General features: G+C 51.4%; 2 protein-coding genes and 1 pseudogene across 9 annotated transcripts; all 3 read left to right on the top strand.

Annotated features, from left to right (window-relative positions):
* Window positions 1-50817: 50817 nt before the first annotated feature.
* On the top strand, window positions 50818-51612 carry H3f3bl2 (H3.3 histone B like 2). The gene has a single exon (XM_017590300.3). It carries the CDS (start codon window positions 50936-50938, stop codon window positions 51344-51346), a length of 411 nt encoding a protein of 136 aa, XP_017445789.1. The 5' UTR covers window positions 50818-50935; the 3' UTR covers window positions 51347-51612.
* A 247-nt stretch (window positions 51613-51859) lies between these two features.
* Window positions 51860-52759, top strand: Rpl10-ps9 (ribosomal protein L10, pseudogene 9; annotated as a pseudogene).
* A 6174-nt stretch (window positions 52760-58933) lies between these two features.
* On the top strand, window positions 58934-115638 carry Dagla (diacylglycerol lipase, alpha). 8 transcript variants are annotated; one of them, XM_017589261.3, is made up of 21 exons: window positions 59016-59091; window positions 87360-87430; window positions 90747-90884; window positions 91285-91496; window positions 92675-92776; window positions 93168-93306; window positions 96647-96734; window positions 98495-98629; window positions 99156-99233; window positions 100910-101034; window positions 104005-104158; window positions 104622-104705; window positions 104802-104879; window positions 105466-105546; window positions 106270-106412; window positions 106713-106781; window positions 107062-107134; window positions 108447-108646; window positions 109707-109836; window positions 110313-110500; window positions 112338-115638. In XM_017589261.3, exons 3-21 carry the CDS (start codon window positions 90790-90792, stop codon window positions 113296-113298), a joined length of 3135 nt encoding a protein of 1044 aa, XP_017444750.1. In that variant the 5' UTR covers window positions 59016-59091; window positions 87360-87430; window positions 90747-90789; the 3' UTR covers window positions 113299-115638. The 8 variants fall into 8 exon arrangements, with proteins under 8 accessions (XP_038935713.1, XP_063120519.1, XP_063120516.1 ...); NM_001005886.2 differs by lacking the exon at window positions 87360-87430 and having other exon boundaries at window positions 59042-59091; window positions 112338-115637; XM_039079772.2 differs by lacking the exons at window positions 59016-59091; window positions 87360-87430 and adding an exon at window positions 74167-74567.
* Window positions 115639-117399: the final 1761 nt, after the last annotated feature.

The following is a 117399-nucleotide window of genomic DNA, read 5'->3' as shown; positions in this document are numbered from 1 at the left end:
ACACCTGCTTTCACATATGTCTACAAAAGCCTCTTGAGATGCTGGAACAGGGTCCCAAAGATCTCCCAGCTTTTTTTTTTTTTTAGAGGAGCAGGGATAGGGATTTGAGAAGCCAAGACGGGCCAGGATGGAGAGGACCAGTAAGTCCATTCATCTCCCATCCTTAGACAGGACATCACTCTGGGGGGTCTTGGGTTGGAAACCCCAGGAGTGTGTGTGTCTCTCAGTGATGAATGACCCCAGACCTTGGCCTCCAGGAGCTTATAAGGGGTGAGCTATTGGAGACGTCATAGGGTGATTTGGGGTACCATTTGTTTGGTGACTCAGGTTTCACTGAGGCGAAAGCAACAGCATATGCCACATTGTAGAGGTTGTCTATCACAGTGATTAGCTGTCTGCTGGCCTGCCCATCTGTGTGTACCTTTGTCCCCTCTCCTCTTGGGTCTCTGTTTCCCCCTTTGCAGCATCAACGTGGTGCTTTAGTGAAGTGGGTGTTGAAGCTGGTCTCAAATTTTTATGGGCTTCTTCAATGATGAAGGGGGATCCCACTACAACAAGAGATGTAAATTGTCCACAGGGAATGGATCTGGGTGTTAGTGAAGTCCTGGGGACTGGGCAAGCAGGATAAACAGGGCTTTCTGTTTAAGCAAGGAGGGAAGCTAGAGTAGGACACTGCCAGCCAATGAGACCATCTCTCCAGGCCCAATGTTTGCTATTGGAACAAGAGCCTGGTGTGTCAACAATGGGGGATGAGGTGGCCCTTCACTGCACACACAGCCTGTCCCTGGAGCCAGCTCCCTGGAGCCAGCTGTGAGATAGACTTCTGGAGCCCAGTGTTCTCATAAAGTGGGGACCCATCTGAGCTGTACTCCAGCTCTCCCCAAGCATCAGCCTACAGCAAGGCTCAAGAAAGGGCAGGGTCCCCAGGGCCTCCAGCTGTGATCCTTGAAAAGATTGCACACAGGTTCAGTCTTTTTTTTATTATTTTAATTACATTCTACTTATTTATTCATAAAGTTGGGGAAGTACACACCGTGGTGCGCATGTGGAGGTCAGAGGGCAGCTTGCAGGAGTTTTACCTTCTACTCTCTGGGCCCTGGAGATGGAACTTGGATAATCTAGCTCGGCAGTAAATGCACTTACCTGATAGGTCATCTCACCAGCCCACAAGCACAGTCTTGACTCTGATATCAATTTGATGGATAGCCCTGGGCCAGTCCCTTCCTTCTCTCAAGTGAAGTCTCCATGTCACCTTCATTCCCTGAAGAGAGAGTATGGGAGGTAAGATATTAGCCATTTGCCTCTGGGACCCTGACTCTTCTACCTGATCCAACTTGTTAGCTGACTCCTCTGTGTACTAGCCGATGGTCAGTGCCTACTGATGGGCCAGATGGTGGGGACATGAGCGTACAGTCAGTTCTCCAGCTTCTCCTTTAGAAGGGAAGCGACCTGTGACTCCAGACTGTGCAAAGGGGCCACCTGTGACTCCATGGCTTTACAAAGGATCTGAAATCACACAAAGCTTGGGTCATGCCCTGATGCTATCATCAGCTAACCATGTGATCTTGTGTGTCATCTATGAGCTGGGGATGATGCTGCCAACCTACTGGATTGTGGTGGCAGCATCTAGCTCTAGCACTGTGCCTTCTCAGGATGACGGGAAGGTGTTCAGAGAGCCCTGGTTGTTATTCTAGCCAAGGATCCTGATAACGCTCCTCAGCCATACAAGAGAAATCTCTGAGCCTAGCAGGGGTAAGAGAAAGTAAATCATATACCCCCAAATTGATGGGCAGCCCGGGGCTGTGTGGGATAGAAGGCTGTGGGAAGCGATGTCACGCCCCTCCTCCTTCCATTGCACTCCATCCATACTCCATTAAGCTTGCAGTTCAGATGTCCTTAGAGAAGCCCCCTCAGGCTGGAGAAATGGCTTGGTTGGTAAAGCGTTTGCTTTGCAGCTGTGGGAGCCAGAGCTCCATTCTCACATCCCACATAAAAGAGCCAGGTCCAGCCGTCTGAGTTCGTCATCATAGTGATGGCAAGATGGAGGGGAGACAGGTAGATCTCTGGAGCTCCCCGAGCAGCCGGCCCGGCCTACATGGTACAGTTCCAGGCCAGTGGGAGACCCTGTCCCAAACAAAAAAAAATAGAAGACCTAAGAATCTGCTCTACACATGAATGTGCTTACCTGTATCTGCACACACATGTGCACCCTCCCACATCACACAAGCGTGTGTGTCAGATCCTGGATAGCTGTGGTTGATCAAAGAAGCATGTGGGTGCTGATCGGGCAGGCTTCCCAGCATGCTTGTGGAGAAACTGAGACTCAGGTATTAAGAGGACCATTTTTTTTTAACATCTCTTAGGACCCATCAGGAGCCCCCAGCCTGGTTCCTCACCTCTCTGTAGACAACTGGGTGGGGACAGAAGCTCCTAACTCTAGAACAAGGAGCATGAGCTCTGCTTTGCTCTTTCAGGTCCCCCCAAGCCACCCCAGCACCCACTTCTGAGGAGCCTGACTCTGGGGAAACAGATGGTGACAGAGCCTGCCAGGTACTGGCTGCCTTGGAGCCCAGCTGTGGCCCAGCTGTGGGGCAGGGGAGGGTGTGGGAAACAAGGTTCAGAAGGCAGGGACCCTTGGCAGCTCCGGTCTGAGTCACGCATCAGCTCTGGGAGTGGTAATGAGGGTATTAGGGTTATTACTGCCGAGTGACTGGGAGTGTGCTCGCTCACCCAAGCAACCGCCAGCGGCAGCTTATCCGGCTTGACTGTCAGGCTGCCTCCCTCACCCCTGCCCTCCTGTCCACCCTCTGTCTCTGGCCTCCACACGCCTCATTAGAGCTGCCTGGGCGTGCCTCTCTCCCAGACACATCATTTCTCCCATTGCTCTTCCTGGGAGCTAGAGACACAGAGCCTAGCCTTGGGGGGCCTGGTGGGTACAGCAATTCTTGAAGCTGATGCACAGATAGGGTGTGGCAGGGACACCATCACCGAGGCCAGACTCTGGTCCCTTAACACGGCTCTGAAGCCAGCAGAGCTAAGAACATCTCTCTGTTTAGAGAAGGCTGTCTCTTCTCTCCAACTGGGCTTCATGTCTTTGCTTCAGCTCCAATCAGTAGAATTAGACCACATATCCAAGTGGTCTAGAACTGGGCTAGGAGGTAGAGGGCCAGGGTGGCAGTCTTAATGACAAATGACAGATGGTTGAACCTTAGTGCTTGCTTTGTCCCGACTGTACGGGTCTGTGTTAGGCTTGTTTGAATTGACTCTGTCCTCAAAACAGCTCTGGGAGCTGGTGTGTCATCACTACTTTTATAGATGAAATGACTGGCCCAGAAAGGCTAAGTAAGTGACCTCAGGTCACACAGCTGGTGAGCAGAACAGCTGGGCTTCTGTCTGAGCATCCTGGTCTCAGAAGCCTCTTTCTACGGCAACCTTCATGACACCTGCCCCAGAACCCCTCTCCCTGAGTCAGCTTACGCTACCACCCCTGTGTTTATGTTTTACAAAGACAGTAGCCATCCAGCCTGTCCACCGTCCACACTCTTCTTTTGTGTTTTAAGCAGTTCCACCCCTGAGTGCTTAGGCTCTTCCCATGATATATATCTCGCTTCAAAGCCATTGCCCTATATGCCTGATGTGGCCCAGATACGTGAGTACTCATGAAGCACAGGGGAAGAGTGGAAAGAAAAGGACCTTCCGTGGCTTACAGATGTAGGGTGAAGGGCCCCCCATTCCTGAGCCACAGTCTCTGAAAGTGGGATCTTTTCCCAGTTTCCCTTGAAGATTTTGATGCCAAGTTCCAAGGTCTTAAACTGGGTAGATTCGTAAGCGGCCAGTGTGACCGGTGTCAGGAGGTCCCTCTCCTCTGCCTGTGAAGTAGAGCCAGGACCTTTTGGTTTAATGGGTCTCAAGATATCCTATCCACACTGTGCCTATCCTCACTGTACACTCATAGCAGGACTGGATAGAGACCATTGCTCATCAGGTGGCCGGCCCCTGTGACCTGTTGTGGGGGACAACCCTCACCCTATCATCTGGAGCCCAGCACCCGCCCTCTCTGGTGCTGGAAATGTGGGTGGCTCCCTGCTGCTTCAGTGCTGTCATCACCACCCCAAAGATGAGAATCCAGGGAGACTGTCTCCTGGCAGCAGACCTCTCCTGCCCTGCACGGGTGTGTTTGAAGCGGCCACACCCACTGAGGAGTGACTAGACCCTATGAGTGGGTTTAGGGATTCAGTTCTGTCAGAGGCACAGCAACCCCCTGGAAAGCAGGGGCAGATGAGATGACTAGCCTTGCTGCTGCGGCTCCTGCTTTTGGGCGAGAGGAGCCACCTGGCACAGGTGCACGGCAGGTGCCAGATGCTAGGGACAACATCCCTCCGTGGGGTCCCCGAACACTTTGACCACCAGCAGGGTCAGAACACCTGGGGGAGTTGCACCTTTGACATGGCTGCTGGGAAGAAAATTGTTCAGCTTCTTCTCAAGTGGGTGAAAGTGGCGGGCTCCACCTAAGACATCCCTCTGTACATCCATGCGCACAAGCCCCTTCTTGGCTAGCCTCAGTGGACAGGATACGAAATGTAAGATAATAAATGTTCAAACCTGCATTGGAGCTCCGCAGGTGCAGATGCAGCCTCTGTCCCAAAACTGTCCTTGCCTTGAGAGGGTCCTCACATGCCATTTCTACCTCTACAAAATTTCATGGAGCCAAAAGCACATTTGAAATGTTGTCTCAGCCAGCAGGAGGGTCTGGAAATAAAACAAATAAAATAGCCGAACAGTGATGGCGCTTTAATCCCAGCACTCAGGAGACAGAGGCAGATAGGTCTCTGTGAGTCTGAGGCCAGTCTGGTCTACAGAGTGAGTTCCAGGACAGAGAAACTCTGTCTCAAAAAACTAACTAACTAACTAACTAAATAACTAACTAACTAAATAACTAACTAAATAAATAAATAGAAATTGTGTGTGTGTGTGTGTGTGTGTGTGTGTGTGTGTGTGTGTGTGTGTGTGTGTGTGCTTTAATTTTGAGGCAGGCTTTTTGGTGAGAGAAGGCACCCGGCAGGTGGTGTATGACAGGTGTACAGTGCTCAGGCTGGCTTTGAACTCCTGATTCCCCTGCCTCTGCCTCTCAAGTTCTGGGATTCCAGGCATACACCACCCTGCCCAGCCTAGTTTACGTTTTTATTTTGAACAAGTGTCACCTGCACAAGGTTCAGAATTCAAGATTAAAAAGGAAAAAAAATCCACAAAAATAATCTGGGATGATGGTGCGTGATATTAGAACACCAGAGGCCGAGGCAGGAGGATTGCTGTGAGTTCCAGGCCAGTCTGCAATATACACAGCAGGAGATCTTTTCTCAGACAATGAACTAACAGAAAAACGCAAACCAATCAACCATCCCCTCCAAAACTCCCCAACAGGGCTGTGAGGTGACTCAGTGGGTAAAGGCTTTTGCCACTGAGCCTGAAGACCTGAGGATGCATCCTGGGACACACAAGGTGGAAGGAAGGAGAGAGCTGACAGCCCCCCACCCAGAAGTTGTTCTCTGACTTTTACATACTTGCTGTGGCATGGGAGAGTACAGTCATATACGTGCACACGCGCATATATAGACATGCATAGCAGACAGCAGGAGTCCCACCAGCCCCATCCCTCCATCCCCAACTTTCTTGCTATAAAGAGAGACATCCTTATTTCCTGAAATATATTATGTCTGAATCATGACCTTCATTGGTGTCCACACCCATCGTCTTTGACCATGTGTGCACATCCTTCTCCTACCTGCCTTTCCTCCCTGACAGATTTACCTTAGTTACTGCTAGGCGTTTTTTGGAAACAGTGCCCTCATCCCTGTTTTATGGCTGTGCAGGACTTCCTTATATGGAGCGGCCAGGAGTTATTTAACAGATCTTATTGATGCACATTTAGCTTGTCTCCAGCCTTCGGCAATTACTTTAAACGTTGCAATAAATAACCCCCCACATGTGCCGCTCCAGTGGGTGCTCGTAAACCTGCAAGTGGGGGCCCTTCTGGGGAGGTGTGGGGATCTGAGGTCCTGATTGGGTGGAGAGGGTCACAATGCCTTCCACAGTGGTGTTCCTCAGCTGTACCAGCTCAACCTTGTCTGCTTACCCTGCTCCCCTGTGGCTTCGCCAGCAGGCACGTTATCAAACTGCGAGCTTTGCCAATCTGATATTTGAACAAGGCTGTGTCAGTGCGGTAAGAAACTTTAAGGCGGCAATTATACAGTCGGCTGTCTGTTGAGCTGGAGCACATTGTGCCAAGCACGTGGCACACGTGACGTGGTGCTCATTTTTCCTGAAGGACCACTGGATGTAAAGAGTGGCCGTCTACTCCATACAGGAAGACACAGAGGCTGAGAAGAGTTAGGCACTTTCCTAAGGTGCCACAGCCTCAGAGAGCAGGTGGATTTAAACCCAGAACATCTGGTCTAAACAGCCCCTGATGGAACAGACTTGTTCCAGATGGCCTTCTTGTGATAGGCTTCTGGTACCCTGGGCTAAGGGTCCACCTAGAGTTAGTGTTCCTCCCAGGGAGTGATGGTGGACAAAGATTTGGTCTCCCTCAGCTTCATGTGATGTGGGGCCCTCTCTGGCATGGGGCTCTTAAATCTCAGGTCTGTCTTCAGGACAAAGAGGGCAGACTCAGTGAGAGGTGGGCAGGCCGGTCAGCACATCCCTTGGTAATTACAAGGTTCATTCCTAAGCCCTGAAGTCTTCAGCCAGTCACTGAGGACTTCCCTCTCTGGAGCCATCCCTAGTGCCCTCCCAAGGAGGCCCTGAGACCCAGCAGTCCATCCACAGTTCATGCCCCATGACACTATGTGTTCTAGACAGCACCCACTCTGTTTCTAGAGCCGACCTTGTCCACAGGGAAACAGAGAAGACTCCAGGTACCTGGAGGAGTTCCTCTCCTGGCACCCAGGAGGTGACTCCATGGCATCATCATCTTCATGACCCCAAATGGTTTTACAGAAACTCTGAACTCTGATCCTGACCAACCCGGGTGGGGCAGGAGACTCTGTCAACATTGGGAGAAACTCATTAAGTGAATGTCAATACGATTAAAGGCTCAGATGATCCAGGAGACACAAGTGACGTCACCCTGACAGTGGGAAAGGACTCCCTAGGGCATGTGGGGGTTGGGTGGGGCTAGGGGCAAATAGTGACACAAATGTTGGAAGGGAGGGAGCGAGGGAGAGAGAGGTGACTTATGAGATGAACAAAGGAGAAAGGGAAGCCATTCAGACAGAAGAGCCAAGAGGAGAGAAAAGGAAAGCACAGAGGGCATTCAAGATGGCTTGCTGGATAAAGGCTTTCTGCAAAATCTGACCCCCTGAGTTCAAATCCCTGGACCCACTGGCAGAAGGAGAGAACCGGCTCATGCAAGTTGTCCTCTAACTTCTGCAGTCCCATGGCACATACTCCATGGCACATACAAATAAACAGCTAGCTAGCTAGCTAGCTAGCTAGCTAGCTAGATAAATGTAATTAAAAGTTAAAAGAGAAAGCACGAGAGGCCAAGAAATGAGAAAGAGCATTTAGAAAAAAAAAAGAGAGAGATACAAACATTTAGAACCCTGAGACATACATACCCAGGACAGCGGAGAGAAAAACCAGAGAAAGGCAGAGAAGACTCACACAGAGGTAGAATGGGTCCGTAGACAGAGGGAGGAAATTAAGATTGAGCTACTAAGGCATTCTGGCCTGGAAATCCTTTTCAGGAAGCTGTGGATGGCATCCTCAGGGACTCTGAGTGGCAGGTTTGTCACTCAGGCAAGAATAAGATGGATGAAACACCCCCAAGGTGTCAAGCTTGGTTTTAGGTGTCAGGAACAGGTAGGGGACTGGTAGAAAGAGATAGCCTCTGCTCTGGAGGTTCGTAAGCACATAGGGAAATTGGCACAGGTTAGCTCAGAAGAGTCCCTGACAGAACACCCTAGGGACCCACGATGGGGTCATATGTCAAAAGCTGGGAGCAAATGTCCAACACACACACACACACACACACACACACACACACACACACACACACACACACACACATCCTCAGCCCTCAAACACACATGAGGAGGTGTAGCCTGCCTGGTGTCTGGTGTGAGGGATTGTGGTTGGCCTTTCATCTGGAGCATCCCGAACTGATCACAAAGGTTGGAGAGAGACGAGGGTCTGATCCCTGTAGTGTAGGTGATAGTAACCAGTTTGAGCTCCCCCTCTGCCATTCTTTTGGGTACCATCTTGTCAAGAACTCTCTTCTCCAAATCCTGTCCTGGGGGATAATGACAAGGTTGCTGGAGGATTGATGAAATGCACCTGCACATCAGAGGGCCCCGTCAGTCTGCCTTGCCTTGTCTCCTGGCCCTTGAGGGCCTTCATCAGTGGGGCCAGGAGAGCTGAATGTGGGAGAGGAAGCTAGAGTGGACAACTGGTACCTCCAAGGGTAGGTCTCACCCATCCCTTGCACACCCAGGACCCTTCCTGAAGTGTTCCAAGCAGAGGGGAATCCCTAGATCTACCTAGCTCCTGGAAGGGTCCAGGACGCCTGCTATGACTGCCAAACCCAGGCTGCTGGTTGGCATACAGACAGGCAACCCAAACCGGCAGGCAGCTGGCTGGCCAGCGGGCATAGCAGGAGGGTAAATTCCACATTTGCATTTGGATGTTCCTGGCCCCAAGGACTGCTGACCTTTACAGCTGTTACTTCCGCCCCTTTTCCAGGCCTCCTGGGCTCAGCCAGGCTAGCCATCAATCCCCCAGCCTCATAGGCAGGTGTCAAGAGGCCTGGGAAATGTCCTGCAGACCCCTAGCATGCTCTCCTTACTTGTCAAATTATAACCTGACTCAACATCAGCTGCTGTCCCTCTCTCCACTATCCCCACAACCACAGGATCCTCCGCCACCCCCAACCCCCCCAGCGAGTCACTGACTGATGCACAGGCAGCTTGGGCCCTTGGATTAGCAATACCAAGGAGACGTCAGTCGCCCCCGGCCTCTGTGACGTCTCCCCGGGGAATCCCCGTCTATACTGAGTGGCTGTAGCGCTGAGCACTGAGCACTGTCAGCTTTTCTGGGCTCAGCAGTCAGGCCTGCACCTCTGAGCGTAGACAGGCTCCCCAGCCCACCTGCTCCCCAAGGACTCTTGTCACGGGTGGCTTGGCTAGCCAGCTGACTGAGCAAATCCCACAAGGTTTTTGTAAATTAAAATCCATCTCCCAGATGGCTCAGTACAGAAGAGTTCTTGCTTTACAAGCATAAAGACGGGTGTTCGAATCCTCAGAACCTACATGAAAAGCTGGGTGTGGTAGAGTGCACTATGGGGAAGCAGACACTGATAATCCTGGGAGATACCCAAGGTGTAGCCAGAGACACCTGATATCTTCCTCTGCCCTCTGATCTTATGTACAGAGACACACACCTGCACATACACACATACAAAGCTTCTTTATTTTCTTTCTTTAAAAACTTCAGTGCATTGTGTATATGGGCACCTTACCTACATGTCTGTTTATGTACCACATGTGTGCCTGGGACCCACAGAAGCCAGAAGTCAATGTTGAATCTCCTGGAATTGGAGTTAAGTCAGTTTCGAGCTGCCATGTTGGGACTGGGAACCAAACCCAGGTCTTCTAGGAAAGCAACAAGTACACTCAACTGATGAGCCATTTCTCCAGCTCCCACTTACAAATCTAAAACCAAAGGCTACCACCCAGCTCCAGTGGGACTCTCCTCAGCCCCAGGAACGCAGACAGAACACTGACTCCTTTCTGTCAGGGCTAAGGATTGAGCCGAGGGGCTTGGGAATGCCAGGTAAGTCCTCCAGCACTGAGCTACAGTGTCTGCCGGTTCATTCTTTTTTAAAGCAAACATTTTATTATCTTTTTGCTTATTTGCTTTGTGTGGTGGTGGGAGGATGTGTGTGTGTGTGTGTGTGTGTGTGTGTGTGTGTGCTTTTGTGTGTGTGTCAGGGTATGGGGAGGCCTTGATGATTATCAGTGGTTGATTTACCTGTTAAAATATGTTGATGTGCCTACCCCCAATACATCAGAGTAAGATTGTAATTGGAAATTGATGTTGACCATGCAGGGCTGCTAAGGTAAAATGGCCTGTCTCCAATATACCTAGTGTCCTTAGGAGGGAAAAGAGTGTGTCACATAACAGCAGACACAGGCTGAAGCCTCCAGGCTCCAAGTCAGGGAACAGAAAGGAGGGCCAAGAAGGGGCAAGGAGGGGTTGTCCCCCTCACCGCTACCCCCAGGACAGGTCTGGAGGGGGAGGGTCTACCAGGTCTGTATTGAAGATTTCAGAGCCAGGAGGTAATCCACTATTGTTTGAAGGCACCCATGTTGTCATTAGTTACAGCAGCCATAAGACAGGAATGCAAGCAGGGACAAGGGCCTCAGTCTGCTGGTGCTTCCAAGGGAACAAGGGACAGACGGCTGCAATGCAGGTGAGCCCGTGGAAACACATCAGGTTGGGAATCTGAGTGAACAAGCAACCAGCTTCCTGCGTGTTTGCTCCTGCCTGGCACTGTTACAGATCTCTTTGTTTCTTCCTGTGTTGCCTAGGCCAGCCCAGAATTCCTGTGCTCCAGACCCTCCTGACTCTACCTGCCAAGAAGCTGAGCCTGCAGAGGCGGGCCGCAGCACTGGCTGGTGACAGGTCTTCAGGCAGAATTCACCTAATCCCACCAATCCCCGTGCCAATGCTAGGATGCTGCTTTACAGATAGGGCTGAGAACTTGATGGTGCACACTGGTCTACGGCAGGAGAAGACTGAATCCAAGCTCTTGAACTCCAGATCCCACACACCTAACTATTACTCTATGCCGTGTGTAAGAAGTGAACAAGTGCCGGGCAGTGGTAGCGCACGCCTTTAATCCCAGCACTCAGGAGGCAGAGGTACCTGGACCTCTGTGAGTTTGAGACCAGGCTGGTCTACAGAGTGAGCTCCAGGACAGTCAGGGCTACATAGAGAAACCCTGTCTCTAAAAAAAGCCAACAAGGGGTTAAAATCTATGGAGAAAGAACTGAGTATTCTTTCCAATACAACCTTGTCAGGAAACACCTTCCTCTGGAGGAGATTGCCCATGGCTCCATTTTCCAAGTCCAAGCTTCTTCATCTGACACACAAAGGACCCCGCTTTAATATACCCACATACCAGCTCCTCACCCTGATGCCGCTACAGAGAAAGCCAGTCAGTGGCTAGTGAGGCAGAAAGGCTGAGCTGAGCTAGGAGACCTGTTTTGCCACTTATGAATGTGACTTCTGACTCTGGTACTTCACATGTGAGATAGGAATGGAATGAGGGCACCATAGTTGAGGGAAGGCTGGCTAAGTCCTAGGCTGATCTTGATGTGCTGGCAAGTCTCTCTGCCGCTGCTTATTTGTGCCCCTGACTAGATGCCTTTCCCAGAATTCTCTGCTCTCCCTCAACATCCACCTGGAGCGATCCTCTGCTCTGGCTCCTTGGGTCAGCAATCCCCACACCAGGATCTGTCAGGGACATCTCCCAGCCTGGAGACTCATCTACTGGAGATGCCATATCCGTTACCTCACCCTTTCCTTTTGGGACAGCAGCTTTGGACACACATAGGGATCTTGCCTCAGTTTGCCTCAGTTTATCTCCACGGTATAACACGCCTAGTAGAATTTCTCTACCTCTGTTTCCACTGCCTTTTATCATTTGTCCATCTGCCCTCTAGCTGGTCCCCATGGCCCCCACTGACTGCCCTGTCACCTCCTGTCAAGCATGGCCTCAGCAGGGGGTGGGGAAGGGGCAACCTCCTCTCTTCACCTGACAAGCCGATTACAGAGCTGTCTTTCCTAGACAGTGGGTGACAAGGGTAATTAGCTGCCTGCCAGCTAGCCACTCAGATGAGCTGGTTGTGTCCCCGGGGTGGAGGTGGGGTTGTTGGCAACAACAGGGAAGGACAACTGTGTCCAGCATCTGGGTATAGTCCCTGTACTAACCCCAGAGTCCACTGTACAGTCCTAAAGGGGCTGGCCAACTATGGCATCATCTCATGCTGGGGGCCTTAGAAGGTTTGAGTTCCAACCCCACTCCTGTTCTGCTATGTATGTGACCAAGTTGCTTCTGTAAACACTGCTGCTAGGTATACATATAGGTCTGGGCTGGGCACAGTGGCCTGAAGGACATGATGCCTGGAGGTTTCCCTCCCTTGGGCGATGGTGAAAACTCTCTACTACCCATGGCACACCCGTGACCTCACACATCATATGCTACTTACCCTACAGTTTGTACAGGGTTGCCATGACCCTGGGGGGATTTGGGCTAGCCTCAGTTAATCGCCTTTCCCAGTTACCCACCTTCTCTTTACTCCATGGCTGACCAACACGAATGATTGTAATTTGACCAGGCAGAATTTAGGAGAAACTCTACACTTGAAAAGTAAGAGACACACCAGACAGAATGGGTAGGCTCCTTTTGGGTTCAACCTCCATTTTTCTTGCCAGGTGTTGCAGACATGATGCCTGCAGGTAAAGCAGCCATTGTGCTACTGCAAGGTAGAAAGCCAACACTCAGAGCTGGAGACATCTCGAAGCCAGCAGAGCGCCCTTGTTATGTGAGAACACAGCTTTGAGGTATTTTTTGACTTGAGATCAAAGACATGGGTTCATTTTTGGCTATGAAAGGCCACTTTAGGCCTGTGCCAGAGTGGCACCACTCAGCACCCACGGACGGGGCTGACTGGATGAAGAAATGAGGGCCAAGTTTGCTAAGTTCATGGGGATGGTAATAGTCACGTCACTGATATAGACACCTGCTGTGTCCTCTACAAGAAGCATCATCTTACATTGTCACACAGAGACACCACAAAGCAGAACTCTGCCCCCATTTCACAGATGACAGAAACCAAGCCCAAAAATAGGTCCCACAGTTTATAGGTGGCAGCACAGGCTTGCCTGAACGTGTTGGCCTCCAAGTGTGCCTTCAGTCCTCAGCCCACTTCATAATCTCCAGGCTGGGCCTGGTCATAAGTCTTCTGTCCTAAGAGCCTAAGGAGGAGAGCAGTGGCGTTGAACAGGGAGGCCTTGAGGACTTCAGAGTCTCGATTGTCACATGCAGCTGTGCTCAGCTTGGGGAGCCAGGCAGGATGAAAGAGGGCATCTGGAAAAAAGCAGCCGAAAGGCTCATGGTGGCCAGTCTGCATGGAGTCATATCCAGGGCTTCTGATAGCAGCTCCTGAGATCAGACTTTATACAAAGTCCCACCTTCCTGTCCCCAGCAGAGTTCCTCTGGGTAGACGTCTGCTTGTTCCCCTGAGGCTGGACCAGAGAGGAGGGTGTGGAGAGGTAATAATAGCCAATCCTCTCTGGAGCTTTTAGAATGAGGCTCTCACTCCATCAGCCAGCCTTGCCAACATGGCCAGTGGAATGTCGTGCGGTTGAGAAGCCATCAGGCCAGTCGTCCCTGTACCTATGGGCATACACTCACTGCTCAGAGGAAAGAAACCCAAAGGCAGCATGGTAGATCAAGAAACAGCCAGAGTTGAAGCTGAGGGAGGAAAAAGGCAAGAAGCAGAGAGGAGGCTGGAGATGGTGTGGCTTGGTAACTAGAGTGCTTGCCTAGCATGTGTGAAGCCCTGTTCCCAGCACCGCATGAAGGTCTGCTGTGCATCCCTACATCCCAGCACTCAGGAGGCAGAGGTAGGTCAATCAGAAGTTCCAGGTCACACTCAGTGTCAGAAAAGTTCAGGGTTAGATGTACGAGACCTTATTTTAAAAATAAAATAAACCAAGAGGGTGTCTCACGGAGAGGAACCAGTCTGTAGGGAGGTCTTGCTGGCTCAGTGTGGGGGACAGGTGAGAGAGAAGTTAGTGGGAAATGAGAAGCTGGCCCTGGCCATGTTGAGCTATGTTGGGTTTAATATATAATGGCTTGAAGTTCCAGCAGAGAAGCAGGACTGGTTAGAATTACAGCATCCCTCAGCTTCTCCTAACTCAAGACTCTGGGTCTCTGAGTCTATACTTAAAAACTAAACAACTTGGACTAGAGAGATGGCTCAGTGGTTAAGAGGACTGACCGCTCTTCTAGAGGTCCTGAGTTCAATTCCCAGCAGTCACATGGTGGCTCACAACCATCTGTAATGGGATACGATGTCCTCTTCTGGTGTGTCTGAAGACAGCTACAGTGTACTCATATAAATAAAATAAATAAATCTTTACAAAAAAAAGAACAACTCTGTAAATTGACTACGTTGGCCACAGGAAGATGTTTGTGGGGTGGTTACCATGGAAGGTCTGTGGTTTCCTTCAGTACCACAGGCAGAGAGGATGAAGAGGTTAGGCATCCCCAAGTTCAAAGCCAGCTCCACACAGTTCTTGACATGAACTCTAACTACAAACACTGTCGGGGATATGGAGAGTCCCCTTTTCTTGCCCAAGCTCTGATCACAAAGCACAATCTGAGAGGTAATGGCATCACTGTTCATAGATTATGTCACTGTTGACATGAGAAGGGGACCCTGTTTCTGAGGGTAGGGGTGTGTGTCTTGAGCAACAGATGTGTTCATTAGAAGGCTGTAGTTTAGTTCTACGTGTCCTCCAAGTTCTGAGACATCAAAGGCCTGTGCGTGAAAGGCTTGATGCCCAACTTGACATTATTAGGTGGTGGAGTGGGACCTAACGTAATATTTAGGTCATTAGGGGTGTGCCCTGGAAGGGGAGAGTAGAAATCCAGCCTTCTCTTATCTCTCTTTCTTCTGACCACCATGAAGTAAACAGCTCACTCTAACCTGGGTTACATCATCACGGGGCCAAAGGCAACCCTGACCTGACGCCTTCAAAACCATGCGCTAAGCAAGTTTTTCTCGAGTTGATTGTCTCTGGTGTTTTGTTATAGTACCAGAAAGCTAACATATTGAAGGGAAAGACAAATTACTTCTCTAGGCAGAGTCCCTTTACCTGCTTTACTTGGTGGATTACGTCAGCTCTCAGTTCCAGGGTTTCTTGTGAATTAATGCAGTATCTACAGCAATGCCCGCTGTGGCTGAGGGACCTTTCTCAATGTTTGAACAGTTCGTACTACTCTTATATTTGTATATATAAATCTAATATAATGTGCATGAAGTATGATACTGAATTTCTACTGCTTCATGGATGCTGAACACGACAATTGCTAATCATTTTACAAAAACTGGTTAACAGAATTTTATTAAAGTTTCAAAACGATTACTAATTGAGATTCGATCTCAAACGAAGATGTCAACTGTCACATTAATTATAATTTCTATTTTACCTCTTTGCGCCAATGAATGATTCTGAGTGTTAGAAAAAATATCTTTGGGGACAATGTTTTAAATTTTCGTTTACTGGAGAGATGGCTCAGTGATTAAAAATACTTACTGCTTTTTCAGAAGACCTGGGTTTGGTTCCCAGCAGCCATATGGCAGCTCACAATAGCCTGTAACTCCAGTTTTAGGGAACCTGACTCCCTTTTCTAGTCTCCCCGGGTACCAGCACACAGATGGTACACATAAACTCCTATAGATACACATACATTCACTAAATGCATCCTTAAAAATTCCATTTGCTCTAATTCACCTCATTATCTTTGTAGTTATTAGAAATCGAACCCAGGACCTACAGAATGCATGGGACGCCTCCCACCAGCGAGTCACGTCTCCAGCCTCATGTCTTATCTTTTGGTAAAACTTGATTCCCTTTCATTTGTTTGGATCACAACCATTTCGGAAATTAGTCATTTTTGGTGAAGTGAATACACGGACATTTTATAAATTAAAATTTATGAATTATGTATCTCACTATCGCTTGTCTAAACACAGCCGGCCCTGTCAGTGGACTACCCAAACACCAGTTTCCATGCATTTAAAACCAGGGCCTTACCCACATTCCTGTTTTGCCACTGTGAAGGTGTGTATGTCGAGGTAGGAGAAGAGAACATATTTTATTTAACAGCTTGTTTGGTTTGGGAATATTTAAGCATATGGTATGTGGGTCTTCATCTGCAGTCCCAAAAATTTCAGAGGCTGGTCTGGATTTAAAAAATAGCTTTATTGATAAGTAATTCGTATGCTATCAAACCCGTTCTTCTAGGGGCTGGGAGAGGTGGCTCAGCAGGTTAGAGTGTGCACTGCTCTTGCAAAGGATCTGAGTTCCGACCCCAGTACTCAGAGTCCAGCTCCAAGACTCCAACTCCAAGGAATCTGACTACCTATTCTGATCTGCATGGACATCTGCACACATGCACACCTGCACACATGCACACACACACGCACACATGCTCATGCACATGCACACATGAACCACATAATACACACATGTACACACAAGCACACACACAAATAAAATTTAAGGTTTTTTTTAAGTGCTTGCCCTTCTAAACTGTATGCTTCCATGACTTTTAATCTATTTCCTGCCTTGCTTTAGTTAACATTAATCCTAAATTAAATCTCATTAACCTCTGTGAGCAGTTGTTCCTTATCTTCTAAAAATCCCGAGTGTGCTGTCTGCCTGTGTGGATTTGCCTGGTATTGTTGACGGATCACATGAGATGTGGCCATTTGTTTTTTTCTTTTGCTTGGCATGACGTTTTCAATGCCCATTCATTTTATGTCACCTCCTCCTTTTCATTGCTGAATAATATTCCACTCTGTGATCATATCCATTTATCATATAACAGACTTCTAAATTATTTCTACTTTATCTCACTCCTAAGAACACTCACGTGCAAGTGTTTGGGGAACACATGTTTTCAATTCTCTGAGGCATGTACATGGGAGTGTAATTGTAGAGGCATATGGTAACTCTGTGGTGTATTTTCTGAGGAACTGCCAAGTGGAATTTCCGAAACAACCCCGCCATCTTGCATTCCCACCGGCAGTGCACAGGAGTTCTAATCTCTTCCCACTCCTGACAGCACTTGCTATTGTCTGCCTGCCTTTATATTCCAGCCATCCTAGCAGGTATGAAGTGGCTTCTCATTGTGGCTTTGATTTGCATTTCCCTGGTGAGTTGTGTTAAGCAGCTTTGCATGTGTTTATTGGCCATTTGCAGATCTTTGGAGAAATGTGTATTCAAATCCTTTGCCCATTTTTTAATTGGGTGATTCAGGTCTGCATTCATTCTGCCAGGGATAAAACTATGGGCAGGGAGACCCCATCACAGACACCTCAAGTGCTTTGCCCGCAGCCTGGGCCCTTTGGAATAGTCACACTTACCTGCTACCCTTTAGAGAGGCAGTGGATGGGAGTCTTGTCTAGCTAGCATGTGTGGAGCCCCGGTTTGACTCCCACCGCCTCACAAATCGGGTGTGGTGATTAACACTTATAACCCCTGAACTTGGGAGGTGGAAGGCAGGGGGGCCAGGAATTCAAGGTGATCTTCAGCTATATATGGAATTTGAGGCCAGCCTGGGATGGCCTGACGAGATGGCTCAGTCAGTAAGGTGCTTGCCACACAAGCATTAGTGTCTGAGTTCAGTCCTCACCTCCCACGTAAAAGCTGTGGTGCGTGTTTGTAACCCTAGTGTTGTGAAGGCAGACAGGAGGATCATGGGTTTGCTGGCCAGGCAGCCTAGTGAAACCAGTGCATTCCTCCAGGAAAAGACCCTATATCAAAGAATGAGGTGAGAAGCTGGAGAGGGGGCTCAGCGGTTAAATTACTTACTTTGTGTTCTCTCTCTCTCTCTCTCTCTCTCTCTCTCTCTCTCTCTGTGTGTGTGTGTGTATGTGTGTGTGTGTATGATGTGTGTGTGTGTGTCTTTGTCTCTGTTTCTCTCTCATGCACACACACAAAGTAACAAAAATTTAATCTTAAAACAAAGGCGGGAGCAACTGAAGAAGACAGCCAGTCAGCCTGTAGCAATGCTCCCCACTTGCTGTAAACTCATCAACTTAATTAAATCACAACACCCTCAAAAGGCAGCTGCTGTGATCCAGGACCTTGCCATCTCATCTCTTCTGCAAAGTTTCCTCTAGAATGTGTCATATATTTTGGCCGTGGTGACCAAGGCTAAGCTCCGTCCGGCTTCCGTTCACGTCCATCTCCCCAGGACTCATCTGTGCACACCTGGGCACCTCAGTTTCCCCACCATCAATTGCTGGCTCCTTCCTTTCCCTGATGCAGAGCTCTTGGGGTTACAGCACTAGGTTGGGATTGTAAATAGTGGTAACTGGAGGAAGTCCTCGGGGTGTTTGGTGGAAAATTATCCTTCCGTAACCTCTCCTGCAAGGTCCCCTGGTCCCAGGGCCCCAGGACGGTAAATAGACCAGGCAGCCCCTACACCTCAGAATGTGGCACCCTTAGATCCAGAGGGGATGTCTGGACATCCCTGCTCCCAAGCCCAGCTGTCCATCTGTTTCTTCCTTCTCTTCTGGCCCCCCAAGCCTCCTCCCGCTTTTCCCCAAGTGGTGAGTGGCATGTGACTGCTCAAGGGACGTGAGAGGCAGTGGGAAAGTGACACAACACTCCTTAATTATTATCTTCCTTCTGTATCCCAGCACCTAAATTTAGCCAACAGAGCCTCAGCACAGGGGATGAAACTCCTCCCTCCCCAGGACCCTGTTTTTAGGGGACAGAGAGCCAGACCTCCCCCACCCCACGCCCTGGGGTGGGGGACAGCGAGGAGGGCAGGACTTCTCATCAGCTTGGGGATGGGTCAGAATATAGCAGAGGCCAATGGGGGGCACTGAGCTCCAGGAGTGACCCTCCCCAATGCACATGGCAGGTGGCAGCTGGGGCCACTAATCACCAGGGAACAAAATGGCACTACCCACTGACAGGAAGCCTGGAAGGGAAGGTGTAGGAGGAGAAGTGGCCTAAGTGTTAGGGATGCAGGATCCTGAATGAGACAGTGTCAAGCTCTCGGCTTCTGTTCTACCACTTGCCAGTTGTGGCGCCTTCGGCAAGTCAGTCAGCCTCTCTGGGCATGTCTCCTCATCCAAACACAGCGCACCTGCTGGGCAAAGGGGCTGTGAGGTTCCAGTACACACCACAGATACAGCATAGAGCACCAGGCAAAAATGGATGAGCCCAATCATGATGTCCGTCCAAGGTCTGTGATGTCGCCTGTTAGCCCTGCAGTGGGCGGGCCCTGCAGTGGGCGGGCCCTGCAGTGGGCGGGCCCTGCAGTGGGCGGGCCCTGCAGTGGGCGGGCCCTGCAGTGGGCGGGCCCTGCAGTGGGCGGGCCCTGAATGGGCGGGCCCTGCAGTGGGCGGGTCCTCAATGTCCGGACTCCTCTATTCGGTTTCCCTTCCCCTTCTCTTTTGCCAGTATCTAACGCAGCCCAAGCGGTGGCCACTCGCCATGCAGCTCAAACTTCAGATCCTCCTTCCTCTACTTCCCACGTGCTAGGATTACAGACGCGTAACTCTATATCTAGTTTATAGACGCATAACTCTATATCTAGTTTATACGGTGCTGGGGATTAAACTGCAAGCACTCTGCCAACTGACCCACATCACCAGTCCTGCAGTGTGACTCTCAACGATCTGCTTTAGACAGGGATGCACGGGCAGAGGCAGGAGAACTGCCATGCCCTAGATCACCTGCCGGTTGTTGGTCTGTCTGCAAATGCAGGACCTTCCAGCGTTCCAGGCCTGCTCAGAGCTGCCCACTCCAGAAAGTCCTCCAGCTGCCTCCACACTGACCGCAGGCAGCTGCAGAGGACTATTGCCAGCTATAAGCTCTATCCCGAGCTCCAAGAAGTCTAGAAGGAGACAACTTACTTGTTGTTTCTGTGAGTTACTGGAGTTCAAAGTTACCAACCTTTGTAAAAAGAAAAAGGGTGGGAGGACACAGCTGGAAAGAGCTGGACAGAGAGTTGAAGTGAATGTGTGCCTGCTAGCTGTGCACCCCAAGTGTTGGCAGTGGTTTCATCTAGGCATGGTAGGGACAGGCAGGGATTCTGTGGTCAGGCTTGATGGAAAGGAGCCCCAACCCTGGGTCTCAGGTCTTGGTTCCTCATATATAGAATTGGGTAGTAAAGCTAGCCTCTTGGGGCAGGAGGCAGATGGTGAGAGACAGGCTAGTAGGACCAGTTCTTCCATTCTGAGCTGACATGGCCTCTCATTCAGTGGCTGGATAAAGCAATACTCAGGTGTGCACCCCATACCCTACCCCATGGCAGGAGCTGAAGTATGTCATCATCGTGTACTCCTACTTCTGGTTCACACAGGGTGCCAACCTGCAGGGGTATCCATCAGAAGGCCTGGGAAGCCCCTGCCCCGTCGCTGTTCTGGTCCCAGATATCCCTTGCCGCCAACTCCAGGCTGTCAACAGCCACACGGAGTTGAGTTTAAACCACAGGCAGGCATTCGCATCAGCTCGTCCCAACCAAAGGAATCAGGGAACTGAGATTTCAGACTCAGGTCCAGCCCAGGCAGAATCTAGGCTCCAAACTCCTGATTGCCTCTGACACTGAGCAAGATAAAGACTACTCTCTTGAGCTGGAGTCGCCCAGCCCTTGTCAGGAGTGGGAGGTGATATATCAGGTAGGTAGAGAGTGCTCTTTACAAAATAGGAGGTGAGAAGTTACACCCCTGTGGGGTCACGTCCTTCGTGAGGAGGCCTGTGGGTCTGAGTTTCACTCACGATGTTACTCCCTGAGGCGGCGTGCTCTTAATGCTGATGACGTACAGGCAGCTCATGCATTGTGGGCAGGTTTCGGGCACCACGCACTGTCCTAAAATTTGACACGTGTTGAGTCACCTCTTGCTCACAATGCCGTAGGAGACATGATTGTGAACTGAAGACCTGACCGGGTCAAAGCCCTGGCCTCTCAGAACTGACGGTGGAGTGGGGCTCCCCCAAGGCAGTCCGAATCCATTTGTTTGTTCACCCTGTACCCCTTCACCTCCAACCATGGCTCCCTCTGCCTCACCCCTGTGGCCTGTTTCCCCCAGGCCTGGGATGTGCAATCCACTGGAAGGTGGATGTTAGGAAGAGGGACGTGAGCGTGGGGTGCCCCTATAGCTCTCCAACCCTCCTTAAAGGCCCAAAAAGTAAATATGAGACTGAAAGAGGCAGCTCAGGCTGCAGGAAATGGGTTCTCTGCTGCCTCCTGCTCCTTCGCTTGCTCACCATCCAGTAAGGGACCCAGTGCATAGAGAGGTGCACTCCCCAGCCTCCAACAGCATCTCTCTAGGTGACACAATGAAAAGTTGTTCCTGTGAAGGGCAGAAACTAGGTTTCCACCCCAGCAAGGGGAAGAGACATGTCCAGTCCCCTCAAGGAAAGCTGGGTATTGTAAGGGGCACTCTGGGATCTTTGACACATGGTGGCTTTATGACTAGTATTGTCATAGGGTGACCATTCCATCCTACCCATCCAGGAAGGACAAAGGAAACCAATAGGAGTGTGGGGGGAGGGCTCAGAGGGTGAATGCCCTTGATGTTGAGGCTTGGTAACACTGAGTTCGATCCTTGGGGTCTATGTAAAACCTTGGGTGGGATGACGCAAAGCTATTCCAGCAGAGATAGACGGCAGACATGGAAGAATCAGCTGGAAGCCTGGCCAGCCAGCCTGGAATACACAGGATAGTGGCAGATACCAGGCTGGCCCAGCATTGAATGGTAGAAGTTTCAGGGACCCTGGTGGTCTCAAGGCTCTCACTTCTAAAGTAAGAAGACAAGGCTGTCTGGAGGGAGGACTGCCTTGACAAAGAGTTCTATCCATATCACCCATGCCACGTGGTCGGGCATTCCCCTGATACTTCCCTGGGGAAGATTCTGGAAAGGATCTGCTAATTTTTCATGCAGAATCACCTAGTACATCTATATGACCCAGGGAAATGACATTCTGTAACACCCATGTCTAAGTGCTCTCCGGAGATCTGCGAATGACCACTATGTACTTAGAATATATTCATCTAAAAGAGGCTAAAACAACAATAACAACAACAGTAACGCAACAGTGGCCAAATACTGTGCTTTTTTCTCTCCCAAGTAAACAAAGGTATCTGCTTCAGGGCTGGTCTGACAGTCCCACAAATGGGTACCTACATTTTCTCTTGTCTCTTGGTTTCTCAGTAGTTAAGTGGAAGTCGTGTGGTTTCTACCTCATGGTCCCAAATGGCTGTTCCAGTTCCAACAAGCACATGCATATTGCAGGCAGCAAAGAAGGGCCAAGAGGTTTATACATCACAGAAGAACTATAGATATCTTAAAAGGAAATGAGGGCTATGCAGTCTTCATTTCAGGTGACTTTGTGTCCAGCTTGGCATCAGGAGTTCGGTGGGAAACTAGCTTGGAAACAGCTGGCAGCCTCCGGAATCCCATAATCTGCCTCTGTTCCACAGGAAGGCTGGCTGTGTTTCCTGGCACTGTGCCCCCAGCGGCCTTGAATCACTCGCTCTTTGTTCTTATGCCTTTCTTGTTCTTGGACATTCATCCAGTTCTCCAACATGATGCCAGAAGGGCTGTAAGAGCACGACTCTGCACGGAGCACAAAGCCTTTCCCTCTGGCTTTCAAAGCCCCTTGGCCTTTGGGACCTGTCATCTGTCACAGCCCTGCTCACCTCTGCCCCACCCTCTGGGCCAGTGCCTGCTAAGACTCCCCTCCTTGGTAGTCTGCAGGACTCCAAGCTGACCTTGAAGGCACACTACAGAAGAGTGCCTCGTATGTGTGTCTTCCTCAGTCTCTAGGGAGAATCAGACTCCCTTTCTCTGGCCTCCCTTGGGCTTCCGGAGCCTTCCGTCATCTCTCTATTTATAGTTAGAGTCAGGTGGCTCTGGCCTCCACGTTGCTGGGCCTGGCTGGGAGAGCTGGTTCTGTCACCTGCCTGGGAAGTCTGGGATTTTCCAAAGCAGTCCTGTGTCCCCCTCACTGTGCCAATGCCCTGGAGAGAGGCACCCACACCAGGGAGACCCTTACCATGCAGACGCCCTGCTGGCGGCTCAGGCCTTGCTGCGTCATGCGAGCCCTCAGTTCATCACGTTTGAGACATAAGTGGAGCACCCTGTGCAGTATTTTCACCACCCTGGCTCGTAGGCCTGGGGACCAGCACCCTCCTGCCCCTAAAGGCCAGAACCCCATAGTCCCGGTCTGTGACCTCCAGTTACCAGACCTTTCTGAGCCTCTGCCATTTATAGCTGACTCCACTCTGATCTAACACACTGGGGTTCCCATGAGACCTGAGGAGGGTGATAATAGGCCCCCAGGTCCTTGTGGATTTCATACTCTCCCTACCAGTCCTCAGAAACTGAAGGAAGGATTGCCGTGTCTCTGGACCACATCCCAAGAGCTGACAGTGCCCAACCCGCCACGCTTAGAGACCAAAGAAAGCCACTCTGGCTGAGGGTCCCGGTCTTGAAGGCATTTGGTACCAACAGGGAGAACTGGCGCCTCCTCGTGGACAGCAAGAGAACGTCTTCCTGGCCATCCTGTGGTCCAGGCTAGAATCGGAGACTGAAGGCAGGGTCCATGTAGAGCCTAGCACTCACTGCCAACTGGGACAAATCTCATCTCATTCAGCAAACCTCGGTTTCCTCAGTCTCCTAAGCTGAGATGATACCCCGTACGGATCACACCGAAGCCTCCATCCGTGACTTGGGAAACCAGCCTTGCACAGTGCTGGCTCCCAGGTCCCCAGGGGCACAGATTTGTTGGGGACCACAGGTGCTGGTAGTGAGGAGGTGAGAAGCCAGGGCTTCCTAGTTATCGATGGGTGCTCTCTGGGTGCTGTTTCACTGTGACCGTAGACTCTGATGTATTAATCTCTCCCTCCACCTCCGGGCTTTCTTAGAAGTTTTAGCTCTTATTAACATACCTGTCCTAGGAACAAGCTTACATCTGTACCCAATATAACCTTCCTGCCAACAACGATTCGATGAGTTCTCTGCCGGTGTTCACAGGGCTATCTCTGCTTTCCCTAGTCCTGAAAAACAGAAGTATCGCATGAGCTACATCACAATGACCCCATGGCGGGATCACAAGACAGTGGTCTCTGGGATGAACTTGGGGTCCTCCAGGAGCTGTGGCTGTTATGCCGAGCTGGGCCCTAGCTGAGAGGCTGTATGGTTGGATGTGGGTAGGGAGAAGAGGCCTCCCTGTGAGTGCCAGTGAATGTAAAAACACTTTTGATGCTTCTGGGTGGAAGGGAGCTTTCTGAAATCCGTGCTGGGAATGGGAACAGTTTTGGATTCCTCTGTGCAGCTGAGGCTGACAATGAGTGGTGCAGCCTGGGGGCTTCTGACCAGACCTGTTGAGATTGCCTGGGAGCCTGCTGGGGTGGCTGGACATGAGAGAAGTGAGACTTGCGACTCCACCTCCCTTAGGGTGGACCTCTTACAGTGACCCCCGGACTCATCTCTGATGTCCTAGGAAGACCCAGGGGCCCTGGTGGGGCTGGGGTCTAGGAATCTGCAGGGGTTTCCTTCTTAGACCTATGCATGCTATGGGCCACCAGATTTTACTAAACACCTATTATGAGTGCCTAGAGATAAGCCTGTCGATAAAACTGTGTTGTTGGGAGGAGACATGATCCACAGGCTGGCAGGAGAGGTGAGCTGAGCCTAGAGGGGCGGGTAGCTGGGAACAAGACCACCTTCCCTAAGGCCCCCAGCCAGGAGCAGGGAAAGCAATGGGGGCATCCTAGAGCCTGCAACCAGATCCCAAACCCGAAGCCACCTTGGGGATGGACAGACCGAGGCAGCCCTGAGAGCTCCCAGTCCTTAGCTCCAGGCAAACTGGCTTTTTATCTTTTTCTATGGTCTCCCTCCTACTCCTGCCTCCAGCAGTGCAGGTCTCCTGATTGCCTGTCACCCCTGAGATGTACCTCCTTTTCCTTTCCCTGCTGTCCCCTACCCTGGGTCCTACCTCCTCTTTCCTTCCCTGGGGGCTCTACCCAACACCACCTCCGTTTCCAAGGCTCAGCTCAAAACAGCTTTCTCTTTTGAAAGCTTCTCGCAGCCCAATCCTGTCCTGTCTTTTGGACTGGGACCCTGGTGGGACCTCTGCCCACACCAGAGGCTGCCTGGCCCAGCGTGTGGCCGTCCCTCCCTGAGCAGGCTCTGTTGAAGTTGCTTCTTGTATTTACAAAGGCCAGCAGGAGGCTGGGAGGGTTTTCACGGAGCTGCAGAACCGCGTGCCGGCATTGGATGTGTGCTTCAGAAGTCCGCTAGGTCTGACAGAGGCAAGATGAGGGCACAGGGTTTCTATGATAGCTAGGCAGGGAGGCTGTGAGGGCAGGGGGAGGAGGGGAGGGCTTCTCGCCGCCAGCTGTACAGCCTTTGCTTTTTCAGAGGGTTCTGAGCCTGGCTCTGCATGAGAAAGTCGTGTGTCTGACTCCCCACCTCCTAGCCCCAACCAGGAGAGTAAAAAAATCAAATCCCTCAGATGAGAGTAAAGGATCTTTGGTGCCAGGGGCAGGGTTGTAAAGAATTTTTTTAAGTGCACAAAAGGTCATAATGTAAAATTTAGTATCTCAGCCCCTCTCCTGCCTGCTTTAGAGACAAGGCCTTGCCCCGTAACCCAGGCTGGCCTTGAACAAGAGATCTTCCGAAGTGCTGGAATCACAGGCCTGGACCATTGTCTTGGAATCATACTGAGTGTTTTAGGGTCTCATTAGCTCAGACTGATTTCTATTCACTGTGCATCCAAGGCTGACCTTGGACTTCTGAGTCTCCTGCTTCTCCAGCTCCTGAGTGCTGGGCTGGATCCAGGTATGGACCACTGTGCTTGATTTGTACAATGCTGGGGGTTGAACCGAGAGGCCCTTGTGCTTGGTAGGCAAGTGTCGTATCAGCTGAGCCTCAATTTTAACTGCTTTTTGTTTGTTTGTTGCTTTTGTTTTTGAGCCAGGGTCTCACTGTTGCCCGGCTGGCCTCAAACTCACAGAGACCCACCTACTCCTGCCCCCTAAGTGCTGGGATCCAAGCATGCACTGCTACACCAAGAAACCGCTTCTTCGACACTTATTCCATTTGTGTGTGAGGTGGGTGGTGTATGTACGGTTGTATGTGGCATATGCCATGCTGTGGTATGTGTGGAGATTAGAGGACAGGCAGCTTTTAAGAGTTGGTTCTCTCCTCTCTCCATGTGGGTCCAAGGATTGAACTGAAGTCACCCAGCTGGTGGCACTTGCCTTTTGGACACCCGTTGTTTCTGCGTTCGGTTTAGTAGGAAACAGATCCAGTTGCACATCATGTCTGGGGCATTCCCATACTGCAAAGCTGACTCTCTAGGCCTCGGAGCCTTCCAACCCCCCATCCCGCTCTCCTCCCCTTCGCCCCACTCTCGTACATCTCACTGTCTGTGAGTGAGTACTTTCTGCCCCCTTTCAGGGTATCCTTCACTCTCCTTCTTTTGTGACTCGGAGTCTATACATTTCTCAATCTTCACGTAGTTCTGAGGCAGCTGGGACAAGCTCGTGTTTGGAAACCAAGCTGAAGGTACCCCCTCACCCTGTTTCATCCTCTTGGGGGTAAAACCAGTTTTAGTGCTCCTGAGCCTTGAATGAGGATTCCTGTGACCTCTGCAGGGTAATTTTCTCTCAGACAGGCCATCAAAGTCTGCTCTAGTCAGATCAGGCTGAGAACCCAACATCCCGAATTAGGATTAATTTTCACGACCTGTATTTTTGTGGCGTTTTGAATGCTGGCTACTCAGAGTGTGTGGTCCTGCATTCCTCGGAGCTGGTTACAAAAGTCCTCTCAGGCCCCACCTCCACCGCAGCATCTCAATGAGTGTGTTAGCCTGCTCCTCAGGGGCTGGTGAGCACAGTGATGGGGAGAGGGCCTGAGAGCTGGGCCAATGGAGAAGAGGGGACTTGCTAAGAGTTGGGGAGACAGACCCGATCCCAAAGCTCTGCCCTTTACCCCCACGCCAGGAGGGTCGAGAGACTGGCAGAGAGCGTAGGCTGACATGGGGCTTGGCCTGCTCCATGGACAGAGTTGCCTTTCTTTAAGTAGACTGTTCTATGCCTCGTGTAAAGCCTCCTGGTGCCTCTCTTCCTGATCCTCAGTCACCAGCCTGGTGTCCAGAGACGCAAGGCCTCAACCACAGATTCCCAGAGCTATGGAAACAGGGCCCTGAACTTGGCCTTCTCCCTCACCATGCCCTGTCTCTGACCCTCCCAGTAGGGCATCTAATCTGCTGAGGCTTCAGTAGCAGTCCTGTTCAGTCATACTTAGCATAATGGCTTACAGGGCACCAAGGAAGGGTTGCACAGTCACCAGGCTGCTCAGTCCCCACAGAGCCCAGAGGCACAGGGTGAGTCCTGGAATAGTACAGTGTCCCACATGTAGTAAGTGCCCAAGATGTCATTTGACATTTAGGCTCTCTGTTAGGGCTGAGAACCTCACCCAGGCCACCTATGGTTTTGCTCTTTTATCTTTTCCAGGGGACTGTTAAGTGCTGAACCTAGGATTTGAACTCAGGGTTATGTATGCCCAGATCCTAAATCCTTAATTGCAGAGCCCAGCCTCGTCACCTCACTCTCAGACAAGAAGCTGCAGGAGCCACACTGAGCATGTGAGGCTCCCTGCAGACTGGCTTCCAGTCCCCTCAGTCCCCCTGGGACTGTCATCTTAGCAGTAACCGGCACTGCTCCAGTCCCAGGAGCAGCAGCTGTAGTCTGGGAGGCTCATGAGCTCAGCACCACAAGGAGAGATAGAAAGTGACACCTTCTGGTCCCGAGGCTCTGTGTCTGGGGGAGGGGGCACAGATTGCACACCTGGGCCTGGTGCAGCAGCTGTCACACTAGGAGGTGGCAGGAATGAGAACTGACAGTGTGGGTAGAGGTACTTGCCCACCCAGACACTGTGGGGTGCCCACACACAGCTGAGAGGGGGGCAGCAGGGGGTACAAAGCACATGAGACAAGCCCTGACTAGACAGGGCATGTGCTGGCTTCCACACAATGTAGAAGGCACAGGAGTGACAAGTGGGGACTGAAATAGCAGCTGGAACCCTCCCTAGCTACAAACTGTGGTGAGTTACCTCTCCCGGACTTCAGCTCCCGACTCTAATGGGGGTGGTAATGGTACCTCTTGCCCCGCTGAGAGCCTTTGGGGCACCAGCATATATGAACTACCTAGTGCCTGGCGCGCCTTCTCACGTGGGTTGGCTTTGAAGAGAAGCAATTTACACCTGGCTGCTGTGAGGGGCAGGTGAATTACATATGGGAGAGAAAAAACTACACGGTGCCAAGCATGCAGCCGGCTCTGTCAGTAATTGGTATTATTATTAGGAACAGGCCAGCTACATAATTTGCAGAGCTCAATGGAAAAGGAAATGTGGGGCTCTCACACGTAACTGATTAAAAGCTCCAAAATAGTGGGGCCGGCGAGGTTGCCTTACTAAGGAAAGGCGCTTGCTACCAACCCTGACGTGAGTTGGCTCCCGAGAACCCACACGATGGAAAGAGAGAACTGACCCCTACAAGTTGTTCTCTGACCTCTACATGTGCACACACACACATGCACACATGTTTTAAAACATAAATATAAGAATTCCAAGAATGGCCACAGAGCCATAGGCTATGAGCAGGGTCTGTCTGAGCTTGCCTGCCTGCAAAGTCTATAGCTGGCGTTGGTGAGGAGACAAGATTACCAAGGTTGTTATGATGCATTTGGCTGTGCAGAGTTAAGGATTCTCCAGCTCTGTCTCCTGATCTCCTGATTATTCTGGTAAAATTCTGTGTATTGTGGGAGCTTCTGGCCTTCCCTTCCCTCTCATTAGCCTACCCATTGTGAAAGAGCAGGCTCCATGAGGTGAAGGCGCATGACCCACTGAGTGAACTCTGCGTGAACTCAAGTGGCTACTCACCCCAGATAGGTCACCACTGACTGACCGCAGCAATGATTCCAAGGACGAGCTTACTGGTTTCACTTTAAGGAACGTGATGACACCCCCAAACAGCCATGTCATGGAAGAGTCTCACCGCAGCGTGAAGTAAGACACCGTCTTTCGTAACTCTCCATTCACTCTGCAGCACCTCCTAAGACCACTACACCACATGCAACTCATGCAGCCGGTGGGGAGGCTCAGGATGTCCTAGCTGCAATCTCAGGTGGGCGGACCCTCCCCACTTCTTCTATGAAGGACTGTCTACAGGCCCGATATCTCTCTCTCTCTCTCTCTCTCTCTCTCTCTCTCTCTCTCTCTCTCTCTCTCTGTGTGTGTGTGTGTGTGTGTGTGTGTGTGTGTGTGCATTCATATGTGCATGCACACGAAGGGCAGAGGTCAATATCCTCACCTTACTTTAATATCAGTGTGTGCACGTATGGTATGTATGTCGGTACAGGCACATGCATACCACCACATGTATGGAGGACAAGATAACTCTCAAGAGTTGGTTCTCTCCACTGTGGCATCGGGGACTCAAATTCAAGTACTTAGGCTTGTGGCACGTGCCTATACTCACTGAGCTACCTCACCAGACCCTTGCTGATGGGTCTCTCACTGAAACCGGAGTTGGTTGATTGCCTAGACTGTCTGGCTGGTAAGCTCTGGGCATCCTCCTGTTCTTACTTCTGAAGGCTGTGGTTGCAGATGTATGCCGCCACACCCGGCTTTTTATGAGTGCCGGGGACCCGAACTCAGGACCTCACGTTTGTGCAGCAAGTGCTCTATCCACTGAGCCATCTCGTCATTCTCGGCAGAGCCAATTCTGAAGCTCTCTTGTAAGTCTTCACGGCTGCTCTGATGAATATGGTTATAGCTGTTACTCTCGGGGGACAGCTTTCTGCAACAGAGCCTGAGAAACCATCCTATGCCCGCCCCAGAAGGCAAACGCAAAGGTCCCTGGGACTCTGTCCTAATGCACCATGATGACCCAAAACAACCCAGACAGGACAGGAACTCCAGGGCCCTGTGGTAGCAGAGGGTGCGCAGAGGAGGAAAGGGTGGGAAGGACAGTGCCCATGTGTCAGCCTGGGCTGTCCCTGGGGGTGGGCACGGGGGTGGTTCTGTTCTCCTGGTGTCTCTGTGTTTTCCCCAATGGCAAGGATTGCTTTTATAATAGCAGGCAAAACCCATACACGAGCCTCTATTCAATAAAAAGCACCGTTCTCATAGGAACCATGAAGACAGCCCCCCACCCCCCAGCCCGATGCAAGTACATTCAAGGAGGAGAAAAGAAAAGCCACGAAGATGGTTGGATTAGAACAACGCATCTGTACTGTCTCTACATGGCTCACCCCCTCCACGAAAGCCTGGTGTGAAAGGCTCGAATTGTGTTCTACTGGGCTGCTGGGATTGTGTGTGTGTGTGTGTGTGTGTGTGTGTGTGTGTGTGTGTGTGTGTCCTAAGTGTGACGGTGTCTGTGAGTGACTGAGTGTAGGAGGTTGGGGGTTGGGGGACAGTTGGTCTTTCCAGAAGCTGAACCCAAAGTGTCCTTTCTCTGTGATGCTGAGTGACAGAAAGAGAACAGGCTTCGGATGGATGGGGTGGAACAGCGTTGGAGTCCCAGCTGCACCCATCCTGTCACGACCCTTCCCAGAGCAGCTCCCTGGTATAGAAGGGAGAGCACAGAATCTAAATTTCAGGATACTGTTCTTATAATGAGAGAAACCTCTGATGTATCTTAACATTACCTTGAACTTTGACATCTTCAGATGTAACCTGATTCTTGTGAATAGGAGGAAGGACTGATGGCACTCTGGGAGGCCAGGGTCTGCAGTCCCTGGTCCACAATAGTCACCATTTAGCCCTGTGTTCCAAGGACGCTGGGAGTCAAACCCTTGATAGGGTCCAGGAAGAAGCCATTTGGTGGAGAGTGGAGACCCCTAGTGGTCTTATCAGAGACTGCACTTCTCATACTGAAAACTCCCGTCCTGCACTTGCCTTGAAAGTGTCCTGGAAACATTGGTGGAACTTTAGGTGTGGACAGGAAATGGTTGTCATTCTAAAGAACCCATTTTCAGATGCAGCAGAGATGAGGCCATCTTATTTCTGCTTCTTACCCTTACAAATGTCCATATAGAAAAGGAGCATGGGTAAGATCCTCTTGCAGGCCTGTAGGAGTGACGTTCTTCAGGTCACCGATGGAACGAGCAGGAATCTGAACTCACATGATTTTCAAAGACCTAGCTTGACTGACAGGTGGAGTCTGAAGTCATATTCCCTTCCTCTTCGGCAGGCATGATGGAAACACCTAGATTCGTGGTTACACAAGCCGGTGCTTGTGGTGTGCCAGCCTCTGGGAGAAGCTCTGTGTGTGGTGTGGCCTCTTTTCCCATTTACAGTAGAGACCCTGAGCTTACTGGGCAGCTCATGTTCTAGAAGCATAGGTGCTTGAAACACCTATAGAGTGTAGAGTGGAGATTTGAACCCAGGCCACCGAGCTCCAGAGCCCAGGCTCTTGTGCATGAATCAATATGCCTGCCTAACAGGGACTCCCAAAGCAAAGGTACTCCTATCTCTGGGCCTCAGGCTCTCCTTGGTCAACCCAGATGTTCTGTTTTGTTATTGTTTGGTCACTGTGTCTCAGAGCAGGGACTGTGGGTGCTCCTTCCCACCTCAGCTGTATCTGATACTTAATGGGCTCTCTGTGTCTGAGCACACCCCAGAATTGGGACTTTCAAAAGACATCTCAGGTTGTTCTAATGAGGACTGGAGCTCAGAATGAACACACATCTACAGAACAGCATGAAAACACTGATCTGCTCAGGGTGACGTCTATGGAAAAAATGGTGTATGTCTGCAATCCCACTCCTTGGGAGGCAGAGGCAGGAAGGTCTGGAGCTCAAGACCAGCCTTGCCTAAACGAGAACCTGTCTCAAAAACTACCCTTCCACAGCCTGCATAGCCCACAACTGCTTCATAGATGAAATCCACACCTTTAATATGTGTAACTGCATACAGCTCAGCAAAACTCCAAGGTTTTGAAAGCATCACCAGCAGATGGACGAACATTTTCTTCTTCTCCCTCTATCCATTAACAGGTGCCCTTCACCCTCCGTCCCAAGTTCTGGGCCACTCAAATATGCTCCCTGTATCTGTGGATTTGTGGAATCCTAAAAGCTGTGACCTCTTTGTTTTCTACGAAAGGGTTCCGTCATATGGCCCTGGCTGTCCTGGAACTCACTCTTTAGACCAAGCTGGCCTCGAACTCACAGAGATCCTCCTGCCTCTGCCTCCTGAGTGCTGGGATTAAAGATGTGCATCACCAACACCCAGGCTAAGATGTAACCCTTTTAAAACTGTATTTATGGGACTGGAGAGATAGCTCAGTGGTTAAGAGCACTTTGCACTGCAAAGAACCCAAGTTCCAATCCCAGCACTAGAGTCGGGCAGCTCGCCACTGCCTGCAACTCCAGCTTCAAGGGCATCAGACACCTTCTCCTGGGATCGCTGGGTGCTAGCACCCACATGTGCCATGTACTCAGACAGACCACACACACAGAGAGAGAGAGAGAGAGAGAGAGAGAGAGAGAGAGAGAGAGAGAAAATTTTAAGAAGTTATTTGTGTGTGAAGGGGAAGGGTGGAGAGAACACAGCGCAGTATGTACATGAAGCTCAGAGGACAATTTTGTGGAGTCGGCTCTCTCCTTCCATACTTACGCAGCTTCTAGGGTTTGAACTTGAGTCACCGGACACTTGCGGGGAGGGGGACCTGCTTCGTGGATTGCTCTCCCTGCCTGGTTATTTCACTCCTTAAATGATAAGCTTCTTAACCCGCACAGATCTGCCCTGTTGGCTTAGGCCTGGAGCGGCTGGTGTGAGGGCCATATCGCTTTAATCAGATAATCAGATTATTTCCCTCCTTGGCATCTGGTAGAGATCAGAGCATTAGGCAAAGGGAAATGAAAGCATAAAGCACCCATCCCACTGGGCAGATATTTATCAAGTGCCTGCTATACGCAAGCCAAAGGCCCACACTGTGATGTAGCAGGCCCCTGGGGCTTCCTCAGCACAGTGAAAGCCTGGTCGCATGTCCTTCCCACCCTGTCCTCCTAGTCATCCATCGCCATAATTATCATCTTGAGCATCTCACATGGAACCCCTCACCTGACCCCAGGGCAGCAGATACAGGAGATGCAACAAGAGGAGTGTCGTCTGCCCATGGAAGGTGAGTAGGCTTCCGCTGTGGCGTGATGAAGGCTTTCCTGCCACTGCCTTCCTCTGCATCCCAGGGCTTCCTTGGTGGCTCTGAGGTGGCCACCAGGGCCATCAGGTAGAACGCCTCTTGACTCTTATCCAGCAAAAGAGAGGTAGAGCTTTCTAGTGTTATCCTCCACCAGCGAGGAGGATGGACACTTCAAAGTCATGGATGAGGGGCTGGAGAGATGGCTCAGCGGTTAAGAGCACTGACTGGTCTTCCAGAGGTCCTGAGTTCAAATCCCAGCAACCACATGGTGGCTCACAACCATCTGTAAAGAGATCTGATGCCCTCTTCTGGTGTATCTGAAGACAGCTACAGTGTACTTATATATAATAAATGAATAAGTCTTAAAAAAAAAAACAAAACACTGACTGGTCTTCCAGTGGTCTTGAGTTCAATTCCCAGCAGCCACATGGTGGCTCACAACCATCTGTGATGAGATCCGATGTTCTGGTGTGTCTCGCATGAATAAATAAATAAATCTTAAAAAACACGAATGAGTCTCATCTTACATTTTGTAATCCCAGAGTGCCTCAGACCTCTCTATCCCCTAACACAATGGTTCTCCACCCCAACTGATGAAGCATCAAAGTCGCCCTGTGAATTTTGGAGAAAATAAAATAGTGACACCTCGGCACCACATTAAAGACCACCTTCCTGGGCTGGAGAGTTGGCTCTGCTCCTCCAGAGGTCCTGAGTTCAATTCCCAGCAGCCATGGTGGCTCACAGCCCCCTGCAATGAAATCCGATGCCCTCATCTAATGTGTCTGAAGACAGTAGCTACAGTATGTACTCCTATACATACAATAAATAATTCTTTTTTAAAAAAGACCATCTTCCTATTAAGTTAGGGCTCTGGGGGTGACTGAAGGCTCCAAGGTTTTAAACAAGTGTCCAAGGTATGTTGAACACATAAGGAAAGCTTTGGGGTTAGGACTCGGGCACCATTTCCAAAGGCGGTCATTGTCCTGGGCTGAGGACCCTAACCAGAATAAATGAAGACGTTCATCAGCAAACATCATACTGTGGCCTGTTGCTAGACCCCACTGCCCAGAGTATACCAGTAATTAATAATTTTTAAAATCCTGTAATTTTCTTGTGAATAGCATAATTATATTGCTCGGCAATTTGCGTGTGTGCTAAGAGCATTAATTTACTAAATGTAAACATCTAAATCTATGCCGCAATTATTGTAAACCATGTTAGCATGCCTTGATTTTTAATATCCTGGGAGCTTCTCCCGTTATAAGGTGTCCAGGAGCTGGGGATGTGGCTTAGTCACCAAAGCACTCGCTTTACAAGCGTGAGTGCGTGACTTTCAACCCTAGAACCCACATTTAAAACAAGAAAAGAAAAAAAAAGACAGGGGGCTCAGGAGGAAAACACACACACACACACACACACACACACACACACAGGACCCAAGACCTCATCAGCTTCTGGAGATTTCACACCTGATATTCGGCCACAGGCTGAGCTGCACACCTTTTTATAGAAGTTTGCACACTTGATCCCAATTCTCCACTGCCCTAGGGTTGCATTACACTTAGTCCCTTGGCCATGGCTTTGTGGAGGGTTGAATGCTCCCTCAGCCCCTGAACTGTAACCTCACTATGTACTTTGTACTGAGCAGTGAGCTAAGAGGTCGACAGAAGCTAAACAGGTCCCATATGGCTGCTGCCCTTCAGCCTGAGTCTGGGATGGTTCATTGTCTGGTGCCCTGGACTGGACTAAGGAATGCCCAGATAACCGATGGATCCCATGTTGTTATCTCTCCCTGTGATCCCAAAGCAGTGACTCCAGCCATAACCTCTGAGACCATGAGTCAAAGAAACTTTCAGTCTCGAACCTGTCCTTCAGGTATTTCTCACGTGAGCCAATGTCCACAGTAACTGGAAACATCTGCTTCCCGAAGCACAACCATGCAGCCAAGGGAGACTGTGCTGTAGAGAGTGAGAACACAGGAATGCTGTTTTATACCAACCGGCTTTGGGATGTTGGCTAGGCAGCATTAATGCAGCATTAGCTGCCTAGCACAGTCTTTAGACTAAGCTGGAGATAGAAATTCAGCTTAATGATTTTTCTCTCCTCAGAATTTAAAGGCCTAGCCCAAGGGCAAAGGCTGACTGAACAGAGAGGATTTCCCAGTGGGGGGTCCAGTCATCACATCTGGCATTTTGAGGGTTGGTAGTCAAGTCTCAGTCTAAGGGTAGAGATTCTTCACCTCAATGCTTCAAAATGAAACAATGTAGCTCTGTCTCATCATGTATGTGGCTGTAGATAGGGCCCTAAACGTCTCTGGGCCGCAGTTTCCTCATCTGTAGAAGGGGACAGTAATAATAAGAGCTGCCTGTGCCGTGCAGATTAAATAACCTCTGTATGAGATGATAGATCAGGGTGTGGCCCACAGTTACATCAGAGAAGCAGGCAATTCTGCCCACACAATTCTCTTAATTAACAGCCAGAGTCTTAACATTCTTAGATGCTGGAGTAAAGAGAGATCTACTGGCCAATTTTGTCTCCATTACCATGGTGGATTGAATGAGAAAGTCCCGTAGTCTCGGGCATTCGGATACTTGATTCCGAGTTATTAGTCCGGGGAGATATAGGGGGTGCAGCCTGGACCTCCACATCATTGGGGGGGGCGGGGCTTGAGAGTGAAAATCCTTCAGACACTTCCAGTCTCTCTCTCTGCTCTCTCTGCTTTGTGCTTCTGGTTCTGTCTGTGAACTTTCAGCTTTCTGTCCCCGCCACCACCATGTCTGTAATCCATTGTCATGCTTCTTTCTGCTCTGCCATTATGGACCCTCATCCCTCTGGAACCATAATCCAAATAACCTCTTCTGTGAGTTGACTTGTCATGGTGTTTTGTCACAGCAACAGAAAAGTAAATAATACAGCTACTCACTTGTGCATGCGTGTGAGAGAGTGTGTGTGTGTGTGTGTGTGTGTGTGTGTGTGTGTGTGTGCGCGCACACCTGTGTGTAGAGGTCAGAGGACAGCCTCAGGTGTTGTTCCTCAGGTACCATCCTTTTTTTTTTTTTTTGAGTCTTGCACTGGCCTGGAAGTCACCAGGTAGGTTACTCAGCCTGGCCAATGAACCCCAGGGGCCTTCCTGTCTCCTCCTCACCAGTGTTGGGAATCCAAGTAAGAACTGTCAGAAAGGCCTGATCTTTTTTTTTTTTTTTTTTAATGTAGGTTCTGGATTTGAACTCTGGTCCTTGTGCTTACACCTCACCAACTGAAACATGTCTTCAGTCCCTATTGGTGAGTGCTTGGCTCACATCAGGCAGTCATGAAGTACAAGGCTAGCATGGCGGGGTGGAAGCAGATTAAAAACATGTCAGGGGAGGGGCAAGTTCCCTGAGTTGGTTGGTGGGCCTTCCAGATTCTGAGGCTTGGTTTACGTCGAAGTAAAAAAAACGGATGCTGCTCAGAATTGGGGTCAGAGCGTCCTACCCAGTGTCCTCTGTTGCCTGTTAAGGCCCCTCCTTCCCAGGGGGACCCTGAGCCCTGCTGAGCTGGCAGATCCTGGGAGCCTGACAGCTGTGTCCACAACCCCATGCCAGTACAAAGCTGGTCTCTCTAAAAGGCAAGGACACGCACAGGGCTTTCTCTGGATAACAGTGTGGTGGGTGGGGGATGGGGAGGAGGCTGGGGGCTGGCCTACAGGCCAGGTCTAGAGCTCTCTCGAACTAGATGCTCAGATAGGGAAGGTTGGCTGAGCCCTGAGGCCAGGCTCAGGGGGAAACAAAGAGGATGTCCCAGCTCCGGTCACTGCTCTGGGAGTCACAGTGTTCTTGACATGAGGCTCTTATTCTCATGCATCTTGGCCCTGTACAGATGTTCCCCACAGATTCTGTGTGGGGGTTGGGATAGGGAAAAAAGACCCTTGCTGTACTGCAAGGATTGATGGTCTAGAGGCTGCTCTTAGGTCCTCAGTTTCTGTGCTGCAAGACCCAAGCAAGAAGTTTAAAGGACCTCACAGCTGGGACAAGATGGTACCCAGTCCTGCAGCAGGTCTCTCCCACTCTAGCCTCCCCAGGAATGTGAGTAGGAGGTGCCACCAACTCTATTGTTATGTATATAGATGTGGAGTTGTGGTTCCCCCATCCCCACATCCCCTACGACAGCACTGGGGATGAAAGCCAGGCCAAGCATTTAGCCGTGTTCACAGATCTCTTTTTACCATTCCATCTAGAGACAGGGTCTCATTAAATTACTCAGGCCAGTCTTGAACCTATGCTCCTCATACGCAGCATCCCACATAGCCAGAATAGCAGGCCTATACCTGTATCCGAATCTAAAATTTTTCCTTATAGCCTCATGTTTTGGATGGTCAAACCCTGGCTTCTGGCTTTATGACACCTTTAGGAAGTGGGGCCTGACTGACAGAAGGTCCACTAGGGGTATGTCTTTGAAGATTTCCCACTTCCTGTCTAGCTCTCTCTGTTTCCCACTTCCTGTCTAGCTCTCTCTGTTTCCCAAACTGTTCCATGTCAGCAGTCACCATCACACACTCTGGATGCCTCAAACCTGACTTACCTCACGATAAACTGAACCCTCCAAAACCATGAGCCCAAATCAGCTTTTCTTCCCTTAAATTGTCAGGTATGTTGGCATTGTGACCAATACACCGAATGGCTCTGGCCTGTAAGTGTAGAAGACAAGGAATAAAATGAACAAAATAAGTCAGTCCCAAAGTGAAACTTAGTGTCATTTCCTGTCACTGATTAAAATATGCTAACGAAAGCAACTTACAAGAGACAGGGTTTATCTTGGCCCGAAATTCAAGCATAATCCTCTGTGGTGGAGAAATCAAGGCCAGAGGAGCTCAAAGCAGCTGGTCACGTCTCATCCACAGAGATGGAGATGAGTGTTGCTCTTCAGACCCCTGTTCCTGCAGTCCAGGACCCCTGCCTCAGAACGGCCCCGCCCCTGGCAAAATGGGTCTTTCCACATCAATTAACAGAATCAGAATGATCCCTTAAAGGCAAGCCCACACACCCATTTTCCAGGGGATTCAGCTGACTCAGTCCTCCAGATCTTTATAACACAGAGACTGGTAAAGTTGAGACTAGAAGGCTCATGCCTGGAGGCCTTGAGGTGTGAAGAGGACTCATATTTCCAGCAATCAGCCTGAAGGACAACGAAGGAAGCTGAGTATGAACTGTGAAGTGGAAAGATGTAGCTGAGGGCTAGAGAAGGGCGTGGCTTGCTTTCCTTACTAGCCCTAAGCCTGAGGACTAGTGTTAAAGTTCCCAGAAAACACAGCAGGTGTCTCACAGCTCTCCATACTCCAGACTCAGGAGATTGCATAGCCTCCAGAGATCTGTCTGGTCTCCAGGAGATCTGTCTGGCCTCCAGGGGCTCTGTATAGCTTCCAGAGAATCTGTATAGCCTCTAAGGATCTGTCTATCCTTCAGGAGATCTGTCTGGATATCTTGACACCTAAGCACATGTGATTCACATACATGGAGACGTGAACATACAAATACATATGTTTAATCAAATAAATGGTTTTTAAAGAAGAAAGCTATAGATGGGTTGGCAGGAAGAGGCTGGAGCTGTTACTGACAGCAGACAGTAGGATCTCATATTGATTAGAACATTTGCATTCATAAAAAGAAGCCAGGCAATAAGATGTTTACCCTGAGACTCACCGGGGGCACAGAATGACAGCTTTGTTCCCCTTTTCTTTTCCTCATCTGCATGTTAGACTTCCAGGATAGCAAAAGTGTGTTAATTTTAGTTTGAAACGAGATCTCAAATACTTAGACTCCAGCGATCCTTGGGCTGCTGAGAACTGAGACTACAGACTTTGTTCCATGCCGGGTACTTTATTTTACTTTTTTGTTGTTGTTGTTGTTGTTACAGGAGACCAAACCATGGCCTTTATATTCGAGGCAAGAGCTCTGTCACTGAGCGACAGCCCCAGCCCTTAAAAGGCTATTTTACTTACCAGTTGGGGGTGTGGCTTGATTGGTAGAGTTCTCATCCAGTATGCCCAAAGCCCTGGGTTTGATCCCTAGCTCTTCCAATGTAAACTGTCTGGCCTTGGGCAAGGACTTGCTTCTCTAGGCTTCAGTTAATCCCACTTCCCATGTTGCTCTGTTGTTGTGGTGGTGGTGGTGGTGGTAGTAATCGAACACAGGGCCTTGGATTTGCTAAACAAGAGAGCTCTACCTCTGAGCCACATCCCCAGACTGCTAATGTCTCTGTTATAACTGATGTTGAGTGCAGGCTCTGACTCTCAGGGTTCATTGAAGGCTATCTGAGTTGAAGGTGGGTCCCAGTGCCTGGTGACTAAGAGAAATGAGTGTCGTTTTTATTGGCCATTCACTATGTATATAATTGACTTGTGGACGGTGTGACTATGGAGAGGGGGAGATAGCCCAGCTTCCAAAATGCTCTCAGGTCACATACTTCATTCTGTCCAGCATGTATTGCCTAGCACATCTGGGGGAAGTTATCAGGAGCCAATTAACTCCCGTCTCATGTGAATCCAGGACTCACTCACAAGGTCTTCCCGCCCCCTTCCCAGCCACTAGAAATTGGCCCCTACCCTCTCCTCTTTGTGGCTGTCATCATCCACGTGGCTCAAAGAACAATTGCCAAATGAGTCCCAGTCAGCTCCTCAGAGGACTCTGGGAGATCTGCAAGGACATCTTCTTGGTCACAATAGCTGTGTGCATCTGTGTGTGCATGAGTGTGACCTGTTTATATATAAACACGGAGTGATCTCTCATGCTTCTTATATACACAGAATTTTCTGGGAACAAGACTACTGTGTATTCAGAGGGAAGATTGTCCTTTGTTTTGTTTGGCGTCCTGCCAGGACTCGGTGCCTAATTCATGTCACTGGCAACAGGGCAGCTCGTGGTGTCTGAGTCAGCTTCACAGCCACCTGTGTCCACTGTCCTTGTGGCTCCTGTGGTCCTCACAGTTGCTTCTCCAGGAGCAAATGTGGGGCCGTGAAACCCTGTCTACCTCCTACAGTCAGTTTGCACCCTGCATCCTGAAATTCGTATCGTTTTATTATGACTTACTTTTCATTTTTTTCCCATCATGGTGTAGTTAGGATATTACATTGATTTTTTTTCCCCGCTTGTTTAAAAGCATATGTGCACCCAGGTTAGGTTATTTATGAGTTTCATTTCCACTCAGGGAAGGGAACACTAGGAAATATTTGTCAGCGCGACCAGGCACCGGCCTGCGAACCACCACTCCAGAGCCCAGATTTGTATAATTCAGGAGACCCGTTTCTGAATGGGCCTCAGCCTCAGCCTTCGGCTGGGAGAAGTCTGTTGCTGATCTGAAATACTCAGCCGTTCACTCTCCTGTGGGATGTGGAGTCTACCTCCATTGCTGTTCTGTTAAATGGAGCCTTTCCCTCTCCCCCAAGGAATTGTCCATGACTGGTCTTTTTGCCCACTCCTGTCAGTCAGTGTCTTTTCCAGACTCCCTCGGGTTTGGAGAAAAAGCAGCCGTGTGGTTTGGCTAGCCTGTCCCTCTCACGCGCTGCTACCCAGTCTCCTTGCCTTGGTGCTGAGACCGCTTCTCTCTGGAATTCCACATCTCCTCCAGCTCCCACCACCTTCACCTCCACCGGGCTGTACCCATGACTTCCCATTCTGTTCTAGCATCTCTAAGATACTTCTAGAAAACTCTTCCCACCCAGGCCTGGAACTGGCCAGGGAAAAGTGGCTGCTGGGGGTGGGTGGGTGGAGCAAAATGTTCTAATTGAGAGGTTCCAGAGAAGGAGCTCTTCCCATCCAAGTCTGAACCATTGTGAGGCAGAGGTTAAGGTGTCTCCCTACACACCCAGGCCAAGTGGGGCTTTGCATGTCCCCATTCTTGAACCTGACACTCGTCTACGAAACTACACAGTTTCTGGCCCAGTGGGGATACCACAGGCTGCTTTGGGATAAATCAGTAGATGCTTTGCCCAAAGATAGGGCCAGGCACACCCAGAAGCTCCTCCCACAGACAGCTATCACTAAGTCACTTCTCTTTGGAGTAATGAGGGCAGTGAGGATGAACACCCTGGGACTCAGTGGATCCTCAGTGAAGGGAGGGCAGAGAGGCTGGCCCGGCACTGATACCCAGGTTAATGCTGATGCTGGTTTAGATAGCAGTGGAGGCTGAGGCTGAAAGAAAGCCAGAGTTTCCGGTCAGGATCTGTGCGGAGGACTTGGTTGACGCACTTGTAATTCCATCACTTGGGGGAATTGCGAGCTCAAGGCCAGCTTTGACTACACAGTGCATTTAAAGCTAGCCTGGGCTACATGAAGCCCTGTCTCAAAATAGATAATCATTAATCAAATAGCAATCTTCCTCCTTAATATTTTTTTAATATGGTTTTGTGTAGCCCGGGCTGGCCTTGAACCACACTCCGTGGTTCATGCTACCCTGGGTGGAGCATCCTGGGGGAAATAGAAACAGGGTCATGGGGTGGGAGATGGTAAATACCCTTTGGAGAGTCTTAGAAACATCAGGAAGGACGCTGGACTCTGCTGCCATTTTAACAGGATCTCACAGGGAGAGGGAGTCCAGGAGATGGAGAATGGACAACTTCTGTCCCATGTAAACCCCGAATAGCCTTTCTGACTTACATCCATGGCCCATCTCCCCTCGTGTTTTCAGAACTCTTAAATTTCCATCTCTCCTGTCCCACTGTTTGTCAATAGCTGAACTTTAAATCTGTTTCTGTTTTTAAAATCACGCATACATGGGGTGGGGTCTGTGCACACGTGAGTGCATTGCCTAAGGAAGCCAGAAGCAAGTGTTAGATCTGGAGCTGGAGTGACAGATGGTTGTGAGCCACCTGGCCTGGGTGCTGGCAACCAAACTTGGGTCCTTTGCAAATGTAGTATTTACTCTTAACAGCTGAGCCTTTTCCCCAGCCTCTGATAGCTGAATCAAACTACAAATATTCATTTATATGTCATGGCACCCATGTAGAGGCCAGAGATCAACCTGCAAGTGTTGGTTCTCTCCTACCATGTAGGTCCCAGAATTGAACTTGGGTCATCATTTCTGGTGGTAAGCGCCCTTACCTACCAAGCTGTCTCACTAGTTGAGTAGCTGAATTTTGATATATTCATTGGCTCAGAAAACACAGCACAAAAGATGACTGCAAATTTTGGAATGCTTTTCAGGGAATGGGTGTTATTAATCACTGGGGCATATGCATACATTTGAGAGCCTTTGTGTGTTGCAGCAGCCAAATGCTTTCCAGTGAGGCTGCCTACGAGGCACAGGTGGGAAGTAGGAAAGGCCAAGACAGGAAGTTGATACCTCAACCCCACAAATTCCCCAGGTTCCAGGTTTCCCACTGAGGAGAATCTGGGTCCCTACTACAGTCTTGACCTATGCCACTAATTCCTTGACAGTGCAGGATCTAGAGCTAGGCATTGACTAAATCATACTGTAGTTTGGATATGGTTTATATATGTTCTCTGCAGTTTCAAGTCCTCAAACAGTCCCCATTGCATTAAGAAAATGGAAGCAATCTGACCATGTGTCCAAAGGTGTGACCCCTGGAAGGAGATTAGAGTTAGATAAAGTCATTTGGTGAAGATTAAATCCTACTAGCTTTACAAGAAGACACAAAGAACATGCACACACACACACACACACACATGCACACACACACACTCACTCATACATACACATGCACAGGCATTCACACTCACCCATATACATACATACTCCCTTATACACACACATGTGTACTCACTCATACACATACACTTATATTCATATACACACACTTATATGCAAACACTCACTCATATATATACACACACTCAATCATATACACACACGCGCACACACACAGGTGCACACTCATACAAACATGTATGCACACAGGCACATGCACTCATATTCATGTGCACACACACATACACACACATGAACACAGGCACACGCATATTCACACACTCTCCCATCTCACCACATGAGGTTCTATGTTGCTTAAGGATGCTGCCAGCAAGAAGGCTGTCAACAGTTGCAGACATTTGACTAGGGATAGAGTTTCAGAATTGTGAATTAAAATAAGTCTGCCTTCCTTCCTTCCTTTCTTTCTTAAAACTCTATGTGTCTGAGTGCTGTGCCTACATGTATGTATAAACACCATAGCATGTAGTACTTAAGGAAGCCAGAAGAGTGTGAACTGGATAACCTGAACTGGAATCACAGACTGTTGTGAGGGACGATGTGGATGTTGGGAACTGAACCAGGATCCTCTGTAAGAGTGGCAAGTACTCTTATTTGCTATGTCATTTCTCTAGCCCTTAAGCCAGCTTTCTTTATAACTCCCTGTGTGACTCACAATAGAAACAGACTAATATAGAGGACATGGTGGCACTCATTAGCAAGCCGCTCCCCAGGCTTTATGGGCAGGGCTTAGATCACAGGAGGAGTGCACTGTACGTCCTACAGCAAAGCGCCTTCAGGTTGGAAGCCAGGCCAAGACAATCAGCTGTGACCACTGGAACCATTTCAGCAGATGGAAAAATAAGCAGGCTGGGACCGTGTCCCCTGAAAGGTGCCTGGAAATTTGGCTAAGGCTGAAAAGATTTCTGGCAAGGGATATGAAGTGACCAGAATCTTCTTGCGTAATTGGTGGAGTAAAATGAGAAAACCACTTTGAAAAGCAGGAGACATGGATCAGGACACACCCCAAACATCTGCCCCTAGGAGTACACTTAACAAAATGAATGTGTAGAAAGAGGAAGAAGAGGAAAAGGAGGGAAGGGGAGACGGAAGGGGAAGGAAGAGGGAGAGAGAAAAAGGAAGGGGAAGGGAAGGAGGAGGGGAAAGGAACATGGAGGAGGAAGAGGAAAAAGAAGAAGATGAAGGAAGAGGAGGAGGTGGGGGAGGGGAAGGGATGGGGGAGAGAGGGGAAAGCCATGGGAGGGGAGAGAGAAGAATGGGGAGAAGGGAGAGGAAAGGGAGAAAGAGACCATTTTGAAATAAGAGCCAACTTCCCTTAGTAAGGGCAGAGCTGTGGTGGGTCATGAACTAGAACATGTCTTTACCCCCAGTGGACAAATAAATCTTGGGTTGGGGCTTTGGGCCAAGGGCATATGCATATTGCATGTGGACTCCTTACTGGCTCAGTCTGAGATTTTTCAAAGAGAAAAAAAGAAAAATGAAAAATGAAAGACAAATCCCAATAACGATGATCTCAGTCTCACCCACTTTCTACCATAGGATCTATGAAATCCTGCCAGCAGGTACAAGATGGCTCCTCTCTCAGAGCCCCTCCCACCCTCTGAAGGTGTTCCTCACTTTCCTTCATAAAACGATGTTCACTCTTCTCAATTTTTGTCTACAGCTCCTTAATCTTCTCTGGCATGAGACAATGAACTCAGAAGTCACTGACTAGGGTGGCTGTGTTTGCCATTACCATCCTAGTTCCCTGAATTAGCCACTCAGTATCAGACACTTGAACATTGGTGGGGTCTGTTACGTTCTATGGTCTTGGTGTTCATCCTCTGTAGACACTGAGGGGCTGCTCTCCCAAGGGACAGGTGTCTGAGACCTGAGGCTGGCCCTAAGGTCTCCTGGAGTCATGGACTATTCTGAGAGACCCTATAGGCACCTGCCTCCTATGCCATGGGCTTCAAAGACATGCTTCCCTTCTTAACTCTGATCTGAAAAGGCAGGAAGGCTTTGTGAAGGATTCCAGGTTAGGACCCATTCCAAAGTCCTCATCCTTCATATTACCTCAAAAGCCACCTCTGGCTGCCATGTCGGAAGGGATGTATGACAGTTCAGGAGGTCTGGTCCTCATGCTCAGTTGAGAAGAGTTCCCAGACCCAGGTAAGGCCTATGACAGAGTACATGCCATGCACCAAGGACCGTGCCTAGACATCATACTGACCCTGGAGGCTGATACTGGTAAACACACTTTCCTGTTTGGAAAATGAGGTTATAAGAAGGTCCCCCAACCATGAGGCAGGAGAAGATTTCAGAGCTGTCTTCTCTTGGTTCTGAATTGCTGGTGGAGACCTTCCTGTCAGGTATACTCTTTTTCTTAGCTATACGAAGAGGCAGGAAAGAGAGGCGAAGTCTGTGATTATTGGTTTGGCCATTTGCTCCCTTCCTATGCGTGGCAGGGGCTTGATGCCCAGAGGTCAGCTTGTTAGAGGAGGTTTAAAGGTGCTGGAGTGACTTCCTGTATCTCCTCCCTCTTTGTGAGCCAACCCTTTCCCAGAAAGGAAACTGAGATGAGAAACAGGAAACCAGTCCTCATAGAGGGAGTTCAACTTGAATGGGTTGGAGTGGAGGACTGTGGGAAGGGACATACCTCCTAGAGCATTGAGTAAAAGGATGCCTGTGGTGGGAATCAGCCCTCAGGTTTGGTCCTAGGCCAGCCTGCACCATGCTGTGTGACCTGAGGTGCTTTTCCCTCTCTGTGCCTCTGTTCCCTTATCTGTACAACATGGGGATTGATGCTTGTGATTACTAAGGGATCACCCACAGATTGCACAAGTATTAACTGATCTCCTACTTCAGGCACCAGCCAAACACCGGGGACAGGGCATGAACAGGGTAGGCCTGGCCCTTTTTCCCAGAGTCGAGCCAGTGCCTTGAAGACTGTTATCTGGGAGAAGTTTAGGAAACTGCAGACCTGCCCCTCAGCCTAAAGACCCAAGACAGTCTGGGATTGGCTTAAAGAACGAGCTTGTTCATGTGGACATTACCCTGGAGCCTTTTGCGCTCCTGTCCCGCAAGTGCTCCAGGCACTGCCTCAGATTAGTGTACCAGGAAACTTTAGCTTTTGGGGATGCTGTCACCTCCATTTATTGATGAACCCGAGGAGAGACATCAAGTGTCCTTCTCAAGATCTGGCCAGAAGGGCAGATGACACTGTGGATAAACTTGCAGACAGGCAGCCTAGCCAGAGGCCAGACAATGTGTAGAAGCCAAGGAGGAAGGACATCAAACAGGTCAAAGGTAGCTTGGTCTGTCAAGGGACAAGCATGGTAAAACTCTGGACAGCGTAGGACCCCAGAAAGCAGAGGTCAGCCCCGATCTACACATCAAACTCCATATCAACTCTGAGATAAAACTAAGACGCTTGACTAAATGGGAACTTCATCTGGATCACAAATGATGTTTATCTGAAATTCAAACCAAATGCCTTTCTTTTAAAGAGACAGAATCTTTTTATTTTTTTATGTAATGTTGAACAACCTTGAGCCCCTGCTTTTCCTGCCTCCACTTTCCAATACTGGGATTACAGACCTGTGTTACTGCCCTGTTTTTTGCAGTTGCTAAGCAGGCCACCCTGACTGCCTCAGTACACATTGGGTATGAGACAAGAGTTCCAGTTTGAGTCCCAGCTCTGATTCCAACACAATGGACTTAGCTTACCACCCTGCCCTCTACTTACAAAATCCTCCTCCCTAAGGGTCAAGTGACTGTTTCCAAGTCGGTGAGCAGGAGTCCCAGATTGCTGGGTTGTACTAAGCAGTCTATACAGGAACACTAGCTTCTCTCATAAAAAGGATCACCATTTCCTTCTGAGCTGAACCACATGGATGGGGTTGTCTCTGTCTCTCTGTCTCTGACTCTGTCTCTCTCTTTCTGTGTGTGTGTGTGTGTGTGTGTAGTCATGCACACCCTCAAGTGGGTGTCAGAGGACAACTTTCAAGAATCAGTTCTTGGGCTGAAGAACTGGGGTTAAGAGCACTGGCTGCTTTTCCAGGGGACCTGTGTTCAATTTCCCAGCACCCACATGGCAACTCATAACTGTCTACAACTCCAGTTCTAGGGGATCTGACTCCTTCACACAGACATACATGCAGGCAAAAGACCAATGCACAAAACAAACAAACAAATATATAATCAGTTATTTCCTTCCATCACATAGAGCCCAGCAATTAAACTCAGGCTTGGTGGGAAGTACCTTTACCGCCCAGCCCATCTGGATGGTTTTCCAAGGGCTTCTTCCTTGGATGGTGATGGCTTCCAGAATGTGTTTGCTAGTCCAACTTGTGTTTTGGTGCACACTTTTTACAAAAAGAAATTGGCTTGCCAAATCACTTTTGCTTTGTTTGTAATTTTTTTTGTACAACACTGAGAATGCTTGTTTCTAATAATGTAATTGAACTTATTTCTCATAGTTTCAAACGTAAGAAAGGCCAAGATCAAGGGCAATCAGATTCAGAGTCTGGTAAAGGCTAGCCTCTGATTTTAAAAGCAATTCAAAGAAAAAAGGCATCAAAGAGATTCCAGCACCATGAAATACCTGCCAAGGAGAGCCACACACAGCAGGGTGGAACCAGCCCAGGAGAGAAAGGCTGTGCTGCACTAGGCAAACCTGGAGGGGCAGAGCCATCTAAGTCCTTTGACATCAGGGATAGAACTACAGGATTAGGAGCTTGCCCTGCTCTTTTTGGTCTTCCTTTGGTCCCGTATTTCCTTACTTTGCCCCATTTCCTCCCTTTTGGAATAGTAATGTGTATTCTGTGTCATTGTATGTTGGAAGCATGTGATTCATTTTTTTTTTAATTTTACAGATTGTCATAATTAAGAGATCACCTTGGGTCTCAGAAGAGACTGTGAACTTTTATAACTGTGTTGAGACTGTGAGAGATCATTGGGACTTTTGAAATTGGACTAAGTGTATTTTCACAATGATATCGCTACAAGCCTATGTGAACCAGGGAGTGAACTGTGGTGTCTGAATAAGAATGGCTTTCATAGGCTCATATATTTGAATACTTGATCTCAAGTTCGTGGAACTGTTTGGGAAGGATTAGGAGTGTGGCTTTGGAAACATGCCACTGGAAGTGTTCTTTATAGTTTTGAAATCCCATACTATTCCTACTTAGCGCTCTCTCTCTCTCTCTCTCTCTCTCTCTCTCTCTCTCTCTCTCTCTCTCTGCCTCATAGTTGCTATCTCAACATGTAAGCTTTCAGCTACTTCTTCAGTGCCTGCCTGCCTGACTGCCCGCCCGCCCGCCTGCCTGCCCGCCTGCCGATATGCTTCCCACCATATTGGTAGTGGAATCTATGACTCTTCAGAACTGTGAACCCCAAATTAAATGCTTTCTTTATAAGTTGCCTTGGTCATGGTGTTTTGCCATGGGGGGGGGGCGCAAGACCAATAAAGAATCAATAAAAAGGAACTCATCTTCTTCTTTCTATTCAGTGTGGGATCTCAGACCAAGTGTGCTTTCCTTCCTCAACTGTTCCTATCTAGAAACTCCCTCAGAGGCATACTTAATCATTTTGTCTCCTAAATGACGCTAAATCCTGAAGATTTGACAAGATTAACCATCAAAGCAGTCCTTACTGGGTCCTTACTTGGCAGAAGACACAAGGCACTGACCAGTTCCCCTGTGCTCTTTTCGAAGTGCTAAGTCCATGGCATAATCACTTCTCAAGGGCCCCACATCTTTTCCTCTCAATGTATTTTTACTAATTATTTGGAAATTTCATACACTGTACCCCTATTACACGTGCTTCCCATTCCTCCCAGGTCTATCCTCTCTCCCTTTCACTACCCCCCAAAACACCAAGTCCAATTCGTGCTCCCCATATATTCACCAGACATGCTCAAACTCCCAGTGACCAGCCCCCCGGAAGTCCCTCCACACCCCTCTACTAGAGACATCAACTGTCTTTATCATATTTTCAAAGAACTCTCTTCAATAGCTTCCTGTCTAGACTGTTTCTTTTGGGAGGTGTGGGGGGGGTGGAGATGTTGTCACAGAAGCCTTCAACGTCTTTCTTTCTCAGTTATGAGTCTGTAGTCATTGATACCACCACAGAAAAGAAGCTTTCTTGCACATAGCAGCCAGGAGCAGCATGGAGCATGGATATCAGCGTGGTTGCCAGTGGCGGCATGGACCACAGACATCAAGATGGAGTCCAGCTGCAGCATGGACCATGGAAGTCTCTTAAAAAGACCCAATCCAGAAGATAAGCCATTCTTCATCTCAGGCACCGTGCATTGTTCAGTCAGACAGTGTGCAGGGGCAGGACCCTCAAGACTTCCAGGCCGCTGCACCACCACCCTGCCCTCTGTGCTGGTTGCTCCACTGGTCCCTCAGGCACGCCCACTGTGTTTATAGCCCATGGACAGCATCCTGAGCTCTCCTTCCCTCAGCAGGGCAACGACTCCGTGGGCCTGCAGGCTGAGTGATGGCACAGGCCCCCTGGGCTGCTACAGGGCAAGGATGCCCAGCAGTGACCCCAGCCTCCCGGAAGTCCAAGAACCAACCCTCCTTGGCAACAACATTCTCCTTTGTCCACAGCAGCTACATGCCCATACCTGTCACTCCTGCATCTCTTGGGCCTGACATCTAATAGCATCATCTTGGAGGTTAAAGTTCAACATAGAAATTTTAGTGGACCTCAGCTCCGAAGGGGGGCAGGGGGAAAGAAATTTTAGTGGAATGCAAACCTTTAAAGCATAGCAGATCTATATCTATAAAAGTTCTGAAGTAAAAAAATGTTATATATCAGCAGGAGAGTACACTGGCAAGTTATATAAATGCATCTAATGAAAATTGAATGGCAATGAAAAAGAATAAATGACTTCTACAGGGACCCAGAGAAATGATTCAGTCATGCTGTACAAGCCCAAGGATCCTAGTTTGGCTCTCCACATAAAATCCACATAAAAATCTCTATGTAGTGGATCATCCACATAAAAATCCAAGGATGGGGGAGTGTGCCTATAATTACAGTGTTGAGGAGCTGAGACTAGCCGATCTCTGGAGCTCACTAGCTAGTTAGCCAGGTCAAATGGGTAAGTGCTGAGTTCAGTGGCAGGCACTGTGTCAAAAGTAGGTGCGCCTTTAAGGTCAGGACTCAGGAGGCAGAAGCAGGCAGAGCTCTCTGAGTTTGAGGCCAGCCTTGTCTGTGTAGTGAGGTCCAGGCCAACCAAGACTTCACAGTGAGACCTTGTCTAAAAATTTTTTTAAATATGTATTTTATGTATGTGAGTACAGTCACTGTCTTCAGACACACCAGAAGACGACATCAGATCCCATTACAGATGGCTGTGAGCCACCATGTGGTTGCTGAGATTTGAACTCAGGATCTCTGGAAAAGCAGCCAGTGCTCTCAACCACTGAGCCATCTCTCCAGCCCTAAAATTTTTTTTAAAAACTGTGGAGGAGAGATTGAGGAAGGTATCTGACTCTGATGTCTGGCCTTTACATACAGAACTCCCACATACACACAAACACAAAATGATTGATTTATGTGAAAACCAAATTCTTGGTTGTATTACATAGAAATAAAATGAGAAAGATTAACCAGATATGGAAGTATACTGTAATGGTCAGTGTTCTCTAGAGGACCAAAAGTTATAGAATATGTGTGTATGAGCGTGTATAATATATAATATATAACATATATTATATAGAGAGCAAGGTAGAGAGAGAAAGATACAGAGAGAAGATTTATTAGAATGCCTGTGGTCCAGCTGGTCTAACAGTAGTTGTCCAAGAACTCAGTAGTTTCTCAATCCACAAGACTGGATGTCTCAGATGGTCTTCAGTATATGTCAGATTCCCAAAGAAGTAAACTCTAACACCAATGTAGGAATGGACTTGCTAGCAAGAGTGAGAGCACGCAGGCAAAAGGAGCAAGCTTCCTTCTTTCACGTACTTTATATAGGCTGCCACCAGAAGGTGTGGTTCAGATTAAAGGTTGGTCAGAAATAAAGGTATATCTTCCTACCTCAAAGATATGGAGTAGAAGGAGGTCTTTCCACTTCAAATTACTTAGTTAAGGAAAGTCCCTCGGCAGCCTTCGCCGCGCCGCCGCCGCTCTCTAACGCCAGCGCCGCCTCTTGCTTGCTGAGCTCCAGCCGAAGGAGAAGGGGGGTAAGTAAGGAGGTGCTCATACCATGGCTCGTACAAAGCAGACTGCCCGCAAATCCACTGGTGGTAAAGCACCCAGGAAACAACTGGCTACAAAAGCCTCTCACAAGAGTGCGCCCTCTACTGGAGGGGTGAAGAAACCTCATCGTTACAGGCCTGGTACTGTAGCACTCCGAGAAATCAGACGCTATCAGAAGTCCACTGAACTTCTGATTCGCAAGCTCCCCTTTCAGCGTCTGGTGCGAGAAATTGCTCAGGACTTCAAAACAGACCTGCGCTTCCAGAGTGCAGCTATTGGTGCTTTGCAGGAGGCAAGTGAGGCCTATCTGGTTGGCCTTTTTGAAGATACCAACCTGTGTGCTATCCATGCCAAACGTGTAACAATTATGCCAAAAGACATCCAGCTAGCACGCCGCATACTCGGAGAACGTGCTTAAGAGTCCACTATGAGGGGAAACATTTCATTCTCAAAAAAAATTTTTTTCCCTCTTCTTCCAGTTATCAGTAGTTCTGAATGTTAGATATTTTTTCCATGGGGGTCAAAGGTACCTAAGTATATGATTGTGAGTGGAAACATAGGGGACAGAATCAGGTATTGGCAGTTTCTCCACGTTCATTTGTGTGTGAATTTTTAATATAAATGCAAGATGTAAAGCATTAATGCAAGCAAAATGTTCCAGTGAACACATTTCAACAGTTCAACTTTATAACAATTATAAATAAACCTGTTAAAATTTTCTGGACAATGCCAGCATTTGGATTTTTTTTAAATAAGTAAATTTCTTATTGACAGCAACTAAATGGTGTTTGTAGCATTTTATCATACAGTAGATTCCATCCATTCACTATACTTTTCTTTTTTTTTTTTTTTTTTTTTTTGGTTCTTTTTTTCGGAGCTGGGGACCGAACCCAGGGCCTTACACTATACTTTTCTAACGGAGTTGTCCTACATGCAAGTACATGTTTTTAATGTTGTCTGTCTTCTGTGCTGTTCCTGTAAGTTTGCTATTAAAATACATTAAACTATATATAAAAAAAAGAAAAGTCCCTCAAAATAAAGCAAAAACCTTTGCTGGGCTGTGGTGGCACAGACCTTTAGTGCCAGCACTCAGGATGCAGAGACAGGTGGATCTCTGAGTTTGAGGTTAGCCTGCTCTACAAAGTGAGTTCCAGGACAACCATGGCTACTCAGAGAAACCTTTTCTCATAAAACCTAAACCACTCTTTCTTTCTGGCCTTCCACTGAAGATCCTATTGTCCTCATGGGCCACTGCCCCACTGGGTGTTACTGGTAAGAAGCTATACCTAAAATCTCTCTTTTGCCCAGGCATCCCTCATGCCAAGATCCTCATCTTTGACTTGGGACAGAAGAAGGCAAAGTTGGATGAATTCCACTTTGTGACCACATGTATCAGATGAATATGAGCAACTGTCTTCTGAAGCCCTGGGGGCTGCCTGTATTTATGCCAACAAGTACATGGTAAAGAGTCATGGCAAGGACAGCTTTCATGTTTGAATGAGGCTCCGCCATTTTCATGTCACCTGAATCAACAAGACGTTGTCTTGTGCTAGGATTCACAGGTATGTGTGGTGCCTTTGGACAATCCCAGGGGACAGTGACTAGGAGTTCACATTGGCCAGGTCACCATGTCCATCAGCACCACATAGAGTAAGGAACAAATGATTGAGACTCTGTGTAGAGCCAAGTTCAAATTCAAGCTCTTTGAGATGAGAAGAAATGTGGCTTCACCAAGTTTGATGCAGGTAAATGTGAACACATGGTCACTGAGAAGCAGCTCATTCCTGAAGGCTATGGGGTCACATATATATCCCCAGTTGTGGTTCCCTAGACAAATGACAGCCCCTGATTTCCCAAGGACTTCCATAGTGCTCTCTTGTACCCTACCATATCATGTTCAGTAATAAATCTCATACCCAGTGCCAACAAAAAAAGGAAAGAGAGAAAGAAAAGAAAAGAAAAAAGAAGAGGAAAGGAAAAGAAAAAACAAAAGGAGAAAAGAAAAAAATCTCTCATAGGTGTACAGCCGTTTGGATTTTAGTTAATTCCAGATGTAGTCAAGTTGACAACCTAGAAGAGTCATCAGAAATACCTCCCCTCTGATTACATTGGTAGGAAGTTTATTGACAGACAATCTATAGGACAGAAGTCCAAACAATGGCTACTTCTAGGGAGGCAGATGCTGACTGAAGGACGCACGAAACTGGAAATGCTCTGCGTCTTCTCTTGCTGTGGTAGTAGGTAAGTACATAAGCAGAGATCCGTCAAGGTACAGCCTTTACACGCTCCAGTCATATCCAAGGGAAAAAATGGAGTCTGTTTTTTTAGAGCCATGAAAACCACAGCTGGAGTTTAAGCAGTGACTTGACATAATTCGATGTTCATTTCTAAAAGGTCACTCAGCTGGGTGGAAATGGATGAGAGGTGAGAGCCACTGCAGCTGCCCTGAAGACAGTCAAAGGCACCCTGTTGGGAGATACTGATCAAAAGGGGCAGAAATGGATTTTTCAAGGATATTTAGAAGAGGGTTGGAGAGATGGCTTGGTGGGTAAGGGTGCTTACCACTAAACATGATGACTTGAGTTCAGTTTTTGGAATTCACATAGTGGATGGTTAGACCAGTGAGCACAAGCTGTCCTCTGATTCTCACAAATGTATTGTGGAATGTATGAATGAGTACATATGCGCACGCGCACGCACACACACGCACACACACACACCTTATGCACTTTTTTTCAAAAAAAATTGAAAGGAAAAATAAAGAAATGATTGAAGAGGTAGGTAGATGGATAAGTAATAGTGCCAGGGTTAACAGGGGGAAGGCAGAATAGATGGAAGAATGGATAAGTGGGTGGATAGAAGGAAGGACAGATAAATAGATGGATGAGTGGACGGATTGACGCATAGGTTTGTGGAGGAAAAGAAAGAAGAAATGATAGATGGATAAGTGTGTGGGTGGGTTTGTGAAAGCAAAGAAGACTGGATGGGTTTGTGGATGGGTGAATGTGTGGGTGGGCGGGATGAAGTGACACATTGGGTGGATGGCAAACGAATAGATGTGTGAGTGGGACTATGAGTGGGTTAAACAGGTAGAGGGAAGGACACCCTCGAGTAGCCAGGCTTTCTACACTGGCTTTTGGTGTCCAGAGAGTACAGATGAATCATTCCAGTCAGTGAGTACACTGACTTTCTCCTGAGACATCTGTGTTTACACTTCTGTCATTCCCTAGTGCCCCAAGGAAAAAAATCTAGTTACTACAATGCCCACCGAGGAGCAGACACTTACAAATAGGCTGTCTTAATGAGACGAGAGGATCTCTCAATCCTCTGGGCATTTGGGGGGAAGGTTCTGGTGATGCCCAAGTGAACAGGGATGAAGCCAGAGTACAGAAACCTCCTAAACCTTCCCCTGGGAGGCATAAGGTTGCTTGGTCTCCTCCATCATTCCTAGCAGCAAAACATCATCAGAGTGGCCTCCTCCAGTGTGTTAACCATTGCCAGCCTTACTAAGACATTCTCATACATCCGTTGAACCGCTATTAGTAAACTAACTAGTTTAGGTCAAAGATGTGGGCTTGCGGCTCCTTCCTGATGGGAGGGAAGAACTCACTCCTTAGGATGATGGCTGATCTTCCAGCCCTTCCAATGCTAGCTGAGTCATGTAGCCCAGGCTCCACCTCCAGCCAGGGAGCCCCTGAGATCTACTCCTGTTGTTTAATAGCAGCAGGCCAAAGGAAGACAGGGAGGCCAAAGGTTTAGCAGTTCAGGAACAGCATCTGTTTGCAGAGGCAGGAAGGTCTGAAATGCTAAATCGGAGATGCCTAAGATAATCCAGACACGATGCTGGCTCCCGGTATCCCATACTCCAGTTCACATGCATTTCCTAGACTTTGCAACTGGCTAATCTCTCTCCCTATGGGAACCCAACAGCTCAGCCTCCAGAGCTTTGCTCTCTCCTCCCCAGGCTGGTGGAGTTTGTGCTATTTGGATAAACAACATTCCCCTCTTGGGATGCCAGCAGCAGACTTATTTACCTGGTGGCAACCAAACAATTTCTTCCCACCTACCCCCATCTGGGGTGCCAGGATACAGGGGAGAGCTGGTACTTTGTATACTCAGGGGTGGAAGATCTGCACTGCTCCCTGGAGGTGGTCAAAGTTTTCACACCAGCTATAAGGATCCAGGACTGGGTACCATGAAGTCACCATGCCCCAGACTTGTGATTTCATCCAGTAATTTAATACCTTGCATCCAAGTGGAGAAGTAGTTGTGGTATTTCCCCCGTCCCCCAGCAATGAACAGATGACACTTTATACTTTTAAGCCCTATGTGTTTTGAATTCTCCTAAGCCTTTGCAGAAATCAGGAGTGTCTTGGTGACACTTTCTCCCTTTGGCTGTGTGTGGTATGTGTGTTGTGTGTTGTGTGTGTGTGTGTGTGTGTGTGTGGGTGGGTTGTTGTTGGTGGTGGTGGTGGTTGTGATGGTGCTTGCTTGTTTGTGTGCATTTGGGTGTGTGGGTGTGTGCAGTGGATGAGATCATCCAGTCCAGGTCTCCAAGGGCCAATACAGTTTTAGAAGAAAAAAACCCACAGGGGTGGTGTCCAGCTCAGGAATTTTGCAGTCACTGGCTAAAGCATCCCTGTCTACAGCTGCTGTGAGAGTCTGGGGCAGGGTACAGTTGTGCCAGCTGTTGGAGACAAATTATACTATGAAACTCAGCCGTGAGTCACATTCCAGCACAGGGGAAATGTGCAAAAGTTATACGCCGTCTTTGGGGGGTGCCAAAAAAATCATCTTGGTTTTGTCTTGCAAGATGTTCAGCTTGCAGAATGTGGGGCAGACGGAGGAGGGGGGTGGGGAGGACACAAAGGGGAGCGGATCCGTCTCCAGCAGACTTTGCCTGTCACACACCCTCCATCGCTTCTAATAACAACACCCAGCATTTAATCAGCCCCTTTGTGGAAACAGGCGATGTCACACTCATTAATTAGTTAATCCACACAGCCCCCTGGGAGGAGGAGCCATGTTATTATCCCCACTGGGACCCAGAGGGAAACTGAGGCCAGAGAGAAGATTTGACACAAAGCTTAGGGAACACAGCTAGGCAGCTGGACCAGGACCAGTCCACGACTTGTCATTAGTTCTGGTGCTTCATTTTGACATCCTCAGCTTGTCCATTCACAACCCTGCTGACTGTCTCCAGTGATACCAAGCTGAACCAGGCCAGACAGAAGGTACTCTGAGGAAAAGCAAGCATGGTATTGGAACCCCACCAGGACAGACCCCAGAGAGTATGTATTCAGAGCTAGCCGCCCTTCATGGCTGTTCCTTGCCAAGGGTCTCAGAAGTAGGAGTAGAAGGGTTGAGCAGATGCTCATTTGGCAAAGTGCTTAGCAAGCATGTGGTCCTGAGTTTAGAGCCTTAGCACTTGTGTAAAAAGCCAGACACAGTGACATGACTTTAATCCTGGCACTCAGGAAGCAGAGGCAGGAAGATCTTTGTAAATTCGATGCCAATTTGGTCTACATAGTGAGTTCTAGGGCAACCAGGCCTAAATAGAGAGGTCCTTTCTGGAAATGGCCCAGTGTCAGGGAGACAGAGACAGGAGGACCCCTAGTGCTCGCTAGCCAGCCAGTGTCTAGCCAATCAGTGACTTAGAGAGTCCTGGTCTAGTGAGAGACAGTGTCGCAAAGAGTAAGATGAGGTGGATGGTCACACACACACACACACACACACACACACACAGAGAGAGAGAGAGAGAGAGAGAGAGAGAGAGAGAGAGAGAGAGAGAGAGAGAGAGACTCCAGAGACAGGCAGGGTTAAGACTTAGGTCAGCCTGCTAGCCAAATGAGATGTGGACAGAAGGCAAAGAGGAATAAGGAGTCAGAAGAAGGAAGTCATGTCCTTCCAGGAGTTCAAAACCAGCTGCAAAAATAATGCCTGCAGCCTGACCTGTGTTTCCTTGTTCCTCACTCACAGTGATGAATTCTAAATAATTAACCAATGCCTTTTGTCTGTTTGGGGGTTGGTGATTGCACCTGGGATCTCATGTATGCTAAAAAACAGAACCTCAAATGTTTAGCATTTAATGGGAATGATCAAGATTAAAAATGCTTTTTTTACCTTTCCCTTTTCCTCTTTCCCCCAGTTTCACAATGACAGTTTCCCAAACTTTCACATGCACAGGGATCCCCTGAGGGTTTTGTAATCAAGCTGAGATCTTGGGTCTGAGGTTTGGAACTTCTAGTAAGCTTCCCCATGGTGTGCCCATGTCGCATATCCAGCTGGAAGAGTTCAAAGGTTATGTTAGTAGCAGTGAATAATCCTGGTGTGGAATGCCCTACACAGGAATCACTGAAGCAGCTGACCAAGACTAGGACATCATCTTGAGGATCCCCAATAATATTGGCCTCCTGCATTATAGATTGTCAGAACTGGTTTAGTGAAAGTTGGACCCCTGGGAAGGAGAAAGAGGAGGAGGAGGAGGAGGAGGAGGAGGAGGAAGAGGAGGAGGAGAGGAAGAGGAGGACATCTCTCTCTCTCTCTCTCTCTCTCTCTGTGTGTGTGTGTGTGTGTGTGTGTGTGTGTGTGTGTGTGTGTGTGTAAGGAGCTTGTGTGGTATCCTGTGTGCTGGACAGCTAAGGGGTAGACTCTAGTAGACTATCTATGATGGCCACACAGCCATGCTTTCTCCATTGGGAACATCTGTGAATAAGGAAAAGGGCTGACATTGCAGAATACTTTCTGCCTGCCATTAGGTGATCCACCACGGTTCACAGGACCAATATAATACTTTCTTCTAGGGGTCTGGAACTTTGAAGCAAGAGATCTGACCTCTGTGTGGTTTGAATGAATCATGACAATCTAGAGATAAGGCCCCTGAACTATAATCAAAGCCTCCCCTGACTTCTGTATTTCCTGAGACATCAGGAGCTCCTTTTCATGAATTCTTGAAGTACCCGGATTTGTTCCCACCATCCATTTTCTTTACTTAAGCCAGACCTTATCTTTGCAAACAACCGTAGATGATACGGAATTGCCTGAAGAGGGACTGAACTACTGCAACAAAGAGAAGTCTGTTCTGGATTCAGGGTTTCACTTTCAGCCAGATGTCCACCTATGGCCTCCACGCCTTACAGAACAAGCATCAATCATCCCGATTTCTCAGGATGACTACTGGGCCCAGGCAACATTTTAGACGCTTTTCTGTGTTATTTTCCTTCTGGCCTCTCATGTCTTCTGCTGGACTTTTGAGACTTGGCTGATTGCATCATCATGACCTCTAGATCCACTCTTACCCATGACCCTCTGCAGCTATAGCTCTTAGCCCCATGTGCCTCCTGCAGTGACCTGATGCCCTTAAGGGCAAGCCTGAACCCACCCACTCCCCAGACTCAACCCAACACACCAGCAGAGCTGTGCTGTACCCTTGCTAAAAAGCAGCTCCCAGGAGTTGAGCGACTTGCGTATGAATGGATGGGCGTGTGTGAAGGAGAACAGGAGGGGCGATTCTCTTCATTTACCAGAAAATCAAAATCGATCAAACTCCCCTTTGGCTGGCAGGCACTATGCTAGGTGTTGAGGAGGGTGAGAGTAGAAGAAGAGGGGAGAACGTAGATAAAGACGTGTCCCAACTCCTCAAGACGCTGCTAGGTCCCCGAAGGAGGTGGAACCCATCTCTCTCCTTTCCTCCCCCCAAACGAACCAGTTCTCCGGTGATCCTACTTGCTATTTTTCATCTCCCACGCTAAACCCTGTCACGCGGGACCTGAAGGAGGGGAACCCAAGCAGCTTCCGTGCCCCTGTTCAGTGCCTGTGGTCCAACCCCTCTCGTCTGCCCACGGAGCCCCCGTGGAGGCCTCAGCCCCGCGCCCACCGCCCCCACGCCCGGGGATTCGGGGCTCCGCCACCTCGGGCCTGTGCGCCTCTCCCCTCCCTGGCACTAGGGGGCGCCACCGCCCCACGGCCGTCGCCATGGTCACCGCTGGCGGCGGAGTGGGGTTTACGTAAAGGACGCAGCGTCCCCCGGGGGGCGGAGGCGGCCTTCGCGCCGGCGCCGGCGCCCTGCGGAAGCAACGTTAGTGAATAGGGGCCTTGGGGAGCCCAGGATGGAGGTGGCGGTCGCAGTGGCCGCGGCGGGCCAAGCCCTGCGGCGGGCCGGAGGTAAGGGGGCCGGGGCCGAGCCCCGGGCGCGGGAGCTCTACGCGCGGCGTGGCGGGCTGGGCAATGTCCATTGCGCGCCGTGGCCGGTCCGACAGGTCCGCGGGCGGAGGTGCGGCTGCCACGCGCGCCCGTGGCAGGTGTGAGGTCCGAGGAGCTCCGGGCCACCGGCGTGGGGATGGTGACACGCGTGGCACGGGCGTGGGCAAAGTGGATACAGCACGGGCAGCGTGATTTTTCCGGGCGAGGGTGTCAGAAGACTCACCCCCGCCTTGGTGAAGCGGTGACCGCCCAGGTGTGAGGAGGGTGCACCCTCTGTACAGGAGGGCGATGCAACGTAGCTGGTGCGGGTGGGTGGCCAGCTGGTGCTGCTGGGCCATGATGGTGCGGTGGGCATGGGTGTGAGAAAGTGCTGCCATTGCTTGGATGTTGGCATGGTTCTGGCCTTGGGCTTGACATGGTTTGGAGTGATGGTCCTGGGGGCTTGAAGAATCAGTGTCCTGGGCATGACTAGTGGCTCCGGCCCAGCTGTGAGAAATGGCCTTGACTTAGCGCAGTGCCCTGGAATGACTAGCACTGTGAGGGAAGCCTGGTGGCCCTCAGACCCTGGTAGATCAGAGGGTAAATACCCACCCTTACAGGGAGATCAGTAGGGGCAATGTCTCTGTTATGGGGCTCAGCTTTGGTATGCTGGCCTGGGGCAGAAGGCTGGAAGAAGGTTGGTGTTCTTTATGATGGATTGAGAATAAGAGACACCATGTGTCTACCATGAGGTCTTGGTTGCTGTCCCAGGTAGAGCTCTGCCCAGTTATGAACCTGGTTCATGAGTCCTTCCCATTTTTGGGGAAGATGGGACAAATAGGTAGTTCTCACTGGTGGTCCTTGTTTCTGACTATAAGAGACTCAGAAAGGTGCAGATAAGTAGCCCATGTCTGTAGTTCAGGGGGCCATCTGGCTCACCATCTGTCTGTTGTCCCAGGACTCTTCCTTTTCACTTGGTTGATGGAGATGCTACTGGGTTTCTAAGAGTTGTATCATTTGGGATGCGTGAAAGATGGTTCTGTGGCTACTGGGAGTGTTTGGGGGTTGCATATGTCCTAACCAGTCTTCTGAGAAGCTTTGGGGAAGGTCCCCCCTCTGTCTATCTCTTTCTTTCCCTCCCTATATTTCTCTCTCTCCCTCTCTTCCCTCTTCCTCTTTACCTCTCTCTCTCCTCTCAGTGCCACATGATGTCCTACTTCACAGAGCATCAGTTTGCAGACCCCTAGAGATGTTGAAGAAGACTTCAGGATGTTACGGGGGAAGGCACAGAAGCAGAAGCAAAGAGCTGAGCTTTTCATGGGAAGGGTGTTTCTTTGCCAACATGGGTGCTTGGAGAAGCCTTCCTCATTTGAGGGACCTGAGCTGAGTTCCCTAAAGCTGGCATGTTGTCCATTGTATTTAGAGCCAGATGACTTGAATTCCTGTCTTGGCCGTGTGACCTTGAGCAGGTGTTGTTACCTTTAAGAGTCACTTCACACACTGGTACCAGTGGTCACAGAGAATGAAAGGAGATTGCGTATGGAGGATTCTATAAGCAGCAAGGGGCTATAGGAAAGTCAGGGATTCTCATCAGGTAAAGAGACCAAGGCAAGAGACATGAGGTAGTTGGAAATGGAGGCATGGAATGTGACTGGGGAGGAAGGGAACTGTAGGTCGAAGGTTTGTCATGGGGAACTAGAGGCCCAGAGTATACATGCTCCTGGTTGGGGGATGTGGGATCTGTTGACACTCTGAGTCAGCTACTGAGCTGGAACCAGGCCCTGGGTCTCCCGAGGACGGTTCTGGTTCTGGACTTGGCCATGGCAGGTATGGATTCTGCAGGAGTGGCCCACACAGGAGGAAGCCCTTTGCTTGGGCTGCACACACACACACACACACACACACACACACACACACACACACACACACACACCCCTTATTATCTGGGAAGGTCTAGAAGGTGTCTGTGGCTGACAGATCTAGGGTATATGTGTGGGAGGGAGACTTGGAAAGTGTATTTTCTCTTGAGAATTTCCCTTGGTTCTGAGAATGGGAGTGGAGAGCAGTCATGTCGGCATTCTGGAGACCATGGCCTAAAGAAAATGACCGGGTCAGGGTGCTTACCAAGTGGGCTCAGAGCAGGTGATCCTGCGGGGGAGGCTGAGGCTGTATGGCAGAGGGATGGGGGACAGGGAATGCCTTAGACACATAGAGGAGGAAAAGAGTCAATGAGCATCCTTAAGGTACCCCAAGGCTAGATAAATATGGTGAGAAGTCCCAAGACCTCTATCCTGATGTGATTCAACTTGGCTGAACACCCTCTCCAGGTGGGGAAGGTAAGGAGAACTGTAAATTACTTCATTCTGGGCTCTTCTTCTCTAGCATCCCTGTGTCTGCTGTGCGCAACAACTCACTGCAAAAGCTTGCTCCCTGAGGTATAAAGTTTTCTGCCTCGTGTCCAAGCTGCAGTGCTGAGCTGAGGTAAAAGGTGTGGTGAGCTGATCTCTCCATGCTGGGGGATTCACTCTGCCCCAATAGCTACCACTTAGGCATAGCCTGGTGTGGTGAGTGTTTTCTTGGCAGTTCCCAGGCTGGCATGAGAGGTGTCCCTGGCTATCTGCATGCTTCCTGCAGTGCCTTTCTACCTCCCAGGAGGAAGTGCCTGGCACTTCACCTCCTGCCTGGAAAGCGCTCTGTCTAACAGATCCATTAGGGAGGAAGCCTTCAGTCTACTTACATCCCCTCCGCTTGCCTTCCACACCTCTGCCTGTGTGTTCTGATTTGTGGCTCAGCCTTATGGTTTGGGGCTCCAGGGCCCTTTCTAGCCACCCCTTGCCATCTGCTTGGGATGCTGGGACTCTGCACAGTGGAGCTGGGCAGCAAGTGGGATAGATCAGAAGATGCTGAGAGGAGTTAGCCTCTGCTCCCCAAAGCAGGGCTGAGCTTTCTGCACTATCCCAGGGTTTGAGAATATTAGGGAGCCTGGTCAGGTGATTACCTTGGTCATAGATACTGACTTTCGACAAATCCATCAGAGGCAGGAGTCTAGTCACAGACATGGACACTGAGGGCAAGGCACTCGTTGGAGTTGAGGTTTTCCACTCCAGCCTTCAGATTTACTCCCGTTTTCTTTCTCCATGTTTCTCTAAAAATTGCTGTACTCAGCTCCTGGCAGCCTTTCCTTCCTTGGCTCTGTAAGTCACAGTGCCCAGCTTCTCTGCCCAAGGGGTGCCAGGGAATCCGGCATTACTGACCAAAGGTTATTGATCAGAGGAGGGAGCACCAGGTGAGCCTACTACTTTAGTCTTTAGCTAAAGGTGTGGCCTGCTTGCGAGAGCCACTCTGTCCCCTGCCTTCTCCTTTCCAGGTCAGAGTGGGGACCTCTGCATTCATCACCTGTTAGGCAAGCTCTCCATCTGAGTTCAGTTTCTCAGCAGAATAGCATAACATTACACTCCAGCAGACTGGGCAACTAGCGCTCGGGGAAGCCTCAATGAGTGTGTGGTCAGGGGAAGATAAGTCTTTCAGAACCGCGGAATCCAGGGCATCCGACGATGTGGTTACCACAGGCCAGGGCTGAAAAATGTTTATCTTGATTCTCTTTTTTCATACCGGCACCTCTTAGAGTTGGTGTGGATGGGGGCGCACCTGCATGGTATAGCTTTCCGAGGCCCAGAGGACTGATTTTTCGTGGGGATCGCTTTGTTGCTTAGGAGCCCAAGAGAGATCATGTGGTGGGGATCAGTGTAGCCAGGAGCAAAGGTGTGGTTTTCACGAGGTGCTTAGCAGGTTGTGGCTGGGGAAAGCAGGGCAGGGCTGTTTCCACCACGGTTGTTCAGAGAGTACACATGCGTGGAGCCACGTGTGTCTGTGGGAAGTGAGGGCTGAGGGGGTGTGAGCGGCTGGTGGCGTGGGAATCTGTGGGCTCTGGTGTCTGCCTGGCCTGGTGTTGGTGGGTGTGTGGAGTGGGACTTTGAAGCAGGAGGAAGAAGTAGGGCCCGATGAGCAGGATAGCCTTCTAGATTGGGCAGGATGGAAGGGTGGGCTTCATGCTTTCTGTGATGGTGTCTGCTGAGGAGCCCTTCTGCTTTCTCAGTGTTCTTTAGAAAGAGCCTGGCTCTCAAAGGCCTATGTGTGACCAGGAGTGTGCGTGGTGATCCACGCCTGCCTCCTAGCTCTTCCTCCAACACCGGGAAGTCCAATGAGGACAGTCCAGATAGTGTCACAGCCTGTGGATATTGTATGTCTGAGGGCAGACATCTAGATTTCAGCCCTGGTACTTTTCCACACCTCAGTTCCCTTCTCTGCAAGACAGAGATAACAAACCTCTTATAAGAATTTCACCGTATAAAGCCCATGGAGCCGAGATCACGATGGGAGCCAGGGAGCATTTACCCAGTTAAGGTTCTTTCTCTGTAGTCAGATTTTATTCCACCAAAAAGCACGGCATCCTGATCTGAATAGAACCCGGGAGGAGTAGCAGGTTCCAATATCTGATACAGAGATGGCAGGGCCATCCTGCCCCGGAGGAGTCTCTCTCGGTGACATCACTCTAGGGGTGCTTCTGTTGGCTGAGGAGGTGGTTACTTCCTCAGTACCAGCTGTGGGTTGGAGTCAGAGAAGGTCATGAAAACAAGTCGGGTACCCTAGAGCAGAAGGTGCAGATTCCACCCTCGGGGGTTCGAGTTTCCAGAAGTGATGCTTCAAGAGGTTAAATGAGGAGAAGTAGTTTGAATGCTGTGATTAAAGGAAACTTGGACAAGGTCTTGGCTCTTAACCCAGGCTCTTTAGGACCAGTGAGAGGTTAGACCACAATAGTGGATGTAGTTAGGAAGGCCAGCAGGGTGCACAAGCCAGAAGAAACTAGAAGCAATGACCGTCGTCATTGGAAGGGCAGGGAAGAGCTGGGTCTCCAGGACCACGAGGGTAGGGCCACAGGTTGGATGTACATTTATGTAAAAGATGGCCATCACTGAAAGAAGGCCATCACAGATGGCATAAGAATCTGGGGCCGGGGACCACTACCCTAGGAAGAGACATCTAGAACAGGTACAAGGGCTGCTGGTGGACAAGGACACAGAAGGTCCAGGTCATAGCACTGGAGCAAGGTTAGTGGCAACCCTGAGAAACTAAATAGAGACGCAGAACCTAATGGAATGTGGAGGGGAGGCAGACGCCACAAAATCTATGGGTTTGCTCTCTAGGTGATGGGCGTGAGAAGGGGCAGAAGGCAGGAGGGCCTTCTGCACAGGACATGGAGTCTCTTTCCCTTGTGACTTTTAGATGGTGGCTCCCAGCAGAGTGGCACCAGGCCAGAGTGTAATCTAGAGGCTATGAAGGATCCCCATGAGGGTGTTGACACTGTCCTCAAGGCTGCCCTTGTCTCTGAAGCCACTGAGGGCTTCTGCTATTCCTAGCACTTACTTCTAGGTTTTTTTTTTTTTTTTAATAATTTTCTCACCAAATTACCCCATGAAATTTCGCCTGCCTGAGTTCAGCCCAGGAGGTTACTATTCTGGGAAGTTTCATCAAAATCCTTTCAGCGTTGGAGAGTTCTCCAAGCTGGGGGCTGGGTGGGGGGAGAACAGGGCTTGTCTGCACTTGTTTCGGGGGGCTGTCTCTAAGAAGCATCCCCTCACCTGGAAACCTTCCTGACCAAAGAGCTGCTGTGTCTCTTTAGGGCCTGAGGAAGGTGGCCTTGGCTATGGAGGCTGAGATAGGACTCCCACACTAATTCATCCCCAGTAGGCTCTTGTCACGGTCTCTCATGGAGCCATTTAATTAATTTATGATTGATGTTCCTGGACTCACTTGTGGTTAATTCATTATTGATGTTCCTTCATTATGTACCATACACCCTGCACCTCCCCCTTCTCGTTGTCCTGGCGGACAGGCCACGTGAGGGGTGGGGGGCTCCACGGACTGTAATTTTGTCCCTCTGGGGACATGACTATGCTTGACTTTTGTGAATCTCTTCATATTCGAAGTCGGAGAAGATACCGATGTGTGTATGCAGAGGGATTTGCTGGGCCACAAAATAACAATAAGGAGTTAAGTGTGGTGGTGCACAACTGGCGTCTGAGCATTCAGAAGGCAGAGGCAGGAGGATCACTGAAAGCTTGAGATCAATCTGCTCTACATGTCAAGATTTAGGGTAGCTGGGGTTACCTAGATAGACCCTACCTCAAAGCAACCACGTAAACAGTAACAACAACAGCAGCAACAGCTTTCACCTTGTGGATGACAGCTTGAGAGATAGAGAATCTTGTTTATTCTTTGCAGCAGGTGTCCCTTTCACTCCTCCATCCCCTAAGCTCCATCTGATTGGAGGCTGGAAGAGGTTAAATCACCTGCTCAGGTCTACATAGGCAACCAGGTAGGGAACCAGGGTTTGAACAGGCTGAATTCATTGTCATGTCCCAGGCCAGCCCTGCCTTTCTTCCAGACTCCACACAAGCCTCTTCCTACAGGAAGCCTTTCTTCATGCTCCACTGAAGTGTACTCTGTCTAGACTAGCCCTACAAGTGTATATGGCTCCCTTTGCTCGCCCTTGCTTCTTTGAAAGCGAGGAACCAGTGATGTAACATTTGCTGGTCAGAGATGCCAGCACCAGGCATCTGTCGGTTCCTTCGTTCATTTCCTCCTCACCACTCTAGGGGCAGGTAGATGAACCCCTTTTTAGATGATGTTTCAAAACTTGCTAACGGTCATTCAGTTGCCAGATTTAAGGGTGTTTAAGTCTCCTTGGGATCCCCCCCACCCTGTTTATTAAAGTCAAGTATGTTGTGTTTATTAAACAGCACATCCCTATGTCCTGTCGGGCCTACGTCAGGCCCCTGTTTCTCTGTGAGGACCAGGAGTGCCCATTTCCGTAGGGTGGGTACTCTTGGAGAAATATGCTGAGTTAGGCCTGGATTCTCTTCCTCTTTGCTGGGCATCTATGCATAAGTTTCGGAGCTTCAGTTTTTCTGTTTGTAGGTCAGCAGTAAGGGTATTTATCCTGGCTGAACCATATTGGAAGGTGATGCTGGGAGGGAAGGGGCCCAGGGCAGACACTGTGCTAAACAAAGGTTAGGATTGCCTATGAGTTTGTCAGGCAAACCAGAAGTGCTTAAGGCTGGACACAAACTCAGGATGAAGCACGTCTACTCACCCCCAAGCCTCCCAGACAGACTTTGAGAGAATCCTGTAGCTCGACAGCTGCCAGGAAAGGGGCAGGAGGTCCTGAGAAAGGTCATCTGTCCTGTGCTATGTTTACTGGTTGGCTGAGAAGTACCTGGGCCCTGGTTGTATGAAGTGCAGAAGGCTCTCCAGGATTGTGGATCCTGCTTTCCCTGTTTTCATGTGCCTTCTGACTAGGTCGATTCAGGATGGGTTTTGTGAGGTAGAGGGATAGATTGTCAAGTAGCCACCTAGCTCTCTTCTACCCCACCTCCCTAAAACACACAGAAGTCTGTGAAAGAGGTGAGCCCTGCATCCCGGAAGCCTGACTCTCCACAGCAGGGTTCCCCCTCTGCTTTCTCATCAGCTCTCCCCAGCGCCCATCAACTCAGTGCCTGGCAGGGGCTCTCTCAGGAAGGATCCTCTCAGAGTCCCAGAGCAGAGGACTGACTTGTGGGTGGGGGCAAGGCAGGCCTGGCACAGCTTGTTGGAAATCTGCGGCCAGACTGCCATTAGGTGACGATTCACTTAACTTCCCAAGTTTCCGCCTTCTGCAGGCTGGGATTACATCAGGCTCCCCTGGCACGCCCTGCAGCCTACTCCCACTTCTCACAGCTCTTTCACTGTCCTGGGACAACTGCCCTGCTGCAGTTTCTCTGCAGGCTACAGAATGGCTGGGCAGTCCTAGGCTGGTAGCTGAGGGAACAGCCCCAGCCTTTGCAGCCTGAGCTGCAGAAGCCTGGGACGTCCAGTACCCTGTCCGCTTCATGCTCTTCAGAGACTGCCTGTCTCTAAGAGCACGCCACCCATGCCTACCACTGACTTTCTACTTCTTGTTCATCTTCTCTACTTTTAAATAACACAGGACTTCAGACATGGACTCTACCTAAAGACAGAGCTTCACTGTATGTAGTGCACTGGTGCTTGGGTGGGTCACATGAACTAACTAACTCTCTCTGTCTCTCTCTCTGTCTCTCTCTGCCTCTCTCTCTCTCTGTCTCTCTGTCTCTCTGTCTCTCTCTCTCTCTCTCTCTCACACACACACACACACACACACACACACACACACACACACACACACACACACACAGGAGAATGGGGCTCTGCTGGAATGTGGCACATTGGTATCAAACGACACCTCCTTAGGCGTTCCTGCCCAGAGCCTAGAATGATGGTGCCCAGTGCTGGCTAAGTGTTCTCAGTAATTCTCATGATCATTTCTCACCATTGTTCTAGCAGCCAAGACCCTCTTTTACCCAGTACTATGCGCCCTCTGACGCTAGATGACCCCAGATCCTTCCTCAGTACAGGCCACGCCCCTTGGGCATCCCTCCCTGCCAGCAGCTGGACCCCTTCTCTAAGCTGGCACTGCTTTGCTGGTCCCCTCTGGAGTCTCACTCTGCTCACAACGCAGCCTGCTCTGAAGCTGCCCTTCCCAACCCCCAGCTCCTTTTGGTTCCTCTCCTATTTTGGTTTGCTTCCCTCTGGCACCCCTTCATTCAGCTCTTGCCTTTGTTTAATGATCCTCTCCTGAGGCCTTTGGGAAAGCCAGTTTCTCTCAGAGCTCCTGTAAGCAAAGTGTTGTGGCCCCTCTGGCCACCCTGGGGCTGTAGGATGATGGATGACGGGTCTGCAAACCAGATTGGGCTTCACAGCATGGCCTGGCCACAACAGCTTCCTCAGTGGCTGGACAGTGAAGTGAACCCAATTTGTAGGTACCACAGCGTACCCTCTGAGGCTTGAAGTCCCAGGCAGAAGCCCCCTCGGTTATAAAGATGTGTGAAGAAGGCCAGGATTGCCCATGCGCCTGACACCAGCCACAGTTCCCTCTTGCTGAGTCGAGGGATTCTTCTCCAGGGTCCTTTCAGCTTGGGCCAGGCTGCTGACAAAAGGTCACCATCAAACTGAGCTCCTACTATCATTGGACTTTTATGTGGAGCTGGGAGGCATAAGAGGAAAGTCACTAGATTCTTCCTGATTAGTGGCTGACACATGACACATACTCCCTGATATCCTTCCAGACCCAGTTCAAAGAACTCCAGGCTCAGGGTCACGTTTAATGCAGAGCATCGGTAGCTTCTGAGTTGTGGACACTTTCCCCTTTGCACTCAAGACTGTCCCATGGCACCTAGAAGGAGCAGGGAGTGTTTCACAGCTAAGGAGAGTGTGGAACGTCAGCTTCCTTGGAATGTCCAGGAAATGGTAGAAGCCACATCTGCTGCCAGTCAGTGTGGCTCCTACTTTCAGGGTGTTCATCCTGCTTGCTGCCCTCACCTCCACTGAGGACTTTGTGAGCCCCTGGATAGCCATCCTCCTTTCGGATATTCCACTACACTCCCAGGAAGCCCCAGGTCTATTCCCCATGTGTAGGCTGAGTTGTCATTTGTAGCTGTTCAACTTCCCAGCCCTGTCCTCCTCAGACCCCACACCTCCCTGGCCTTGGCAACGTCTTTCAGGCTCACACAGGATGGTTCCTCTCACCCCGCATGCCCCCTGCCAGTGCTGTTGAGCTGTTCCAGATTGTTCTCCTTGCTGCCTGCCTGCTATACTATGCAGTTTAATAAACAGGCTAATGGAGGCTCTGGGCACCTTAGGAGCCGCCTTCTCTGTTTCTTGGTCCCTTTAGAGAGCCTGTCCCCTCCCTTCCCCAGGTGAACCCCATTCAGCAGGCTTCTGGGAGCGGTAACTAAGCTGGGCGCCCAGCCCACCACCTGCTCAGTACTTTATAAAAGTTTAACCTTAATGGTGTAATGAACTCCCATCATAAAGCAGCTGGAGCAGTGCATCCTGGGATGTATAAATTATAGGAGCCCTCTGAAGTTGTAATTGGAAATGGCAGCAACTGGAATGTTGAAAGAGGCCGGCCTCATTGGGCTGAGCACAGCTATTCTCTACTTCCTTTCAAAAGGCACACAGAACTGGGTCTGGCTGCGAAGAAAGAAATGTCCTCAGACCAAACTGAGCTCCTGGTTCCTCCGCCCCAGATCCTACTTCCTGTCCCCAGCTGTGTCTGCAGAGACTGAATGCTTTGGAGGCAGGACATCCAACCTGGCTCTGAGCTGCAGACTGCAGGCACAGTGGGCCAGGACAGAACGGAGCTCCAGACAGACGGCGGGGGTCAGCTACAGTTCCGCTGTCCAGGGAGGGCTGCAGAGCTGTTGATTTGACTTCCCCTCTGCTGCTGTGACAACGGCTTGTAACTGGGCCACAGTCTGACCTGTGAAGTGGATCTGGGAGTCCCTGGGGAGTACTGAGGGCTCTGGTGTGGGGGTCCTGCTGTAGCTTCTGGGTCCTTAACCCTATAGAATGGGCGTGGCTGGACCTCTGAGAACACTAGGAGGGAGACATGGAATATACTGTCTAGTCCCTTGTCCAGGACTGGGTATGGCGCTACGGTGACACTCACATGTCATGTGGGGAGCTTGCTGACACAGGCTATAGCTCAGGCCAGATGGACCCCATCTGTATTTCTAATAAGTTGGGATTTTAGCCTCCAATGGGCTGGGCTGGTCCAGGAGTGGCAAAGGCAGTGTGTGATCCTTAGTGAGTGTGATGATTGTCTTGACATTGCCAAGTACTTCCACAGGTGCTTGCATTGGTCCTGGTCAGCATTCTGGAATGTGGCCTCACCCTGGAACAGGCAAGAGAGCAGACTGTTACTTGATCTACAGCACCATCCTCTGAGTTCTCTAAGATGGTAGCCAGGGACTAGGAGTGGCCAGCACTGGATGTATGGTTTCTGCATGCTTAGGTGGCAGCCCTGTTGTGGCCCACTCTCTAAGTCAGTGCTCTTTAACACAGTCTTGGGCCCCGCCTTCAACTGAATCAGGATTGCTGGGTGGAAGTGGGAGGGACACGAGGATTTGCATTTATCAGTCAGCTGCTATTTCCTTTGCACATCTCTGGGAATCACTACTGAGAGCTGTGTGAAGGGCAGAACCACGGCTCCTCAAACTCAAGGGAGCAGAAAAGCTTCCTCTGTTAAAAAGACAGGATCTAGCAGGGTTCTGCGTCAAAGGTATATTCCCTAGGCTTGCTTCCGAGGCTTCCTCGAAGCAGAGAGGGTAACTGAGGGACTGGGTCAATAACATGCTGTAATTCGCTGTGCTGAGAAGTGGTAGAGGTGAAAGCGTTTGATAAGCAGAGCTCACTTTTCCGGTTGCCTAAAGAGAAGTAGCAGACACAGAGCAGCCCCTTGCGATAGACTTTTCTCACGACTATTTATGACGCTGGACAGACATCTCAAGGAAGGAAGGGTTTACTCTGGCTCACCGTTCAAGACCATCATGTCAGGAATTTTATGGAAGCAAGTGCCTGAGGCAGCTGGTTACCGTATATCCAGAGTCAGGAAGCAGAGAGAGAGAGAGAGAGAGAGAGAGAGAGAGAGAGAGAGAGAGAGAGAGAGAGAGAGAGAGAAGACGGGGAGACAGAGACAGTGTTCCACTTACTGTCACAGTTTTATTTAGTCTGTGACTGCAGCCCATGGGATGGTGCCACCCACAGTTAGAGTGGGTCTTCCCACCTCGATTAACCCAATCCCCAAACTCTCACGGGCATGCCCAGAGGTTTGTCTCCTAGGTGATGGTAGATTCTGTCAACAGTAACCATCACACACTATATTTGGACAGAGGAAGCAAAGGACTAGATGGTGGTTCATAGTTAATTTTCCTAGTGGGATTGGGGGCAGCTTCTGGTTTCTTTATTGTTAGTGGTGGTGGTTTCTGTTTTCCAAAGAGAGCATAATTTCGTAGGAAGGAGGAAAATGTGACATAGTGACATGAACACGTCTGGTCTAGGGTACCAGGCACACAGAAGACTCACCCAGCATGAGACAAGAGGCCTCCCTGGCTAGTGGGAAGTTCATCCGCCAGGACTGTGGCACTCTGGCTGTAGTAACCTTGTCCAGATCCCCTTGTCTTCTCCAGGTTCCGATGCTCCTTGCTGTTGTTTTGATCTGAAGAAAGTCTATCGCTTCCTTGCTTCTCTCTGTCTGTTTCTTCTAGTGCTGGTAAGGATATCTGTCTGGTACATGGAAGGAAAGCGCGGAGAGAGACATCTGAAAGCCCCCTCTCTCCCAGTTTGCAATGCTTCAGAGGTACAGTTCATTTTTCCATCGGGTGCCCCAAAATAAACTCCAGAATCTAGGCTCATAGATTGTGCTAAGTAAATGAGGCTTGAGTGGCATTTCTGGCAGGGCAAAACCCAAAGCTGTGTGATCTTGGCCGTGGCGGTGTATGCCGTGGACTTCAGGTCTTCATCGACAGATTGTGAGGGTGGAGCAGCCTGAACTCTAAGTCTAGCACCACTTGCTCTGCTCTGGTCTTTTGGTAAGTTCCAACTATACTGTCTGGTTTTCTGAGCAGTTTCAGTTGCCTAGAAGACCTCTCCTCTCTGTTCCAGCCGCTAGCCTTCTATCTCTGAGTGGTTGCTGCTGCATGGTCCGCTAGAGAAGGGCTTGAATGGGGCTGTCTGTCTGTGATATCTAGGCCTCCATGCCTGGGGGGGTCACAGTGGTATGGCTTGTGTAGTAGGAGTCTTTGTAGACCCACTGACTGCAGAACTCAGGGTGCCTGAGTGATCCTGGCCCAAAGGTTGGCATCCTGGATCTCATGGGTGGGGTCTGAGCTACCTCCAGAGTGCTGCAGTGCTGGCTTTGTGTCTGAGTGACGACTCTCAGCAGCCCTAAGACTTCTGAGCTACTGTTTTCCATTGAGTGGCTCAGTTCCAGGAGGGGTGGGGGTAGAAGAAAGCCATTCAAGACATTTGTTTGAAAGACATTTAAATAAACCCAGAAGATTTATGTGGCCACATGTTTCCAGGCTTTTTTCAAAGTAGTGGACAGGCTTCTGAATCTCCCCCAGCACCCACTTCCCTGTCCCGGAAGTGCAAGAGCCAGGCTTTAGGAAGAGCCAAGAAAGGGGAAGCCCAGCAGGAGCTGAAGATCAAAGCTAGCAGGGCCTACTGAAGCCTAAATGGGAGCTTGGAAATCACAGCCCATGCATAGGGCTAAGGCCTGCCATAGTCAGCATGCATGTGATCCAAGCTGGGGAAGCAGCCCCTGGGCCCCTGTGTCTTCTCCGGTGTGCACCCTGGTCCAAGAGCCCAGAGGAGCTGCTGCTGCATGTGGCCAAGAGAAGGCTCAGCTCAGGCTCAGCTCAGGAGCCTCCTGGCATCAGTGGCAGGACAGTGGGCCCTATGCATCACGAATCTCCCACTTGCTCCTGGGGTGGATGGAGGGCAGGAAATATGAGCCACACAGGCATCTTCCCTCTTGGATGCCTCCTCTGTCTCCTGACTGAGCACTGACCCCATTCCAAGGTCCCTTGCACTGTAACCCTGCACTCACCTGCCCACCTTGGGTTTCTTTGTCAATCTGACCAGAGGACTCCTAGAGGTTGGATGGTGGCATCTCCTGAGGTCCTGCAGAGTGAGGCCAATGACTCCTGGTCTGTGAGTTCCCAGGCCATAGATCTTGTCCCCTGCCCTGGGCTCTGAGCCCGGCAAGGCTGTGGGATGGAGCGTGCCCAGAACATCATGTCTACCTCATTTCTCTTACCTAGGCAGAGGTAGAGGGCCCTCCCTGGGTGAGTGCCAGACCAGAAAGGGATAGAGTTGTGAGTATGTGTGGGGGGAGGCGTCCTGAGGCGGATGTTCCAGCAATCTCTCCTACACTGTCAGGCAAGCTGCAGGAGGTAGCCAGTGACCTCCAGCACCAACCGGTCTGGTAGGTTTATAGGCCTGGCCATTCCTCCTGTTTCTTCCAGAACAGGAAGGACATCTTGCTGGGTCTACCTGGCCTTGACTTTTGCTTGGCCTTGGTCTCACCTTCTGGGAAAGGGATGGTCTGGGCCTCAGTCCTCTCTCCATCATGGCTTGACAAGGAGGAAGCCCCTCAGTAATGAGGTAGAGTACCCATCCCTTCATCTTCTGGAGTTGTGGTGGTGTCAAACCCGTAAAAGCATAGAACGAAAAAGCCAGGATACGTGACACAGGGCAGGAACCGTCAGGAATTTCTCTCCACTAACGTGCTAAACCTGAGGGGTTGGGCCATAGGAGGGTAGCCATGTGCCCATGGAGTACCTTTCAGGGCTGCCTGCAGTGTAACTTCCTTCTGCTCCACCTGCCTGGCTCCCCTCTCAGGGAGCAGAAATGGAGGTGGGGGAGCCCGGGTGTTCCTCTCACCCTCTGCGGGAGGGACTACATACCCCACTCATAGGTGTCAGCAGAGCTTCTCCAGTGGTGGGTGCTGGTGCTGGGACTTCCCTGGCTGACTCACCCTGGGCCTGTTTGTGCCTCTGCTGAGGCAGGAGTTGTGAGGGTGTCTGGGTGCTGAGAACGGCTCACACTCAGTCCCAGGCTTGGGTGAGGGTGATAGAGTCAGTGCAGTGCCCTAGGCCCTCCAGAGAGCCCGCCACCCCTCCTTCCCAACATGGGACAAGTAAGACTCAGGTCTTGAGCATGGTCCTGAAGATTCCTGGGCCAAACGCCCTCCTTGTCCTGCCTCTGCCGAGAGACTAGAGAATAGGGAAGCCATTGATTCAGAGACACTTCCCATGAACAGAACAGGGCAGCCAGGCTGAGGACTGTGAGAGGCAGGAAGTGGGGTCAGCCCAGTGACCTGGTTGGGGCCAAAGACCCCTGGGAGAAAGGAGAACACTGTTGGATTCCCTGCTCCCAGAAAACCCCCCAGGTCCTGCGTACTTGGTTCTCAGACACCCAGAGCTCGTCCTCAGGCCTCCCTCAGCAAGCAGTAGGACAGAGGTGTCGCAATCACAGTGTGGGGAGGGGCGGGGGAGGACTGAGCAGACAGCACTGGAGTGCATGGCTTGCTAGCAGGCTTGTGGGGGCGGCGGCAGCAGTGCTGCGTGGGGTGAGCTGGGGGGGATGGGGGGATGTGCAGTTCTGAGTGACTAGCCCCAGAAGCACTGTCTTCCTGTTACCAGTGGGAGAGGGCATCGCCCTGACTCGCTGGGCTGGAGGCATAGGAGGTGGCTACCTCGCGGAGTGAGAGTTGCGCCTCTGGCATATTTGGTCAATCCTTCCGGCCTTGTGAGTCTCGTAGTGTTGTTCAGGTGCCAGAGCCAGCACCTCTGACAAGCAGGCTATCTGAATGCTCACAGCACATCTGGACCAAAGTGTACTGATTCCTTGTACACAGGCACAGTGGTAAGGTGTCCCAGGCAGGAATGAGGCTGGCAAGCCCTGGCTTGACCAGCCACAAGCCTAACCTGGTATTCAGCCTGGCCTACAACTGGGGAAAGGAGCACAGAGACCACGCCAGCTGTGCCTCTAAGCAGGTAACGTTCATGGGCAGCATGAAGGAACATCAGGCCCCAGCCAGGATGCTTCTTCCCAGTGGGCTAGCATAGTCTTTTACCTCTCAGGAGGCTCTCTTTAAAGAAAATTTGTCGAGCTACTTGTATGGGGGCAGTGTGCCCCTGTACAGTAAGTGAAGCTGTTCTGTGGACAGGACTGTAGGGCCAGCCCTGCACCGGGTGGTGCAAAGCTATAGGAACCTGGGGAGCAGGAAGGGTTCTGGGTTTTCTTCCTGCCTGCTGCTGAACTTGTGTGGCCTATGACAGGTCTATGTATCCTTGGTCTTCAGTGGTCTGGAAGTCTCCTTTTCGCTGGGGTACTCTGTTTATTGCTTCCAGAGCTCTAAAAAAAATTCAAAGGATCAGGCAGTGACATCACACACCTTTAATCCCAGCACTCAGGAGGTAGAGGCAGACAGATCTCTGAGTCTAAGGCCAGCCTGGTCTACAGAGTGAGTTCTAGGCAGCCATGGCTACACACAGAAACCCTGTTTTAAAAAACCCAAAAAATAAAATACATAAATAATAAAATTAGTCAAGGACCCCAGAGCCTTGTTTGGGGATCACAGTTAGCCAGGTCCTCTCTAGGACGGAGCAGGACCCGGCCACCCTTTCTTGGATCCTCTTTGCCTTTCTCCTATGGGCATGGCAGGGTGAAATGAGGTGACAATAGGACGTTGCCTTGATGAACTGATACTGTCATCCTTGTTGCCCTGTGTTTCAGTTTTACTGTCTCATTGTGGGATTGACTCCCCAAAGCCAGGAGCATCCTGGCCCCCGTATGCTCAAGAATCAGAAGGTCAACCAGGTGCAGCCAGGTTGGGAGGGTAGGACTGGCCCTGGCACCCATTGATGGCCTCTCCAGTCTTGGCTCTAGGACATTGTACAGACTTGGCCCCCCTCACCCTATCCTGGGACTGAGTGTGAGTTGCAGAGGGGCTACCCCACCCTCCCAAATTGGCTGGGAGACCTCAGAGCTAGGAGCGCATGTTCTCCAAACATCTTGCTCACGGCAGATGGCAGCCACAACTGCCTTTCTCCCTGCAGTTCCGGTGCACCTCCCTTGCTCACCCCCTGTTAACTTTGGTTTCTGCTTTTGGAGATGGGGAGGCAGCATTCATGCCTCTGACTGTGGGTGATGCAAGGTGGGCACCTTCTGAGGGAGCAGAAACCTTCTCCCCAGCTCAGGAACACAGTCTTGCCCTGGTTCCTGCTAGCTGACTTTGAATCTTCTTGGCCATGTGTGTTGGCAGTGCAATCTGAGAGAAGCAAGGAGCTGGGCTGGGGCCTTGTTTGACATTTCTTGAGCAGCTGCTAGGCACCAGGCTCTGTGCTGGATGCCAAGGACATGGAGATGCAGGGCGTGCAGCCCTGCCCTGTAGCAGCCCCCAGCCTTTGGGGAGCGCAGAATGGAAGAGAACTAATTGTCCCACCTAAGGGGTTGGTGGACCCCAGTGACATCTTGGAGGCAGTGTTTAGGTTAATCCTGGGAAGAGCTCTGTAGACAGCAAGATTGAAGAAAGCAATGTGGGCTGAAAACAGGAGGCCTGCAGCATATCCAACTGAGGCATATGGAGCAAAGGGAGACCATGTTACCTCCTCTAGACCCTTAGAATATAGCCTGTCCTCTGTTTGCATCTAGGTTGGGATCAGCCCAAAGCCAAAGCCCCAAAAGGGAGTGACGCATGTCTCTCTTAGTTCTGACCCTGGGTTTGAGGCCAGCAAGAGCAGCCCCTGATTGTGGAGTAGATGTGGCCTATCCTTTCCTTCTGCCAGGCCCTTCAGCCACAGGTCAGTGACCAAGTGTTTTCCCATGGGGTCCAAGAACAGCTGGGCAAGCATGCTAGATCCCCCCGCAACCCCACAGCACTGCCCCTCATTCTGAGCCTGCCTCCAGTCTACCCACCCCCACAGGAAGCTCTAGGCTGAGCATCCACATAGTGAGTGGCTTGTGTGTGCTGAGCCCTAAGTGCGTTACTGGAGTTGTTAGGGTCAAAGCCTGAGCTGCAGCAGACCCAACAAACAAGATTGACCATCTGTTCCCTGTTGGCCAGTTAGAGACAAGTAGTTTTGAAAAAGAGAGTGCAATGTGGCCATGCCGATGGGAAGAAGAGATAGAAGGGTCCAGCGACCCCTCCAAGTCTGTCCCCAGGGTCCTGACATGATGTTTAGGCTTAAACAGAAGGCAAGAGGTGTGTGTAACTAAACAGCACTGGTAGGAGTGTGGCCCCTGCTGATCACTGTCCTACAAGGTGGTGGGGATTGTGTGAGACCTCTTCCTAGGAGGCAAGTTTCTCTCTGGCTGGCACCAGGCTTCAGCCTTTCTGTTCCCCACTGTGAGATTTTTTTTAATTCTTTGGGGACAACTGTTTCTATAGCCTGATACCAAAGAGAAGGGCACAAGTGTCTCTCTTTAGAGTAATTCTCTCCTGCCACACGTATACCAAGGACTCCTACACAGGCCTCAACCAGTTAACTTTAAAGGTTGTGAGTGACAGACATCACTAGCCCCAAGCTCCTAGGACTTGTTCAAAGTCCTTCAGCAGACTCCAAGTCTGCCCTCTCCAGCATATCTGTGGGGTCACTTACTCTGTCCCCTAGACAAAACTTGAGGGAGCATGTGTGGTGGCCTAGGTGGTTGGCAAGCAACTTTGGAGGCCTCAGGCCCTATTCATTCTTCCTGTTGCTGCCTCCCCTGCCTCATAGTCAGGCCTTCTGGGGGAGTGGATAGCAGGGAGTCAACTCATTTGCTCTTCTAGACTCTCCAAATACCACAGGCAAATTGTTGGGGTACTAGTGGCCGCTATAGGCAGGGCCACGATAACACAGTCAAGCAGGCAGCAGGCAGAGCCAAGGCCTTGATGTTTGCTTTTCCTTCTCCCCTTCCCCCCTTCCCCCTTTGCTTTGTCTTTTGCACCTGTCTGACTGTTTGCCCAAGGATTTGCCCTCCTAGAAGATAGGCGGGACTGGGGGGCGTGGAGTGGCAGGAAGACAACAGTGCTTCTTGGCACCCTGCTTTTCAGCAGGCCCTGTACTACACATGACCTATCCCAGCAGGGCATGGCCTCGCCCGCGCAGAGCATGTGACTTCATATTGCCCAGGCCTGGCATGCCTGGCGTGCCTGGACAGCAGCAGCGGCAGCAGCAACAGCTGGACTGTTAGCTAGGAGCAGGAGAGGCCCACAGGGCCCTGTTCTGGGGCACTGGCCCCAGGGTGCGGGGGTGAGGGGCAGCATCAATGGGACTTTTGTGTGGCTGGGGCAAAGGAACACATGGCCAAAGCCAGGAGCCCTGTGCAGATACATCTGGTCCTTTCTGTCCTGGAATGGTCAGTCTGCAGGCCTCTACCCTTCCTCCTAGCAGAAGAGCGTGTCTTAGTTCAAGCCATCCTATCCCTGACCTTCCCTTCACCCCTTTCAGCTGAATTTGCTTTAGCATCTTGAACTTGAACTTCTCCAGTACGGCGCTGCCTCCTATGGGTTTGGTGTTCCAGCATCTCTCACTGCCTGACAGCTCGTCCACAGTGGCTCCTAGAAGCTGTGTTCTGGGTCCTCTATGTCAACGAGAACAAGTTAAATAACCAGTGGCTAGACCCAAGGATGAAGAACCCTCCTTTTCCCTTTGCTGGTAGTCCCAGGTGGGACTTGCATTAGCTAGGCTAGGAGCCGAATGCCTCACTTCCTGTAGTCTTGCCTATGGCCAGCTTTGTGGAGAACTTTCAGTCCTGTAAGATGGGAACTCTACGCATCATCTTTGGGTTTCCATTCTTCTTTGTGTAGTCACCTTTAACAAAGTCAAAACTATGACCCATGACCTCTGTGCCACCCGGTACCTGCTCATATGCTCCATGAGGGCAAACAGGCTGTCACCAAGAGGCTGTGTTATACCTCCCATGGGTGAAGAACTCTGTAAACAGAGGGGAGCTAGGAGGACACATTGGCTCAGACTTGATAACAACTTTTCCAGGTGGGCACAGCTGCAAGAGGTTGCCTGGTCACTTTCAGACTACCCATGTGCTAGGGGTAAGAAACCAAACAGCCTGACTGACAGGCTTCTAGCCACAGGGATCCCAGATGCCCAAGACTAAGCAGGTGGGAGAAAGAGCTGTGTGATTCAGGGATAGGCATGGGTAGGAGAGAGTTGTCTTGCCATGCTTTGGCCTGGGAACAAACACAGCTGGCTAGCCTTGTGGGGAGGGGGACTGCAGAGCCTGTCCCGGGGCCTTCTTCCTATGACCTGTCCTCCAATAGAGGAAGAAATGCCCACTGTTTACCACCCATATACAGCTTGGCACCAGATGCCTGCCATGACTCCTCCCCAGGGGCAGCCCTGTGGACTGTGACTCTTGGCATTCTCATTTACAGGTAAGAAAACTGGTCTGCATTGCCCTTCCACCAGCATCCCACAGCTGTTACTCCTCTTCTCCAGGTACCAGGGCTCAAAGTGGCTGCAACTTACACAGACCTATTAAGTGGCCAGGCCCTGTGGTAGCCCACACAGACTGACCCTAACTCCCCTGTGTTTTCCCACTCTGCCTGTGCAGTCAACAGAAGCACTAATAAAATAAATACATTAATACATAATTAATCCTACCTCTATCCCTCCGGCCTTTTCTCCCTGGAAGCCCCAGACGTGATCTCATGCATCCTGTCAAAGCCCCAGAAGAGCTATGAGGAAGCTCTGTGCAGATGATGGGGAAGGGCTGGCACCCATGGACCACAGGGCCTTCAAATCAGCTGTTACCCAGTCTTAGCTCCAGCAACAACCAACTGCCCTTCCTCAGCTCTTAGCCTCTGAGTAAGAGGTTTTAGGGTGAAGACTCATTTGCACCCTTCCTCTGGTCTCTGGGATAGTGCTGGGCTAAGCAGGAGGAATAGGAGCTGAGGTGAACTCTACCACCCTGTGGTAGGATGTGTCTTATGCGTGTGCTCGAGAACACACACACACACACACACACACACACACTCACACACACTCACACACTCACACACTCACACACTCACACAGGGATAGTGGGTGTGGCCGTTATAGCACTCTGTTGTAGCAAGTCAGCAGAGAGCATTGAGAGTCCCAGGGAGGAAGGCAGAATGAGTAAAGCATCCGAGAGCAGGCTCAATGCTCAGGATGCTCCTCCTTTCCCCAGTGTCCAAAGAGGCAGTGGCTGCTGCTGTCTTCATCGTATGAGGAGGAGCCCAGGTTTAGAGCCCTGCCTGGGTCACATGAACTCACATGGTCAGGACTGGATGACAGGCTATCCGGGGGAAAGCCTCAAACTTCAAGCATACTTTAGAAGCCAGTGACCGCTCCTGAGGGTTTCCTGTCATGGGTCTGCTCCCTTGTACTTGTGCACAGGTTCACCTGAATCAGGACGGAGCTGAATCAGAACTCTTTGGAAATATGGTGCTTTTGTGTGGGGCCAGGCAGCTGCAGGCCTGTGATTTAAAGGCCCATCGCATGAGTGCCCTCCCTCCCTATCACTGTGGACTCTGTATGTCGACTCTCAGCCTGGACTGTCCATATTCTTTCATCTCACATCCACTTTGGCCAAGGTCCCAGCATCTCACCCCACCAGTCTTCCTCTCAGCCTCCTTTCTATCCCTGCCTCTACTCACCTGGCCCCACCCTGTGTCCTCCCTTGTAACCTGTGAGGTGTATGTCTTGTGCTTGTCCCTCTTATCCCCTCCAGTGGTCCCTCTGCCGTGCTTGACCCAACTCTGGCTCCATGTTCTCTGGGCAGCCACACTCAGGTCTGTGTGACCTCTGTTGTGGGAGAGTTTCCCTTGCCTTAGGTAGAGTGGCTTGGATTTACCTTCTTTTCTTCTGGGTTGGAGATACATGGGACTCTGATCCCACGTCACTCCATGGCTTGTCTTTCTTACACCCCTTAGGTCCTTGGCATGTGGTGGGCACACAGAGATTAGAGGATGTCTACAGTAAAGACTTTCTTAGTCAGATCCCATGTGTGTACGCCCAGCCCTGGGCTCTCTCTCTGTTTCTCTGTTTCTCACCTCCCCTCAAAGCCTGCCCTGGCCCAAGCTAGAAAACTTGGAACCAAAGTCTACCACTGTGAGGATCAGTGTCCTTGTTCTACCAGGTCTAGGGACTGCTTTCTGTCCTGTGCTCCTGGTCAGCCAGGCCTGGGCTTCTAAGAAGGGAGGTCTCCCTCAGTGGCAGGCTCCCAGGTAGGAGAAGGAAGCCACCACCACCTGTATAAACAACTGACACCCCAAGGGACCTGTCAAAATGAGGTTTGTCCCAAAGAGGCTCCCAGGGCAATGGCATATTTGGAATCCAGTTTGAACTAAAAGTCATGCAGAGACTATGGGGTGAGAAGGTGAAAAGAAGGCTTAGGGTCCAGTGTCTCTGAGTGGGACTCCAGAGAGAACCCAAAGCCAGGGGCTGTGGTACAAATAGCAGCAGGTCTCAGGTGGCCTTGTCTCTTTGTTATCTCTTGGGCTGGTTGGGGCCTGGTGTCCTTAATACCTGGCCTGTGAAGAGGGTTTGGAGTCAAAGTGCTGTCCTTTGGGTTTGGGGTTCCCCATGCTGGCTGAGGCATTGCTCTAGTCTTGCCCCTTCCTCAGGTGGGTGGCCACGCTCCAGCTGCAAGGATGTTCTGGTCAGACAGGCTGTGTCTGAAATGAGCAGGGAGGGGGCCCCTGGAGGCCTCCAAGCCCACGATTCTAGGTCATCTCCTGCAACATCCAGAGAATGGAGTGGTATTTATAGCCACCAGCGGCCACTGAGGGTGGAGAAGCCAGCACGAGCTATGACGCAGGCCCGACCCCCCTCACTGCCATCCCCCACTCCAGAGCCTTCCTGGGATGTGCAGGAAAGGACTGTGCCTGCTGAGGAAACAGGCTTTGTCACATTACCGCCCTGAGCCTTGAGGGAGATGAGGCACTAGTGCTGGCCTGGCCGGAGCCTCAGCCTCTCTGGTCTCACCAGGACCTAGTCTGGCCCGAAGATACTGGGTGGGCACCCTATTAGCGCTCACCTGCTGCTAGTCTTCATACATGCTGCCAGTCACTCTTTTCTTGAAAGGTTTGCCCCCCCCCCCAAGATAGGGTTCTCTCTTAGTCAGGTTAGGGGCAGCACAGAAGCCTGCCTCATCCCTCAACAGTGAGCAGTAGCCCCAGGTTGACTGAAACAAGGCCTGCCAAACCCTTGCTACTGCCCCTGCTCTGGTCTTGCCAAGTGGCAGCAGAGGGCCCCAGCTCCACCTCCTGCTACACCAAGGGAGTGAAACCACAGAAGTGACAGTGTGACAAGGCTGGGCACCTGCCTATCAGGGGCAAGGCCTCTTGAAAGGAAGGTAAAACCAAACAGATTGGGCCCTGCTTCTGTTCAGCCTTAACCTATCCTGAACAAAGTGGACTGTGGGTTCTGTCCAGATTCCACATGGGCAGCTCTGTGTTGGAAGCATGAGCCTTATTCCCCAGTGCCTCTGATTTTCGGCCTCCTGGTTGCTAAGCCATCACAGACTAGGACAGAAGTAGGCAGAGCCTAAGTTTTCTTCTCAGGACTGTGCAGTGTAATAGAGAAGGTGAAGCCCACACCAGAAACCTGCAGAAAGCAGGCCACTGGCTGAACCACCTCCCACCAGGGCTGGAGTTGGGGGCAGGTGGGGACAGGCACCCAAACAGACCTCCACAAGAGGACAGACTCTCTGGCCAGGCGCAGTTGGTGGGAACCATGGAGGGGAGCAGGGCCTGGCACAGAACCAAGAGTTGGGATATAAAGGTTGGTCTTGGTGATCATGGCAGGATGCAGGGGCTCTGAGCACTTGGTAGAAAGCTTTAGAGCCAATGCCCGAGAGTTTAATTTTATTTAAAGGCCACTTAGGAACCATGATATGCTTTAAGGAAAAAAAACTATTGGAAGTGTATGTGATGGGGGAGGGCGCACGCATTTCATAGCATGCCTATGGAAGTCTAGGACAACTTTGTGGAGCTGGTTCTGCCCGTGCTCCATCAAATCAGGTTATCAAGCTTGTGTGGCAAGCGTCTTTACCTGCTGAGCCATCTCTCTGGCCCATGCTAGGTTTTTGAAAAGAACGGTTCCTAAGCAGTGTATGTAGTTCACACTGCCAAGCACCCAAGCATCCTGTCTGTGTCAGAGCCTGCTCTCAACATTCCACAACTTTGAAATGGTTTTGTCCCCACCATCCCTCAGCCCATGAGGGAAGCACTGTCATCAGTGTCAGCCGTTTACTGATGGGGAAATGGTCATTGACTCATCTGACTCATCATAGGAAGTGGCTGGCCCCTCCCGCACTGCACTCTGAAGTCTTCGCCCAGTGGATGGCTGAGAAATAAGTCCCTGGGACCAGTGCCAGGTCCAGCCTGTGCTCCACCCAGCAGTGGGGGCCTTCCAGGCACTGCTCCTTCTTGGAGACCTGTGTGACTTGTGATGAGTCCAGCTTTGTCCTACTGACGGGTAAGAGGGAAGAGGGAGTGTGAAAATAGAAGTTGTGGCCTGAGGTCAAGTGTTTTCTCTTGTAGACTGGTCTGCTCTCCTAGCTCGGGAGATGGAGGAGATATGGAATGGCCTCCCGATTCTGAACAGCATCCCAAGGCTGTCTCCCTAAATGCCAGAATTGACCAGAGGGCTCCTCTGTCTCATGGCTCTCAGGCATTTTCGAGCACTTAGTCCAAAACCTAGAAATGTGTGCAGCAGTTAAACCTTGGCTCTAAATGACATGGAGTGCCAGGCCCCAGAGACCTACCTGCTGTGATCACCTCCCTTCATCAGGGCTCCCCTCAAATAGCACAGAAAGAAGGAGAGCCAAGCAAAGGAGAGGCTGGGCCATAGCTTGTGCTGTCGGTGGTCCCATATTCCACAGTTGGGGCAGAGGGTAGGTGCGGCCTCTGAGACACTGAGCTCTGTAGAGCAGCTCCCCGGGGAAGGAGCTCCGCTTGCTGTCATTTGATCCCTGCTGGCTTTGAAGATGACTTGAGAGTGGCTGAAACCCAAGAGCTGGAGCTTCTGGCCTGTGCCCTAGATGGCTGGACTGCCCAGGAGGTGTCTCTCTAAGGCACATATAACTCAACTGGAGGCTTTCTCTCACCTCTGAGCAGCATGCACCCCAAGCAGACCAGATCCGAGGGCTGGTCCACTGCCTGTGGAGGTGGGGCTGAACGTGGCTCAGGGTAGGCTGGGCCCAAGGGGTGGGGGTTCCCAGAGGGGAGGTGTCACGCTTGGTGTGCCCACTTAACACCTCATTAACAACCTCATTAGGGATCCCCTAAGGAAGCGGGGAGGTGCTGACTCCTCTGTGAGGTGTTACCAGCACTAGAGACTGACAGTCTCCTCTGGAGGAAGTTCTCAGGAGTTGAGAATGGGGGACAGCTGAGATCTGGTGAACTTCCCTGCAGGGGCCCATCTAGGAAGCCAAGAACTCCCAGCATGTAGCCCCAGCAAAAGGGAGGCTTTCAGGGAAGAACAGTGTGAGGAGTTACGTTGGACTGAGAGAGCTTGTGGAGGCTTCTGTCCTCAAGGGTGTGTTGCGTTTAGGTGGGGAAGAACTCTGCAGTAGGAAAGCCTGAAACTCAGTTACACAGACAGATAAGGCAGATAGGTACTCAGCTTTTTCATAGGAATATGGATTTGGAGTGGTGTACAGCCTTGTGGCCTTGGGCAGGAGCTCAGTAGCCCAAGCTGTCCCCTCTAGAGAGATGGCACTCCTGCCTCACTGACGTGTGGGTCCAAGGAGTGAAGACCCTGCTAGCTTCATCAGAGGCACCACCAACCCTACCTGAGAAGAAGTCACTCAAGGACTGGGGCTGGTGCAGGTCTGCCTGCTACTGGGAATAGAGGGCCAGGGACTGTCTGCTGCAGGGCAGCAGGCTTGGTGCAGAGGTAAAGATCCTGCACACACTGCAGGGAAACTGATGTATGCATCAGAGTGGGAACAAACCAGGCTTCCTTGAGCTACTCGCTCTGTGTGCTCAGCTGCCCCTCACAGTCCGTCCCCCTCCAAGGAGGGACTTCATGCATTATCTCATTTGCACACAAGGAAAATGAGGTTCAGAAAAGTGATGGTCACAGGCCAATAGAAATAACAGAACCAAGATCTTGAACCATGTCAGCCCTGATCCAGAACTGGAGGAAGGCGGTGGCTGCTTCTTGGAGCAGCCTCCAGCTCTGTGTACTTGAAGGAGGGAGTGGTTAGGAGATCCAGTGGAGTGAACTGCACTGCAAGGGATGGGAGGAGACTGGCTGCAGGCCTACTGCTACCTGCCTGCTTCAGCCCTGCAGCTCCCAGGGGAAGAATGCAACCTGAGGCCAGCACGGCTTGGCTTGCTTGCGTGTCTGAGCCCCTCCAGGTCACTTCTGCCCAGAGAACTGAATGGAACAAGTACGAGAGGCCTATAGGGAGAAGAAGATCTCTAAGGAAGAATTCAGAAGGAAAGTCTGGCCAAGCTGAGGGACCTTTCACCTTCAGGAACAACCCCTGCCCAGGACAGAGTGTGGGGAGAGGGTCCTGCCACTCTCTCTGGCCCTTCCTTCCCCATTTCTCAGCCAGCAGCCCTCTCAGAACAGCCAGCAGGAAGCGAAAGGCCCCAATTGATTCCTGGGGAGTTGGCTGGTGTCAGTGACAGGGCCTGGTGGCAGATGGCAAATTCTTTTCATTGAAGAGGAGTTGGAAAATAATTAGCGTGAGAACTAGAAGTGGAGCTGGCGATACATGGAGCCTGGTGAACGTTTGGTGGGGAGGGGCTGGCCAAGCAGGGCTCTGGAGCCTCGTGCCTGCCTCCAACATAACTGAACTGAGGGACCTTGGGCAAGTTACCTGAACCTCTCTGAGCCTCTGAGCCTTGCCTATAAAATGGGGAGAAAAATAGCAGTTCATGGCGAGTGTTAGAAGTATGAAAGGGGATTCTGTGACTGCTTGAAACCACATCTAACAGTCTGAAACACTACATAATTAAAAAAACACGCGTGGCTGAGTAACTGTTGGAAGCATATCTAGTTCAGTGCAGGTATCACCCTAGTGGCAGGGTTGCCTTCTCATTGCCCCATTCCTGTAACTCCAAGCCTGACCCCCTGATGGCACTTTTATAGGAAAAGGTCTCTGGTCACAAGCCCAACAGAACAGAGCTGGCTTCACAGCCTGCCTCTACTTGCCCCTTGCTGTATTTCTAACTTCATGGAGCCCCAGTTTCCCCATCTATGAGATGCAGACAGGCAGACTAAGCTGGAGGGATGGAGTGAGGACCCCTAATGCTAGGGGTAGAGAATGTGAAACTCTGTCCTTCGAGGCCATAGGTGCAGGTGAGAGTGTGTCAGGTGTCTGTTAGCCTCAGACCCTGGCTGGGGGACAGAAGACTGGCTTTCCTCTCCCGGTCTAGCTGCACCAGGCACATTGTCTATGCTCCACGGGGCCAGGCATTTGAGGACCTCTCTCCTGCTGAAATTCTGCCCTGGCCCTGGGCAGACTCAGCTCTCCCTTCTGCTCCAGCACAGCTGATGTGTGAAAAGCAACAGCTTTTGGGCCCCTAACTTGGGTTGCACACGCCCGGGCACAGGCTGGTGGCACACGCGGCCCTCAGCCCACACAACTTTCTGTCACCTCCTTTGCTACCATCACCCTTCCTGTGCCTTCAAAGGCCAGCCCCTTGGCCACCCTGCCCAGGTGGGCTGTAGGCCTGGAAATGAGAAAGACAATACTTCCTCAGGGATTCTTGGAGGAATGGCCCTGGTGTGTTTGTGTGCCTGAGAAGGCAGTGTCAGGCTGACAGACAACGCAGGCTACTGTTGGTCCTCTCCGTGGTCTTCAGTCTACGCAGAGGACACTCTCTTTGGCTCCTGGACGCTCTAGGGTGTGAGTAGACCTGCAGGTTCTACTACAGTGACACCACACCAGGACCTAAGCCATGGTCAGGCCTAAGACAAGCCCTGTAGATTGGCACCCATTCGTTCTCACTCTAGCCTTGGTAATGCGGCATCCCACTGTACAAAGGCAGAAACCACATAGCACCGCTCAGGTGGTTGGAGGGGGCTCCAGCGAGCTTTCAAGGGGGCATTGCCTGGTAAGCAGAGCAGGTGTGAGCCAAGGTGTTGACCAAGACAGGGCTGTTGCAAGCCTTGGAGTTACAGTGGTGGTTTGGGGTGATGTCACAGGGCATTGTATGCCTACTGAATCCTAACTCCTGAAGTTCTCAATTGAGACTGGCAAAGGCAGCAGCAAGGATTTAGGAAGTTAACTCTAAGGCAATCTGTCAGGGGCCAGGTTGGGTTGAGGGGCCTGCAGCCCCCATAAGGGAGTAGTCAAGGAGGACTTCAAAGGGGAGGTGCCTTTGTCTGGCCTAGAAAGATGAGTTTGTGTGGCAGGAGTACAGAGTAACCAAGGCATCGTCTTCATCACAGCCTCTGCAGAGAGCAGTAAGCTTGGGGCAAGTGGGGGTCACTTCACAAATATGTGTGGAAGGTGAGGTGTTGGAGAGCCTCCCTATCTAGAAGGTTCCTGCCAGGTGAGGGCAGGTTGTGTGCATCCCCAACCGTGCATGGAATCAAAGATGGTGCCCAGGTTTGATCCCTATTGCCACATAAAACCAGGTATGGGGTATATTACCTGTAATTCCAGCACTCTGGAGGTAGAGGTTTAAGGTCTTGACACATATTTTGTGGCCAGCCTAAGATACAGAGACCCTATAACCAGATAATAATGATGTTGCTGATGGTGATGGTGACAATGGTGGTGGTGGTGGTGGTAGTGATGATGATGACAGAGAAGGCAGCATGTGCATTTTAAAAAGAAGTTTGCATTTTTAGGAAGAGGAACTCGCAGAATGGTCAATATTTAACCCAGAGGCCTGAATCATCACCAGGAAAATCTGGCCATGGTAAGGGAGGGGGCAGAAAAAGAGACCCCTTAGGGCTGTCTACCTAAGTCATTCCAACCACATGAAGGGTACTCCTGGTACCTGTTCACACCTGCTTGGGACCTGGAACTGTTTGACATCCACCTGGGCCTGGCACCCCTTCATACCTGCTTGGAGCTGGTAACCCCCTCACACCCGTCTGGGGCCTGGTACCTCTTCACAACCACCTGTGTCCTGGTGCCCCTTCACACCCTCCAGAGTCCTGGTGCCCCTCCACACCCTCCAGAGTCCTGGTGCCCCCTCCACACCCTCCAGAATCCTGGTGCCCCTTCACACCCTCCAGAGTCCTGGTGCCCCTCCACACCCTCCAGAGTCCTGGTGCCCTCCACACTCCCTGGCTCCTGCTACTCCTTACATTCCTGCCTAGGTAGGGGTAGCTAAGCTCCTGCTGGAGTGGATGTGGCCTGCCCTGGAAGTCCTCAGGGTCTGGGAGGAGAGTGCTGACCCCACCACAGTTTAGTCTTTAGGGGCCACTCTGGGAATGGGGTTGGGGGAACTGAGGAGGTGCTCTACAGCTGCCCCAGGCCAGGAAGTGGCTGGGCCCTCCCCCTTCCAAGACATTTCCTCCAAATGAAATCACAGCTCCAGCAAGGGAACAGGCCCCCCATTGTAATGGGCTGGGGTCTCCAAAGAAAGGACGTCTTTCAGACCCATAAAAATAGAAGCCTTAGGATTTATGAATCTGTACAGGGGAAGCCCCCTGCTCCTACTCCTCCCCTCCCCCGTGACCCAGTGGTAACCAGCCGAAGATTCCACTGCCTCGTCTGGGAGGGCAGCTGGGCTGCTAGGGGTTCACACGCACTCCTTCACCCCCACCCCCCCCACTGATGTGCTGTGGCGTTGGTCCAGCACTGTGAGGCTTCTGCAGACTTTCTCTCTTGGGATCCTGGCTGGAATTTTAAGAGGAAAACATAACTGACATGCCACAGGTACAAGCAGTAAGTTACACAGTTAGATGGTGGATGCTGGGTTTATAACTCCTGGGTCAGGACTTCTGCCTACGGAGTCCAGGACTCATGTTAGCTGCCCTGGGCAGAAGCTGGGAAGCTGGAGGGGATGTTGGGGAGGTATGGAACCCCAAATGCCAGTAACAGGAAATGTGTGGGGTCAGCCCTCCAAAATCTACCATATCACAGGAAGGCCCTGGTGCCGAGCACAGCTGCTAGCCATGGATGCTCATCGCCTCCCCCACCCTGCCCCAGCAGCCATGGATGCTCATCACCTCCCCCACCCCGCCCCAGCAGAGTACAGGTGCTATTGGCCCTGTCATTCCAACAGTGTCATGGTCCTGCAGTCATGGCTGCAAGACCTGGGGTCAGAGAGGGCAAGGTAAGGTCAGGCCAGGGTTCTAAGTGCAAGGACCAGGGTACTGGGCACCTGGTGAGCTACAGTGTTAGCCTTTCTAGACTCCTTGAGGAAGGGTGGGAGAGGAGTCACACCCAGTGTGACTGTGAAAGGGCCATATTCTGCTTGAGGTGATGCACCAGGTCGCTGGCAGGGGTAGGACCCTCCCTGACCGGCCTCACTGGGTAAGCATGGCATCTCCCCTGGCCTGATGAAGACAAAATGCAGGGCCTCAACAGGTGATGGTGCTGCTCCCGCCCCACTTCCCTGAATGTGTGTGGGCAGAGCGGTGCCACCTCCAGCTTCCCACTCTGAGCCACCTGCACACGAGGGGGGAACAGGTACAGCAGCTGTTGGCAGCTCTGCCCGCCCCAGCCTTGCTGCCACCCATGAGGCCCTAGCTCCTTCCCATTCATTATTCCAAACTCCGAGCTGTGTTCAGGCCTCCTTGTCCCGGATCTTGCTCCAGTCCTCAGCTCCAGTCTACAGTAGACCTCCCCACCCCCAAGCCACCCCAGCAGCAGCTGCTTCCTCACTCTGCATCTTTCTCCTGCTTCTCACAATCTGCCTGACTCCTCCTCGAGGGTGGGATGATGTCACTTCCTGGGGGTGGGGGGAGTAGGCACGACCCCAGCCGCTGCTCAGGCAGCCAGCTCTGCTTCTGGGCACTCCTTGGGAGTGTTCACTGGCTGGTCCTGAGAGATAAGCCCAGCGGAGCCTGTCCTGACATGACATGCTGCCCAGCCACCTGGCCCCGTTCCCCTTCTCCCACTGGCAGGGCTATGCTCACAGGTCCAGGAAGATTTGGCTAGTTCCTTCCATATACATGTGTTTTCTTTGGACCTGTCACTAGAGAGAGGAGGACCTGCTGTCTACCCTTGGACCAGGTGCCATGTAAACCTCTGCTGGCCCTGGGGGACAGCTGCCCTCTCGTGGGGTGCCCAGCCCTCTGTAGAAGGGGTTTCTCTCTGCACAGGACACATAGAGCTGTCCTGGACCAAGTCCTGGGTTTCTGCTCAGACCAGCCTTCCACTGTGCTACCAGTGCTCTTCCCAGCTCCACAGGAGGCCCCTAGCTCCTGGCCACTCCTGAGCTTGTTGGTGGCTGGTCTGTACCCAGCTACCTCAGAGAAGTAAGCATCAAGCAGTGAAAGCTATCAGGTCAAGGGTGTGTTAGAGCAGCTGCCCTCCTCACAGTGAGGGGCCGATGTCACTAGCCAGAATCCCAACCTGAACCATGACAGTGGCTGAGAGTTTTGTAAGCTGGAGTCAAACCACACTCACAGCTCAAAGGTGAACAAGAAACCAAAGGCCTCGCTGTGCAAAGCCTTAAGGAGAAGATCTGACATGCTGGGCATCCTCACCCTCCACCACTCACACACTCCTCTCCCAGCCTCCCCAGGCCTTTCGTGTCCCTCCCACTCCACAGGGCTTTCTGCTCAGGGACCCTTGCTCTTAGTTCCGAAAGCTTCGGCCCAGAACCATAAGTACTGGTCAGATTTCCTTGTGGAAAGACAGGACCCTGGGAGCCAAACATCCCATTGATCCCACATGTGACAAAAGAGTGAGCTTAGGGTCTTCTTATCTCTTTTTTTGAGACCTAGGCTACCTTCAGAATCATGGTCCTAAGTCTCCCAAGTGCAGGCAGCCAACCAGAGCCTAGGTCTTCAGTGGAGCTGAGCAGTTACTACAGGAATGACCATTGGGCAGGTGCCAATCAGGTGGTGGGCAGGAGTGACCTCAGGGGACAGGCTGAGGGTGCTGTCAAGACCTTTGTTGTTAGGGAGCTTGAGAGGGCAGTGGGCAGCTTCTACCTGGGTCAGCATCTCTAGTGCCTGGAGGCCAATTGGGTGGGGACTGGTGCCAACACCCAAGGTGCCTGAGCATACCCGGTGGTAGCTCAGACGGTTCCAGGGTACTCTTCTTGCTTTCAGGAGGTGAGCGCCTGGCCCGCTGAGCCTCCCAGAGCTGCCAGCCATGCCCGGGATCGTGGTGTTCCGGCGGCGCTGGTCTGTGGGCAGCGATGACCTCGTGCTGCCTGCTATCTTCCTCTTCCTGCTGCACACCACCTGGTAAGTCTCAGCACTGAGGCCACAGTCCTGGGTTTGAGGAGGAAGGTCTGGAAGGAAGCTTTCCACCTGTTCTTCCATGCCAAGTCCAAAGCTGACTCTGCCCTGCTCCTAGGCACTCCTCCAGGTAGGTATCCCCCAGGGTTCAGGACCCCTCCTGGCCAGCGGTCTTTCTGACCTCGGCCGTGGAGTAGTAGTCACTGCCGATGCCTCCCCGTGCTGACAGCCGGGCACATCGGAGACACCCAGAGCCAGGTGGACAGTGTTCTTGTTGGGGAGGTACCTGTCTTCTTTTCCTCCTACTGATCTGCCCCGAGTGTGCCGGCCAGGGCAGCGTGAGGGCAGCGTGAGGGCAGCGTGAGGCACAGAGGCAGCCCACTCTGTCCACTGTTCGGCTCTGCAGGTTTGTGATCCTGTCTGTGGTGCTCTTCGGCCTGGTCTACAACCCGCACGAGGCCTGCTCCCTGAACCTGGTGGACCACGGCCGAGGCTACCTGGGCATCCTTCTGAGCTGTATGATTGCTGAGATGGCTATCATTTGGCTGAGCATGCGTGGGGGTATCCTCTACACAGAACCCCGGGACTCCATGCAGTACGTGCTCTACGTGCGCCTGGGTAAGGGACCCTACAGGGAGCCGGGACTGTTCTTAGGGCTCCATGCCCTTGTGCACTCTTTCACTCCCTCAGGTTTTGGTTGGCCAAACCCTGAGGAGCATGGAGTACCTTACTGGACTGACAGTCCAGTCCACCAGCTGTTTTGTGAATCTTTTCCTTAGGGAACACACCCACTTATTTATATGTTGCCTTTTGTGTTTTGGTACCATAATGGCAATTGAGAAATTTCTTTTGTGACTGGATGGCCACAGAATCTGAAATGCTTGCTCTTGTGGCCATTTGTAGACAAACTTAGTTGAGCCCTATTCGAAACTGTGAGCCTGTCTGTAAAATGCTTGGTGATCCTTCTGAAACAGATCAGGAAACCCCTGAGGCCAGGCTGAACCAGCTCCCCAGAGGACTAGCCTATATCACTTTTGGGCCATGTCCCAGCAGCCTCTGGGGTATTCCCAGGGAACACTTCTCTCAAACTTCTCCACTGCTCCTGGGGAGGAAAGTGTTAGCTTTGTTTTAAAGATGAGGACATGAGGCCAGGAAGACTAATTAGCTCTTTCAAGGTCACACAGCTAAATCAAGATAGAAGAATCAGAGCTGGGATCTGAGCCCGTCCTGCTGTTTTAGCTGCATTGTCTGGGCTCTTAGCTGCTCTACTTTGCTGGCCCTGCCAGCTGTCTTCTCTCCTTTCCACTCCCACTGGGGCTCTGGACTTAGTACTCTGATGAACTGAGTACATGGCCACCATTGCTTGGATCCTGGGCCTCCTCTCATCCTCCTACCCCACCGAACCAAGTTTCTAAGTCTTCTGAGAAGTGCCAGTCTTCAGTGTCCTGTGATAAAGTTATTAGCAGTCTCTAATAGGGATGAGGAAATAGAGGCTCAGAGAGATTAGGTAACTTGCCTACAATGAGTCTGATCCCAGAGCTCCTGCAGGAAGGAAACTGTGAAATCGTGAGGAAGCTGGGAAGCACTTGCTCCCTCTTCACCTGTGCACTCACAGTCCTGGGAGGCAGTGGGGACTCGAGAGGACAAACCTGTGCAAGAGGACAGACCTGGCTCTGTGTATCCCTGCTGTGAGATGTAGAAGTCAGACAGCAGAAGCCAGGATGAGGTTCTTGGGCCCTTTCATGGTAGCAGACAGTGGCTTGTAGCCTTTAGTCAGAACCTGCCTCTCCTTGCAGCCATTTTGGTGATCGAGTTCATCTACGCTATCGTGGGCATCGTCTGGCTTACACAGTACTACACCTCCTGCAATGACCTCACTGCTAAGAATGTCACTCTCGGTATGCACCCCATCTGTCCCATCAGTGAAGCCAGCCCTGGGGTGGAGGAAATAGGACCCAGCTTGCAGAGAAAGGGGCTCAGGCACCACTCTAGGGAGACACCCAAGCGCAGTGCACCCTTCACCCAGTGCTCTGCCCTCTCACTTGGGGTCCTCACCAGGTGAACAGCCGCAGACATAGAACTGTCCAGGCAGCACTCGGCTGCTCATCACCTTCTCAAAAGTCTGCTCTGTGCCATGCGTGGGCCTTGAAGACCACAGCCTTCCGAGCCTTGCTTTTGAGCCTAAGAAACAGCTGGGGACATAGTGGCCACAGTGTCCTTTGTTCATTGCTCATGACCCAGGAAGGTGGACCCAAAACCAGTTCTTTCTTCTCATTGCTGCCGCCACAGGGATGGTCGTCTGCAACTGGGTGGTCATCCTCAGCGTCTGCATCACTGTCCTCTGTGTCTTTGACCCCACTGGCCGCACCTTCGTCAAGCTGAGAGCCACCAAGAGGAGGCAGCGCAACCTGCGGACTTACAACCTGCGGTTAGTCGAGTGGGTGGGTGGGCGGTGCCCTAGTGAGCTTTGCAGACCGGTGGGCAGAGGAGGGTCCTCTTCCCTCCAAATCGCACGCTAACCTCACTGAGCCACTGCTCTTTGTGAAGGCCTCACAGTCTCACTGCCTCTTCTGTTCTTGAAAAGGTAAGAATAGGCTGGGTGTGGTGGCAATGCCTTTCATCCCAGCACTCACTAGTAGTGAGGCAGACGCATTCAGACCAGTTCAGGACCATCCTAGTCTACATGGTAAGTTCGAGGCCAGCCAGAGCTACACAGTGAGATTCTGACTTTTTTTAAAATTTTAGATGTCTAAGAAAGTACATTGGTGTGTATAAACCACAATGGTGTATAGATACATAATAACAATTAATAAAAAGAGCAAGGAGAAAGAACGGGCACAAGGAGAGGTGTATGGGAAGGCTTGAAGAGAGAAAAGAGAAAAGAAAAATGATGTAATTATATTATGTTCTCAAGAATAAAAGAAATAATCAAAAACAAAAGCCTGCCTGTGACAGTATTGCCGGTAAAGGAGATAAAATTCATTCGCCAATGTTAAAAGTGAGAGTTGTATCTTTTTCTTTATTAGTTCTTATTCTTGTGGGCACAATGCAGACATAAAAATTAAAAAATAAAATCTGAAAAAAAGTAAGAATAGCAGTTGCTGGTGCAGGATGTCGTTGTGAGATTTAAGTGAGATAATACATACCAAGTTGTTAACACTGGGCAAGACTGAGTTAATGGAAAGCCACTTGGTGGCGGCGGCGGCCTCTGGACACATACTCAGTTATGGTAACAGCAGCAGACACAAGCATTGTTCAGGGTGAGTCACAACCCAGGTCCTGCCTGTAATGGGGGTGGAGAACCAAGGTCCAGAGTTCAAGTGGTTGCCTGGTTACGTGGTGAAGCTGGGAACCAGCTCCCAGACTCACTTCGGAGCCTTTACCTAAGAGTTAGGTGAGGCTGCCTCCAGGTCTCAGAGGTTGTAAGAAGTTAATCAAGGAAGACTTCCTGGAGGAGACTTCACCTGGTGTTTAAAACAAGTGGTGGTGGCAGAGAAAGTGAGATGAGGGCATCCAACGTGACCATAGTGACTTCCTTACTGAAAGCAAGGGACGCTCCCAGGATGAGTCACCATAGCCCCCACAATCGGACTTCTCCTGGAAGGCAGGCCCCATGCTCAGCCCTTTGTGATTAATCAGTCCTTTTGCTATCCTAGTGCAGCTGTGAGACCCCCTTCTAGGGAGTCACTGCCCCAAGCCGCAGTGGTGGGGTGTGGAGTGGCATCCATCTCCAGCCCAGGGGAGCAGGCTGCCAAGACCCCTGCCCAGCAGGCCTGACCCCACCCCAACTCATGCCTCAGACCTTCCATGTCAGCCACCAACTTGTCACCGCCTCCAGCACCACACCCATGCCTGGTCTGGCCACATCCCAGCCTGAAATGTCAGGCCTCGGAGCCAGGGCTTCACGGCCCGTTTCCCTCAGTGCAGCTGGCCACCGCTCCTGTCCCACTTTGCCTGCTCTGAGCACATGCTGCACCCGACCTGTTTCTGGGTTCCTGGGCTCTGGAGAAAACCTCCTTCCCTCCCTGACTCTGGGAGTTTGCCTCTGGGGCTCCAGGGATAGGAGCTTGTACAGCAGGGGCTGGCGCTCACTGCCATTTTAATTAGGAAGCTCCCTGTGGTTTCCAGGCCCTGTCGGAGGCCATAGCTTACAGGCCCTTGACCTGTTGTGGTTTCTCCAGGTCTCCTGCAAGGCTGGAGAGCACAGCCAGGCTGACTACCTGCCTGACTGTCCTCCACTGGCTTTAAAACTAACATTCTTTCTTACAGGGACATTTTTCAAGCTATCAGCTCCCAAGGGCAGGGACGTGCACACCCCGGTTGCCACATGGTTGTTATTTTGGTTTCTGGAAGCCGGGAGTGTGTCTAAGTTTTGGCCCTTTCTCTTCCCAGTGAAGTCTGGTGGGGATCGGGGGAGGGTGCTATTCCCGGCTCTTTCCCAGGAGCCTTGACCTTGGGTTTTTGTAGAAGGAATGTCTGCCCCCTTCTACATAGTGAGTCAGGGCTGTTGGGGTCCATGAACTTCCTGTCCAGACTTGGTATGTGTCTCCCTGGCGTGACCAGTAGCCTGAAGGGTGGTTGCACTTGACCAACCTGTCAGCCTCTCACACAACCCTATGATCAACTGCCCCCTGGCGTTCACTCTAGGTTCTCAGTGGCGTGAGCATTTCCATCTGGCTAGAGGCTGGGGAGGAAATTTCTCATTCTGCATTTGAAAGCCCTGTTGGATCAGAAAGCACAATGTTTGTGATGCCTCGGGAACCGAGCTTCTCTCCCTCTTCATCAGCCCCTGAGTGGCAGGCATTGGTGTAGGACGCAAGGCTGTTCCATTTTCTAGGAACTGCAGGTCTCCAGGACAGCTGGTCTCTTACATCATCCCTAGCCCCTCCCGGTGCCTCCTTTTTGGTCAGCTGCCTATGTAACCAGGGTTAAAGGAATGGAAAGTAGTTCTTGGCTGCACCTAAGAGCCAAGAGGCACATCGAGAGCCAGTCTGTCACTCCTGATGACTGTTAAGTGACTTGGATGCATCTGAGTGCCACCTTGCCTTTGCCCTGACTCGGTGACAGGCTCTTAAGGGGACAGAACATGGCTCAAAACCCAGTCATGGCCTCTTCTGGCTTTGTTTTGGAATTCACAGTGTTTAGTGTTAGAACTATTCTCTCTCTCTCTCTCTCTCTCTCTCTCTCTCTCTCTCTCTCTCTTGAAATACAGTTTCTCTGTATAGCCCTAACTTGACTTTTCTGGAATTTGCTCTGTAGACCAGACTAGTCTTGAATTCATAGAGATCCATCCACCTGCCTCTCCCTCCCAAGTGCTAGGCTTAAAGAAATGAGCCAAGACCAGTGCTACCAGAGATATTCTGTTATCTTTGTGGTCAAAATGTACCAGCTTCCTAGGCGCCCAGGCTGGAGATGCCTTCGTGGCAAAGTAGCTTGTTGTTCTCTCTGCTCACTGACTCCCCAGGTGACCTGAGGAGGGAGAACAGGAGGGACAGGGGGCAACCATGCAGGCAGTGTACCTGCCCAACCCAGACAGCAGCTGGGGAGTGTGAGGGCCTCAACAGCTCCTCATGTTGGCTAGCAAGAGCGTCCAAGAAATACACTGGCAGGCTGACCGCTGGGTCACTGGTCACACAGCTGTAGCTAGCCTGCTGCTTATCCTCCCCAAGTGTATCCTGGGAACAAGCCATCCTGTTTCTATAACATCTGGCCAGCTCCTCTAATCCAGACCCCGTGACCTGACACGTGTCAACTGTCTACCTTCACAGGCATCGGTTAGAGGAGGGTCAGGCCACCAGCTGGTCCCGCCGTCTAAAAGTGTTCCTCTGTTGCACCCGGACAAAGGATTCCCAGTCAGTAAGTACCCACAGTTGCTTGCCTCAAGTCCTCTCTCCGCTGTGCAAGTGCCTTTTACTCCTCTGGTAATGCCGAGTGGGTGGGGCATTGTGAGCAGAGTGACTGCCTGCTTGTGGGATAGTCTACCCTTTCACTGAGGTATAGCCCCACCCCGCAAAGCCATTCACCTGTTTCACTGTGGAAACAGAAAGGGTTTGATGTCTGATTTGGTACCCTTGGAACATGGTTTAGTTTACAAGAAAAATACCATGTGGTCAGCAGTGGATGGATCTGGAAGGTCTGGGGTGCTGTTGAGTGCTTAGCCTGAGGCTGGGTGCTACACACGTCTGAAGTCTGGGGTGTGTGTTGAAGAGCAAGCTCTGCAGAAGCTGTCTCTGAGCAGGAAGGGAGATAGGACCCCTCCATGCAGGGTAGGCAGGTTAGAAGTCATCCAGCCCCACCCCTCATTCTGCAGATCAGTCAGCTGAGACCCAGAAAGATGCAACAATTTGCTCAGTATCCCACAGCTAGGTAGTAGCAGAGCTTGAGAAGTCAGAAGACTACTCCTTCCTGGGGAAGACAGCAAAGTACCCTCCTCAGACTCTGGGGAAGCCTGGAGTGGCCCCTCCCTAACAGCACCCCCCAGGGGCCTTAGAGTGAGTACCTAAGAAAGGAAGCCTCAGTGTTCCTAGACAGGTGGTGAGTACCTCGTGGGGCTGTCTAGGGATACCTGCGAGATCCTGGTCCAGGTGTGGCTGCGGGTGTGCCTTGTAGAGGGCAGAGAATGGAGCCCTGGAGGTGGAAACCAGGCTTGCCTGGGCCTGTGGTAGGCATACTCTTCTCCCCAGGTCAGGGCTGTTGTGAGATCACGTGAACCCGGAGCATGGCCCTGTTAGACAGCACAGGGTAGATCCCAGGGGAGTGATTTTTCCCCAGCTTGCATGTTGTTGCCAAAGAATTACACCGGAGAACTTTACATAAATGCCTGTACAAACCCGCACCCTGAGCTGGGCTGGGCGGCTGAGCAGTACTCGGCTCCATGTGGCCCTTAGAGGTTTGAGCTGATAGCCATTGGTGTTTTTAACTCCTGACTTGCCAGGCACTCAAGGATGAGACCCAGTGGGACAGATTCAGTCGCCATGAGTTGTTCTCACTCTTCCCTCTCCTGATAGGTTCAAGGCAACAAAAGGCAGCGGGAACCCAGGACCTCAACTAGCAGGGCTTGTCTGCCTCTGTCCGTTCCTTTCCACCCAAGGCCCAGGGCCACCGGAAGCCAGAGAGGCCACTGACTATGACATTATACCTCTCAAGCATTCCAAGGGCCACTGAGCTGAGGCTGCTGAGAAGCAGGGGAGGCTTGAGGTTTGGGAGATTCAGCAGGACTTCCAGAATCACAGGGGCAAGGCAGTGGTAGCCAGATGGTTTGTGTGGCTTCTCTTCTAGAGAAGAGCAGCCTGGGCCTTGACCCTGGGTATCTAGAGAGAGAAGAGGTAAAGGCATTGGTTGGCACCTGTGAGCAAAGGGTAGCATGGTCCTTTCAGGACCCCGGTGGAGAGAAGTGGCCTGGAAGGTGGAGGAAGGGTCAGCAGCTAAGATGGTAAGGACACAGAACCCACAGGGTGTCCAGATTCCTGCCGTCCGGAGGTACCGCACGCCTGAGGGTAAAGTGGCCCAGGATTGTGGAGGTTTCTGGTAAATTTGCCCTGGGTGTTCACTCATGGTCTCTCCTTTCTCCTGCTGCCCTGCCACCGCCTCCCGCCTTCCTGGGCCTTGCTTGACAGGATGCCTATTCAGAAATTGCCTACCTCTTTGCTGAATTTTTCCGTGACCTCGACATAGTGCCCTCCGACATCATTGCTGGCCTGGTGCTGCTTAGGCAGCGGCAGCGAGCCAAGCGCAATGCGGTGCTGGATGAGGTAAGCACCCACCAGCTCTCCTATGGGCCCCTGCTGCAGATCCTGGGGCATCCTCTCCCCATGGCCCCCTGGGCCACTGTTACTGCTCATCACCATCCACTGTCCTAGCTGAACCCTTCTGCCAGCGATTGCACTGCCTCCTGATAAGGAGAGTTGTCTGGACCGCATGTGGCTGCTTCCGTGGCTAGCCTCCGAGGATGTTCTGTTCACTGGGGCTCGATGACCAGTGCTAGCTCCATTGCTTCAGCCTCTGTCTGAAATTTGCCCTGGCCCCCTGGCCCCACCAACACACTAGCTCTGGTCTCTGTGCACAAAATCCCTTCCCTCTGGTGGCTCAGGACCATCCCTTGGGGTTTGAAGGTCTGGGTAGAATGGAGAAAACTAGAAATGCAGGGAAATGTCATTTTGGAAAACTGCTGGATATTAGAAGAGCTGCAAGCCACGTGGTTCCTTCAGACTCTGGAACTGAGCTCCCTCCTCAGCTTTACATCTGACCTCTGTCCATCTTACCGCGCCTGTTTTCCAGGCAAACAATGACATCTTGGCTTTCCTGTCTGGGATGCCAGTGACCAGAAACACCAAGTACCTCGACCTCAAGAACTCGGTAAGTGGGGCCTCTTCCTTTTTCCAGTGCCTCTCTGTACCTCCCCACAACGACATGGCATGAGGCAACCCCCACCACTCTTGCTCAACTGTCCAGGTCCTCCAGACCTCTCACATACATCATGCTGTTTCAAGCAGGACCCTGAATCTCTTAGCCAAGCCCCAAGACATTTGACCCCTGCTTCTGGAGATTACACAGTGCTTTACAGGGATGAGCTGGGGCGTTATTGCTGCTGCTGCCCTCATAATAGGCAGCGGGTGGGCTGTTGCCACCTGAAAGCCTTTTCAGCAATAGGAACTTTCCTCAAGTACCGTTAGTAGAAAGCCCATGTGTATAGGCAACGTGGGTCCCAGGGTATGAAGGAAGGCACAGCCCAGGCTGGTGCGGCCAACCTGGTGCGAGGAACCACATTGGGTATCAGGAAGTCAGCCTGGCCCTGGAGAGGCAAACTAATTTACAAGCATCCCTGCTCAATTGCCTCTCCCTGCTACCTGGAGGAAACCTGTCATCCTCAAAGCCTTCAGGACAGAAATACAACGAATGCCCTAGGCATATCTTGCACCCAGAGCTGCAGTAGGAGGAACTGACCATCCTAAGTCCAGGCCAGCAAGGTGCTAGAAGCTTGGTGCCAAGGAAGACAGGGCTGGAAAAGTTTTGGCCCTTGGGGATCTGTCTCCTTAAAGCAGACATCACTGCATTTTACCAGCTACATACATATACAGTCCAGGCCCCTAGCCAGCTGTCCGCCACTCACTCGGGCCTGGCCTGGCTGGCTCTTTGCACCCCCTGGGGGGAGGTGCAAAGTCTGCACCTGCCACCTGGCAGAGGCTACCAGCACCCCGCCTCCCTGTCCTGTCACCCAGGGTAATTGCCTCTGCAGCTACTGGCTCCTTCCTGAGTTCCTGAAGAGCAGGCAGAGGGTGCTGATTGAGGCCTACCTGTTTCACTTCACAAGATGACTAATCACCCTCCTTAACTTTTACAAGGTGACTAATTCCTTCTAAGTGCTGCAGTCCTGGTGCCCAGGGGCTGGGGACTGACTGACAGGCTTTGCTGGGACACTGCCATCCCAGCCTCTGGACAGCTCGTAGCACTGATACCAACCATCAAGGGCAGCTGATGGGCGGCAGACTCCTGGGTTTCCAACTGGCATCCTTTTCTAACATGATTGCAATCTCAGGGAGACAGCCCCCCCTCAGCCTCAGGAACCTGGGACTCTGAGTCCAACCTGAGAGGACTAATGGGCCAGAGACATTTGGTGACCGGTTTCCATGCCCAGTGTGGCTCATCTGGTTGCCCACAGACACTCCCAGCTTCAGGCCCTAAGGTTGCACAAGGCTAAGTTCCCAAGGCCTGATTGCTGAGGTGGGGGTGGGGTGGGGGCAGACTGCCACTTACACCCCATGTCCCTTCCTTCCTGGGTAAACAAGGGTTTTCTGTCCCCAAATCATAAATTCTGGGACAAGTGATAGGATAGATCTCATGAGCGTGCTGGCCTGGGTATAGGGAGATAATTGGGCAAACATAATTAGTGTCTGGAGGGACTGCTCCTCTTTGGGGCCCCGCAGCTGTTCCCACTGGAGCAGGTAGGCAGACTCTCACCTCAGGAACTGGTGGTGGCTGAGGTAGCAGGCAGGAAGGGCAGAAGTCACCACCCTCTGCATCCTGTCTTCCAGCACGAGATGCTACGCTACAAAGAAGTCTGCTACTACATGCTCTTTGCCCTCGCTGCCTATGGCTGGCCCATGTACCTGATGAGGAAGCCCACCTGTGGCCTCTGCCAGCTGGCTCGGTCCTGCTCGTGAGTACTCAGCCAGTCCCAGCCACACTTCACAGGCTGGAGGGAGAGTGCAAGGATGAACTGGTACCCCTTCCCCTGGAGCTTTGAAACTGCTGATCCGCCCCTACCTCCTGTGTCCTCCTCTCTTCCATACTGTCACTGGGCCACTGGCTTCCTCCCTGGACTGGAATTATACAGGCAGACTTTCAGTTGCTGCCTTGGGCAAGTCAGCGCACTTCCATGAGGCTCACTTTATACATTTGTGGAATGGGATGCTAATACGTCTGTTCTTGAGATCCAATACTGCAGTGTCTGCACTGCTAGTTTTCTTTTCTTTGGGCCCTCCTCTGCCCCCTTCTGCCTACATTTCCCTTTTCTTGGCTGCTCTGCTGTGTGCTGCCTGTTTGGAGGAATGAACTTTCTTGGGAAGTAAGCCCGTTCCGTGGAGGTGTCTAGAAATGCACCAAGAAGGCACTTTGGTACAAAGTTTTGAGCAGAGGGAAAAGCCCAGACCAGATCTGACCTGTTAACTGGCTCTGCCCTCAGCCCTGCCCTTGTGGAAGAGGGGTGGGGCTCTGTGCTTTTAAGTGGGCCAGAGAAGGGCTCTGGAAGGACCCTGTCCTTCTATGGTGTCTCCATCCTCAGTCCATGACAGGAAGAAGCAGGACAGTTCCCTGGGCTCCTGTTCCAGAAAAGCCAACCTAGTGGGGAGTGCCTCTGTCCTCCATGCCTCCTCCCAGAGGTGACAGCATCCTTGCCACTCCATAGTGCCTCCACTTTGAAAAAGCTGGTGGCTTTTGGGACCTTGTTCTCACTATCCCCAGCTGATCAGAGAGGAAGGACCAGGTCACTGTGTGCTCCTCCCATCTCTGCTAAAGTCCATGTTTGTCACTTCCCCTGCATTCCTGGGACACTGAGTCTAGATGGAGAGATTCTCAAGATGAGCTCTGGGCTAGGAGCCTCTAGGTCAACCTGTTTCCCCGATTCTAGCAGGTGCTATCAGCCCACAGGACAGTGGGATCACAGAGCCATTGGCACTGGAGCTCTGAGTTTTGGATCAGTGGGAATATAAGCACCTGCCTGAGCCTATACTGCAATGGCAGAGGACAGAGTCCTCAGCTTTGGTGGGGCACAATCAGGTCTGGGACTGTTGGAAGAACGAACCTAGGGTTGGGTGGAGACAAAACCACAAAGTATGGGGATAATTGGAGACAGAGATGGCTGGGCACCGTTCTTAGCATCTGCTATCTGCCTGCTTCTTGTCACTTCCATGGACTCTCAGATCCTGAACTTTGGTTGTCTGCCACAGTGGATGATACACCACCACTTTGTAAGGGCCTATTTTGTGTGGATAGTAGAGCAGGACGAGGGACATGGCCTAGGGAATGGGCTGAGGTCTAGTAGCTTTGGGAAGAAGCAGTCAGTGCTGACTCTGACAGGAGGAAGCCAAGGCTTATTTGGACCATGGTTACCGAAATAGAACATGACGTAGCAGGAAAGATTTGAACCCAAGTCCTGTCGCTCCTCTACCTCATTTGAGCCTTCTGCTCAGCTGAGGGAAGAGGGGAACTTCCTGAAGACTTGAAGGTAGGACCTTGAGATGGTGACTTCCCCAGGCACAGCTCTGGGGTGTATCCTGGGTGTTGTATTTTATGTATGGGGTAGTCCTGGACCCAAAGCTCAGGCAAGCTCAAGTCTTGGCTTCACTCTGGAGTTTCTCTGTGACGCCTCTCCCTGTTAGGAAGTCACTGTCCCACAGGTACTGCTCTGAGAAGACAAACTTCACACTGAATGTCAATTCAAGACAGCTGGCAGCTGGGTCAGACTTGCCCCTAACTCCTGGTACCCAAACTGTTGGGTGCTGGCTCCCTCTGGTGGCCTGAGAAGCAGATGCATTTTTCTCCAACCCATCCCTGCCTCCAACCCCAGTGGAGTGAGCAGTTCAGCCCTGGCTCGTCTACCCTGGGGAGCCTCCTGTATGCCTGGCAGGCTAGGTGATTGGGGAAGCATCTGTGACTAGCACAGAGAAGACCCTGCCCTGTGTAGCACCTGACATGGCAGTACACAGATGAGGGACTCTGGGGGCAGATTGGCAGAGCACATGAATGTCATGGATGGGCATAGCTGAGTGCTAGACCAGGAGGCAGGTCAGGACTGGCCCTGTCAGAGAGGTACCTAGAGTAGGTAGGGTCACATTTGGATGGAGACTAAAGAGTATGGTGGGGGGTGTTATGTGCATAGAATCTGGTGAGGGAGGGAATTCAGGGAGAGGAAGGAAAGGTAAGAGTGGTGTAGATGAGGGGTGTGTGTGGAGTCAGATGAGGCCAAATGGGGCAGAGCCTGGCAAAGACTCAGACCTTTGTGATGAAAAGCGGAGGAAACATGGCCGTGGCTCAATGTGACTTCAAAGGGTCCCTCCCTGTGCTGAGTTGCTAGTGTGGGGACAAGGGAGAGGTCAGTCTGCAGACAGAGAGGATGGGGAAGGACAGTGGGCAGATTTGGTTTTAAATGTGAAGACAAAGCGGACTGATAGGGGGTGACTGGGAGGAGCTATGATAGTCAGGGAGCAGGCTGGGGTTCTAGGAGACCAGCTAAAGGGAGGTGCCGTATAGGAATCCGTAAGGCACCTTTGGAGGTCTGCAGTGGGTCTACTGATGTCCTAGGTAAACTTATGGAAAACACATGAAGTGGGCTGCTAGAGGGGAGGGAGGTCCAGGCTAGACCCAGGACCTTGGAAATCAAGGGCAAGCGTGGGAAGAAAGAAGAGCAGTGAGGTCTGCAGCCAAGAGGGGAGGATTCATGGTCCAGGTTGCAGCACCACGTGTTAAGGAGACTGTGATGAACTGGTTCATGGTTTGACCACTCAAAGGTCACCAGGGCTTTGCAAGGGTGATTCACGACGACAGACATGGGGGCCACTTCCAGAGAGGATGGAAAGGAAAAAAGTCACCCCAACTGGCCTGCCCTGAGTTTTCTGCCACCCCATTCCAGGTGTTGTCTCTGCCCTGCACGCCCCCGATTCGCCCCTGGGGTCACCATTGAGGAAGACAACTGTTGTGGCTGCAATGCAATTGCCATCCGCCGTCACTTCCTGGATGAGAACATGACTGCTGTAGACATCGTCTATACCTCCTGTCATGATGCGGTGAGGGGCCAGGCTGGGGTCAGAGGCCTTCTGGAGGCCACTGGGGATCCAGACCACCAAAGACACTCCTCAGGCCAGTGGAGCTAGCTAGGGTTTCCAAATCATCTCCAGCAGATAGTCCAGGGATCGTCTCCTCCATTTTGTTGCCTGAGATCCACACTGCCTCAGACTAAATGGAGAAATGGATGCCAATCCCAATCTCATTCAGTATTAGGGTCTCTAGGCCCAGCCTTAGGGGACTGGAAGAGACAAGAGGCGCTGGGAAGAGGCAGTGAGCCACCTGGACTGAGCACAGGTCTGCCTGAGGCAGAGTGGAGTGGTGCCAGGTACCACAGAATCCTCAGTGATCTCCAGAAACCCTGGCTTTGGCAGGTGTTAGGGACCCTGTAGCCCATGGGGAGTTTTGTCACTATGGTCTGGCCTCATTCTGGGGTCACTTAGGCTCATGAGCTGATACTCCTAGGTCTATGAAACTCCCTTCTACGTAGCTGTGGACCATGACAAGAAGAAGGTGGTGATCAGTATCCGGGGAACACTGTCCCCCAAGGTAAGCTGCCCATGTGTCTACTCCACAGGCTCCAGTACTTGTGGCCCTTGCCTGTTCTCCTCAAACACCCTTTACCTGCCCTTTTCTTTCCCCAAGGATGCCCTGACTGACCTGACAGGAGATGCTGAGCGTCTCCCTGTGGAGGGACACCGAGGCACCTGGTTGGGCCACAAGGTATCAACCTCAACTTGAGATTCCCTCACCTTTGCCCCCACCCCTGACAGCACCTGCGGTTAGCAGGGGGATCTTCTGTTGTCAGAGTTCAGTCAGAAGGGTGTGGTTTAGTCTGCCTGCCCACTAAGGCCTGGGGAGCTCAGGAGCTGTCCCTAGAAGCATTTGGGCAGACAGCTGGGGAGATGTCACTCCTATTTCTATCAGGTAGACATCCCTCCAAACCTCCATTTTCTCATTTGGAAAATGCAATTGAAAATGGAGCCAAGGGGGCTGGAGAGATGGCTCAGTGGTTAAGAGCACTGACTGCTCTTCCAGAGGTTCTGAGTTCAATTCCCAGCAACCACATGGTGGCTCACAACCACCTGTAATGGGATCTGATGCCCTCTTCTAGTGTGTCTGAAGACAGCTACAGTGTTGTATAAAAAAATAAATAAATACATCTTGAAAGAAAATGGAGCCAAGGAAATACCCAAGGAATGGCCCTCACAGCCTATCCATTGAGGGATGGAAGGAGCACTGGCTGAGATCACTGGCTGTTCTGGTCCCCGAGGCTTCCCAACAGCCCCACTCTGTTCCTCCTACCCAGGGCATGGTACTCTCAGCTGAGTACATCAAGAAGAAGCTGGAGCAGGAGATGGTCCTGTCCCAGGCCTTTGGGCGAGACCTGGTGAGTTTTCTATGACATCTCTTCCTGGAGAGGAGGGTGAATGACGGCACCCCTTCCCCAAACACTATTGCTGCCCCTCCCTCCCACATTCTCCTTCTAGCTGGCTCCACCCTGCCCCATCCTACCTCCCAGGCCCCCTTTCTCAAAGTATCCTTTCTCCATACTCTGCACCCCAGTTACCAAATGTGTACTCTGCCAGCCTTGTGGTCAGGACCACTTGTCACAAGAAAGTTCACAGACTAGTGACAAAAACAGCTACAAGTAGGGAGAAGGTTGCACCTGATCCGGGTGGCAACCTGAGTCAGCCCAGCCTCTACACCATATATTGATAACTCCTGGGGGTGCTGCCAGCCCCCCATTCCCAGGTCTCATACTATAGCTAGTGGTTAGCTTGGAGGAATAAGGACAGACAAATTATTATAACCATAATCACCAGAGTGGTCAAAGAGTGAGGGCAATGCCTAAGACAGAGGGAGATGTTTCTGGAAAATCAGGGAGGGCTTCCTTGAGGAGGGAACTTACCTAAGCAAGGCTTTAGCAGATAAGTAGGAGTTTGTGAAAACAGTCTCACTAAGCCTTTGCTCTGTAAGGACCTAGCTTGACTCTCCCTCAGCCCTAGCATCCATGCTGGACAGCATGATCCCAAGACTGAGAAGACCTCTCATCCTCCCATTGTCAATTGGGAAATTGAGGCAGGGCTCTCAGGCATCTCTTGGTCCCCAGGGCCGTGGAACCAAACACTATGGCCTGATTGTGGTAGGCCACTCCTTGGGAGCAGGCACAGCCGCCATTCTCTCCTTCCTCCTGCGCCCTCAGTACCCGACCCTCAAGTGCTTCGCCTACTCCCCTCCAGGAGGCCTGCTGAGGTAAGCAGCTTGGGGCCTCAGAGCTGGCTGGAGCAACCAGGACCCTTGAGAGTCAAGGGCTGACTTGGGCTGGCCAGGACTGGGAACTGGTGGCATAGGGCAGCACTGCGATAGTAGGATGGTGCTTTTAACATCACCCCCCTCCCCAAGTCTTATGGTAAAACACAGGCAGAAAAGGCAGAAATTGCATCACAGCCTGGCACTACGTGCTCCTGGAAAACCGAGACCCAGTGCAGAGTCGGGCCGCTCCTACCAAGGCCCTGCTCTAGGCTGAGCCCCTCCCCTTGACTTCTCTTGTAGTGAGGATGCCATGGAGTACTCCAAAGAGTTTGTGACTGCTGTGGTTCTGGGCAAAGACCTTGTTCCCAGGTAAGTTCATCCTCTTGCTGCAGTCTCTTAGCAAGGCCTCACCTCACTCCTCAGCACTCACAGCCCTCAGCTCCCTCACCTTCTTCCTAAGGACTCTAGTGCCCCCTTCCCATTCTTGGTGCAGGCACCATACCTTCCTGAGTGGCCTCTCTGACCTGCACACTTCCTCTACATCATGACCCCAGGTGGACTTGTCATCTTTTCCCCGGGGCCCAGGTGCCCCCACTGCCCCTCTCCTCGTCCATGACTGGTCCTGGCTGATGCTCATCCCCTTCCACAGGATCGGCCTTTCCCAGCTCGAAGGTTTCCGCCGGCAGCTTCTGGATGTCCTGCAGCGAAGCACCAAGCCCAAAGTGAGCTCCCACTAGCTCCCTGACCACTGGGAAGTCCTGGCTGTCCCTCTTGTTGTTCCCCACTCATCAGGGACAAAGGGCAAGAGGCCACAGCTGTGCTATAGGTGATTCGTGCTATCAGACCCAAGCTCAACCCATCCAGTTCTTGCCATTGTGAGGAGACTGAGATGGTGACTGGTGTGGAAGGAGCTTTGCTCTAAGCTATGCTGGTGTCATAACTGAAATTCAGGTGCTTCTCCCACACGTAGCTGGTGTGAGAAGGGCAGTCCCTGAGGCATGGAGCTTTGAGCTGCAGAAAGACCTGTTGAGGTTGCCCAGACCTGTGGAAGTCTGCTGCCCCATGCAGAGGGTTTGGCTTAGTTTGTTCTGCTATTCTGCTGGCGCTAGGAGAGAGCCAGTCTGTTCTAACATGCAGCAGGTCTTGGAGAATCCCGAGGAGCCCTTTCTATGCAGAGACCTTCACTGCCAGGCAGGTGGGGTCGGGTGGGACAAAGTTTTTTTTTTAAGATTTATTTTATGTATATGAGTACACTGTAGCTGTCTTCAGACACACCAGAAGAGGGCATCGAATCCTATTACAGATGGTTGTGAACCACCATGTGGTTGCTGGGAATTGAACTCAGGACCTTTGGAAGAGCAGTCAGTGCTCTTAACCACTGAGCCATCCCTCCAGCCCAGGGACAAAGTTTTATGGCCAAGCATCATGGAGTAGGCCAAACGTAGGAGGTCCTTTTCAATCAGTGGGTGCTGCTTGAGACATCTCCCCAACCCTAGGTGGGTCTTCACCCTCCTTCTGCTGCCCATATGCAGTCTTCATAGCCTTGGTGCCTGTGACCCTCTGGCAGAAAGGACCCTGGGGTCAACATAGCTTTATGAGACTGCCTCCCTGAAAACCTAGTCCTTAGAAACAGTGTTTGCTTCTCAGAGGGCCAGGCCCGGGCATATCACCTGAAGGTCCAGCTGGGTCATACTAAGCCTGCCTCACCTCTGCATTGCACAGTGACCTAGAACAGATCCCTCCCCTCACCAGGTGTGTATCCTACCCACTAGATGAGGGTTTGGCTAGTCTTCCAAGCCCTTGCCAGCTCTGAAATGCAACAAATCTGTGTCACCTGTTCTTGGCACCGTAGTGGCCACCTGCCCACAGTACACCTCAGCCACTACCTCTTCAGGTGGGCACATATCTTTAATGCTCCAGCTACTGCCCCCACCACCACCCCTCTCCTCTCACCTGTTGAGCCCTTCCTTGCAAGCACCCCTGCTTCTACCCAGAGCTGCTCAGCTCTGTCCCCATCTCCATGGTCCCATACAGTGGCGGATCATCGTGGGGGCCACCAAGTGTATCCCCAAGTCGGAGCTGCCTGAGGATCAGGTGGAAGTGACTGCCTTGGCCAGCACACGGCTCTGGACACACCCCAGTGATCTGACCATCGCCCTTTCAGCCAGCACCCCACTCTACCCACCTGGCCGTATCATCCATGTGGTCCATAACCACCCTGCTGAACAGTGCTGGTAGGTGCTGATGAAGGTCTGGGCCTAGGCTGCAGAAATCCTATTCTGAGAGCATCTGGGAGTAGATGACCTGTAGGTGTGGGTTCAGGGAAGGGGCTGCTGAGAGCTGGACTAGCCTCTGCTCAGTTAGCCACTCACAACTGGGGCAGAGATGGAGGCAACAGTGCAGGACACCCCCCCCAGAGAAATTCCCCCAGCTTCTAGCCATGGAAAGGGAACCAAACACTTGGTCCACATCCATCTCCAGGAGGAATGTAGGATTCTGTGTCTCCCCAAAGGAAGCAGCACTGTCTGCTCTGTACAGGGCCAGACCCAGGTATTCATCAGATTCAGAATCAGGGACCTGACCCAAAGGCAGCCAAGCCTGGCAGGTTCAGCTGGGTCAAACTGAGGTGTGTTCCACTTCTGACTTGCACCTACTGTCAGCCCTTCACCGGTGTCTCCCAAGGCTGCAGACATCCTATTCTGGGAGCATCTGGGACTAGATGACCTGTAGCAACCACCTGGCTCTGGGCCAGCTCATACCTCAGTGTCCCTGGGTTAATTGGCAGACACATGTGGCCAAGAAGGGAACCAAGGCAAGAACAAGAACAGTGTGCCAGTAGGTTGACCCCTCTGGCTTCATACTCTTAGAGTCTTGGGCCCTGGGCTCTCTTTCTCTCTCTCTCTCTCTTTTTTTTTTTTTTTCTTTTTTTCGGAGCTGGGGACCGAACCCAGGGCCTTGTGCTCGCTAGGCAAGCGTTCTACTGCTGAGCTAAATCCCCAACCCCTGGGCTCTCTTTCTTATCACAGACTGTCCCTCCTGACAGAAATCTGGGGAGCTGAGCTCTACCAGGGATAGCAGAGGTAGCCTAGACCAAGAGCAGATGGGAGACCTTATAGGGACTGCAGCTGAGGCTCCAGGTAGGCCTTTCACAGGCTGTGGGCAAAGTAGCCAGGCCTGGTAACACACACCTGCTGCCTAGAGTAAACAGGGGGCCTCCAAATCCAGCCTGTCGATCCCTAAGCAAGTGCACAGAGCTGAGCCTCCTGACCCCTTTCTTCCTTACCCATGTCCTAGCTGCTGTGAACAGGAAGAGCCCACATACTTTGCCATCTGGGGTGACAACAAAGCCTTTAATGAGGTGATCATCTCACCAGCCATGCTCCATGAGCACCTGCCCTACGTGGTCATGGAGGGGCTCAATAAGGTGAGTGCAGGCAGGGCCAGTGGGTGCCCTCAGATTGAGTCCTTGGATCCCTTCTGAAAGACAGGGGCCTCAGACTCAGATGCTAGCCAGCCCAACCACAGTTCCCAGTTGGCCCTGGTAGTAAGAAAGACCTGCAGTCTTTCCACACTCCACGTTACCCCACGATAGAAAGGAGGGAATTTAGAAGATTCCTAGGGGCCTATATCTAAGAAAGACTGAAATGAGAGGTTCTAAAGGCCAGCTGGCCATTACCAGATGTATAGTCAAGTGGGGACAGCATCTACCTTCATGGGTGCCTGAAGGATTGAAGAGGAAAGTGCTCCAACTTGGCTTCTCTAAAGACAACCATCCCATAGAAAGTGCCTGGCCTTCCATGAGGTAGCAAGGGGACCCACTGAACCATCAGACTGGTTTGGGAAGCCACAGGGCTGGGCTGGCCACCCCCTCTACCACCAGGCCCTGTATCCTGTTTGCAGGTGCTGGAGAATTACAACAAGGGAAAGACAGCGCTGCTCTCTGCTGCAAAGGTCATGGTGAGCCCCACTGAGGTAGACCTCACTCCTGAGCTCATCTTCCAGCAACAGCCGCTGCCCACGGGGCCACCTCTGCCCACTGGGCTGGCTCTGGAGCTGCCTGCCACAGAGCATCGCAACAGCAGTGTCAGGTGCGCCCTGCGTCCCCACTGCGCCCCAAGGGAGTTCAGGGTCTGCATAGCTGTGTATGCGTACATCCATGTGTTCTCTGTACCTCTTGGGCCCATGCCTATTCCCAAAACTGTGTCCATGTGCTCAGCGCAGAAGCCAATCTCTACTCAGGACCTCACTCTGCTGCTGCTGCCTCTCACCTTGCAATCAGTGGCTCAGAATTTCCCAAGTACGATAGGAGGTTTCAAAGCATACACAGACCTACGAATACCAGACCCAAACACCAATTTTCCCATTCCCACTTAGTCCAAACAGATATATACCCAGGCGTTTACACACTGTGCCTATATTTAGAGTTTATAACACGCTTTACTAGTAAGTACGCAAAATACTCCACATAGGACACACACTGAGGCAGGCAGAACACACTGGCTATGGGCACATGCAGACAGGTAGACGTGTAAACGCATTGGCTATTCCTGTGCCAGACCCACAGCACTCAGGTACATGTGGTCCAGCTGCACACAGGTACCAAGGCACACAATGTACTCACAGATGTGTACACACATTATCACAGGTTCTGGAGTGGAGGCTTCTCCAGGGGAAGGTTGTCCTGACTTGCTAGGACCCTGACTCCCAGGCCCTGCATCCAGCTGCTGAGAAGTAGGAGTTGGTGTCACTACTTGGTAGAGGACGCCCGCACATTTCTCGTGTTTCTGTGGTGGCTACATGTCTCCATGAAGAGCCCAGTGTCTGTCCCTGACATTGTTCATGAGGCAACCACCCATTTCCCAAATGCCCCTCCTTCCCAACAGATCAAGAAGCTCCAGAGTTTGCTGCCAGTGTCCAGCAGGGGACTGTGATGTAGGAGATGTAGGGCCTGCGGTGAGCAAGGGATGGACGAGGCACTGGAAGGTGCTGGCCTGACAGTTAGTGGCAGAATCTCTCCTCTCCCTCCCTGTTCTCTTTCTTTCCCTGTCTCTCTGTCCTTCCCTCTGTCTCCCATTCACTGTGGCCTCCTGACTGAGCCAGAGCATCCAATCTCTTGATGCCTAAATCTTCTGTTAATGCCATGATAGGTATGGATGTATAGGACCCAGAGTCCTCTAGAGATCTTAATGCTTTTGGTGGGGTTTTAAGCCTTTCAGAGACTCCGTATCTGTCCACCTAGCTTCTGCCTTTTGTTTTCTACCTTAGCTTATGAGTTGGTTTTATTTTATTATATTTTAGATTTATTTTTATTATTTATCTGTGTGCATGTGTCTATGTATCTGTGTGTGTGTGTGTGTGTGTGTGTGTGTGTGTGTATGTGCGCACGCACATGTGCATGCACACGCACACATTCATGGAGGCCAGAAAAGGGCATTGAATCCCCTGGCACTAGAGTTACTGGGGTTGTGAGCTGCCTGACGTGGATGGTAGAGTCTGAACTCATGTACCCAGGCCTGAGCAGGAAGCACTCATAACTCTGGGCCATATCTCCAACCCTTATTTTTGTGTATTTTTAAATTTCTTTTAATGTGTATGGTGTTTTGCCTGCATGTATGCCTGTGCTTCTTGTGCCTGGTACCCTTGGAAGTCAGAAGAGGGTGTTGGCTCTCCTGGAACTGGAGCTACAGATGGTCGTGAGCCACCATGTCAGAGCTGGCAATAGAGCTCAGGTCCTCTGGAAGAGCAACCAGAGCTTTTTACAGCAATGAGTCATCTCTCCAGACTCTGAGCTAGTTTTCAAATCAAGATTCCCTGCCCCAAACTATTCAGCAGTTCTGTCTTTGTCCCCTCTTCCTTCTAGCCTGGGAAGTAGGGAAGTCTCATCTGCGGTTTGATTCTTACCCTTCTTTTACGCTCGTTCTGTAGGAGCAAGTCTCAGTCTGAGATGAGTCTAGAGGGCTTCTCTGAAGGACGGCTGCTGTCCCCAGTGGCTGCTGCCTCAGCAGCCCGGCAAGACCCTGTAGAGCTGTTGCTGCTGTCCACCCAGGAACGACTGGCCGCGGAGCTGCAGTCCCGGCGGGCACCACTGGCCACTATGGAGAGCCTCTCAGACACTGAGTCACTGTACAGCTTTGACTCACGCCGTTCCTCAGGCTTCCGCAGCATCAGAGGCTCACCCAGCCTCCATGCAGTACTGGAGCGTGATGAGGGCCACCTGTTTTACATCGACCCAGCCATTCCAGAGGAGAACCCATCCCTCAGCTCCCGCACAGAGCTGCTGGCAGCTGACAGTCTGTCCAAGCACTCGCAGGACACCCAACCCCTGGAGGCAGCACTAGGCAGCGGGGGTGTGACTCCTGAGCGACCACCAAGTGCAGCCAATGACGAGGAGGAGGCAGCCGGTGGCAGTGAGGGTGGTGGGGTGGCCCCACGAGGAGAGCTGGCACTGCACAATGGGCGCCTGGGGGATTCGCCCAGCCCTCAGGTGCTAGAATTCGCTGAGTTCATTGACAGCCTCTTCAACCTGGACAGCAAGAGCAGCTCCTTCCAGGACCTGTACTGCATGATGGTGCCTGAGAGCCCCACTAGTGACTACACAGAGGGCCCCAAGTCCCCCAGCCAACAGGAAATCTTGCTTCGGGCTCAGTTTGAGCCCAATCTGGTACCCAAGCCCCCCAGGCTCTTTGCAGGATCTGCCGAACCCTCCTCTGGCATCTCACTCTCACCCTCCTTCCCACTCAGCTCCTCAGGGGAGCTCATGGACCTGACACCCACGGGCCTCAGCAGCCAGGAGTGTCTGGCCACAGACAAGATCCGGACTTCCACCCCCACAGGCCATGGGGCCAGCCCTACCAAGCAGGATGACCTGGTCATCTCAGCACGCTAGCACTTGGCAGTGGTCGTCAGCTCCTCCCCAACCAGAACTCAAGGCCCTGTGGGTACCTAATGGCTGCTCAGGGCCCAGTAGCTGTGGGGAGAGGCTCCCAGAGGCCAAATGGTCTCAGGCCCTGAAGCACTGCTGCTGAGCAGGGGGTCCACATCCCTACCTCAGCCTAGGACCCCCAGAACCAAGATGTCTGGGAAAAGCGGGGGTAGTTTCGGTAACAGGGAGGAGATTTCAGGTTGGATGGTCAGTCCTCAGCCCTCTCGGCCTGACTCCTCTGTGTGGGCAGCATGGTATCTCTGTTCTGGTATGGCACTAGGCAAGCTAGCTTCCTGTCACTGCTACTCTCCTGGAACCGTGGCAGAATGCAGCCCCCACCCCCACATGTCCTCACATGTAGTTCAAGTTGGCACCTTGCCCTGGCCACTCTCCCCCAGATCTGGTGCCTGCAGGCCAGCCCCCTGGGGTAATCCCCACCAAGGTGGTCCGCAGTGCTGGGTATGTTTACAGAATCTGCTGGGCTTGGCTCAGGTTGTATCCTGAGCTCATAAGCCCCAACTCCCAATCATGTGTTTAGTTATCCCCTCTGAGTGGGACCTGAGGACCAGAGGAGCCCTGAAGGGAGGTGGGGTCAGGGATGCCGCTTCTTTGCCTGGTGCCCCTTATCTTCATGGGTCCTGGCCACTGGGCCTGCCTGCCTACCTGCCACTTCCTGGCTTCCTGGCTCACCTTCTACTCCCAGGACTCTGACCATTCAAAGGGTGGTGGACACTCCTGTGACATCACCCCTGGCTGCAGAGTCAGGGCCCTGGGAGGAAAGAAGGCATCCAAAGCCCTGTCTCCTTGGTGTCCTGCCTGACCCCTTCTAACCCCCCACCATGCCTAGGCAGCTCTGGGCCCTGGGGTCTGAAACCAAACACGCCTCTGCCCACTTGCTCTCCTGGCTGCCTCACTCCTTTCTGGGTCTGGGCTCCAACTCCCCACTGTGTCCTGCCCATAAGAAGAGGGGCCAAGAGTAGGGTATTCTGGGACCTGGCTGGAAACCCCTGCCCACTGCCAAGGGGAGGGGTCCGGGACTCAGGGGCTGTCCCAGGTTAGCCTGAGGCCTTCATAGGTTTTCCTATGCTTTGGAGAAGCAGTTCAGGAGGTAGGAGCCCAGCCCTTTCCCCAGGCTGGGGGGAGGGGGAGGTTGTGCATGGTAGTGTCAGGTGTGTGTGTGCATGTGCATGAATGTGCACCACTCCTGAGGAAAGGGGCTGCAGAGGGCTGCCTGCCTCCTGCTCCTCCTAACCTGACAAGAATATAGCCTGTGAAGTGAAGACTTGGGACAAGCCAGTCACTGGGGTGTGCAGGCAAGCAACTGCCCACCCTTGTGCCCTTGTCTCCTTGGAAGCATGGTCCCTTCCACTCCAGCCCCACTCCCAACCTCTCTGAGCTGCCTAGGTTCCCCTGACCACCTCATGATCACTGGTATCCGGGCCTGAGTCCTGACTCTTAACCCCCACAGCTGGGGTGGCCTGGATAGCTATCCACCCTAACAGATGAGGCCAGAGACCTGGGAGCTGGGCCTCCCCTTACTCTGTGACTCCCCCATCCCCAACTGACTCCTGGTCACCCTGTCCCCTGCCAAGGCAGTGCCTCAGCCTAGCACAGAAATACAATTAAAAAAAAATCACTGGTTCTTAGAACTCAAATATTAGACAAAAATCTTAAATCAGAGGAATAACCCAGCAAGTACCCCAGCTGGCACAAGGAGAGTTGTGGGTCTGGCCTTTTAACTCTTTTTCTCTGTCAGGGTAGGTCTGGGGGGGTCCCTCTGGGGTGTGCCCCTATGCCCAGGACTGAGCCATCAGGGACATCCCCCCACCCCCAAGGCTGCAGCCATACTGTGTTACAGGCTTGGGGCTGGGGCAGGCTTGGACTCAGCCCTAGACACGAAGGGCCAGCCCACCCCTCCCTGTTCCCTCCCTGATGCACGTTCCCTTCACTCCATGCCACCTCTGGGGGGGTCTGAGCCACCCCCTTCATCCCAGTTCAGATTGATCCCCCACACTGTCCCCCAGACCCGCAGCACAAGCTCTCCCAGCCGTGTGCTGGCCTGTCCTCCCAGGGATCTGGGTGACTTCCATATGCAACTAGTAGTGAACAGCTAGCCCCCCATGCACCCTCTGCACTCCACGTGCCATTCTCCCACGACCTTTTTGTACCTAATGTATGAAAGATCCACACTAATATCGCTGTAAAGAGAAGAGACAAATTAATATAGCTTATTCTATGAATATATCTGTATATAAAGTTTTCTGTATATTGTATAGAGCTGTGTATAAACTGAATGTAGAAGCACGCCTCTGTCTCCTGTGGTCTCTCTCCCTCAGCTGGGGTGGAGGCAGCAGGGTAAGGGAGTGTGCACCTCTGCGACCATTCCTAGACAAGCCAAAGGGAAAACTTGAGGATCAGTCTTTCGTGTTCCCAAAGTTTTGTTAACATGTAAGTGCTAGGCCAGCAAGATGGCTTAGCAGGTAAGTCAAGGCACTCGTCATTAAGCTGGACCACCTGAGATCGATTCCCAGAAGTCACATGGTAGGTGAGAAGTGACTCCCAGGGAACTGTCCGCATGCTTGTCACATGCACCACCTCCCCGCAAATAAGTGCACAAACACAATACAAACTTAAAAACCAGACACAGGCGATATTCACTAAGTTAGGGAGGGCCCTGTGCTTTTCACTGGTGTCCTGCCATGTCAGTATCCAGGCCCAGGACAGCACTGAGTTCTATCAAGTGAGCAGAAGTCCCCACGTGTGTGAGAGCAGACACTCGTGGAGCCCTGCCCGTGTGAGATGTTTTGGGGAAGGGTTTGTGCCCTTGAAGCATGTAGTCCCTTTGCCCTACTAGACTCTGGGACTCAAAAGCAGGTAGCCTGCCCCAGATGCAATTGGACAGCAATTGGAATACCAGGCTCCATCATGTCCACCCACCCTCTGCCTCCCACCCCATGCTGTGAGCTAGGGCGGGAATGGGGATTCCAGGGAGGTAGCATGGAAGTGTGAAGCCACCAGCTCTATTAAGGATGTCTCTGGGGGACTATAAACATCTGGGCAGCCACAGAGACCTCTGCCCTGAGCACTGGGGCTGGGAAATGGCAGGAGAGGGTAGACAGGAAGTGCTGAGCATCCGGCAAGCCTCTGGCCCAGGATCTTCCGCACAGCAGGGGGCACTGTTTCTCCAACTAGTCCCACTCTGGCCTGCAGAGCCTGGTGTCGATGCCCAGCCAAGCCTTGCCGTGAGCTCCTTCCCACTCAGACTGCCCCAAGTCTAGTATCAGTCCACGTGATGAAGGGCTAGCACTCTTGACCTTGATGCCCCCGCCCCAAGCCCCAACCTCTGAATAGCAGAGGAAACAGCCCGCTCTGGATTATACCAGAGGTACAGACAGATGTAGGACCAAATCCAGAGATTTTTCCTCCTAGCCTGCTACCCTCACCTAATAGTGGTGTCCCCTCTTACTAGTCTGTAAATGGTCCTGGCCGTAATGGAGAAGCAGAGCAAATGACCAGAGAGATACTGTGGCTTGCCTAGAGTCACAGAGCTGATGAGTGTCTCCACAGATGACAAAATCTGGTACAAAAGCCTCCTTTAGGCTCCTTTAGCAGCCCAGCACCTCCCTGCTGTGCGGTAGGCCCACCTGTGCCTGGACCCCAACTTCATCATAGCGTCTAAGCCTCTTCCTTCACCTGAGTCTTTCGACACCAGAGGCCCTGGGTATGACTGTTGTTTTGGTCTGTGGCCTAGTGGAATAGGGGTGTTGGCAGGGCCTGAGTTCCCTGAGTTGGACCAGTTTCCTTGAGATTAAAAGGGCCCTGCATTCTGCCTGGTCTAACTAACCCCTGGGCTACGCTGGATTTTAAAGAAGTGTTTATTCATCATCCTGATAATGGCAGACCCTCCCCCCCTCAAGCCTCAGCCTCTGAGGAACTGACAAGATGAATACTGAGGCCACCAGCCCACCCTTAGACAGTAGACATTTAGGTGTGGAACTCAGGTGTGAAGTATGCAGGAAAGATCTTTGGGTAGCTGGGGTCTCAAAGGGATGCTATTTCTCTAGT

Source organism: Rattus norvegicus, chromosome 1 (assembly GCF_036323735.1).
Source record: "Rattus norvegicus strain BN/NHsdMcwi chromosome 1, GRCr8, whole genome shotgun sequence".
Taxonomy (NCBI): Eukaryota; Metazoa; Chordata; class Mammalia; order Rodentia; family Muridae; genus Rattus; species Rattus norvegicus.
The sequence above is the reverse complement of the archived record's forward strand: the minus strand, read 5'-3'. Positions and strand labels throughout refer to the sequence as shown.

Coding starts and splice junctions, on each gene's coding strand:
- H3f3bl2 (XM_017590300.3), top strand. CDS start 50,936: ATGGCTCGTACAAAGCAGACTGCCCGCAAATCCACTGGTGGTAAAGCA.
- Dagla (XM_017589261.3), top strand. CDS start 90,790: ATGCCCGGGATCGTGGTGTTCCGGCGGCGCTGGTCTGTGGGCAGCGAT. Junction 90,885..91,284: donor TTCCTGCTGCACACCACCTG/GTAAGTCTCAGC, acceptor TCGGCTCTGCAG/GTTTGTGATCCTGTCTGTGG. Junction 108,647..109,706: donor CACCCTGCTGAACAGTGCTG/GTAGGTGCTGAT, acceptor CCCATGTCCTAG/CTGCTGTGAACAGGAAGAGC.